General features: G+C 42.3%; 3 protein-coding genes across 4 annotated transcripts; 1 reads left to right on the plus strand and 2 right to left on the minus strand.

Annotated features, from left to right (window-relative positions):
- Positions 1-26651: 26651 nt before the first annotated feature.
- Positions 26652-60985, plus strand: Gnb4 (G protein subunit beta 4). Its single transcript, XM_051185840.1, has 10 exons — positions 26652-26791; positions 40492-40587; positions 42786-42824; positions 43998-44104; positions 48316-48379; positions 50505-50667; positions 51754-51820; positions 51910-52111; positions 58068-58284; positions 59922-60985. The coding sequence occupies exons 2-10, from the start codon at positions 40531-40533 to the stop codon at positions 60026-60028; spliced, it is 1023 nt and encodes a 340-aa protein (XP_051041797.1). The 5' UTR covers positions 26652-26791; positions 40492-40530; the 3' UTR covers positions 60029-60985.
- A 5762-nt stretch (positions 60986-66747) lies between these two features.
- On the minus strand, positions 66748-106487 carry Mfn1 (mitofusin 1). 2 transcript variants are annotated; one of them, XM_051185835.1, is made up of 18 exons: positions 106263-106487; positions 104033-104151; positions 102096-102231; positions 98425-98587; positions 93912-94036; positions 92516-92624; positions 90225-90332; positions 86495-86648; positions 85191-85258; positions 80086-80207; positions 78361-78487; positions 78013-78117; positions 77584-77686; positions 77152-77381; positions 73958-74110; positions 72531-72727; positions 69380-69514; positions 66748-67372 (listed from the first exon to the last, which is right to left on the minus strand). In XM_051185835.1, the coding sequence occupies exons 2-18, from the start codon at positions 104142-104144 to the stop codon at positions 67294-67296; spliced, it is 2226 nt and encodes a 741-aa protein (XP_051041792.1). In that variant the 5' UTR covers positions 104145-104151; positions 106263-106487; the 3' UTR covers positions 66748-67293. The 2 variants fall into 2 exon arrangements, with proteins under 2 accessions (XP_051041792.1, XP_051041793.1); XM_051185836.1 differs by lacking the exon at positions 78013-78117.
- A 6402-nt stretch (positions 106488-112889) lies between these two features.
- Positions 112890-120004, minus strand: Znf639 (zinc finger protein 639). Its single transcript, XM_051185837.1, has 6 exons — positions 119938-120004; positions 119034-119104; positions 118011-118079; positions 116075-116185; positions 114712-114846; positions 112890-114098 (listed from the first exon to the last, which is right to left on the minus strand). Exons 3-6 carry the CDS (start codon positions 118066-118068, stop codon positions 112945-112947), a joined length of 1458 nt encoding a protein of 485 aa, XP_051041794.1. The 5' UTR covers positions 118069-118079; positions 119034-119104; positions 119938-120004; the 3' UTR covers positions 112890-112944.
- Between the last annotated feature and the right edge of the window lie 1892 nt (positions 120005-121896).

The following is a 121896-nucleotide window of genomic DNA, read 5'->3' on the forward strand; positions in this document are numbered from 1 at the left end:
ATTACACTTGTTTGTTTCTTTTGTTCTGGATGAGGGTGTAAATACCACAATGCCTGTGGAGGTCAGAGGACAACTTTGGAAGTTTTCTCCAGTTCCTGCCTCCAGGGTCCTGCCTGAGTTCCCTTAGTGATGGAATGTAAACTGTTGGCCCTCCATTTTAGTTTTGCATGACTTTTACAGTAAAATGTTTTAAAACTATTGAACACAGATAGAACACAGCCACTAAAAGGTTATTGCATATCATGCCATTTATTTATTTTTGAGACAGGGTGTGTCTATGTAGCACTAATTGTCTTACTGTGTAAAACAGGATGATCTTACCTCTGTCTCCCAAGAGCTGGGATTAACTGCATGCATCATCATTCCCAGTTTCTACTGTGCCTTTTAATTGAAATAGCATTAACTGAAGGAAGTCAGTACAGGGACTGAGGCAGAGGCCATCAGTGCTGCTTACTGTTTTGCTCTCCATGGCTTGCCTATACTTTTCTTTTATACATCCTAGCACCACCTACCCAGGGGTGACACTGCCCACAGTGGACCGGGCATTTGAATACCAATCATTAAACAAGGAAATTTCCTCACAGACTTGCTTACCTACAGCCAATCTAAAGGATTCATTCTAAGAAAAGAAAAACCACCACAACAAAACAGCACATTTGTTTTCACTAAGATTCGTCTGCTAGTTTCTGATAAATCTTTTCGAAGTAAAGTGAAAACATATCCATCAGAACCATACCATCATATCTTCATTGCTCTTCTATGGCCCACTGAAAAGCAATAGTGGGCTAACAAGTCAGGTTGAAATATTAAGACTGTGATTGTGTGATGTTCTTTCAGGCTGTTAGCATCATCTTCATGGGCAACAGTTGCCTTTCTTTGTTCAACACTGTAGACACTGGCCTATTAAATAGTCTGTATTTTGCTTTCCAAGTCTAAAGACATTCATAGTGGGCACATCTTGCATCAAATGACTCTTATTTAAAATAGTTTTGGGTAGATTTTGAAATAATGAGGTGTCTCATGCTTGGATGAAAGCTTTTTCTGTATTTCAAATATTCCTTAGGAAGAGCTGTTTTTAAATAGATGTGTTTTCTAGCCACAGGTCCAATTTCCAGCTTGATTTGTGCCAAGAAGTTTTTAAATGAGCTTCTTGGCTATTTGTGAGGACAGACATCATTTACACTGTCTTCATTTGAAGGCACAAGCTTACCTTTCATGGTGTAAAACAACTTCCCATTTATGGATTGAAACGTGTTTTAAGCCTCAGCAGTTCCCTACTGATACAGCCTGGGGTATGGTAGTGTTTGTTCCAGCCTGTCCTCCTTGACTCAGGGATGATACCTGATGCTTGTAAAGAGGACAGTTAGAGTCAACCTGTTCAGATAGTCCTCTCGGAGGCTTCTGAATGACTATACTTTGCTACACCAAGTGAAAGAGAATCAAATTCTGTCCTGTATCACTAAAAACTCCTTCAGAAATTCCACTAAACTCCCTGGCTGCCCTCAGCTGACTGAAGAATACATTTGGCATGGGGTGTTTTCTCTTTACATGTTTGTCAGAAAGATAATCCATGAGTCTTCAATGTTATAGGCAGGGCAGCAAATCAGTTAGCATCCATGAAGCTCTGGATTCAATTCACAGTACATCATAAACTGGATTAGTGGTACATGCCTGTGCTCTCAGCACTTGGAGGAAGGGTGTGTGTGTGTGTGTGTGTGTGTGTGTGTGTGTGTGTGTGTGTCTGTGTATGTCAGAAGTTCAAGATTATCCTCAGCTATGTCGTGAGTTTGAGGTGAGCCTGGGATACAGGAGGCCCTGTGTCCAAAAAATAAATAAATAAAAATTAAAAAGGAAAAATGTCTTCTAAGGCTAATAATAACAGCTGGGAATTGGAATGGCTAGATGAAGAACCCTGAATGTTATGATTTTAAGAGAAAAAAATCAACTTCACAGTTTTTTTGATGGTCATTGAGAGGAAAACTTGGTTCATGTTCAGAGAGGGCTGAGTCTACAGCCTGATGCCGATGGAGGCCCTGAGCTGCTTACAGGTTGCTCAGTGTATTGTTTGGAAAGGGTGTGTGCATAAATCAAGCAGACACAGTTTTGTCTTAGTTACTTTTCTATTGCTGTGAAGAGACCATAACCAAGGCAACTTGTAGAAGAAAGTTGTATTAAATGGAGGCTTGCTGAGCTTTAGGGGGTGAGCCATGGCCATCACAGTGGAAGTGTGGCAACAGGTGGGCAGGGCGGCACTGCGGCAGTGGTGGACAGTTTGCAGGTTGAGAGAGAGAGAAAGAGCTAACTGGAAACTATGGGGGGTTTTGAAACCTCAAACTCACACACTTCCAGTGACACACCTCCTCCAACAAGGCCATACCTCCTAACCCTTCCCAAACAGTTCTAAAAACTGGGCATCAAGCAGTCAAACCTATGAGCCTACAGGGATCACTCTATGTCAAACCACCACAAGGTTTCAGGCTGCAAAGGGTATTATTAGGCATTTTCCTTGTCTGCTCTTACTGGGTCATCATCCAAGAAGAGGAGTGACCTAACCCAAATGGAACCCAGGTTGCTAAGTTCTCCCCTATGCTTTTCTGCCTCAAGAGTACCTAAAAGCTGGGTAGAGAATCAGCAAGAGAAAGATGAATGATGAATGTGTAGTATTTGAGAAATTGATTCATTTACGAATGTTTTCTTGTAACGATAAATTTTATTTCCTTAAACTTTCGTATTATTTGGTCCTTTAGCAAGGCTTCTGTAACTCAGGTTGGCCTTGAACTTGATGTATAGCTGAGGATGACCTTGATCTCCTGGTTGTTGTTTTTGCTTTGTTTTGTTTTTGTTTTTTTAACCTCCTCGGTGTTGGGATTTCAGGTATATGCCCCCTTATCCAGCATTTTTGCCTCTTTATGAAGTACTTCGTCTCTGGATTTGCAGGTGAAGCAGATGTCTGTCTGGAGCTAATAATAGTATCCAATAGCTGGTGGGAACATGCATGCTATAAGGTATGATCATACAGGAAACAAGTTTGTTGTGGGTATTTTATCATACTGTGGGAAGATATGTCACTGTTTCACCTTGCCTGTCTAAGGAATCTAATTGGTTTAATAAAGATCTGAATGGCTAGGCAGGAGAAGGTAGACTGGATTTCTGGGCAGAGACAGGAACTCTGGGAAGAAGGGAGGTGGATTCACCAGGCAGACATATAGGATGTAGGACATACAGAATGGAGAAGACATAAAAAGCCACATGGTGAATTAATAGTAATGGGTTGACTTAAATTATAAGATCTAGTGGGACAAGCTAAGCTAAGGCTAAGTATTCACAATTAATAAGAAGTTTCTATGTCCTTATTTGGGAGCTGGCAAGCCAAAGAAAGATCTGTTACACAAATTGTTTCCCATAGACTCCCTAGAGGAAGACAGAATTCTAGAAATAACATAAACTGGTTTAGGAGGGATAAAAGAAGCATGGATGGAGCGTATGGAAGAGAGACCTCACATGAAATGAGTTTGAACTATCCACCTACACATCACTGTCGCTGTTAGCATGGGGGATAGAGCAGCTGGACTCAGTGTCCAGATGTATCCAAACCTTTAGCTCTTCCACTAGAGATACAATCCTTCATGTTATGATGGATTGACCTACCTAATTCTTAGGATACCTTTTGTTTTGCAAATTCTGTGAGTTCGTGGTTTGAGATGACACATTTGAGGGCTGTGGAATGCTTAAGGGTGTTTGGAAACTCTAACAGGCCTGATGTTCACCCTGCAAAATGTTTCTTAGTTCTCAGGACAGCTTCCATGCAAAACCACATGTCTTGCACTTACTATGTCTTTGAGTTTACTTGAAAGAATGAGAAAACACATTTATATAACTTAGAAAAACTCTGCTCCCTTACCTTGGAAAAATGATGTGGATTTGTGTTTTCATTTGTTTACGTATTCCTAGTCAAGCTGCTTCCATCAGAGAGACAGAGATGAATGTCTGCCTGTGCTTCTTGGCCAGATAACTGAGGCTTTCTGGTTCAATGATCACATTTGATGTTCTCCCAAACAGTAGAATTACAATGCAAAAGATCGGGCTTGGACTTGTTGTCAAACATCTGTTACTTGGGGTGAGTTAGAAAAAAAGGGATTTCCATGTTATCAAAATAGAGACAGAGAAGGGGCACTTCCCACTACTGCGATTCAGAGGAGTGAAGGTTGTGATAGATTTACATTTAAAGGTCCTTCAGTGGGGAGATGGACTTCTGACTTCAGAATTACTGCTGCAGTCTAGACTCTTCAGAGGGCAGGAAACGATGCCTGTGGTCAGGGTTCAGTCGTTTCCAGAATAGATTGTGGGTGCAGAGGTACCGTTCTTTCAAATCAGCAGTAGTGGGCAGAAAAAAGTGATAGGATGCTCCATCAAAAGTATGTTCCCTGCTGGGCGTTGTAGCATGTAACTTTAATCCTAGGACTTGGAAGGCAGACATGTGAACTTCTGAGAGGTCCAGGCTAGCCTGGTATACACAGTGAGTTCTAGAACAGCCAGGGTTACATGGAGAGGCCCTATCTCAAAAAGCCAAAGGTCTCAGTGGCTGAAAAGCTGGCTCAGTCTTAAAAGCACTATTGCTTTACTTAGGTGTTGGGAGCAGTCTTTGCAGGGCTGCAATAGGAGCCAGCTGAGTGGGAGTGGCCCCAAGTCTGTGTCTGAGTGAGGGAGTGTGGATGAGGGAAAGGCAATATAGACAATAAATATAGACAATATAGACAATAAAGAAAAGACAGAGAGACAGAATAAAGGCCAGGAAGGCAGATCAGTCAATACTGAAATACAATGCCATGAGTTTAGTTTTCACCACTCTTACATACCTTAACAAAAAGGGGAGCAGAGTATCATGTATATGGAACAAGCAGACTTTTCTTCCTTACTTATTCTAAGGGTTCAGTCACCATATCTTAGCTCCAACTTCTTATTCCCTAGCCTTGAGAGTCAGGAGTAGCCACACCTCAGATTCAGGTCTGTTGTTATTTAGACTAAGACAGATGAAGCATCTTTCTGTAGCCACACCTTTGACCTTTAGGTCTTATGACTTGCTGACAGCTTTGAACTCTTTGCCTTTGTGCCAAGATGGAGTGCAGCCATCTTTATGGGCACCCACACTTAGGCTTGGCTCCTAGCATCCACACTTAAACATAACTTTTTCAGGGGATCCAGTGTCCTCTTCCGACCTCCACACACACCAGGTACCCATGTGGTGCATATATATATATATATATATATATATATATATATATATATATATATACATGCAAGCAAAATACGCATAAAATAAAAGAAACTATGTGGTCATACTACAATCTCCTTACTTTGCTTGTGATTTCCACGGATGTAAATAAATGCTGGCACATGTCAGGTTTGTATTCATCAGTCTATGGTGAATAATCAGTCTTCTATTAATGGGTTCTTAGGGGATGGAGAGATGGCTCCAAAGAACCCAAATTTGGTTTCCCAGCTGTATGCTGCCTGTCAGTCTAGCTGGCCTCCAAGGGCAACATACACATGTGACATGTACATACACAGGCATATACACATATACATGAATAAAAGCAAATATTTAAAAGTTCCTAGAATGATGTCACTTGGTCATTTGGGATGGGGCAGAGCCATGTGGTGTGCATGCATACATGTTTGCACGTATGAGCTCATGCATGCATGCTTACATGTGTGCAGGCATGAATGTGAGCATGTGTGGGCACATGTAAGTACGTGTGTGTGTGTGTGTACCTGTGGTGGCCTGAATCTGATGCTGAGTGTCCTCTTGGTTGCTCCATTTTCATTCATTGTGGCAAGGTCTCTTGCTGAAACCCACATTTGCCAGTTCCTGCTAGTTTAGCTATCCAGCTTGCTCCCTGGGTCTGCTGCTCCTAGCACACTGGGATTAAATATAGCTGCCACAGCTGTCTGGATTTTACACAGTTCTGAGGACCCAAGTTCTCATCCTCACATCTACCTAGCAAGTGCTTCATCACTTAGCTAACTCTCCACCCCTTGAAATACACATGGTCAAGTTCTACAAAAAGGCCATAGTAACCAAACCCCCACAGAAACTGAGAGCTCAACAATCAATCAATAGTTTTTGTGTTTTGCCCCCTCAAAGTCTGTTTTCACTTGCCCAGACCTGCTACCATTTGAAGCTTGATCCTATTGATCCTAGCTCAGAGCTCTCGGGACAGTAACTATCAGGTGTTGGTGGGAGGTCTTAGGTCTTTGGAGGTATGGTCTTGGGAAGAATTGTGGGTTAGTCCTGTGGTGGCAGCACATGCCTTTAATCCCAGCACTCAGGAGGCAGTTTGAGACCAGCCTGATCTATAGAGCAAGTTCCAGGACAGCCAGGGCTACCTGGAGAAATTTGTCTTCACAAACAAAACAAAACAAGTGGCCCAGCAGGATGTTGGACTGAGTGGGACAAAGAGCTCTACACACAGCCCTGGGACTATCCACCCCAGGTCTCCAAGGGAAAACACCAGCCCACCCAGTGCCTTGTGGTGCCGGGAAGACAGGCACTACTGTGGTGAGCAAATGTATGGTCTGGTGTGGGGGAGAGAGGGAAACAGAATGGTTCATGTCCTGTGGACAGGGGCACATCTGAAGAGGTGAAAGAGGTGAGGAGGGGGCTGAGGTGGGTGCTCCACCACCCAGGGCCATGGTAATGTCTGGGCCTGGGCTGCTGCTGGGGCCCATGTCTGGGTTCATGGCCTGTGATGATGTCCATGGCTCTGACACCACCAAAAGCTAAGAGGATAGAGCTGTACTGAGTTGGTCCCACCTCTCACTGGCTGCAACACTAGAGAGAACTGGTCCTGCCCCCTCATTAGCTGCAGCACTCGGGAGATGGCCCTGCTAGAGAACTCACCCTGGTGGTGAAGATGGAGGGTGGGAGGGTGGGGGCAACTGGCTGACCAACCCTGCAACTACCCAGGCTCAGACCAGAGTTATGAGTTGCCCAACATCCACCCCATCCATGATCTGCTGGAGTTCATGAAAAGATCCATCCTGCAGACCCAAAGCTACAGGATCTCTACTACACAGGGCACTAACAGGCTATCCAGGAGTCCCGATGGCGGCCCAGCATCAACAGAGGCCCTGATCCAGACCACTGACTCTTTGCAATGAACACTTGTAAGTAAAGATATATGGATAAAAAAGGTTTACTGCATGACTCACTCTGTCACACTACAGCTTCCATAATGAGAGTTTTCCTTTTATCTTTCTCTTTCTCTTAAATTTTATTAAATTTTATTTTGGGGGAAGGTTGCGAGGGCAGAGGGCAGATACAAAGGAATAGGAAAGAATGGGATGGAGATTCATGATGTGAAGGACAAAAAGAATAAATAGAAAGAGAGTTAAAAAAAAAAAAAAAAAGAATCGTGGGATTCCAATGTTATCCCCTTTGTTTTTGTTTGCTTCCAAAACGTGAGGTTTTACTCCAACACATGCTTCTGTGACCATGTGCTGCCTCTCCATCTCTTCTGGCCTGAGAGCAATTAGGTCAACTGGTCCTAAACTAGGACTTGGAAACTGTGAGCAAAGACCAAGCTTTCTCTTTAGAAGGTGATTGTCCCAAGTGTTTTATTACAGTAATGGGAATAGCAGTTTCTTTTCTCATCTAGACTAACAGCGAATATTGGTTAGAGGGGGCTAGGCATGAACTTCTTGTTTTTAGTTCCTTGGTCTTAGCAAGGTACAGAAGACACCATTCTTTCAGAGCTGCCTCATATGCGTATACTTTTGCATTATCCAAAACCTGCTAGGCCATGTTATTACTTGACACTGAAAAACATCAAATATTTAAGATTAGGGGAGAAAGGGCGGGTTGGGGTGATGGTTTCAAGATCTTGGCATCTTCATGGTAAGAACCTCTCACTCCCTTTCTCACTCAATACTATGCCTTGTGTATTTTAACACATTTCTTTCTGTGTCAGTACAAAATAATCTTAGGTGATACATCTATAACTGCTAGTCCAGACCTTTCTGATTGTTATTCAGTTAAATATTTCTTTTGGGTTATGGGATGGCTCAGTGGATGAGAACACTTGCTGCCAAGTCTGATGGCCTGTTATCTCTGAAACCCACACAATAAAAGGAGAGAACAGACTCCCAGAAGTTGTCCTCTGACCTGCGTGGCATATGCATACCCACACACATACATACACACACAAATAAAAAGAAATGTAATAATAAATATTTTGTCTTTTATCATATTTGTATTCCTTTATATTAGTATGTTTTATTTTTCCACGTTTATTAATGTATAACTGATGAATAAAATTACACGTATTTAAGGTTTACCAAATTAGGATTTAACATATGTATATATTGTGAAATAATGAACCATCTAGTTAATAACATCCAGCCCATGTGTATATATTAATCATATTTGCTGGGAATAGATCTAAAATATTCTCTTTTCGTCTGTACACACACAGAGACATAAACACACACACACACACACACACACAAACACACAGAAGCAGGGGCTCTCTTGAACCCACAGTTCTGGATTCAGCAGATCTAGATAGCCAGCTTGCTCTATGGGTTTTGTATCTCCTCATGTTGAGTGCTACAGTGACAAATGGGCTTCTAATCCCATCTGGCATTTATATGGGCACTGAGAATTCAAACAATGGTCCTCATTACCCACTGAGCCATATTCGTAACCCCAGGAATCCATAACTGCTGGGGGATGTCCTTCTGAATGCTGTGTATTTACATTTCTCTTATTGGTTAATGAATAAATGATGATGGGCCAGTAGCCAAGCAGAAGTATAGGTGGGGCTACCAGGCTAGGAGGATGCTGGGAAAAGAAACACAGAGGAGTAGCCAGGGAGATGCCATGTAGCGGCTGAAAGAGTAGCATTTACCAGTAAGCCACAGTCTCATGGAAATACAGTTTAATAGAAATGAGTTAATAATTAAGAGAGAGCTGCCCAATAAGAAGGCTGAGCTATCAGCCAAACAGTTTATAATTAATATAAGTCTCAGTGTGTTTATTTAGGGCTGAAGGGCTGCAGACACCTGGCTGGAAAGAAACTCTGTCTACATATAACTTCCCACAGAAGTAAATGAAGTCCAGAAGCATAGGTTTCAGCTCAAAACCTACACAGTTCCAAAATGGCAGAGGCAGGGTTTGAACTCCTACTTCTCTAGCCTTTTTGTTCATATTTTTTTATTTAACTGACTATTCTTATTATCCTTAGACCTAGGAAATAAACTCAGAGTCTCTTACAACTCCAGCTAAAGAAGACAGTAGTGACATCTCCAGTCTGTTGGAAAAAGATTGACTCTAAAGAGGCATTTGTGGCTCTCTTCAGCTATCAGAATTTTGAAACAATGGAATCCAAAGAATTAAAATTTTCCCAGGAACCCAATGCTTAAGGCAGGAAAGGGCAGCTTGGTGCCAGTCACAGGACACCTTGCCTCCCAAGAACAGACTTCACATGTTTCTGGAAAACACTTTGCAAGGCCTGAGATAGAGATGGGTGACCACATCTTTACTGGGACTGCTTAGCTGTACATACCTCTTGACTTCATTTCAAACCTAAGCCTCATGTCAGTGCCCAAAGATGGCTCTGAGGTGGTGGGGTTGTCACTGGACCTCTGCATTTGCTTCTCTTCCATATGCTGCCACACTAAGTAAATCCCCTTTCCTTGCTTCTCACTATCTCCTGTCTCTTTATTTGGAATATTGGGAATGGGTGGGCCAGCTTTGCTTGTGAGAGTTGGAGGGGCAAGACAACCCTAAAAACTCAAGGGGCATGCATGTAGAAGAGTTCTGGCCATGGTCAGAAACGAGACATGCTTAGCACATCTTTGTGGACTAGGTTTGAGACACTATGGTTTGTGAGAACGTGAATGGGAACCCAGGACCGATTCCCAGAGACAGTGGAGAAGAATTTCAGTGGGATATACTTTTGTACTAAAGCAAGAAAGGGAGGATTGAGATCAGAGCACAGAGGTTGTATGCCAGGTGGTGCAGGAATGTGGGAGTCAGGAAACAACTACAGATAAATATAGGTTCTTCCTAGTGCAGTAGAAACTCTCCAGATTCTGTGAGGGTGACCCTAATCAGGACTCCTAGTAACGGAGGATATGGAGCCTGAACCAGCCATCTTCTATAACCAGGCAAGGCTTCTAGTGGTGGGACTGGAACACCAACTCATCCACAAAACCTTTGACTTACAGTCTATAGTGCCTGTAAGATGTCCTAGAGTAATGGGGTGTAGAACTTGTGGGAATGGTTAACCCATGACCTGTCTACTTTGAGGCAAATGCTATGCCTCTGTGAGAGGGAGTTTATGCCCAATAATGCCTGGGTGACCAGGAAACAGAGGTTGGGTAGCCCAGAGACATGGGATAGGAAAAAAATCAGTAAAATGATTCCTAATGATATTCTGCTATACTCATAGATCAGTAACTAGCCCAGTTGTCATCAGAGAAGCAGCTGATGGGAGCATGTGCAGAGACCCACAGCCAAACAATAGGTAGAAAGAGAGAGCCTAAATTGGAGATCTCTATCCAGTCCCTCCTCTTGGAGCTCATGGAACCCTACAGAAGACGGGAAAGAAAGATGGTAGGATCCAGAGGAGTCAAGAACATCAGGAGAACATAGCCCACAGAATCAACTAAGCAGATACTGAAGCAGCAATCAGAGCTTGCATGGGTCTGTGCTAGGTCCTTGGCAAATATGTGATGGTTGTTAGCTGAGTGTTCTCATTTAACCCCTAACAGTTGGAGTGGGGGTGTCTCTGACTCTTTTGCTTTCTTTTGGAACCCTTTTCCTCCTACTAGGTCATCTCACCCAACCTTGATATCATGGTTTGTGCTCAGTCTTATTGTATGTTGTGTTCAGTTGATATCCCTGGCAGGCCTGCTCTTTTTTGAAGGAAAATGGAAGGGAAGTGGATCCAGGGGAGAGGGGAGGTAGAGAGGGACTGGGCCAATGGAGGGAGGGGAAACTGGTCAGGATGTATATTGTATGAGAAAAGAATGAGAGAGAGAGAGAGAGAGAGGCAGAGAGAGACATGTTCATACCAAATGATTGTTACAAGCGATGAAAGTTTATATGTATTTATCCATCTCTTATATGATGGCCTGTTATAAACTCATAAGTATTAGAATCCCCTCAAAACATTATAGGTTCCTAGCCCAGGAGTGACTTCATGAATGAATAGTAGAAACATAATTTTAACTGTAGTGTGTCAGTCATATGGACTGAGGCAGGGAACATCTGACAGTTTGCCAGAAGTCAGAGAGGTGCAAAATGGGCCAGCAAAGCCTATGTCTTCCCTTTATCACACAATGAAGTCTTAAAATATATATATATATATTTGTGCAAATAACTTCAATAGGAGGAAGAATTTGATGTCTTCAAAATGTACAAATTGGCAAGGTAATTGAAGATTTAGTTTTAAAAAAAAATCTGTGCTTCAAAAGGACTGTGGGAGCACATTCCCCATGGAGGGAGGAAGGGCTTAGTCCCTACTCCAAATGACTTGACAGATTTTGTTGATCCCTCCTGGAAGGCATCACCCTCCCTATGGAGTAGGGGGGGGGGATGAGGTGGGAGGGTAGTGGGGGGGATGGAAGGGAGGGAGGAAAGGAGAGAGGAGGAAGGAACTGGGATCTATATGTAAAATAAAATAATAATAATAATAATAATAAAAACCCTGTGCTTTATTTGGCATAGGATACATTTATTAGGCAACCATTGTCAATGTGAAAAATTAGAGCTAAGTCCAATTTCATGGAAAATAATTAAATTTGAAACATTAGAATTTCCTTGAAATTTGTATTTCAACATGTGTGAGCTCAAAGGAGTTCCCTGTTCTTCACCAAAGCCATTCCTTACAAATAATAACATCTAAAGTCATTTACAAAACAATACCTCATGTTACCAAGTGTAGTGGTACATGCAATTAATGCCAGCGCTGGGAAAACAGAGTCAGACTAACCAAGCTAACCAGGGCTGTACAGTAAGAACCTGTCTTAAATAATAATGAGAGTAATGAGTGCGGGAATGCAAAAAGGCAAGTTCAAGAGTTTGGCTTTTTAAAATGAAAGGAAGAAGAACAATCTACAGTAAGTTTTATTTTTAGAGTTGCTACTTTTTCAGCCAGAGACGAGGCAGTTATTCATTAGATGACAAGGGCTTTTTGTTTCCTCCTTCAAGTCTCTTCTGAGTTAATACATCTCTGACTCAGTGTCACTTAGGCAGGAACCTGCTTGCACGGACTTGTGCAGCTGCCCCAGGCTCAATCTCTGAGGGAAAAGATTCTTATCTCTATGTGCTGCTAGAGTAAAAATGTAAAGAAGCCTAGTTAATTGAATTCTGGGTTTAATTACAAATAAGTCAGATTTTACTGATTTCTAAGGGGACCAGAATTGTCTGGGGGGGGGGTTGCAATTTAAGGAAGCAAGGTGATCTGTTCGTTATTTGAAAAATTACAAATTTCAGAAACACAATGCATTTGCAATGGAGTACATGCAATTCTCAGAGACGATGGAGAATGGCAGGTCAGTGGAAGAGCACCACAGTGTGGAACACAGGAGGAGCCATTCCTAATTCAAATCTTCTAAGCTAGGAAATCCATCCACAGAAGGGACAAGGGCTCAGGACTGTCCCAGTGACAGCTAAACAGAGAACTGAACAATAGCTAGAGAGGGGGCTGAGTGAGGGCGAGAGACTATGGGATGGGGAAACTGAGAAGCAGTGAAAACAGTGTGTTACTCTTGGGGTGTAGGCTCCTGAGAGCTGGAACCACTGGTTACATGAGTGGTGTGGGTAGGGGAGTCTGTGCTGTTTGGTTGCTAAGGAGCTTTAGTGTATCAAGCACACTCGTTGGATTGCACAGTTAACTTGGGAAGTTTGAACGAATACGTGAGTTTAGGAAGGGATAATGGGGTGAAGAACTCCCAGGCATATCTTAGGACCTTGAGCAGGGTACTCAGTCCCGTGAGCTGACTCTGTGTACTAGGGATAATAAAATCCCTGCCGAATATGCTAACGGCCACAACTGAGGTCATTGTGGTAGGCCTTGCTCTTATATGCTCTATAAATGCATTTTAAATGTTGAACAGATTGAAGGATGGGTTCCAAAACAAGAACTTTGTTTACTATTAGACTGTTGTAGAATATTATTTTAACTAGGCCAAGGTGTGTTATATTTGTTCATGCTGCAGCATATTGCTTTAGCTATATAAAGGTGTGTTATTTTTGTTTAACGATGTAAGGATGTGTGTTTTATTATGTAAGACATGTGGATGTGTGTTTAATTATGTAAGACATGTTGCATCTGTTCCATCTTGCCTGCCTAAAGCACCTGATTGGTCTAGCAAATAGCTAAATGGCTAATAGCTAGGCAGGAGAAAGGATAGGTGGAGTTGGCATCAAGAGAGAATAAAGAGGAGGAGAACAGGAGAGAATGAGGGAGATGCCTGGAGCAAGAAACTAGGCAGACACCAGCCAGCCAGCCAGGCAAAGGGAAGCAGAGATAGTAAGATACACGGCAGTAAAAAAGGTAATAAGCCCTGAGGTAAAAGGTAGATAAAGAGAACAGGTTAATTTAAGTTAAAAGAGCTAGCCTGAAACATGCCCAATCTAGGCTGAGCATTCAAAACTAATAATAACTCTCTCTGTCACAATTTGGAAGCTGGTTGGTGGCCTACAAGAAAAAGTCTGGCACATTAAATCTCACCAGGTTCTCTCTGTACAGGGGGCAGTGGTTAACACAAAAACTCCTAGCTGACTGTAAGTGGCTGTAAAGTATGTTGTGTGTCAAAGCTTTTCCTGGGAAATGCTACAAACAGATCTACTCACCCCAGAGAGGGAGCTCAAGACAGACCAAATATGGATACCACCAAAATCCAACTTGGTGAACTGATGAGTTTTATTTGGGTTATTACAGGAATATGGGTGTGGGGTCCCTTCCAGGAGTAGACATGACTCAAGGTCAGCTGCATTGCAAAGCCCACCCCAACACTGTTGACAGCTCACGAAATCTGGGAACCTGGAGCACAGCCTGCAGGCAGCTCAACAGGTTGGAGGGTGTCCTTTCCAGGTGCCTCAGTTGGTCTAACCCTCTTCCAGGCAGCTAGTCTAGTCCTAGAGTTCTTTTGCAGCTTGGCTTGTCTGGGAGTGATCGAAGCCTTTAATGCTTTTTCTGGGCAGGAGAGGCCTAGTGCATCTGGTCAGTTTCAGGGACTTCCTGAAGTTACTTTTGAGCCATTTATTTTATGTCTTAAGAACTTTTTCTGAGAGATGGAATGCTTTACCCTTGAAGGAAACCAAATGTTCAGCCTCAAATGGGAAACCTATGTCATATCCTCTTCCCCAATGCTTAAAGACTGTTGTGAAAGAGGGTCCAGAATAAAAGCCAGAGATTAGGGAGAACTGAACTAAAAGTGTCTTCTGGGTGTGGTGGTGTCTGCACAAGGCCTGCCGGAGATCAAGCCATTCAAAGCTCTAGCTTGGAGTGGGAACAGACTCAAGGGTAGCCATCCCTAACTGAGAGTCTGTTGACAGTTAATGGTTTCTGGTGGGAGCAAGAGTCAGCTTTCTTTAAGAGTATGGCCCCTAATAGGTCAATCATGCTGCAGGTATGGCTCCCATGTGTATATGGACAATACTAACTGGACTCAATGAGCTGTTAAAAAAAGAAGAAGGATATGAAGTTGTAATGGGATGGGAAGATGGATCTGGGAAGAGATAAAGGGAGGAGCGGGAGTGAATATGGCCAAAATACATGTATGCATGTGTTAAATTTTCAAAGAATTAATAAAATAGTATACTGAAAAATATTAAATTTTCAAAAAGAATTCTGCTTAAAAGAATACTTCTTAAGTTTTTCCTGTTCTAGGGTATTTTAGATACTTATTTTCCAATACTTTAATAATTGATCCCTCCATTTAAAGAAAAGTGAAAGCAATTACCATTTAATCTATCATTATCTTGTTAATACCATGGATCAGTCTCGAGGGCTTGGCTTCCCAAGGAGCACTTAGAAACAGAAGACACCACCACCCATTGAGAACAGGGACCACTGCTTCTTGGGAGAGTGAATTCTCTCAAAGGCTTCTTTAGCTACTGTCATTTGGATTGACTGTCTACCACTCCTCCCATCATATGATGGACTGAAAGCTTCGAAGGTAGACCAGTTCTCTGTGTTAGCTCAGAGTGATATGATGTGTACAACCATGCCAAGTCTTTTTACTTGGGCCCTTCTTTCACCCCTGCTTGACTACCTCATCAACTGGGATAAGATCGTGTTCCTAGAGCATTCAGACAAAACCAAGTGTGCCCCCCCATCTTCATTGTCCCTAAATAGCTGTGAGGTTATATTTCTGTCTGCAAACATGTCAAATACTTATAAATGAATGAATGTATGGATGTACTCCTGGAGACATACCCTTAGTCTTGACTCACTCACTGACACATTTATCAAGAACAACTTGGTGGCTACAAATGCTGTGGCAAGATTGATAAATGTTTGAGAGGATTAAGCCCCCAACCCTACAAGTTTTACATCAAAGAGCGATATAATTATAAATGTAGGTCATAAAAGAATATTATGCCCAGGTGCTAAGAAGGAGCATGAAATGGTAGAAGGCTTCTGAGTGGGCTTTTCATACATCATGCAGTTGTCCCACGTGGAATTCACTATCAGTAATCATGTTACTTGGACTTTTTTTATAATTTAAATGGACTTTTAGGAAACATAATTTAAATGTTGTCTTAGTTACTTTTCTGGGATAGCCCAACCAAAAAAAAAAAAAAACAAAAAACAAAAAAAAAACTTAGGAATGAAGGGGTTCCAAAGGGATACAGTCCATCCATCCTGGACGGAAAATGTAGCAGAAGCAGCAAGTTGACTGGTCACATTATGTCTAAACACTGGAGGCAAAGAGAAGTGGGGCCAGGCTATAAAACCTGATGGCTTCCTCTATCAGGACTCCATCTCCTCCTAAAGGTTCCACAATCTCCCAAAGAGCACCACTAGCTAGGATCAAACACCCAAACACAGGAACTCATGGGAACATTTCATATTCAAAGCACAATAGGTCTGATCCAGCTAGAGAAGGTAAGTCTGAACTCAATGCTTTTCCTGTTAAGTACTTTTAGGAGCAAAATGGAACATTCAAAATCACCTTTATTTATTTATTTTTTTAAGTCTGTCTGTCTTATTATTTATTTTCCTCTGTGTGTCTGTGTGTGTGTGTGTGTATGTGCGCGTGAACACCTTTGTGAGTTCACATACGCAATATGTATGTAGCCTTTGGAAGACAGAAGAGAGCCTCCAAAGAACTAGAATTACAGGTGGTCATGAAGTCCCATGTAGGTGCTGGGAATCAAACTTAGGTCCTCTGTGACAGCGGCCAGTGCTGTCAACTGTTCAAGCCACCTTTCCAATCCTCAAATCACTATTTGAAGTTTAGAATTATGTTCTAAGGAGCATGTATGGTAATTTTTGTTGTCTGATATGGAGAGTGTTGTTTTTACCAACAAGTAAAAGCCGCTGTTTGACAGGGCCCCTTTACATCCTCTCTTGCAAAGTTTCCATTAGGAAACTATTCCTGTTATTTGATTATGCCTTCTCAGCTTTCGTTGCTGGAGGGAAGTGACACATTGATGACAGCTATCAGAGCTCTTTCTGCTTTATTGGAAAATTACTTGAAAAATTACCATATCATTAAGTTCTTAAAAAATTTCAAAACCCTCTCACAAAACTACTAAGATAGGCATAAAAGAACTTTTCCCAGAGCCTCACTCTGTGTTCAGTAACTGAATAAAGCACATTGGCTTGGGGACATCCCTCCAGTGGATGAGATGCTGAAGGACAAGTGGAACCCTCCCTTGCAGCATCCTCTTCCGAAGGGAGGTGCCCAATAGAATCACTGGGAATGATGTTGATTTCTGCTAGCAAAGTGGACTTGTTTCCCAACTGGCTTCTACCTGGTGCAGCACTTACTACCTACCTACAAGGGCAAATTCACAGGGTAGATTGGGGCAGGAATAGTTTTAAGTTTTTAATTCCTGAGAGTGCTGGAAAGAAGGCCAGTTTGGAGAACTGTATCATCAAGGACTGAATGGCGACTCTCAGAAGAGCAAAATGGTGCAGAAAACAGAGTCAGGAAGTGCAGCAAGGATCTGGAAAGAGCTGGAGAGTGATGCTACAGGACCTTGCAGAGCACACACTGAGTTTGGCAGATGTTTGGAAAATATTTATTGTGTTTGAATATGAAATTAGTCCCCATAGGCTCATGTGTCTGAACACTTGGTCCCCAGCTAGCAGAAAGTTGTGGAACATTTAGGAGGCGGAGTCTCACTGGAGCCCAGCCTTGAGGTTTTAGAGTTGGGACCTGTGTCCTGTCCACTCTCTGCTTCCTGCTATAGACAGACTGTGACCAATTGCCTTGTCCTCCTTCCAACATGCCTTCTCTAGTAAGATGGATTGTATCCTATCCAGCTGTGAGCCAGGGAAAACTCTTCCTCTAAGTTGCTGCTTGTTAGGTAGTTTGTCACAACAATGAAAAAAGTAACTAATATAACATTAGTAGGTAGGTTCTTTGAGCCAAAAAGGGATACAATCAATGTTGATTTAGGAAAATTAACTAGAAAGAAGTCTAGGTATGGGGTCTGAGCAGGGAAGGATGAAGGTATAGCATGCACCCATAATGATAAAGGAAATACAAAAAACAAATCATTCATTCATTTGCTAAATTATACATATATATGTACTGGCTAGTTTGTGTCAACTCAACACAAACTAGAGTCATCAGAGAGGAGGGAGCCTCAATTAAGAAAATGTCTCCATGATCAGTATGGTTCCTCAGGAAAATGGGAATCAGTCTACCACAGGACCCCACAATCCCCCTCTTAGGCATATACCCAAATGATCCACATCTATGCAACAAAGACATCTGTTCAACTATGTTTGCAGCATTATTTGTAATAGCAAGAACCTGGAAGCAACCTAGATGCCCCTCAATTGAAGAATGGATAAAGAAGATATGGCACATTTACATAATGGAATACTACTCTGCAGAAAAAAAAAACAATGGAATCTTGAAATTCGCAGGCAAATGGATGGAACTTGAAGAAACCATCCTGAGTGAGGTAACCCAGTCACAAAAAGAGGAACATGGTATGTACTCACTCATATATGGATTTTAGACCTAGAGCAAAGGATCACCAGCCTATAATTCACACTGCCAGAGAAACTAGGATACCAGGAGGATTCAAAGACATTCATACAAGGTCCCTCACAAAAGGGAAAGGAAAAAGATCTCCTGAGCATATTGGGAGTGTGAGGGCAGTGAGTGGAGAGGGAGCTAGGAGAATGAGAAGGGGAGGAGAGGAAAGCATGTGGGACTAGGAATATTGAGTCAGGGGAGGAGTAGATGAGAGAAAAAGAGAGAGAGAAAGATACCATAAAAGAGGGAGCCATTATAGGTTTCAAGAGAAAACTGACTCTTGAGTTTCAAGAGAAAAATGTCCAGAGACCTACAAGACTGACCCCAACTAACAATTTGAGCAACAATGGAAAGGCTACCATAAATGCCCTTTCCTGATAATGAGGTTGATGACTAACTTATCCTCCATCATAGAGCCCTCATCAATGGAAACAGAAGCAGACACCAACAGCTAAACACTGAGCTGAACTGGAATCCAGATGCAGAGAGGGAGGACAAGACCAGGCTACAGAAACCCACAGAGACAGCTGACTTGAACAAGGAGGAGCTAATGGGCCCCCCAGACTGATAGCTCAGAATCCAACATTGAACTACTCAGACACCCTGAACATAGGTCTCGGTTAGAAAGCCTGAGCAGTCTAAGGAACCTCTGACAGTGGAACCAGGATGTATCCCTGGTGCACAAAAGGATTTGGGGGCACATTCCCCATGAAGGGATACTCCCTTAAACTAGAGGCAGGAGGGAGGGCCTGGTCCCTACTCCAAATGACTTGACAGATTTAGATGACCCCTCCTGGAAGGCATCACCCTACATGTGGAGTGGGGGGTGGGGTGGGAAGGTGGTCCGAGGGCATGGGAGGGTGGAAGAAAGGGAGGGAAGGACAGAGAGGGAACTGGGATCGATATGTAAGATAAGAATTATAAATAAATAGAAAATATCTCTACAAGATCTGCTCTAGGGCATTTTCTTCACTGGTAATTCATAGGGAGAGTCCAGCCCATTGTGGGTGGTGCCATCCCTGGGCTGATGATCCTGAATTCTATTTTTTAAAAAAATCAGGCTGAGGAAACCATGGGGAACAAGCCAGTAAGCAGCACCCCTCCATGGCCTCTGCATCAGCTCCTGCTTCCCTGTTCCTGCCCTGCTTGAGTTCCTGCCCTCCCTGCTTTTGATGATTAACTGTGATATGGAACTGTGAGTGAAATAAATTCCGTGTGTCCCCAGTTGATTTTTGGTTCATGGTGTTTTGTATAGCAATAATAACCCTAATTAAGACAATATCAAACATCATACATTATTTCTCAGGAATAAAAATGGATCAGTAGATAAAGCCCTGAAGACACTACTCACTTTGGACCCAGGACATAGATAGAGGAATCAATATCAAACTGACCAGGAAACTTTCCTCGCTGTCTAAACTACATAATGCAAGAGGTGCTATGGAGGGTGCTGGCAGAGAAAAACATCAGTGGACTTAATATATAACCAGATGTGTCCATTGGTGCAATAGTAGCATGATGGTTTCTGATTGGATGTGAGACCTGTTCTACAGGAGGGATTTCATGCCTCATATTGCCAACCTGGTTTAAAACTCATGATTTTGGGAACTGTTAAGTCCTAAGAGAGTAACTTACTGTTGATGTTCTGCTAAATGGTAATGCTATACAAATGCATCCTAAATTTTGTGTTTATGTTTGTTCTCAACTATGGTTAAAGATGCTTATTTTTGCAGTGGGCCATCGCCGTCAATCTCCCACTAGAGACTGCTGAATGTAAGAACCGATGGATGTGGAGGAGAGCTATGAAATGATGGCTCTGGACACAGCAGGGCTATTGTACATGTCAGCTCACAGCACCTGTAGTTACCTGCTCCAGACCTATACAATATCAGGCCAGTCAATACTTCAGCATATATGTGATATAGGGAGACCATGCCCTATCCCTATAGGAGGAGCTATTAGCAGTTAATGGCTGCTGAGGAGGGAGCATCACTCACCTCTAGTGATTTAGTAGGTTACTCCTGGACAAATTGATGGCCACATCCCTATGTGCATATGGGCAACACTAATTCAACTTGAGGCTATTGATAACAATAGAAAAAGAAGACATGGTTGGTGCTGGAGAGATGGCTCAGTGGTTAAGGACAAGACCTACTCTCCCAGAGGACCCAGGTTCAGTTCTCAGCATCCACATCAGGTGGTTCACATCTACCTGTAACTCCAACTCCAGAGGACCTAATGCCTCTGGCCTCCGTGGACACTCACTCTCATGTCCACATATACACATACACACATACACAAGCTTTAGATAAAATACATACTATAAAAAAGAAAAGAGGACATGAAGTTGAGAGGAACACAGGGTAATGACTAAGAGAAATTGGAAGAAGGTAGTAGTGGATGGATATGATCAAAATACATTGTATAAATATATGGAGCTTTCTAGGAAAAAAAAACACTATTTTTAGATGAATGAACCAACATTCTATGCTGCATGAGTGAAACTAGTCTCCAAGTTTGCATGCCATGAGTGCCTACTTATATAATATTCTCAAGAAGCCACAACCTTGTTGGGCATGGGGGTGGTACATACCTGTAATTCCAGCACTCAATAGTCTGAGGTAGGAGGGCCATTATTTCTAGGCAGCCTTGGTTGCATAGAGAAAAACTTATGTTGTTGTGTCAGGGGGGTGATAAAACAAGACAGAACTGTATGGATTGAGGACAATCAATGATTTCTAGGGTTTAGGGGACAAGAAAAGGAAACATAAGAGAATTTACTCAAGGAATGGCATTACACTTAGCATGATTACAATGGCAGTCCCTTGAATCTGCTCAAGAATTTAAAATCATGATGCATACACCAAAATGTCACTCTTACAATATAATTTTAAAAATACAAATTAAAGAAGGTATGATTGCCTATAAAACTAGTACTCCAGAAGCAGAGGTAAGTATCTGTGAATTCAAGGCCAGCCTTGTCTACATAGTGTGATACTACCTTTAAAAAAAAAAAAAATCACATTAGTAACTAGACATGCATGGTGGCTCATGCCTGTAACCTCAGAATTTTTGAGCCTGAAGGAGAAAGACTACTATGAGTTTGAGGCCAGCCTGGGCTATAGGATGAGATACTATCTGTCCTACTTTCTGTTGCTGTGACAAAAAAAACTAACTGCATTACTTACTTTCCTTTTGCTGAGATAATACACCACGACCAAGGCAACTTATAGAAGGGTGTAGTTGGGGCTCATGGCTCCAGAGGAATCAGAGTCCATCCCCAAAATGGTGGGGAAACATGGCAGCTAGAACAGCTTCTGAGAGCTCATGTCTCAAACCCACAAACAGGAAGCAAAGAGCATGAACTGGAAATGGCACATGGCTTTTGAAATGTCTAAGTCCACCCCAATGACATACTTTCTTCAGCAAGGCCATGCCTCCTAAGCCTGGCAAACATCACCACATACTGAGGACCAGGCAGTATTCAAACGCATATGGGGGGCATCTCATTCAAACCACCACAATGACCAAAAACAACTGCAGAGGAAAGAGTTTGTTTTAGCTTTAGGTTGTAATTTATCATGAAGGAAAGCCAGGGCAGGAACTGAAGTGAAGCCATAGAGGAATGCTGCTCACTGGCTTGCTCCCAATGGCTTGCTTGACTACTCTCTTACATAACTCAGTACCACCGGCCTCCAAGTGGCACTGAGCTTAGTGAACTGGGCCGTCCAACATCAATCATTAATCAAGCAAATGCCTTCCAGACATCTCCATGGCCAACCTGATAGATTTCTTAATTGGGGTTTCCCCTTCTCAGGTTTCTCTAGTTTTTGTTCAATAAGTAGGAAAAATGAGACATTTTCTACTGTTTGAAATACTTGACAGAACATATTATCATACGTAAAGCTTGCCTTATGTGGAGGAAAGGAAAAGAAAGATAAAATCTTAGGTTATGAAATTCAGAGTTGGCTGGCAGGTTTGTGAAGCTTGTACTTTTACTGCTGATGGCAGTGCTTTGGTATGGATTTTTGTTGTTTTTAAAGCAAGGTTTCACTATTCAGCCTACACTGATTTTATATATATATATATATATACATATATATATATATAGTTTACAACACTTCTGTCTCAGCCACTAGTATGCTGGGATTGCAGGAGTGGGCCAGAATGTATTTCTGAAGATGTCTGTAAGGGTACATGTTAGCTTTCCATTTCTTCTGGGGCAAGTCATTATTTCATGAAGAGGTCTGTGCTCCTAACACTCGGATCTGGTCAACCTAGACCAAGAACACATGGGGAGTCAGAGTTAAGTCATGTGACTGTCATCAAGATACGGTGTACTTCCTCCTTGTTCTCCAGAACACCTGCTCTTAGAACTCAGCCACTGGCCTGTGGGGAATTTGCAATGCATGGAAAGGCCTGTAAGAAAAGACACTGAGTTTGTTGTACACACACATAGCTGGTATTCCAGTAAACAGGTAGCTCTGATTTGGAAGACCCGTGAGAGAGCCATGGCTAACAGTGTAGCTGACAGTGCAAAAAGTAAATAAAGGCTGCTTCTGTCAAGCCACCAAGCCCAGTATACAAAGATGCTTAGGAGCAAAATAGATGGTTACTGTTGTGACTAGCATGCTGTGTGACACTGACACCACACACAAACTCACACACACACACACATACTCATACACAACACACACACACACACACACACACACACATATAAACACACACACACTCTGCTTGGTTGAATCTATTGATTCAGGGTTTATCATATGGAGCAAGAGAGAATTAATCAGATATTTTTGCTCACCAGGGCACACATATTAGAGTGTCATCCTAAAACATGCTATTCAAAAATCTTCCTGGGATAGGGTCAGGTATTAGTGAACATTTAACTGACCAGCAGTGCCAGAAGTATTTACCAACTATGTTAAAACTTAGTACCCACATTGTCCATGACAAGGTAGACCCAATGCATACTATATTATCCAAGGGAAGTATTACATATGTACACACACACATATACACACCGCACCACTACCACCACCAACAACAACCACCACCACATGAGCCCCAAAGTGGGTCTTTGACATAATAGGCAGTTTATGTTCTTTCCACTGTGCCAAGTTCCTTTCCAACAGGATTCTGGGAACAGGAAGTCCAAGACAAAGAACAGGTAACACATGGTTGTATACTTCTCCTTCCCTCCCATGCCTGTGGTGGACATCGTTAGCCCAGTGTAGCACTCTCCTAAATTCTTGGAGATGCCTAGGGAAGATGGATTTCAAATTGCTCTTTCTGAGTGCCTGTGTGAAATGATCCAGGAGCTGTAACCAATTCACAGCAGGACTGTGTATGTGAGGGGCAGGGTACTGCAAAGGTGAGCTCAAAACAAACACTATGCAAGGGTTGGTACAAAAGTGCAGGACTATATGAGCAGCACGGATGAGTCTGAATGACTGCTTTGTGTTGAGAATGCCTGGTAGAAACAACACAGAAACTTCCTTCTATGGCGTCACACTTCTCACTTGCTTGAGGAACTCTTATGGTCCTGTAAGATAATTTCTTTTAGAGATTTATCTTTTTGTCTTTTAAATTGTGCATACCTGTATACACGTGTGTGAATGCAGCACCCTCAGAGGCCAGGGGAGGCCACTGGATAACCTGGAACTGGAGATACAGGGGGTAGTGAGCCATGTAGAATCGGTGTGCTACACCTAATTTGGCCACAGAGTTCTAAACCACTCAACTCTGAGAGGGAGCATTCAGGAATGAAAACTGTTCACTTTGCTGGTTCTATCATTCATTGCATGCTTAGATATGTAACAAAAAAAGTTAGCAAAAAAACCGAGCATTTCTAGAGTATGATTTAAAAACAGGTTCAAACCTGTAGCTCTGTAAATGTGAGGGCCACGCACTGTGAGGAGAATTCAAATTCACACAATCAGGATCAAGAGCAGAAAGTCTCTGAACTTGACCAAGGGGACAAAGATCTCCTCTGTAAGAGACTGTCACTAACCAATTCCTTCCCGCTTCTGAGTTGGTTAGGAATGAAAAACAGAATATGTCATCATCCATTTCTTTGTCCACTGAGTACCTAGTGGATGCAAGCCCTCCTGATGAACAGTGTCCTGGAGATGAAGGTAAAAAAAATATTGGATTCTGTCTCTGAGGCTCTCCTTATATCCTGCTAATAAAGTAGAGTTTGAGAATATGAACCTAGTGAGTTAGTGAGTCAGTAATCTAAATGTCTCTATGGCACCCCAAAGCATCACCAGGTTCAACCCTGAGACGCAATCTACACAGCCAGTAGCACCAACAGTGAGCTTTGAGTTTGTTTCTGTGACTTTGTACCTGTCTCTCTGTTTCTGTCTCTTATCCTCCATATCTGACTCTGTCGCTGTCTCTGTCTCTCCCCCTACATGTATCTCTGTGTCTCTCTCTTCCTTCCCTCTCTCTTTTCTCCCCCCACCCCTCTACCCCCACCACACACACATGGGTTTCCTTATTCATAGAACATCAGAAACTGTGACTGTTTTGCTCTTGGTAATGAAAATCTCACTGACTACTTTCTGATACACAGTATAAGCTTAGTCTTAAAGGAGTTCTTTTCAGAAAACTAAGCAACAGGTGTGCAAACAGAAATATAACAAGAAATGGGAGTATTTAGCTAATATTTCTGTCCACATCAAATTTTCACCAATCATCAAAAATCATCATTTTTTTTTCCAGGCTCTGTAGTTTGTGTTTTGGAGCTGTTGATGTCTGTTTCCCCCTGATCTCCTCTAGAATAGAATTAATACTCCAGTGCTTTCCACTGTTTCCCCAAATGCTTGTTTTCCAACATGCAGTTGAAAGCATGAGAACATTCACCGGCTTAAGACAGAACCCATCACAACAAAGGAAAACAGGCTTTGGAGCTGGTCCTCTCAGGGGCCACATCCCTCAGGACTCCACATAACATAATGAATCTTAAGAGGCCCCAGTTTGCTTATCTGTGAAACAGGAATAAAATACAAAGAGGCAGGCTGAGGTAGGAAGCTGTAGACAAACAGGCACTCCCTAAGTACCAGCTTCCCTTTGTTTCCAACGATAGAGCTTTATCACTAAAACACACTATCAGAATAGACTACTCAAGCTGCAATCAATCCTTCCTGGCACTTCTTCATTTTCTTCTTAATGAAGAAAAAGCACCCAGCATTACGGAAAACAAAACTTTGGGGGGAAATCATCCATTTCATCATCCTGGTACCTCACGTTTCCACATCTGTGGTGGTGTGGTCTTTCCACAGAGGCCCCGTTTTCTTCCCAGTCACACACAGGGTGCTGAGTTTGGCCTCCTTGCCTGTAGGTGTGAGTAGATTTTATTCCAGGTGATGTTGAGAAGCAGCTCATGAGGAGGGAAAGAAAGGCCGTGGGGGTGTCAAAGCTCTCCTGATACTTTTTAAACAACCCTACTCCAACGTAGCAACCCTGTTATCCTGCACTGTTTCTTTAAATTGTTTGACGTCAGAGAGAGAATGCTATAGCAACCGTCTGTCAAAGTGGAATTAACTCCAAAGAAAGAAGGGGGTAGGGACAGGAGCAATGCCCCTGTGAAGAATCAGATTGGAAGGAGACATTTATTTATGACATTTTCAGTATAAAACACCCAGAGAGATGTGAACAAAGTCGCTTGGGATGCACACAGTGTTTAAGAGATTTGGCAGGATGCTGGGATAGGCCTTCCAGTCATTATCCATAATGAAGAGAATAACTTCCAAAGGCTGACAGTGAGAAACAGGCTCTGTGCAAGCACCGGTTTGTTCATAAATGTTTTCAGCACCTTTGGGAGGGGGGGTTGAGGGGGCCGGTATCACTAGCTTTATGTTCCCAGTAAACCTCAGGCCTCCACCGACGGCTGTACCAGGAGGCTTGGCTGGACTGACTTCGGATTTCACAGCTCCATAAGTGCAGAGGGTATCTGTGGCTCTCCTGGCTTGACCCTGCAGCCCCTCAAGCAGAGCAGCCCTGGCCAGGCCCAGCCGCGAAGAAGTCGGGCACACTGCTTAGACGGTGCGTCCAGAGGCACTCAGATAAATCGAAACTGCCTGCGATACGCTTTCCGCTTGCCAAACCCGGCAGAAGCTGCACGCCGTGCCCGCGCCCACCCGGTGCACCCCAGCCCAGGCCACGCGCGCCCCCGCCAGCCCCCTCCTCCTCCACTAAGACGCCGGCGCCCCTGGCCCTGCGCGCACCAAGCAGCCTCCACCCAGACCCAGCGCGCTCTGGGTTCTACGAGCCCCTCGAGCGCCCCCGCCCCGACCGCGCTCGCTCCCGCCAGCCCCCACCCAAGCCCCGCGCTCTGCTGCCTCGGCGCGTTCCCAGACCCTTTCCCCGGACTCGCGTGCCCCCGCCCCCGCTCCGCGCACCGCGCCCGGGTCCCCGGTCCCCGCCCCGTCCGGCGTGCAGGGCTCTGGGTGTGGCCGCCGTCTCGTGTAGTGGATCCTGCTCACGGTTCGCTCCCCGCAGCCGAACGCCCAGCAGCAGCGAGGTGGTGGCGGCCGGGCTCCAGGTAAGTGGCGAGCGCGGGCGGCGGGGCACCGGGCTCCATGTGGACGCGGGTGACACGTTGCGGTTTTCCGTGTGGACGCGGGTGGCACGTTGCGGTTTTCCGCGTAGACGCTCTCGGGAAGGCCCGGGACCACCCGAGGGTGCGGCCACCCAGGGAGTCTAGACGGTGATGGCTGCAGGACACGGAGCCCCCAAGTTCTCACGGGCTGCTGGAGTCTCCTTGGGTTTTGTTTTGTTTTGTTTGTTTGTTTGTTTCGGACCTATAGGAAGCCCGGGGCTTGGTTATTTTTAGTAGGGGGAATGATTTTGGATATTTGCGAGTTTAGAACAGGATAAAGCATTTTCTCATCTTTTCCCAGCATCTCTTTCTGCTTCAGAACAGAAATGATCATCTTGTACTGTGTGTGGCTCTCCACTGAGGGGGGGACTGCATTTTCAAAGTTGACAGACAGCTTCCAGTTGTTCGTAGCAGTGGATTTTGTTTTCTCTGCTCCTCTGTCACCTTTTCACTCTCTCTTTCCTTAAGGGGTGAAAATGTAGCCTTGTGTGGACCCGCACCCTACCAGGGAGCTGTCTTAAGACTTTGCAGTGTATTTATTAGTCCCTTTCAATATTGCGAACTGAAACGGTGACCGCCTGTATTTCTCAGCTTATCTGGATGATGGCTGACAAATGCTCATATGAGAGGGAAGTCTTTTACAGGAGTTGGACCAAACTGAATAAAATTTGTCTCTGCCAGGGTTCATTGCTGGCTCTGAAAGTTTCCTGTACATTTTAATAGTTTGATTGAGAACATTTAAGGAGTTTTCATTCTTGCATTTGGGTTTGCTGATGAATTTAAAACCGAAATAGAAACTTTGAAAATATTATTTAATGAATATTGCCAGTTCCCTTGTGTTTACTGCGACATTGATTCTGTGTGCTGTGGTTCGCCTGATGGCAAGCCTTAAGCCCATGGTCATTAGACAGGAAGCAATTTTGAGTTGTTGGTCTTTTATGAATAAACATATCAGTGTGTATTTTTACACTTTAAAAAATAGATCTTGGGACACTTTCAAAACTAAGAATGGGAGCTAAAATATTGGACTTTTTTTCCTGCCATTACCACATACTGCTGGAGATGGAGTGAATTTCGTCTTCTTCCAGGCATGTTATTTAAATTAGGTGGCTTGGTTATTAATTTCTTTACCTCGATTACTAGTTTAATCTGGTTTATTGAAGGCATTCCTCCCTGAAGTTGTCCTGGACCAGGGCAGTGAGCTGTACTATTGGTGTCATCTCTCAGTCACTTCTCAAAGGACACGTTGCACGTGTGTCCACAGGCAATGTGCACATCCACAGGCAAGGCGATGCTAAATGACTCGCTGAGGTCTTGTAACTGTTAACTCAAGTTGGATTCAAGGCAAGATCTCTCTGTCCATAGCAGGCATGGTTTTCTCTAGAACACATTTGTTTAGTCCCAGGCTCAAAGAGTGATCTTCAGCTACTCATTCATGTATACATAAATTTCCTAGATATGTCAGAAATGTGCGCTGGTTTCTCTGGTATGATTGCTACCACTTACCGGTGTTATTGTGTGCAACCAACCATCAGACACTGCCTCCCTGGCATCCCTGGATCCATGTCCCCCTTTTCTAGGGCACAGTTACTCTTTGGCATTAAGTAGTATGGATGACTTAACTGTCCTTCCAAACTAATGCCTCTGTTTTGACGTGGGCTCCAGAGAAACGACTATAACCACTTTGGAAAGGTGAAAGCAGGGTAGCAATCAACTCCACAATTGGTGGGGCTCCTCTGTAATCCCAGCTCCATCAGCTGAGGCAGGAAGGTGGTAAGAGGGATCTTTCCTGGGCTACATAGCAAGCACTTGTTTCCCAACAACAGCCCTGGTGGATGGCAGCCTGCTTTCTAATGTGGGATTCTTTGCTCTCCATTGTGTGATAAGCCAGGAGGCACTGGCATAGCTGTTTTCCTTGCTACCACTCCCTTTCTCTGAAGCTTCTGTGTGTCTGTGGGTCCCTGACATTGTTAGGTATTCTGTTCCATCTGCTCTAAAACACTTTTCTCACAATGTAGTGTTCTTCCTCAGTTACTGACCTATTTATTTTTTTTGTGTGTGTGTGATTTAAAATTATGTGTGTTTCTAGGTGCTTGAGTGCCAGGGCCTAGGGAGGTCTGAAGCTTCAGATACCCCTGAAGGCAGAGTTATTACAAGCCTTTGTGAGGCACTAAGGTATTGGGAATTGCTCTTGTGTTGTCTTTGAGGGCAGTGTGCTCTCTGAAGAACTGAGCCATCTTCTCTCCAGTCACTACAATCTTATTTGATCTTCAGTGAGTAGGACAATCTTCCTGGTCAACTGGAGGAACCTGGGTAGAGGAACCTGAAGAAATTTCTTCATCAGTTTGGCCTTTGGGCATATCTGAGGGACATTCTCTTGATGGGTAACTGATATAGGAGGGCCTAGCCTACTGTGGAAGTCATCCATAGGTAAATGAGCCTGGGCTGTGTAAGAAAGGTATCAGAAAGAGCCTGAGAGCAAGCTGCTTCCACTGTGGCCTCTGCTTTAGTTCCAGCCTGAGCTCCTGCCCTGACTCCCCTCAGTGATGGGCTCTCAAACATAGGTGTATATGCATGTGTGTGACTGAATGCACAGAACAACGTGCAGGAGTCATTTCCTTTGGTCCTAGGGTTAGAACTTGGGTCTTATTGACAAGTGCCTTTCCCTGCTGAGTCATCCCACTGGACCCGAGGCTGGCCTTTTTTTGAGAAAATAAAAATAAGTGCAGACAGATAGCCACTTCAGAGATGGGTGAAACTGAGTAACCTGGATGGGTAGGAGACTGGCACCACTTTGAACAAACCTTTCCCAAGAGTTTCTGGTTGCAGAAACTTGCTAATCTTGTTTATGTTCTGAGCTTAAAATGTGGATGGGGAGGGGCTAGAAATGGACCCAGCCAGTAAGAAGCCTGGCTGCTCTTGCAGAGGATCTGGATTGGGCTCTCAGCACGAGTGGTTCATAACCATCCATAACTCCAGTTCCAGAGGATCCAGACACATACCTACACACAGCTGTGAACACATACACATAAACAAGCTAGAGGGGGCTTTAATATATTTTTATTTTTGGACTCCATAACTGAGTAGAAACAGCAAATAATCTAACATCAGAAGAAAAAAAAATGAATTCAGGCCACTTTTGATCTCAATATAAAATGAACTGGGGAAGAAAGGCTTGAACTCTGCAGGGAGCTCTTATGTGCATGGTAGCTGTACAGTGGTCCTGAAGCTGTCTTACCTGTATTGAGAAGATGAGTGTGGTAATTTGAATGAGAATGGCCACTACGGTGGTTCATATGTTTGAAAGATTGGCCCCATTTAGTAAAACTGGGAAGGATTAGGAAATGTGACCTTGGGCTGGAGAGATGGCTCAGAGGTTAAGAGCACTGGCTGTTTTTCCAGAGGTCCTGAGTTCAATTCCCAGCGATCACACAGCTCACAACCATCTGTATTGAGATCTAGTGCCCTCTTCTGGCCTGCAGGCATACATGATCAAAGACTACAATGTACATAATAAATAAATAAATACATCTTTAAAAAATAAAGTAAAAGAAGTGTGACCTTGTTGGAAGAGGTGTGTCACTGGGAGTAGGTTTCAGTAGCCGATGCCAGGCCCACTGTCTCTCTGTGTCTTTGTCAGTCTCTGTCTCTGTCTCTGTCTCTCTCTCTTCCTGCTTCCTGATGATGAGGATGTAAAGCTCTCAGCTACTGTTCCAGCACTATGCATGTCTGTTTCCAACCATGTTGGTCATAGACTGGCCCTCTAAAACTGTAAGCAAGCTCCCAATTGAATGCTTTCATTTATAAGAGTTGCTGTGGTCCTGGTGTCTTTTCACACCAATAGAACAATAACAGGAGGTTGAGGGGGAGGGCCTATGGGGGACATGGGAGGATAAGAGGGAGAGGGAACTGGAATTGATATGTAAAATAAGATTGTTTCTAATTTAAACAAAATTTTATTTTAAAAATGTAAAAAAAAAAAAAAAGCAAGGAAAAACAATAGTAACAAGCACAATGAGGGAATTTATTGATATTTTAGGAGCTAGACTTTTTACTCTGAGACTAAGAAAATAAGGACTAAGGGCTGGGTGTGGAGCTCAGTTGGTAGAGTACTAACCTAGCACACCAAAGCCCTGTCATCCACCCCGGCCCAGCACCCTATAACGCAGCACTTGAGAGGCAGAATAGAGGTTTGGAAGCTCCAGATCATCCTTGCCTGCATAGCATGTTTTCAAGGTAGGCTGGGCTACATGAGACCCTGTCAGGAAAGAAGGAAGGGGCAGTGGGAAATGTCTGGTATTCTGTTGGGACTAGTGGCATCAATATGAACCCATGGTTAAAAGATGTAAACACACTTACATGAATGAATATGCACATACTCACACGTCTACATACCGAACACATATAGCATATATATGCATACAATTCCTAGCTCTGGCTGGTGAGAGCCTGGAAGTGTGGCCTTTTCTAACTGGCTGAGTCTAGAGCTGGCACCGGGAGGCTATAGGGTGAGCCCTGGACTTTGTGTTACAAATTAAGGACGTGTTGAAGACAATGCTGGGGAATTTCAAAAGGATGTAGCTTGAAAGTCTCTCCATGACCCAGTCTGGAGGAACTCAAGCACCAAAATGAATGACACACCCCATCAAAAAAAAAAAAAAATCCCCAAGTGCATGATGAGAGGCGTACATGATTCAAAGCAGGCCTGCCTGCCACTGCACCCCCCCCCCCTTCCACCCCTCTCTGCCCTCTCACTCTGCTTCAGCATCATATTTCCCCCTGTTGATCCAGATTGGTTGCTTTAGGGACTCTGTTTTTCCTGTTTCTTCTGCCTAGGGCCTCATGCTTGGGCCCAGCATCCTGCCAAACCCAGCCAAGCCCCCAGCCCTATTACTGTTTCTTTTGAAAGTCTCCCTGTATGAGCAGGCTGGCTTCTTACTTGTGGCTGGTAATCCTTGTGACTCAGTGCTAGGATTTCCAGGCGTGTGCTGCCTGCTGTGCCTGGCTGGCTCTTCCTTTTAAAGACATGGCTCCCTAATCACCTGTGATCTAACTTTGGGTGTTTTCCCATACCGTTCTTGACTGTGATTGAAGTGGGGTCATGTGCTATTGTGTTTTACTTTGGGTTCACTTCCTAATCAGATGAGAATAGAGGCCCTGACTTAGTGGATGCTCCAGTTGCTTTGATAAAATAAAATAAAATACTCTAACAAAAGCCGTTTTGAGCTCACAGTTCAAGGTGTGGTTGGTTGCTGTAGGAGAAGCCACAGCAGCAGGTGCTTGAGGTAATCCCACAGGCATGCCCAGAAGCTCATCTTCAGGTGGCTCTGGGATCTGTCAGGCTAACAGCACTGTCCATCATAGTACCACAGCAATGGTTCTTGGTTATTGCACCTCTAGAGCCTGGAGTATTCCTGTTCACTGTTGGCACAGACACTGGACGGATGGATGGATATGGTTAGCAGAACGAGTGTTGGCACTCCTGTTTGCCAGCTCTGTGTTTGATGAATGCTATTTGACAGGGACCAGACACTGCTGCCAGAGACTCCTCTGGCACTGCTGAGTGAGGCTGTGCGGTTCTGGAAGTCAGTGAGTCTCCAGCCTTGCTTTACACAGTCACCCTTCTCTTGGCTGCCCTCTACTGGAGGTGATTGTAACAGGGAGTGCATGAGTGGATAGATCACCAGAGAGAAACAGAAATGGGAAAACTCAGGTCACAAACTAGGTGGTTGATTCCCTTAAAGAACTCATTAAACCAGGAACTTATCTGGTAAAGTGTTTTCCTTGGACTAGATCCTCACTGTTGCATAAAACTAGGTGTGGTAGTCCTAGCATTCAGAAGGTAGAGGCAGGAGAACAGAGTCAGCCAGGGCTACACAAACACTTGAGACCAGTCAGGGCTACACACAAGACCTTCTTTCAAAGAAAGTCAATTGGAAATTTCTAATTGTATGGGCCAGCTGTGGTGTCACACATGTTTAATCCCAGTACTCAGGAGGCAGAGTTGGGTGGATCTCTGTGTGTGTGGAGCCATCCTGGGCTACATAGACAAATGGTCAAATTAATCCTCATCTGATGTCAAAGAATGGAGAGAAAATGGTGGGTGGTAGATCGTAGGGGCAGATAGCTTAGGGTGAGGAGCTGGCGGTGGGGATGGCAGTGCCCAGACCCTGTACTGGAGGTCATGCTCTTCATCAAGATACACCTATAGTTTCATGCTGATGTTCTGGAGTAGGGGTCCTGGGTACCAGGCAGTACATTGCTTGTGAGCAAAAATTCTTGATAAGTTCTGGGCAAGTGTCTCCTGGTACTATTTCTCCATGTGCACCATTCCCCAGTGTGCACCATTCCCCAGTGTGCACCATTCCCCCAGTGTGCACCATTCCCCAGTGTGCACCATTCCCCAGTGTGTAACATTCCCCGGTGTGCACCATTCCCCAGTGTGCACCATTCCCCCAGTGTGCACCATTCCCCCAGTGTGCACCATTCCCCAGTGTGCACCATTCCCCCGGTTTGCACCATTCCCCCCAGTGTGCACCATTCCCCCGGTGTGCACCATTCCCCGGTGTGCACCATTCCCCCGGTGTGCACCATTCCCCAGTGTGTAACATTCCCCCAGTGTGCACCATTCCCCAGTGTGCACCATTCCCCCAGTGTGCACCATTCCCCCGGTTTGCACCATTCCCCGGTGTGCACCATTCCCCAGTGTGCACCATTCCCTGGTGTGCACCATTCCCCCAGTGTGCACCATTCCCCCCGGTGTGCACCATTCCCCGGTGTGCACCATTCCCCCAGTGTGCACCATTCCCCAGTGTGCACCATTCCCCCAGTGTGCACCATTCCCCCAGTGTGCACCATTCCCCAGTGTGTACCATTCCCCCAGTGTGCACCATTCCCCCAGTGTGCACCATTCCCCGGTGTGCACCATTCCCCGGTGTGCACCATTCCCCGGTGTGCACCATTCCCCCAGTGTGCACCATTCCCCGGTGTGCACCATTCCCCCGGTTTGCACCATTCCCCGGTGTGCACCATTCCCCGGTGTGCACCATTCCCCAGTGTGCACCATTCCCCCGGTTTGCACCATTCCCCGGTGTGCACCATTCCCCGGTGTGCACCATTTCCCGGTGTGCACCATTCCCCCCCGGTGTGCACCATTCCCCGGTGTGCACCATTCCCCCAGTGTGCACCATTCCCCCGGTGTGCACCATTTCCCAGTGTGCACCATTCCCCCGGTGTGCACCATTCCCCCTGTTTGCACCATTCCCTGGTGTGCACCATTCCCCGGTGTGCACCATTCCTCCGGTGTGTACCATTCCTCCGGTGTGCAACATTCCCCAGTGTGCACCATTTACCAGTGTGCATTCTGAGACCTTTTGTCCCAGATGTTCACAGAACATGCTCTTCATTCTGCTTTGGAATAGTACTCACATAAAATGAAAACTTCCCCCACTACTAGGGTGTGAACCCAGGAGCTAGAATAAGGGCCACGTTTTCAGCTGTAGAGAAATCAACTGAATTCTATATATTCTGTGCACAAGGAAATTGGTCCTTATGATCAGAGAGCAAATTGTCACTGAGTCTTGAGATTTTTTATATGTTAAAAATTTTATTACATTTATTTTTGTGTGTATGCTTGCATAAAGACTTACATGCCACAGTGGAGATCAGGAGACAACTTTTTAGGCTTTTTTACTATGTGGATTCCAGGGATTAAATTTATCTTAGCAGCAAGTGCCTTCATTCCATGGATCATCTTTCCAGACACACACACACACACACACACACAGAGAGAGAGAGAGAGAGAGAGAGAGAGAGAGAGAGAGAGAGAGAGAAGCATACGTGCACACATACCCCAATATGGCCTTGAACTCAGAGATCTGCCTGTTTGTGTCTCTTGAATGCTGGAATTAAAGGCATATACTACCATGCCTCTCCAGTTTTAATACTTTTAAGTGGAAATTTAGCAATGGGTAGCTTGACTTAGGACTTGTTCCCTCCTAATTTTAACAAGGTGATTTGCTTGTATGGTGTGAGTGCATACACTCTTAATTCCTGAGCCATCTTCCTAGCCCTTCCCCTGATTTTTATGACTTCTTCACCAAAACACTTTGCCTAGTACTTAGTGTAAATACTGGCTTCCACTGTTTGGTAATATGAAATTAGGACCCAGTCCTGCACCTCGGGCTGGATGAGGCTCTGTTTCCTAACTGGCATGTGCCACAGAATAAATTAGGGCAATTAAGGTATGGAGGAGGCAGTTTTTATTCTAGAATTCTACAAATTAAATAAAACATAGTAAATCCAGACATGGTAGTACATGCCTGAAACAGCACTCACAAGGCTTAAGTTAGCCTGGGCTACGTAGTAAGCCTTCCTTAAATAAATGAGTGGAATATGCTAGATGGTTATTTCAGGAAGATGAAGTTTGTCAATAGAGGTCTCTGGTGGGCACTGCCCAGCATGGTGTCGCTCTAAGGACTGCCCACTGTGTATTCCCTTGGGTTGTGCTACAGAAACGTCCATTCCTACCTGTGTGGGTTGCTATCCCAGATCCACCTGGGGTTTGTTGAGGCAGTGTAGCCACCTGAAACCCCAGTGCTGGGGAATAGACAGGAGAATCCCCTGGGCTCACCACTTAGGTAGCCTAACTGAATAAATAGGCAAGCTCCAAATCCAGTGAGAGACCCTGCCTCAAATAATAAGATGGAGACTGACCGAGGAAGATACCGGATGTCAACCTGGGGCCTGCATACCCACATATACATATGAGAGAACACTGACACACCCATGCCATACACACATAACTAATTAGTATCTTTCATGCCTTACGTGAGCTTTTGCAATCTGTGTGGAGATTCTCAGTAGCTAAGAACATACATGTCCTCGTCCCCGGTAGACAGAAAGGCCCTGCGCTCACACAGCAGCAGTATTGTGCAGATGGCAGAATGCCTTGCTTTGGTAAAAGTTGTGTGGATGTTTAAAGACGTGCTGTGAGAAGGCCATTGAATTACACAGCTGCATTGTTTTCAATGCAAACACTTGTTACTGGCATAGCCAGCTTTTAAAAGGTACTCGATTGGAGGCTTTACAGGGCTCTCAGTATGTGATAGTTTTTCCGGATGAACCAGATACTCAGTGCTGAAACACTTAGTCAAGTTATAGCAATAGAAAGAGCATCATGATTATCAAATACCTTTGTAAAGAATTCTTAATTTCAAATTGTGTTGTTGACTCCTGTTCTGCTTCTCCAGGTAGTTGTGATAATTTTGATTCACTGTTCCAGTTTGACCTGGATAAAACCACCATTGGGGAAAAGTCTTTGGAGATCATTACACTATGCATTTCTGGTGCATCTCAAAGGGATGTGTGAGGGCGGGAGAGACAGCTCAGAGTTTAAAATGCCTGCCACATAAGCATGAGGTCAAATCCCCAACCCTTCATATAAAGGGTGGGCGAGGCAGCCTCAGGAGGCATAGTCTGGGGACCCCCAGAACAGCCTGGCTACCAGGACCAGCCATATCAGTGAACTCTGGGTTCGATTGAGGGTCCCTGCCTCAGTGAATCAGGTTGAACAACAGATAGAGATAATTCCCACACACTTAAAAACATGCGCACATGCCTGGCAGTGGTGGCCCAGGCTTTTAATTCCAGCATTTGGGAGACGGAGGCAGGTATATTTCTTTAAGTTCAAAGCCAGCCTGGTCTACAAAAGCTAGTTCCAGAACAGCCAGGATTGTTACACGGAGAAACCCTGTCTCAAAAACAGAACAAAACAAAAAACAAACTATGCACACATATACCCTACACATGAAAAGGGGGGAAAAGGAAGTATGAGTGTCTTGTATACATTGTGAGCATGTGGGTTTGTGCTCACGTGTGTAGCTACAAGTGTGTGTATAAGTGTGTGTGTGTGCTCACACCCATGCACATGCAGAGGACTTGTTCCTCAAGCAGCTTGACTTTTTTGAGACCAAGTTCCTCACTGGTCTGGGGCTCGGTGATCAGTCTAGGCGGGTTGGCTACTGCACCTCAGTGACCGCCTGACCCCGCTGTCTAGTGATGGGATAGTGTAGTGCACGCTAGCACACCTGACTTTTGTTCATGGGTTCCGAGGGCTGGACCCAGCCTCTTATGCTCGTGGAGTGGACTGCACTCTACCGACTGAGTCATCTCCCAACCCCCAAGAGGCTCGTATGTACCTCAGGCTCCTTTTTATCTTCCCTTCCTCCCAGGAGGAAAGTTTCTTAATTAGCTGTCTGAATCCTGAGAAATACAAGTATTTGAGAAATGAATGAAGCCGGGAGCCTACAAAGAAATAGAGAAGGAACAATCAAGTCCAAGAGAGGGAGAGAAGTTGAATGTTATGACAGCCACGGAGATAAAGTTAAGTGAAAAGGTGGGTCCACACTCCAGCAGGCTGAAGGACAGAGGCTTCATGCATGACGGGTGCCAGGTGTGTGTGCGCTGGTCTCAGCTTTACTGTTAAACGAGTGTGAAACTCATCTCAGTCTCGATTTCTGTCCTCCTTGTGTTCTAATTCGTTACGTTTAAGTTATGGTTCCTGATGAACCTCAGGAGCTGGATCAAGTTTGCTTGGTTATAAGTAGTGTTTGCACTGCAATTGAACACCTGGTGGAGGAAGTAGAGTGTGAGCTACAAGTTGTGTTCCTAGACTGTTTTATCATCCCTTCCCTTAAAGAAGTTAAAGTGCTGGTTTATACTTTTTCTTCCTTTAGGATTTTTGAGATAAGGACTCTTGTGGCTCAGGCTGACATTAAGAGTTGCCATGCAACCAAGGATGACATTGAATTCCTGATCCTCCTACCTCTACCTCCCCAATCTGAGATCATAGGTGTGCACCTGTGTATTCATGTATTCATTCATCTTAATACACTGGTTTTTTTTTTTTCCCCTTTAACTCTCTAAGTGATGCTGTGATGGGGCTTTTCTTTCCATAGTGTTTTTAGGAGCTGCCTATGTTGTAGCTAATCAGAACATTTGCATTTGTTGCTGTGTATTAACACTGTGTATCACAGACATCACCCATTTGGCCAGGAGCAGGTCTGTTATGATTTATTGTGATTTAAACATCTACTGAACAGCCGTACCCTGTTGTGGCGTGCAGGCACTAAAGTGTCTGCTTTTGGGGTTTCTGCATCCAGAAATGGAAACGGATTGTCAGGTTGAAAGATACCCATGGAAGCCAGGCAGTGGTGGTGCATGCATGCCTTTAGTTCCAGCACTTGGGAGGCAGAGGCAGGCAGATCTCTGTGAGTTTGAGAAGACCTAGTTCCAGGACAGCCTCCAAAGCCACAGAGAAACCCTGTCTCAAAAAAAAAAAAAAAAAAAAAAAAAAAAAAAAAAAAGAAAAGAAAAGAAAAGAAAAGAAAAAAAAGTGCTTCTAAGAGCTGGCCCACTGGGATCTGAGTTAAGGTTTGTTTCCAGCTTCACCAGCTCCTGCCTCACATTCAAGGTGTGAAACTCTACTTTGGTGTGCACTTCCCTAATGTTTGAAGTAGTGTCTCAATTGCATATTGGTATCTGCCATGTTCCCTGCTTGACCCCTCTCTGTGCACATGTCCCTGTTCATCGGTGATTGGTTATAGCACTGGATTTAAGGAGTTGCTTTTAAAATTCTAGATGTGAGACTGGAGAGCTGGCTCAGTGGCTAAAAGCACTTGCTACCCTTACAGAGGACTCAGGTACAGTTCCCGGCATCTACATGGTGTCTCACAACCATCTGTAACTCCCATCCCAGAGATGCATCTGGACATGCATGTGGTACATAAACATAAATGCAGGCAGACGTTCATAGACATGGCACTAAAAAATAAAAATTCTTGATGCTGTCTTTCCTTAACTCGTTCTTCCTTTCCCTCTTCTCCCCTATCTCTGTTCACCCTCTCTCCGTCTCTTTCCCTCTCTCTCTCTCTCTCCTCCCGTTTCTTCCCTTCCCCATCTTCCCCTCTCATGTAGCCCAGGCTGGCCTGGGCTCACTGTGTAGCTGCCATGGCCAAGGCAACTTAGAAAGCATTTAATTGGGGGCTCGCTTCAGCGTCAGAGGGTGAGTCCATGGCCATCATGGTGGGAACCTTGGCAGCAGGCAGGCTGGCGTAGTATGATGCTGAAGAGGTAACTGAGAGCTCACACTCTGATCCATTAACTGCAGGCAGAGGATGGAGACTGAGCCTGGCATGGGCTTTTGAAACCTCAGAGTCTACCACCAGTGACACACCTCCTCCAAAAAAGCCACACCTAGGCCAACAAGGTCACACCTCCTAATCCTTCCTAAACAGTTCCACCAAATGGGGACCAGACCTTCGTACATATGAGCCTACAGAGCCATTCTCATCCAAACCCTCATGCCTGTTATTCTAGCGCCTGGGAACAGATCGGAAGGATCTGTTCAAACCAGCTTCAGGCTGAGTATGGCATATGACTTAATCTCAGAATGTGGGGGCAAAGTCAGGTGGATCTCTTGAGTTTGCGGCCAACCTGATGTACATAGTGAGACTTTGTAACAAGCAGAGAAAGCGAAACAAAAGACAGCCTCTCCCTGGACCTGTTATCAGTTCCTACAGTTTGGTCTTAAATACTCCATCTCAAGCTCTCTCCCTCATCTTCTAATCTTGATGACCTAAAGTGAGTGATAGAAAGACCAACTCTCTGTGTATACTGGGGTTTTGTGGCACCAGATGTATTAAGTGGGGACACGACTGTTCCGAGGTGTGGTTGAGGAGGTTTCTATTGTAGCTAGGAGGGAGAGATCAGTCAGAGGCAACCACTGTTAGAGTCCAGAGCGTGGAGAGAAAGTACTACCCTGAACATGGCCCACAGACTGGGCTGGGCCATGAGAGGAGAGAGAACAGTGGAGGAGCAAGAGAGGAAGAAAAGAGAAAGGAAAGAGAAGTCCAAGAGAGAGGAGGCCAATGGACCAAGGTTACTTAGGGACGGGAAGCTGGAGGAAGGAGGCCCATGAACTGGTCAAGTTTAGGGTAGGGGTGGGGTGAGAAGCACAGAGAGGAGCCATGGGTAGTTGTGATGCTGAGAAAGCCTGAGGACAGCATGTGCTTTGGTGTGCAAATAGATACCACAGTAGATGTTTGTCCTGAGTTTCTTTTGGACCTGACATTCTCCTTACCATGGGTTTTCTAGAATAGCAAGGGGTAGGTATCTGGAATACCATGTATGCATCTGAGAATGTTGGGATAAGAAAAGGAAAAGGGGAAGCTCATGAAGGAGGAAGGAAACAAAAGAGAAATGTCTTCCTAAGCTGGGAACAAAGGCCATTGCTTACTCGGCTGTGTCTGGAGCTAGTGTCGGCTCTTGGGGGAGCTAGCTACATTTGAATCACTTATGTGGGATACTGCAGAAGTTCCCGAGTATTCCCTTGTGGGCTCTGCTCTCTTTCATAGAGAGTTTATTTCTGAAATTCCTCCATGGAAGGGTTGGCAGAAATGACTCCATGTTGGTATTGACAACTTTCATGTCATATTCCTGCATAAAGTCCGCCTGTAAATGATCTAGTTGTTTATTTATTAAGCAGTTTTAAGTTCCAGTAATGTTGGCTGTTTTGTTTACATTTGGAAGGACTAAAAAGTTATGTGTCCATGCTTTACATGTTAATTGTCCTCCCTGCTTAGTTCTTCTCGTGAGACTCCCCAGGAGACCAGTCACAAAGGATGAGTGAACTGGAGCAGTTGAGGCAGGAAGCCGAGCAGCTGCGGAATCAGATCCAGGTAGGAAGTGTTCTGCTTTGAAGCTTCACTGCTTAGTTCGGTTTCAGCAGTGTGTAAACACCATTTATTAGTTTATCAGTCTGTTAGAGTGGAAACTTTACGCCAGCATCAATATACCCAAAGAGTCTGGAATGTTCTAGTGGAAGTTCCATCCCAGGCCACCTCCCCATTGCTCTCCAAACCCTGCTGCATTACAGAAAGCCTGCCAAATGATGATCCCCCCACTCCCACAGGGTATTTAAACTGCCCCCCAGAAAACAGTCTCTCTTTCCCATCTCCTCTCTGAGGGGCTGGAAGGCCATCTGGCAGCGTTGTATCCATTGTATGTGAGCTTTTTTTAATTCAGTTTGATTTGGTCTGATTTGGATTATTCAAGGTGCAGAAACTTTTCAGGTCAACACATACTAAATCATTCATGAGGCTAGAAATGGTTGGCCTGAGCTAGTTGTGATGTCACACATTTGTAACCTCAGCACTCAGGAGGTAGAGACAGGAGGATCTGCAATTCAAGGTTATCCTTTGTTACTTAGCAAGCTCAGAAGCCTTGCTTGGACTAAACAAGATCCTGTCTCGAGGAAACAATATGGAAATGGTTAAGTTATTTTTATCATGCTTCTAGAAAACTCTTCCCCCCAAATCATTCCAAACAAGTACACATGCTGGCAAATTACACTGAAAAATGAGTAGAAAAATGAGTAGCATTCATAGGGCTGCTAAGCCTGATGACCTTAGTTCTGTCATAGGACCCACAGAATGGAAGGAGAGAACAGACTCCTGACAGCTGCCCTCTGACCTCCACATAAGTGCTGATGAGCATGCCCCCCCACACAAAGTAAAAACTTAAAATTAGTGAAAAATAAAACGTGCAATCTAGCTGAGAGACAAGTGTAATGATGAGAATATTTATATATTCTATCAAGGGGTCAGAAAAGTTGCTCAGTGATTAAGAGCACTTGCTGCTTTTGCAGAGGACCCAAGTTCGGTACCCAGAGCTTACATCAGGAGAGACTCACAACTCACCTATAACAAGCTCCAAGGAATTAACACTCTCTTCTGGCCTCTATAGGCAACACACACACACACACACACACACACACACACACACACACACACACACACACACAAAAATAAAAATGAAGTATGTTTTAAAAACTATAAAGTTTCAAAATTGTACATCTTATAAGGGTCAAGTATCTAGAATATATAAAGAACTACTATATTTGAACATAAAAAGACAACCTGATCTAAAAGTTGGAAAAATCTTTAAATAGAAATCCCTTCAAAAACATAGAAACACAGATATATAAGCACACACACAACACACTCACAGACACAAACACAGATGTACACCAATGATGTGTACATACAGATTTATACTCATAGACAGACACATAGAAACAGACAGACAGACAGACAGACAGACAGACACACACACACACACACACACACACACACACACACACACACAGAGGAAGTACATGGAAAGATTCTCAATAAAACCCAAACCACAGTGAGATATACTTCACAACTAAGGTGGTTGTAGCTAAAGCACAGACCATCGTAAGAGTCAGCAGTGATCTTGCTAAGGAAGCAGAGCCCTGAACATTTCTGGTGCAAGCAGCTCTGAACAATAGCATTTAGAATTCCCAAAGAGATTGAAAACATGGAAACAACATGCTTTGTAATAACTGAAAAGTGGAAACGATCTGTGCCCAAAAATCTCAAGATAGAATGCTGAAAAGTCATCCTTTAGACCCACCACCCTTAAAAAGGAGGCACACTGCTTGTGCAGTAATGTGGCTGAACCTTGGAAACATGCAAGGTGGAAGAAACTATGTACTGTATTCATTGGCTTACAAGAGAGGTCTGATTGGCAGGTCCACACGGAAAGGACAGAGTGGAGGGAGAAGCTAAGGCATGCAGAGAAAGGGGATCAGGTAGATAGTTTCTTTGGGAACAGGTAGCATGGTAGATATGTCCTAGATTGGATCATTGTGTGGTTCAATTCCCAATGTACTGAAATACCGCTAAATTCCTTACCTTAAAATGGCTGCTTTTATGTTAGGTAAAGTTTATTCCAGAAAAATTTAAGAATAAGATGATGTGATACAGTAAATGTTTATTTTCAATAAATACAGGTCTGTCCCATCTAGACACGCCCCCCCACCTTAACATGTCATCATCTTTCTTTGCTCTAGGATGCCAGGAAGGCCTGCAATGATGCCACACTGGTTCAGGTAAAGTATCCCCAGCTCATGTCAGCAGTTCACGTGAAATATCATAGTACCAGTGACATTCAGATTTGTTACTGAAGGTGCTGTCCACAAATACACTGCTGAAATGGACGTCTATCTGTGGGACAGCAAGCGCTGTGGAGACATGTGGAAGCATTGTCATGCTTATTATGCACTTTCTGAATCTTTTCAGTGTATGCTAAGGAAGCCTTTTTTCTATGCACCATCCGTCCGTGTGTGTGTGTGTGTGTGTGTGTGTGTGTGTGTGTGTGTGTGTGTGTCCTTCAGAGGCCTGAGTAAAGAGTCAGATTCTCGTCAACTGAATTACAGATGTCTATGAGCTGCCACTTGGGTGCTAGGAATTGAACCCGGGTCCTCTGGGAGAGCAGCCAGTGCTCTTAATTGCTGAGCCATCTCTCCAGCTCCATGGCTTTCTTATTTATACAAATTAAAAATGTTTTCTTTAGTAACATATTTCTCGTTTCCCTTTGTGGCTGGTGCATTTTTTTTCCCTATCAAACATCCTGTGCCCATATTTGTGGGCACACTGTGACAACTGAGTACACATACAGTTAACATCAGGGTAGTAAGAACTTCCAGTGTTTGTTGTTGCTTTGTGTTGAGAGACCCAAGCCACCTCTCTTCTACTTCTTTATTAACTGTTTGATAGGGGCTGACAAGATGGCTTCAGGCTAGGCAATTGCTATGCAACCCTGGAGACCTCAATTGGATCCCCAGAATTTGAGTAAGATGGAGGGACAGAAAAAGTTCTACAAAGTTGCATGTACCCCCCCCCCCCACACACACACACACACGCACGGCTGGCATATGTTGCAGACAGCTCTCTTGATGAGCAGTCGGAACCTGTCCTTGCAGGGCAGCTTGCCCAGCCACACGTCCTCCTTCCTACCTATCTTCTTTTCCACTATGGTTGGAGCTTTGCTAAAGTTTGGAAGTGCATGTGTACCGTCAGTTCCTCCTGTGAAGAGGCATCCTTGTGTACAGCAGCACACAGCATGACCTGTGTTAGTCATGGTTGTGTGAAATGAAGTCACAAAAAGCAGGTGTGTTGTATTCTTTATACTAAATCACAATCAGCTACTGTGGATTTGTCTCTGCTTTTTAATCTACTAACACATCTAAGGCAAATAGTAATGTTACTGTCTCTTTTTAAAGATCACATCTAATATGGACTCAGTGGGTCGAATACAAATGCGAACAAGGCGCACGCTGCGGGGCCACCTCGCTAAGATCTACGCCATGCACTGGGGATATGATTCCAGGTCAGTGGCTGTCATTTCTAAACTGCCCGTAGGAGTTTTTTCATTAAGAATCATTTGTATTTTTTCTCTTCAAAACAAACCTTATTTGTGCAGTGTAGTAAAAAAGGCATCAATTATGAGCTGTAAAAGGAGATTGTATTGGTCTGGATCATAAAAAGCTGGAGTCAGATGTAGAGGAAAATGTTGAGAAATCAGAGAAAAGGAGCAAACCACAGCACACTCCCTGCTTATATCTACAACACTTCCTGTCTGTCTGTACAGACCTCCAGACTCTAGCTAGTGGCAAGCTCCATTTTCTGACCCTCAGACAGGCTTTCTATGTGCAAGAAAGCTATCACCACAATGAACAAGTTCCTTGCTCTAGGAATGAATATTCATTAACACTTAAGAGGTCGAGAGCTGTTTGTTCCAATGTGGGGATCAAACCCAGGGCCTTCTACTTGCTGTATCCCCAGCTTGAAGTTCACAGAGTTTTTAGGGCAGGCAAGATGGCTTCTTGGATGAAGTTGCTTGTCTGGCAAGTTGTCCTCTGATCACTACATGTGGGCCACAAAAGGGCATAAACATACAGAGTAGGATTACTGCCAGCAAATAGTTTAAAGTTTCTAATATGAAAAATGAATTTGCTTCCCCAAAAGATCTTTGTCTCGTAACTTGTGGAAACTATTTAGAGGTGGGTTTCTTTCTTTGTTCCAGAATTATTATGCCTTCCCAGTGAGAAATCACTCAGCGCATTTGGAGATACTTAAAGAAGAAAGTTCTTTAAGATAGCACATTTCTGGTTATGGTGACTGCTCAAGGTGGAGCTGGCCCTGGATAGAAGATTCCACTAACTCATACACCTTAGGCTTTTGCACCCCACGTACACTGTCGTCCTTGACTCTCTTTCAGATCCTGGCCCAGGTTAGACTTTGAACAGTTTAAACAGACGGGAGCCTGCAAGTCTGGCTGTGTAGGCAGATGAAAGACTTACACAGTAAAGATACTACATATTGCCAGAACCATTTTAGTATACCGGTGTATACTTTTTCAGATAGCTGTCACCCCTGGTCCTCTTGCCCACTTGGCAGAATTTTGCTGTTTTCAGGAGAACCGGGGCTCTATGGCCAGCCAGGACTTAACTTTGTTGTGACCCTGTGCTGCCTCTTGCCGCCTGTTCAAGGAATGTTCTTTGAGATGAAGACAGCCTAATGGCTGGTGGTAAACCAAGAGTTGTCTCCTGTGTTGTGGGAACTCAGCCTAATGGCTGGTCAGTCCTAGCATCCTAGCATCTTACGGCTCAGTTATCTCTAACAAGCCTGGCCAGCAAACCAGAAACACCCTTTTTTGGAGGAGCAGTCCTTTGACTAAAGTCTACCTTGTGTGATTTATTGTTTGCCGAGCAGATTAGTAAAACCTTTATAACAGCATTATCTTTTAGAAATGTTATAATGTGTTTTTTAATATGCTCAAACTGTTTTTTTTGGGGGGGGAGGGCTTGTTTCTTTTGAGACAGGTTATTGCTAAGTAGCTTCAGTTAGCCTCAGAGTCCTCCTGACTCGGGCTCCTGAGTGCTACAGTTACAGGTATATAATTACAGAGGTCATGACTGCTCCAGGGTATAATTAGGGGAGACACCCAGATGCATTTGGAAGAGTCTAGAGCAGAGAGAGAGAGAGAGAGAGAGAGAGAGAGAGAGAGAGAGAGAGAGAGAGAGAGAGAGAGAGACTCAGCGGGGCTGCAGACTAGACCTAGCTATGGGGGGGGGGCAGCATAGGGTTATAAAGAAAATGAGGAAATGGGGGAGGGAGGGAAGCCTGTGAGGTGAGGGAGTGTAGGGTAGGGGGAAGGTGAGAAGAGCCATCGTGGACTCTGAAGTGTGTAACAGGTACTTGTGATTTGAGGGAGCCTGGAGGCAAGCATGGGCTTTGGTGTGCTAATAGGCAGCACAGACAGCCTTTTGTTCCTTCAGTCTTTTGGAATTTGGGGAAATGGCATTTCCCAGGGACCTGACAAAGTAAGCATACCATTCCTAGCCAAAACATGGTCTTACTCTTTATTAGTATTAAAATACCAGTTAATAAACAAGTACTTAAGTGTGTCTACATTTAAATTGTGGATGTTACTATACTTTATCAACTAACTCCACAAAAGACTGAATTATACAAATGAATATTTTGATTGAATACATTTTTTTTTTCTTTCTCTCTCTCTCTCTTTTTTTCCTACTTCTTTGAGACAGGGTTTCTCTGTGTAACCCTGGCTGTTCTAGAACTTGCTCTGTAGACCAGGCTGGCTTCAAATGCACATAGATCTGCCTGCCTCTGGGATTGTAGATTAACAGGCCAAGCAATTGAATAATCTTTTACTTCCCCAGGCTAACACATATGTACACTGTTATTCTATGATTGTTTGTTTGTTAATCACTTTGTTTCTGTTTTCTGAGTTTAATATAATCTTGAGCTAAAAGTGGGGATGGTGTTGAAATCACTAACATAGTATGCATACCTCTTAGAAGGGAAGAGATAAAATTATATGTTGACAACTAACATAAAGCTAAGGCAGATTTTTTTTTTAATTAAATATAAAAGTATTTTCCCTGGGCCAGCAAGATGACTGAGTGGGTGAGAAGCTGTTGTTACCTGATGACCTGAATTTGCACCCCAGAACTTGTAGTAGAGAGAGCTGGCTTCTGCAAGTGGGCCTCTGACTCCCCCCCACACACATACACACATATAAATAGATAAATTAACTATTAAAAATAAATTTGCCTTGATACCATAGAGTTTTAACCAAAATTTAATTACTGAACGATGTTAGTGATTATTTTCTTAATTTCTTTTTCTCAAAAATAAAATATCATCTAGTAACCTGCCTCCCGTTCCATGTATTCTGCTGATTAATTCCTGGGTTACTGCTTCTGTCAGCACGATGGATGCAGTTGATTTCCACGTTTTCCTTGGGACCCTGTCAGCCCACCTGTGGGCTTTCCATTCTGTAAACACAGTGGGATTGGACACTTGCCTACAGAGAAGAAAACTGAGTGGTTTTTGTAATTGTACTTTTTTTCATATCTTTTACATTTTATATGTAGTGACAAAGCAAAATCCTAGAACAGAACAGCAACATAAAAAAAAAAATTCAGTGACCATGTAGCCAAGAATTTTTCATAAATTAGTGGAGCAAAGCCCCATCTGTGTTCTCAGCTGCAGGACTGGAAGGTGCACAGGTCCCTGAACTCCAGAATTTTCCTGCCTTTGTTCACTCATCACTCCTCTTAGGACACGTTTAGCTTTTGCTCTCAGAAATTCCAGTTTCTGGGGCTGGAGAGAAGACTTAGTGGTTAAGAATATGTACTGTTCTTCCAGAGGACCCAAGTTTGAGTCCCAGCACCCACATCCAACCACCTGTAACTCCATCTCCAAGGGTTATGACACCTCTGGCTTCCATGGCGCCTGCACTCAAGTGTGTGTACGAGCATACATAGACACTGTCCTTGTCTCTTGTTCATTTGTGTTTGTTTTTTGAGACAGAGTTTCTCTGTGTATCCTTGGCTGTTCTAGAACTAGCTCTATAGACCAGGCTAGAAATCCACCTGTGCCTGCTCCTGCCTCTGATTAGGATTAAAGACATGTGCTATTACCACCCAGCCCACACATTGTTCTTTTATTAAGGCAACAAGCCATAACATATTCCATGTATTTCTTCAGTACTATTTTTATATCGTATCTTTGACATCTTTTATTTACTTGGTTTATTATAAACATATGCAAGTGGCTTGTCTCACAGGATGGCAGACGGCCTCCAGCACTGCTTTGGCCTGCACAGTACCCACAGCACAGCACTGCCCTTCACTTACAGGCTCTTGAGTGACAGCCTGGGCTAGATGGGATGTGGGTATTGGGCCTGGATCTACTGTTAAGTCACTAAACTTAAGTCAGTCAATACTAAACCACTCCACTAATATCTACTGAAACCTTCATTGGTAACTAAAATGTCACAAGGGAAAAACTGAATCATAGACACTTTTAGTCAGTAGCTAAATATTACACTTTCTTTTAAAAGTTTGGCATGGAACATAATGTTTTTAAAAGTTGGAAGAAACGTTATTTTAGTATACAGGTTTTATTAGGGAAAACTTTTCTCTTCTGAAGTATCCTTCAAAGATAAAATGTATAACTAATAACTTTTTTTCCTCTCAGTGTCAAATTGTTCTTGTGTTTCTCCTCTAGGCTGCTAGTCAGTGCATCCCAAGATGGAAAATTAATTATTTGGGATAGCTATACGACAAATAAGGTAGAATTTATTTATCTTTCTTTTAAATGCTCATGTATTTGTTTACTGCCTAGCAGTTCTTTCTTACTCAGTTACTCCTTCTGAGATAAATTTATTATAGATCCAGATCAGCTCTTAGGACAGTCGGCTTTTAGTGTTGAGCTCTTTTTATTTCTAGGGACAAGCTAAAGAACAATTTCAGTGTGTGTTTGAGTTTCCCTCCATCCCTCCCTTTCTCTCTGTCTCCTCTTTCTCTCTCTCTTCCCCCCCTCTCCCTTTCTCTGCCTCTCTCCTCCTCTTCCTCTCCTTCTCCCTTTCCCTCTCCCTCTCCACCTCTCTCCTTCTCTCTCCCTCTGTCTCTCTTTCCCTTTCTCTCTCTCCCTTCCCTCTCTGCCTCTCTCCCTCTCTTTCTCTCCATCTCTGCCTCTCTCCTCCTCTTCTCTCCTCTCTGCCTCTCTCTCCCTTTCTGCCTCTCTCTCCCTCTCCCTCTCTGCCCCCCTCTCTTTCTGTCTGCCTCCCCCCCTTTCTGAGACAGGCTCCTACTTAGCCCAGGCTAGCCTTGAAATCACTGTGTAGCTGAGGCTGACCTTTAGCTCTTTAACTCTGCCTCCACAGCACTGAGTTTACAGCTATGTAGCACCACACCTGGCTTGTGAAGACTGTCATTTTTTATATAGACATGAACTTTTAAAATTTCCAGTTCTGGAATAAAATAGCTCTGACATTTTTGTTTGTGGTAGATTATGGGTGATGGTTCCTGGAGAGCTTTTCCTTGGCTTACTCCGGAGACTTCTTTGTTTTTCTGGATGACTTAGAAGATAGACATATTGAATTTGTTGAGATCTAGTAGTGAAAAATCTGGATTTTCTTACTTTACCCAACATAAGGAATTCTTGATTTCAAGTTACTGAGTGAAAATATGGGGGACATATTTACAAGTCAAATACTCTTGTACCATATATACATTAGCAGTAATTTGACTAAGCAGTCAGAAATAGTGTGTACTGAGATGAACATTCCTTAACTCTTCCCCCTGAAGGATTACACTTGGAATCTTGTTCATGCAAGGCAGGTGCTGTGTCTGTGTCTGCACACTCAGTCTGACTGAGACTTAAAGGAAACTAAATTAGTGAGCCAACAGGTTTCCTATCCTAATTGGTATTAAGCAAGTGTCACTCAAACCCATTTTGTTTTCTGAGACAAACAAAACAACCCCAAGTACACTTTTGATATTATTTTAGGTCAAGAGGAAACATGGTAGTATCACAGGATGTGGACACCCTGTATGTGGTTAGCCTTTGTAAATCAAATGCCTTCAGCAGTTCCATTTGACCTGCTTATAAGTTGGAGATCCTAGAACGTTGCCTGTTAATACAAGGGCACTCATGCAGGCCCCCCTTGGAAAAGCCATTGGAATTGGCTCTGATACTCCTCAGCCCCTACCCTTTTATGGTTCAGTGTTTCCGGTATAGGAGATGCCTCTCTTGAGCATTATTATGTCAATGACTTTGCTAAAGTCTCTATTCGTATTTTACATCTTATTCAGTAGACAGAGGCAGGCAGATCCCTTTGAGTCCAGTGTGGTCTAAAGTAATCCCAGGCCAATAGGGCTGTCTATTAAGATAGTTTCTCAAAAAACGAAAGGCAAAATCCATATAGCCTTGCTTTTATTTAAAACATTGGGAGGGGTGGTGGTGCTAGAGAGATAGCTCACTTGGCTAAAAGCTCTTGCTGCTCTTCCAGAGGCCCCAAGTTTGGCTCATAGAACCTACATCCAGGGCTTACAACTCCCTGCAGCGCCAGCTCCAGAGGATCCAATGCCTGTGGGTCTGAGGGCACCTGCACTTAATTACCACATGGACATGTAATTAAAAATAAAATCGTTCCTAAAATGAACACTTCAAATCCCAGTGTCCTGCTAACACAAATCCCAGTGTCCTGCTAACACAGAAAAGGGCATCCTGTGTGCCTGTGGTGTTTCCAGGTCTCATGACCTCCTTTCCCAAGCTCCTGCCTGTTTGTTCTTCGCTGTGCCTGTTTCCAGCCACACTTGCCTCATCCTAAGCAGATTTAGGAATGCATGGGCCACCCTTGAAGTCTTTCCCCATAACAGCCCCCATGCCTCTGTGCATTGTTCCTGTGGTAGATGCATGCCATTCCGCTGAGGTCCTCCTGGGTGATGACTTGTGCCTATGCCCCATCTGGGAATTATGTCGCCTGTGGAGGTTTGGATAACATCTGTTCCATATACAACCTGAAGACTCGAGAAGGGAATGTGCGGGTGAGCAGAGAGCTACCAGGGCATACAGGTGAGTGATTTAAAGCAGCTCTGTCCTCCTCAGCCTCCCACCTCCTGACAGCCGACCAAGGCTACATGAGAGTGAGTGTGTTCAGGTAGCCACAGGAAGAGGGCAGCAGAGATTATTGTGATTTAAAACGTAATCACTCTCAGGGTGCACATGATGACGGTCCTTTTGTTACTTTGGTGTGGTGCTGGAGTTGCCTTTGGGGCCTTGAGCTCACTGAATGTGCATTCTCTCATGGAGGTATATGCCTACCCCTATGATTTTTTTCTTTCAAATATAACTGTTATTTTGTAAACATTATTAATTTGCTACCCAAAAAAAATCCAATCATAAAAAATACAAAAGGAAGCAAATACAACCTTCTGTACTTCTGCTGCCCTGCAGCAAGGTTCAAGATTGTGTTGTCTCTGCTGGCAGAGTCATTGGTCACCAGCACTGTCACTGTATAGCAATGCTTACTCCCCAGACCTTGTCCTTAGGAGGTCCCTGCCATTCCTGTCCTTCTGTCTGTGGTTTGGGTGCTGCCAGTTGACTACATTTCTACAGAGTCTCAGAACAGTGTTTCCCTGCCATTTGGAGGCTCAGAAGATGCTTATGGAAGGAATCATGCAGATGCCACATTTCCCATAGAGCCTTCACAGCATTATTAGGGTCTTCTCCAGTGCTGGGTCCATTCTGCCATGGGTTGTAGGTTACAGGTACTGGTTAAGGAGCACCCTCTCTCAGGTGGGTCCAACCTGCAGCCTACAGACCACATGCAGCCCAGGATAGCTATGAATGCAACCCAACACTATCAGAAACATACTGAAAATTAAAAAAAAATTTATCGCAATTTTAAAAAATTCAATTGTATGATTCTTAACATGAATTCTGTAGATGACAATGTTGTGTCACAATGTCACGGTTAAACACACTGTACTGCTAATAGGCTGCCTTGCCTACTGAAACCTCAGAAGGCAGTGAGGGATTGGAATTACTAAAGCACAGCAGTGTGTCCCATGGACAAGGCTCTATTGCCCGAGTTTAGATTTTTATCTCGTTTCTGTGTCACTGGATCCATGGCCTGACATTTGCTACTCTCTGCCGCAGGCTACTTATCCTGCTGCCGATTCTTAGACGATGGACAAATCATTACAAGTTCAGGAGACACAACTTGGTAAGTCCATCTGAAAAGAAGCCCAACTTAGTGGGCACACACTGGGGAGGGATGTGGCCATCTGTGTCTGTCCTTGTGTTCACTCACAGTGCTCTGTGGGACATCGAGACTGGACAGCAGACTACGACATTCGCAGGACACTCGGGTGATGTGATGAGTCTCTCACTGAGTCCTGACTTGAAGACCTTTGTTTCTGGTGCTTGTGACGCTTCTTCAAAACTGTGGGATGTCCGAGATGGGATGTGTAGACAGTCTTTCACGGGACACATCTCAGACATCAATGCTGTCAGCGTAAGTGAAGGATGTTTGTTTGTTTGTTTGTTTGTTTGTTTGGGGGACAGAGTCTCATATAGTCCAGGATGGCCTCTAACTTGCTGTGTAGCTGAGGATGACTTCATACTCCTGATCGTCCTGATACTGCCACCTCTACCTCTCAAAACTTTACTAAAGTGCTGAACGTGACACCATTATAACAAATTGCTTGCATAGGGTCTTAAACCAGTGTGCCCTCACAACACCAAATCCTCAGTAGTCTTGATTTTTAACATTTTAATCCATAAATCTGAGTGCTTATTTTTAGATAAGATACAAGCTTTATTTTCAAAACAAGTAGGGACACATTGTGGTGAGCAGGTAGCTTCATTGGTGTTCACTGTGTGTTTGGATGAGAAGCCATCCTGTATCTAGGGGAACCACACAGGGTTCGTGAGGAAGAGGGTGCTGTTTTTTATAGAGACAGCCAAATCAGAGAGGTGTTGGTTCTGCCATGTACCGGCTTTGAAACTGACCAAGTTGCATGTCAGCCAACCTCACACTCCAGCCTTCCTAAGAGGACTAAAGCTACTTTCTCAGAACACAGTATGGAGAATAAATGGATAGTGTATTGGAAACACAGAAAATGATGGAGATTATTAGAATTACTGCAGTGTGTGTGTGTGTGCGTGTGCGTGTGTGCGTGGGTGTGTGTGCACGTGCGCGTGCACACACACACTCATGCTTGTGCATGTGCACACAGGTGCCTGTGCCTATGTATGCCCATGTGTGCACATGCTATGGAGGTCAAATGTGGACATCTGATAATACCTCCTTGATTTTATTTCCTCCTCCTTTTGTGGTACAGGGTCTCATTAGCTCTGGCTGGCTTGGAACTTACTGTGTAGACTAGGGCTGGTTTTAAATACAGAGATCCTCCTGCTCTGCCTCCCAAGAGCTGGGATTATAGGTATGGATGGCTATGTCCACCTTGTACACCTTAGTTTTGGAGAGCATCTCTCACTGAACCTGGACTAATCAAGTCAGGCCAGCTGGCTCTTGAGTTCTGGGGATGTGCCTGACTGCAGAAGCCTTGGTGCTGCAGTGACTGGTGAGTACCATTTCACATGCATGCTGGCGTTCAGTTTGGGTCCTCTTGATCGATCGTGCAGCAGGCGCTTCACTCAACGAGCCATCTCCCTAGTCCTGCTACTTCATAGTTTTAAGAAACCCAGTCAGACAGTCACAAGTAAGTTAGGCAGATGCAAAGTGCTGGAGATGATAAAGGGAGATGAGCCAGTCATGGGCTCTTGAAAAACGTGAAAATGACAATGACAATACAAGTGATTATCAAGTGGTGATCGAGAGGTGGTGCTCTGAAGGATGGAGCCGCCACTTTGAGTCAGCTGAGTGCTCTGTACAGTTCAGATGCCAAAGGCTGTAGACATGAGACATTCCATGGGAACCATGCTTGTCAATTGCAGTTAAGACATTCTAATTCTATGAGAAGATGCTTTACAGTGTTTGTGTTTCTTTATTATTCCCATGCTAACAGTCATTTTCATATGGTTGTGTAGATTACAGCTGTCCGTTTGCTATATATTGCTATGTTAAAACCCTGACTAAAAGGAACTTGGAGAGAAAAGAGTTTATTTCAGTTTACACTTCCAGGTAACAGTCTATCACTGAGGGAAGTCAGGGCAGGAACTCTAGATAGGAACCTGGAGGCAGGAACTGAGGCAGAGACCATGGAGGAGTGCTGCTTCCTGCTTGTTCCCTATGGATTGCAGGGCTTTTTTTTTTTTTTTTTTAATAACCCAGGATTAGCTGTCCAGGGGTGATACACAGCAAAGTGGACTGGGCTTGCCCACATCAATGATTTTTCAAAAAATGCCTCATAGACTTGCCTACAGGCCAATCCAATAGAGATGGAGGCATCTTCTCAGTTAAGATTCCCCCTTCCCAAATAACTCTGTAGTTTGTCAGATGGAGAAAAACTGACCAATGCAGCTTCAGAGAGCAGATGCTCAGTCTTCCTGTTGCAGGTCAGCCTGCCTATATTGACAGCATCCAGAGGAGGCACACCTGCCCTATCCTTGATGGGTCACTTTCACAAGGCTGAGTGTGCCTCTTATATTCAGTTACCAAGGGCTTTTAAAAGATGTATAGTGTGTGTGCTTGTGTCCATCTGCACAGATGTTTACTTTTCTACACAGGCGTGTGCATCTACACAGGTGTGTGCAGGTGCCCCTGAAAGCCAAAAGAACGCACTGATTATGGAATGCCCTAGAGCCAGAGTTAGAGTTGATTGTAAACTACTTGATGTGGGAGCTGGGTACTGAACCCTAGTCAGCTGTAAGAGCAGCAAATGCTGTTAAGTTTTAAAAAGCAGGAACAAACGTTGAATTTTATCACTTTCCCTTTATCTATTGATGTGTGCCCCACCCCCTGGCCTGTGTCTGTGGTGCTGAGTATTGAACCCACTCCCTCATGAATGCTAGGCAGATGCTCATTTTTGTTTGTTTATTATTACTATGGTTATTTTAAATTTTGTGTGTGAGCAATGTGGCACCTGTGCATGTGTATGGGGTAAATAGACCTTCGTATACACATGCAAAGGACCAAACAAGATCAGGTGTCCTCTATAACTTTATCACTTAAGGCAGGTTTCACTGAACTGGAAGCTTGTCTTCTTGGCTGAGCTGGTTCATTAGCAATTTCTCAGGGTCTTCTGCCTATCTCTGCCCACAGTGCTGGGGTTACAGATACACAGCCATGCCCACAGTGCTCGGATTACAGGCACCTCAGCCATGACCACAGCTCTGGGGTTACAGGCACTCAGCCATGCCCACAATGCTGGGGTTACAGGCACTCAGCCATGCCCACAGCTCTGGGGTTACAAGCATGCTCAGCCATGCTCAAACTGTCACACAGGATCTGGGAATTCAAATTCCATGTCCTCATGTCCTCTTGCAAGTGTTCTATTCCAGTCCCTACAATAGTGAATTTACAGAGACCAATACTGTTTTCATAGTTAGTTTGTGGGGACAAGACTGTTAGTTCACACTGAGGCCCTTTTGAAATGAAATAGTTGAGAGAAAAATATTGTATAAGTAGCCTAGGTTTTAGGACTAAGACCATGCCTTAGTCTCAGCACTTCAGAGACAGAAGTGGGAAAATTGCTGCAAATTTGAAGCCAGCCTGGACTACATTGTGAAACTTTGTCTTCAAAAGGCCAAGAGTGAGTGGAGCTGGGTGGTTGTGGCAATGGTGCATACCTTTAATCTCTGAATTTGAGGCCAGCCTGATCTACAGAGTGAGTTCCAGAACAGCTAGGACTGCACAGAGAAACCCTGTCTCAGAAAACAAAAACAAACAGCAACAACAACAAAGCCACGAGTGGCCTGGAGAGATGGGATAAATAAAAGGAAGTGGCCAGGGATGCCAGCACAGGGAAGAGGCTAGAGAAGGCTTTGACCTTCACAGCAGCCAAACCATGAGGCGCACAGTGAGGTAGGAGGAAGGATTTTATGGACCCGGTCCTGGAGCCTTCCAGGAAGGTGAGGAAAACATTTCCAAGAACTGTGACCATCAGTGAAACAGTGGAGGGCCGTCCCCATGCTTACTAACAGGCTGGAAATAACTCTGACCCACTACATGAATCCTTCTCGAACTTCCAACTGTACAGTCAGATCTGAGCCTAAAGAAAGATACGTCAGGAAGCTGAAAGAATAATTATGACATATTTGTATTCAGTAATTAGAAATACATTTAATTAAAGCAACTATATCCATCAAACCACTATTTTACAACCTAAGGGTAGATTATAATAATATTAAGTTAATAGTTATTAAAATGTTAGTATTTTAAAACTAGTAGTGTAGTTCAGTGGTTCAGCACTTGCTTTGCATGAGGACCAGGGCTAATGCTGTACACAGAAACAGAACACAAGGTTGTTGCCAGGAATTTAGTGAATGATATAGCAGAAGATCAATAGAAAAATTAATTAACAGCTGGACAACTGCTTAAGTATTAAGAAAATTAAGTTAGAGCCCTACTTTGAAGGCTGTTTATTAAATAGACTCCAGATGGGTAAGCTTCCTATATGAGATGAAAAGAACTAAGGTAGTTATGGGCTGCTTGTTAAGAGTAATGAGGGACACCGGGGAGATGGCTCAGTTGGTACCCACTGTGCTCCACTGAAGACCTGACTTGGATCCACACAACTCACATAACGAAGCTGGCATGGCAGTTCTGCCTGTTGTAAATCCCAGCCCTGGGGGAGCAGACAGGAGTCCTGGGGGCTTGCTCTGTAGATCCAGGTTCTGTGAGAGACTTCTTCTAAACAACATGAACATGAAATATAGAATAACTGAGGGAAACAGCTGATGTTGACTCTGGTTCCATGCACTCCCATACACACATGTATAAAGTATGTAATCAAAGAGAGTCAGGTGTGGTGGCACATACTGCTCAGGAGGTAGAGGCAGAAGGATCAAATGTTCAAGAGCATCCTCACCTACCCAGTGAGTTCAAGGTCAGCCTAGGATACAGGAGCATCTGTCTCAAAAACAAAGTGAATGAAAGATATCTAAGTGAAAGCTAAACAAACCTGACTACAGACAACCTTGACATTCTGCAGAGTCACATTTGTAGGAAATAAAGCCAATTTACAGCCATTTTTTTCCCTATATGTTAAGAAATCAACACCAACAGCTCATTTGCAGAAAACAAAAGTAGTCCCGAGAAAGTGGTTCCCAGAAGCTGAAAATGTGCCAGATGAAAAGCACATTGACTAGGGCTGCACTGGGAAATGTTACTCATATACCAGCCATGGCTGGCTCGGTAACACTCCATATCCAAGCCAGTGGAAGTTGTGTGTTTTCTGGCCTTCTGCATGTGTAATATATATGATGTGTGTGCAGGCAGGTATGGTGCTCATGTGTGTATGTGTAAACACCAGTGGTGTAGGCCAGAGGCTGATGTGTGTCCTTGGTCAATCTTCAATTTATTCACTGAGGCAGGATCTCTCAGTTGAACCCAGGGTTCACCTATACTAGTCTAGCTAGTTAGCATGCTCTGGGGATTTCATTGCTGTCACCCAAATGCTGAGGTACAGGTAGGCCCCCACACTTAGCCAGCATTTCTGTGGGTGCTATGGCATAGCATGATGGTGGCATTTGCCCATTCTGGTCTTCACAAGCACACAAGCGCTTGATCTGCTGAGCAATCTCCCATCACCAGTGTTCCGTATTTCCAAAATCTTTCCAATTTAGTTCTCGTAATAGGATTCTGAAATATTTAAACAGTCTATAAATAGTAATACTTGATTTATGGTCAGCACAGGGAATTTTAATTTGCTCTGTTTTAGACCTGTGTGTAGGGACCTCCTCTTAGGCATCCTGATGGCCCCTGGTCCTGGGAGCCACTTCACTGAATCTAATCTTAGTGTGGACATGCCGCCCAAGCCTGCTGTCATTGTGCAGTGGAGCCCACTGCTCCTGACTCCTAAGTGACAAGCACAGAGTAACAATGAACTGAAATGTTTTGATTAGACAAGTAAAGGACCACTGGCAGTATTGTTAACACTGTGTGAACAATGGGCAGCACACTTTGCATATGTTATTCAGTCCCAATACTTCAACTAAAACTAAAGCCCAGGATATTAAAAAAAAAAATAATAATATGTATCAGGCCAGGTGTGGTGGCTCACTTTTGTAACCCTAGCACCTAGGAGGCTGGAACAGGAGTGTTGTGAGTTCTGGGTCATCCTGGGCTGCATGGTGAGACCCTGGCTCACATAAAAAAGAAACAAACTTATCTGCCACTGATATGGGAAGAAGCAAAATTAGACTCTAAGCCTGCCTCACCTCCCATCCCAGGTTCTCTGCCTGCATGGTCTCTGTAGGCATCTATTGTGGTGTAGACCAATCTCACCACACCTCCAATGCCAGGTCCTCTGCCTCCATTGTTTTTATGTCTTTCTTCATTCTAGTTCTTCCCAAATGGATATGCCTTTGCCACCGGCTCTGATGATGCCACTTGCCGGCTCTTTGACCTTCGTGCAGACCAAGAGCTACTGCTGTATTCTCATGACAATATCATCTGCGGCATCACTTCTGTGGCCTTCTCAAAGAGCGGGCGCCTCCTGCTGGCCGGCTATGATGACTTCAACTGCAGTGTGTGGGATGCACTGAAAGGAGGTCGGGCAGGTTAGTGATTCTGTCTTCAGAAGCTTGAGGGCTGCTGGGCATCCTGGAGCTATCAGAACAGCAGCGGGGTGGCTGTCCTTTGTATTCTTCATTCCCTTTCATAATTGGATCATATGCCCTATTGAAGAATGGCATTAGGTCCTATAATGGTAAATTAGGGGTCAAGAACAGTGAATATAAAACGGTGCCATCTTTCACAGATCGGCTTTCTTACATCTTGGTTTGTTTGCTTATTATTCTGAGACGTGTTTTTATGCTTGGAACTCACTATGAAGCTTGGGCTGGCCTTGAGCTCCCTATCATCTGCCTTAGCCTTCCAAATACTGGGATTGCTGGTGAATGCCACCATCGTGCTATGCTAAGCTGTCACTCAGGGCTAAGCCATCATTCTCTAACCTGACAGGAAGCATGGTTTCTGCTGTGGCTAATCCTCCGAGGACACTGGCACTCTTCCAAGTCTCAACAGAAACCCTCGACTGCAGGTCCCATTAAAAGACAACAGCAACCATACTGGACTTGGGATTAAATAGATTTAGTTTTTTTAATGTTAACTAATTTAAAATTATACTCCAGGAATCAAATGGCTGTGTGTGGTTTGTTACTAAAACACAGCAAACATTTTCTGCACCCCAAGTAAGCTAGTAGGGTACAGTGGTGTACGCATGTAATCCCAATACACAGGAGACAGAGACAGGAGATCACAAGTTTGAGGCCAGCCTGGGCTATATACATCAAGACCCCATCTCAAAACAAAACTTTAAATAGCATGCCTTCATTGCTGCCAATTTATTTTTTTCTTGGTTTTTCAAGATAGGGTTTCTCTGTGTAGCCTTGGCTGTCCTGGACCTCACTCTGTAGACCAGGCTGGCCTCAAACTCACAGAAATCTGCTCGCCTCTGCCTCCTGAGTGCTGGGATTAAAGGCGTGTGCCACCACCATCCAGCTACTCAAATCTTGAGATTTGTTCATTTTGTCCTATGCAATAAAAGGAACAAATGAAAGTTATTGAGCTCTATGGCTTCACTAAGTTACAGTCTGTTCGTGTTTGGTGGTGAACAGAAAGAACTAAATGAATGATTTGGCCTATTTTGGAAATAGGATGGAAGGCAATTGTCTTGTTCTTCTGGGAAAAAGTACACTGCATTGAACTTCAACTTGGAAGTGTGTCTTTATTGAAAGTAGCACAGCTCAGTGTAGCAAAACTGGAATATCATGAACTTATTGGACATGTGGAATTTGCCTTTACATGTTTTCCTAGATAGAAAAATTACCAAACACCCAGGTATATAACACATTCTTGCTATCAGCACTTGGGAGGTAGACTCAGGAAGATCAGGAGCTTAAGGTTATCTTTGGCTGCTTACTAAATTCAAGATCAGTCTAGACTACGTGAGACCTATCTCAATTAACAAAAAACAAACAAAAAAAAAAACATTAACTTTTCAAAAATTGAAAACACAAATTGATTGCCATGTTAAAAATTCAAGTAATCCATGGTATGTTGTGTCACTGTGCCTGACTTACCTGGCAGTAGTCTCCAGGATACCTGTTCTTTCTTAATCACCATCTGCATGGTAATGCACAACTTTTGCAGTTCTAAAACTCGAATTTAACTCTGAATTGACCTTTCTTTGTAGGTGTCCTTGCTGGTCATGACAACCGCGTTAGCTGCTTAGGTGTGACTGATGATGGGATGGCTGTGGCCACCGGCTCCTGGGACAGTTTTCTTAGAATCTGGAATTAACAATGTCATATTTTCTGTTCTCCAATGGTTATCCGGAGAAATCCATGCTACAGCCTACAGCTGTGAGGAAAAAAACAAACAAACTCTACCTTCTATTTGTGGATGAAGATTTTTTTCTATTCATATGACTACATACAAAAGTCAGCTTTCAGTAAACTACAAGCAAATGGGGGTAAAAGAAACAATCAAGACTAAGGTCCCTTGCTGAGTCAAAGGGTCAGAGTATTGAGTAGCTGTGTTGACTCTAATCCCGACAGATTCTTGTTTGTGTTGGTCTTCTTTCTGTAGGTTAGAATGTATTCTGTAGCAGATGACAACTGTGTTTGCATTTTGTTAGGGACACCCCTTGAGCTCTGTATATATGAGAAATGTTACATTTTTAAAGTGTTGTCATGGAAGAGCTAGGACCCATGATAGGCAGAAGTGAAATTGTAGATATATGTACTGTCTGAAGGAGTCCCCCTGGGTTCTGACATTGCATTTTAACCTGACTCCAACAGCTTCATGATCACGAGCGCAGGTAGGTGAGGGAGCTGTTCATGCATTCTTTTCCGTCCTTTGAGGGGATAGGTGATGTGAAGGCCAGGGTGAAAAATTTCACTTTGACATAGGGATGCACTGAAATGTCATTACAATTTATTCTATTAATAATCAGTAGACACTGGCATGTAACTTTTGGCATTCTAAAAGGCTGAGCCCTTTGAACCATTGTACCTGTTAATTTTACCTTCTGAAACCAAGTTTGTAAAATGTACTACTATTTCAGAAGTTTGACAAAACCTGACTGTCCCTGCATCTGAAGACTCTTGCCCAGTATTCTCTGTGATAGGTAGGGAAACAGTGGCTCACCTTTTAACACTTTTGAGAAATAAATGTAAACTCATCTACTCAACTGACACTAACATATATAAGATGGCTTTATGAATACTATGTAATTAAAATCTGAATTGGTTTAAATTATGTGTACCCTTGAACTTTTGCTTTCCCATTTTGATGGTGCTGCAGAAGGAATCCAGGACCTTGTGCCCGCCAGGCTTGCCCTGCATCCCTGGCTCCTCAGATGGGAAGCTTTCTATTGCTCTTCTTCTCAGCATGACACACCTGTTTCTAAGTAGCTCACTGCTACTTATACTTAGAGCTGAACCCTAGAACCTAAAGCATTGCTTCAGAGGGGTTCATCTTGCAGCAAGCTCTCCAACGGCTCAATAAAGTGTCAGTCACTGGGCTGCCCTGCCTCCAGACTGTACAGAGACGCCTCTCCTCTTTTTCGCCTGCAAATTTCAATGATTGATAATAGCAGACTATTAAGTCTTGATGGGTGCTACCTTTGTGGGTTACTGGATGTATACAAACACATTGTTTTGTAATTCAATAACATGTAAGTTGCTGCGTTAAAGTTGATCACCTGTAACTGTAACCTTAAGACTCCAAACTGTAAATCTGTAAGTTTTCATCCTTGCCTTATACTGTGAATGTGCCCATGTATGTATCTGCTACGATGAAATCATCAGTTTTATTAAGGCCAGTTGATCTTAAAAAAACTCCAGTGGACAGGGCTTCCTCCCACACAGCTCCAGGGTTGGACCTGAGTGGTCCAGAAAGGGAATGAAAAGCAGACACAGACACAGGAAAGCTTGGCTCATGTAGACTGGGCTCTGTCTGTGATGGAGAAACTGCAGCCCCGGGAAGTGAGTGTTATATGGAGTAGCAGTAGTGGTGCTACTGCATACAGATGAACAAGGAGCATTTACAGAATGCTGCTGGATCAAGGAAACAGGTTTAGCTAATCTCTGTAGAGCAGCCTCTGCAGGGGAAGACTTCAGGTTGTAAACACTGTGGGAGGGTGGGGGTGCTATGGTGGGCTTTGCCATTCTCCCATGGGTCTGAAGCAAGGGTCTTTGACACAGCAGTACCCATGTCAACAGCACATAGTCACTCAGGGCTTCCTTTGCTCTCTTCAGGATGGAGAACTGAGATACAGAGTAGAAGAGAAACAGACCATCGGTGGCAGGTGTGAATGTGTCCCTTAGTCCTTAGTATCTGGGACCCCTCTGCTCCTGTGTACTTGTCAAATAGGGAGGTCACTTCATAAAGCATAGCTCCTGAAATAGGACACATTTTATTTCAAAGTGCCCTACCACTTGGCTACATCTACAATCTGCCCTACCCAAGTCAGAAGAGTTGAGGCATCTTAGAGGATCACAGTCATTCCCTCAAAAAGGGCATGTGTTTAAGTCCACTGTGTAGCTCAGAATTCATGCAAAACTCTGTTCAAAACAGCACTTCTAGTGTGCATTAAAAAATGGGGCTAGGGATTTAACCTGGGTAAAATGCTTGACATGTAAGACCTGGCACATCCTCAACTGTGTGTGTACGTGTGTCAGGCAAAAGTCATACTAAAAATTTCCTATGGCCCTAAATAGTGAAAAATGGAATTTAGGCCTGAAGAGTTGGCTCAGCAGTCAAGAGCACTTGTTACTCTTGCAGAGAACCTGGATTCAATTCCCAGCAACCATATGGCAGCTCATAACCACCTGTAACTCCAGCCCCAGGGAATCTGACTTCTTTGGGCACTAGGCACATACACATACATGCAGGCAAAACATTCATACACAAAATAAATCTGTACAAAGGAATGTACTTTCATGTTTCTAAGAGCTTGTACAGAACAGAATTTAAAGGTTCCCTTTACTAGGAACCATGATGAACATGTGGCTAACTGTATACACAGCACCAACGTCTGACACAGCAATGACCTTGCTCAAGTGGCTTTCTACTGGTTGATGCCTTTAGAGCATCACTGCAATTTCTGCTGTGGCTAAATACAGTGCCTTAGCAGGTTGATACATAGCATGCATAACATCAAACAAAAGTTGTCTTTGGGATTAGCGAGATTTTTAACGTTTTGGCATGGCTCCTTCCTTGGCCTCTAGCGGGGTCCACAGACATCTGTCACTATGATGCTTCCCCCAAGAGTTATTTAAGGGCACATTTCTTTTCTAAGGCAGTGTGACCACCATGTGGTTGACTGCCTCAAAGTGCTGTTGAGGAAGGACATCTCCATCTACCTTGACATGAACAGGCTTCATTTTTGATAGCTGCACTCCATGTAATATTCCAGGTCTCTAATTAGCTTGGACTTAGTTGTGATACACATGTACTGTACTGAATTCCAAATCCATAAAAGCAAAGTGTTGGGATCTGGTCCTTCAAGAACAAGTCTAGGCAGTAGCTGTCATTTTAATTAAGATTTAGCAAGCTGACTGATGTGTGTCTTGGATGTTATAGAATTTTAATCTATTAATGAGAAATGAACTAGTGCATGCCTATAACCCTTCACTCGGAAGGCTGCAACAGAGGGATCACTGAGAGCTGAGGCCAGTCAACCAGGGCTAGCAGATGGAAACCTTATCCCAGGGACTAGAGAGATGGCTCTGTAGTTAACTGCTTGCTGTTCTCACAGAGGGCTGAGTTCAGTTCCCAATTCAGGTGGCTAACAATTGCCTGTAACTTCAAGGGATCCAAAGCCCTCTTCTGGCCTCCTCAGGTACCTGCACACACATAATTCATAATAAATCCTTTTTAAAAGAAGAATTCATACCTTAAAACACCATAAAAAAGGATTGTTCTATTGCTGAAAAGTACTCTCTAACCCTGTTGAGGTCTTAGATTTAGTAGTAAAACTAAGACTTTATTTTAGAAGTGGAACTATTCAGGGAAATTATGTGACTATGAACATCTTGGATTTTGGTTGAACTGTTGACCAACTAGCCTAGAAGAACTGAAAAGGCACTCCCCCAGATGGACCTGCAGTCATTTCAATCAAGGAATATTCTTTTAGAATCTACAGACCACCCCAAGCTGCAAAAATACTTAAGTACTGAGTTCATGTTTTCTCTCTGGCCACTGTGGAAAGCATGGTTTAAAGTGATGTTTAGGCTCCTGTTTTTGAAAGCCACCCACAGGTGAGTCTGTCATTTTACAGAGATAATCTTAAATTGGATGCTGTGGAATGTGAAACATTCTGCTCTTCACTGGCTACAACAGGTGCTCACATGATGTCTAAGTCAACATCCATCTTTAGCCACAGACTGATGGAACATCTTGCATTTAGGAAATGTTTTCCATGTTGATAGTTTTCTAACAGTTCTTTTTATTCTTCTTAAACCCAATGGCTGATTTTGTGGAGGAGGTATGAGAATGTAGCGTAATAAAGAAAAAACTTGTTTCAACTAGTATGAAATCTTCCATGGCATAGCCCTTAACTAGGACTTCAATGGCACAGCTGTAGGTTGTCCAGGCCTTTTTGTCCTTACACAACGGTGCTCTAGCCTGTCATTTTCTCATCAAACAGCCATGAGATAGCCCACACAGTTGGTTTGAGTATTTTCCTCTAAGGCACCTTAGAAATGCCCTCAAATATTTTCAACACATGAAACCAATTGACTAGGAATGTCAGCCATGTCTAAAGCTTGACCATACAAGCAGAGGACTTGTGCCATGACTTGACAGTATTCTGAGATAGAACAGTGATTCACTCCTAATTTGTACAGCTGATTATAAAATACTGTTGTAGTGAGCTGATTCTGTAATCTATAACCAATAAAGTGCTTTTCATCATCGTTTGTTGTACTGTGTTTTAAATCAAATTTTAGTAAGATTTTAAAAATTAAGCCCCAGAACTAAACTCTAGTACTTCCATGGTTAGCTCTACTTCCTTTGTTTAAATACCGGTCTTGATCTTAAAAAAAAAAAAAAAAAGGTGTCACCAACCCAAAGCTAGCTTTTAGTTTATTATTAAAACCAGATTTCTCATTCACGAGTTGGTCAGTCTTTCCCTTAGTCAGCACAAGAGCAGGTCTGTAATTCTAGTACTTGGGGGATAGATGCAGGAAAATCCCAAATATGAGGACAGCTTGGGCTACATGGTAAGATCCTGTCTCAAAAGAAACATCCATGCTTTTCCTGTTGCTTGGGATAATTTAGCTTCATTTTTAAAATTGAGAAATCTATTCAATGTTTGTATTGTCTTATTACAATTTCAAGATTAACAAGAAGAGTTTGAATTAGTTACCAATACAAACAAAAGTCAGGGCATGTTGGCACACACCTTTAATCCCAGCACTCAGGAGGCAAGGGCAGCCTGGTCTACAAAGCTAGTTCCAGGACAGCCAGGGCTGTTACAGAGAAACCTTGTCTCAACAAGAACAAAGGTTTGTGTTGGTTATATCTATTCAGGCAGTCTTGCTAGCTCAGTACTTAACAGCTACATGTTTCCCATGGAAAACCTCTCAAGTGGCCCAACAGTGGTAAACCAGGGATCTCACATGGTGACTGGCCAAAGGAAGTAAATTATAACAGTGCAGTAAACAGGGCCTCAAATGTGAGAGAACTCATATGACTACCATGAAAATGACTGGGAGCTGATAATGAAAGTCACTAGTTTTGAGATAAATGCTGCATTTATCAACTAATAGACAAATAGGTTTATTTTCATCTTGTAAGCTTGCATACTTATAAAAAAATGTTTTGTAGAAAGTTAAGATCATACAAAGTTTATAAATTCTGTAAACATACACAGGAAATCAAGTATGTACGTAGTTACCGAGCAGTAACAGTTGTGATTACATTCTGTGTGATGCTGGAGCCCAGCTAGCACAGGTACACTCTTGCATGGTAGAGGAGCTGACTCCCAGTTTTTCAACACTGTTCTCAACAGCCATGACCTGGTCAGCCAGGAGCTATATTCCTAACTAGTGATGGAAAGTATCTTGTACTATGAACTGGTTCACAGACTTCTGCGTTAAATGAATGGAACCACCTGCAGGATTTCATACCTCTGTGTTGAATCTTGAGAATTTGCACTGAAAGTTTAAAAGGAATGTTGATGACCCAGGGATAACCCAGAGAACTACACTGTAACACACTAATTATGTGGCTAGAATTTAAAGTGCTCTGTGTAACTTTGTAACTTAGGTTAGCAGACCTCAATTTCAGATAGTAGTTTTTCACCTAATTCCACATGGTTGACTGTACCATTTGAGAGGGAGGAGGTGAAAAATCAGCAATAATAGCAAAAGGTAGTCACGCATGTTTAAATTTGAATATTGAGCCCAAAATCCAATTTGACTAAAACGTAAGTCTGAAACCTTTATATGGTCTAAATAATGGTATATAAAATACTGTAACATTCTTCAAATATCTTAAAAATAAAAGGTATATCTAGGGCCAGGTACGGTGGTGCGTGCCTTTAATCCTATCACTCAGGAGCCAGAGGTGGGTGGATCAGTGGAGTGCAGTGACATCCAGGAAATACTCACAGGTTAGCACTTTACCTTTCAGAGTCAGGTCAGAGACACAATTCTGCCTTGCCATTTAAAAGTGTTCTCATACACACTGTCAATCAGGCTTTAATAGAGAGGCACACATAATACCGTTCACTAACACAGAGTGATAATTTTTAGTGGAGCCTAAGGAAACTCATGTAATTAAACTCAGAGCTTCCAATGTGTGAGAGAGATTCTTAAGGATACATCTGTCATAGTCCTGTCTCCACTGTCATGTCAGCACATACCATATACACCTCCTGTGTCCCCCTCTGGCCATCCCTGCAGACCTTCCACCTCACATTTAGGCAGAAAAACTCACCTTGCTGAACTCAAGGCTGCAAATGTTTCTAAAGAGACAGACACTTCATGCATGACTCTTAATGACAGGCCTTTCTACTATTTCACATCCATTTTAATGGGAATAAAAGAAAGGGTAAAAACCGTGTTTAGTAGTGGTTACATCTTTGCTGTGAGGGCAAAGTGACTGTAGAACACCCAGGAGCAGCCCACGCTCCCTTGTTTGAACAAATCAGCTTATAAACAAATTCAATATTCCCATTAAAGAAGGCATCAAGAACTAGTGAAGGAAGATGAAAAGATCTCTAACTCCTGGATGCCAGGAAGCAGTTACTCAGAATCAAAGACCAAAGCCCTGGTTAAGAGCTGCAGGACCCACCCTCAGGTGTTACACAGTGGGTTCCAGTGTTTCTAAAGAAATCCATCATTCAATCCAAACAGTTCAGTCTTTACTCCAAACTACAGCTAATGACGCATCGCCTCACTTCAAAAAGTGCGAACCCCCTTGAGACAGGTCATTACCACAGTCGGCAAGGCATCGATATTCAAAGTTAGTAATTCATACTGAGGTCATTTCATAAAACTAGTCTTCCAAGTCCGCTTCCTTCTACAATGTGATCGCCACAGCAGCCTTTGTTGTTAGGATTCTTCATTGCTTGAGGGTAGAAACTGCTTTGAAAAGTTCTCCAGCTCACTTTCAAGTTGAACAGCTTTATTTCTAATTAAAACACAATGAATAAAACACCAACCTAATTATCCTAACAGTCAATGATAAAAATCATTCTATCCAAGCTTAGAAACAGTCCCTCTAAGAAGCTGTGGCCATCCTTACTGAAACTCATATATGACTGTTAACCATGTGTGTTCCTGTCACGCTCACAGTGAACACCTCAGGTTTAGAGCAGTGATACTAGAGAATGGTGGACTTCAGCTGGGCATTGGTGGTGCACACTTTTAGTCCCAGCATTTGGGAGGCAGAGGCAGGTGGATCTCTGTGAGTTCGAGGACAGCCTGGTCTACAGAGCTAGTTCCAGGACAGGCTCCAAAGCTACACAGAGAAACCCAGTCTCGAAAAACCAAAAAGAATGGCAAACTTCAATATCAAAACAGCCTAATAGCTTAAATGGCAGTTACATCTAAAGTCACGATCATAACTATAAAGTGTAAAATACTGAATGACTCATACTCCACACGCAAAGAAGCTGGCAAAGAGCACATTAGAATCATACTTGGTATCAATTGCCTATGGGAGAAAGCCCTGACTGAATTACCAGCCACAGATCTATGCAGCACATTCTCATACCATGTAGGTAGGGCACGTACTCACGGAGAAGAGACTATTTGGAGAGAAGGGAGTTGTTCTGTCGTTTGTGAAAACATGACTAAGGTCACAGAAGTGAAATGTATATATGCCAGTAAATATATTTCTTCAGGTAACACTCCTGAAACACTGGACAGGATAGCTGAGCCTAAGTTGGTAATTGTGATTCCAACCAGCCATGCCTTGCTAGGCTAGAAACTGGCTTGGCATGTGAACACACAGGCAATGCAAACAGTAGAATTCATGGAAACTAACACCTGAGTACTGCACTGCACTGCACCCTTGCAAAGGCTCTATGACTAACAATGAGCAGTGTGTTGGCACAACATGTTTATTTGACTAATTACATATGCCCCCAAAACTCAGGCCATGAGACAGTCCTCCAGTCTGCAGAACCTGGACACAAAGCTGCTCTTTGATGTAGAGCTATGTATTTGTAGTGCAAGCCCACAGTCAGTGGCGTTGCTCAGACAATGCCTAACACTACTCCAAGTCATGCTGGCAAGCAGCTCGTGATTAAGGAAGTAAGAATAACAACTGCTAAGTTAGACCTGATGGTGACACTTCCACTCCTATCTCCTAAGGACCCATAATAAATCCTAACAATGCAGAAGTCCAATTTATCAGGATACCTGTATATTAACTGGTTCAAACCCAAGTCTCCTCAGACCTCAGAAAGAACAGGTTATGTTTTGGGATGTTGTTTGTTTGGTTTGGGTACTATTGTTTTTTGTTTTTTAAAGTAAGGCCTCATGGCTCAAGCTGATCTTGAACTTGCCATGTACCTGAGGATAACTTTAATCTATCCCTGTGTGCTAGGCACACAGGTTTTTTGTCACAGTGCCCAACTGTCATTTTAAATTATTGAACTGTTCTAAAAGAGAATTATACTAGCCTAACATAAAGTAGAAGCCCTTTAAATTCCTTTTAATTCAGATGAACTCTCCTGTTGCAACTGGCTTTCATTGAAATCCCAAAGCATAAGGAAATAAATATGGACAGCCAATGTCTTTTAGATTTATTTTTATTTTATGTGTGTTTTGCCTACATGTATATATATGCACCACTTGCATGCCTGATGCTGAAAGAAGCCAAAGAGGGCTTGGAATCTCTTGGAACTAGAGTTACAGGTAGCTTCTAGGTATCCCTTGCTATATACAGTTTCCAGTTTTATGAAGTCCACATGGGTGCTGGGAACCAACCCTGAGTAGGGTTCTCTACAAAAGCAACAAGTGCTCTTGCTGAGCCATTTCTCCAGCCCCAAATATGGAAACTCTTAATTTAAAGCAACAAAGAAAGTTAATTAAAAAGTTCTATTACAAAAGCTTTAGTGACTTCATTTAATTGCATTTTGGATGTGTGATGAAATTAGATATTCATGTTATTGAGAGGGAAAAAGTTTACCTTAAGAGTTTCGAGTTGTTTTGTATTTTCTCCAGCTGATCTATTTCTTTGGATAATCTAGTAATTTCTTCTTCCAGATTTTTCTGAGTTACATCAACTTGTTGGCAAAGTCGAGCAAAAGTGGTAGCCATTTCTCTAAAAGAAAAAAAATATTAAAAAAAAACTTGTCATTTGTTTTATGAAACAGGATTTCCTTAGAAAGTCCTAGCTGGCCTTGAACTCAGAGATCTACCTGCCTCTGTCTTTGGAGTGCTGGGACTAAAGGTGTGCACCACTATGCATAGCTAAAGAAGAAAACTATTTTAATAACAGTTAAGCCAGTAGGCCAGCATGGTACTTGTCAACCTAGTGTAACTTAAGGCTCCTTTACTTTGCCTCAAGATAACATGCTCGGAAGATTGGGCTACTGCTTCCAAGGGGTTATGAAAACAAAGGAGACAAAATGCCAAAAGTGCTATAAAGCCTACAGCCCACAACAATAACTCACTCACCAAGGTATCTCCAGTAGTGTTGTATACTGTCTAATTGGATTAAAGGACTGCTCACTGGAAGGCTAGTACTGTAAACCTAGCCAACTCCTAGTGGCTATAAAAGTCAAGGACTCTAGAAGACTAGAAGAGAATACTGCTTTCCCAAACTAGTATAATTTCTAACTATTCTTAAAACGTACCCTTACATCCACAGGCAAGTGCTGCTCTCAGACTCCCATCAGGGAAACTGCAACAGATGGAGACTACTCCTATTACAATTCCTATTTCAGGGTGTCTGCCCTGAATGATATAGCTAGAATGCAACCTCCAAAATTATGGCTCAGGGTGTCCCGCTACAGAGGAGGCCACAGGCCCCTGACATCTGCTGCCAAGATAGGACATGGAAGCTACACCCATCAAATTTCAACAGCTGGATCACCCAAACAAGACATGCTTAGTGAGAGTAACTAGATGACACAGCAATGCAGATGGGCAAAACACACAGGGCCTCATCCCTACATCAAGAGCTACAGGCAATTAATGGCTGTCAGGAGGGGAAAGAGATCATGTAGTTAGCCCTAAAAACATACATAAGAATACTAAAACATACAAACAATACTAGAAGGGCTCAGGAAGGGGCGTGTGTGTAAAACAATAATTGGCGAAAGATTTCATGAACCTGGGGGACATGGGAGGAGTTGGAGGAGTGAGGAAGGGTGAAAATGATATGAATACAGTATGCACATGGGAAATTCTCAAGAAAACAACAGAATACACACACCCAGGAGACAACAACTCAGGAGATGGGGATTTCCAGACAGGGTGTCTCTGTATTGCTTTGGAGCCTGTCCTGGAACTATCTCTTTTAGACCAGGCTGGCCTTGAACTCACAGCAATCCACCTGCTTCTGCCTACTGGGACTAAAGGCATGTGCCACCAACACCCTGTCAGAAGCATAATGTACTTACTGTTCTCTGATCAATAAAAACAAAAACTGTTAAGCACCCCCCGGGGGGGGGAACCTTTTGTGAGTTAAATCACTGAGAAATATGGTATTACCAGAAGCAAAGGTCACATCCAGTCTGAGTGCTAAGGACAGTGACTCTGAAGAACAGTGTTAGTATTTTACCCAGGAGTATGTCTATTCAGTGTGCACCTCAGACATAATTATCTAACACATACACTATCATCCATCTCCTGGCCTGTTTAAATTGACTTGTCTTTATCCTACCAAATCCCACTATGACACATGAAGCATTTTTCATTCTGTTAACATCTGATCCTCTGGGGCTATTTATCTGTCTCAAATACATTAAATATAGAACACTGTACCTTGGTTTAAAGGGAATTCAATACATTTTTGCTAATATTTAATTGTTATAAGAGCAGAAACTGGGTTTGGAGAGGGCTCTGTGGTTAAGAATAACTGTTGCTCTTGAAGAGGACCTGGGTTTGGTTCCTGGCACCCACATGGTGGCTCACAACTATCTGTGACTCCAGTTCCAGGGAATCTAATGCTCTCTTCTGACCTCCAAGGACATTAGGCACAAATGTGGTACATAGACGTATGTTGGAACATGGTCCATTAATGGAATTGTGTGAGAAACTGTTCTTGGGATATATTTTTGTGCCCATCCCAGGAGTAGCAGACAGGAGGGAGTTTACTTCAGATGATTCATCACAACCAGCTATTATTTGTTTCTGCTGCATGCAGCTTGCCCTTGTGATTGTGCACCTTACCTATGTGACTCTTCTTAACCTTCAACTATAAACTGTCTATACTTGGATTAAACCCAACTACTGCATAAGACTTAGGTTTGACCCCTTTATTGGTTCCATTCTTCCAGTTCCCATTCTCTTTAGACCAGTAAACAGACATATATGCTAGCATAACACTCAAACCCATAAAATAAACCCAAAAACAAAGTATTTTTCAATGACAGGTATGATAGCATTTTCCTTTAATCCCAGCACTCAGGAAGCAGAGGCAGGAGGATCTCTGTGAGTTTAAGGCCAGCCTGGTCTACAGAGTGAATTCAAGATCAGCCAGAGCTACATCATGAAATCTTACTCAACTTAGGAAGGAGGGAGGGAAGTCAGGAGGGAGGGAGGAAAGACGGGAGGGAGGGAGGGAGGGGAGAAGAAGGAAGGAAGGAAGGAAGGAAGGAAGGAAGGAACGAAGGAAGGAAGGGAAACTGGGTAGACCCAGACCTACAAGAAAATTCTCTTGAAATCTAAAAACCAATACTGTTACTACACACTTCAAGTGTGTACTTTGATAGTAAAAAGCATATTTTACTCATCATAAATCATAAAGTGGACTCATGGGGCTTAGGCAGAAGGACAGCCATGAGTTAAGAGGCCAGCCTAGGTTTCAATGAGACCCTGTCTTAACAAAACAAAAACAAATATCAGAAGTCTGTCCAATTGAGCCCAATTAATAAATGCTAAGAATTCAATTTTCATAATGGAAGGAACCACAAGCATCCTAATAGGCTCATAACTTAGAACAGGTCTACTAAAGAACTATTTGTTAAATGTCCTCATCAACTTCCAAATGTTCGAACCTAATCTACTAGAGAATGGGGAGAGGAGAGCTGAAAAGTGGCAGCAGAGGCGAGCTCAGGGACTGTACACGTATGTGTTCATGGAATCTATGTATGCTGCACCTTCCTACTTACTGCTGTACTTGGTAGCTGCAGTTTGCACTTGTGAAGCTCACAATCATCTGCAGTTTTTCAGTTGCATAGTTCACAAACTGTTGCTTAAATGCTCTTTCTTTAGCACGGGTGGTCCAGGTCAGCCTTTCATAAAGATACAAAGCTCCATACAAACTTAGGGACACAGAGATGAGTTTCCAGCCCAATGTTTTCCAGATCTGCAAGATAAAGTCACAGCTCACCGTGAGACAGAAACCCATTGGGGGGGGGGGGACACCTGACTTCTGATTCATCTTCTAAAAATGTGTATGCCTTCCTCATAAAGAAATCTGATAGGAAAAAAATATAAATATCAGGATGGATTTCACAGCTTGCCACAACTTGATATGCTGAATCAAGCTACTTCTTCCTCTTTATAAAGATTTTATTTTTATTTTTCATGTGTATGAGTATTCTGCCTGCATGCATGAATGTGTGCCAGGTGTGTGTGTAATGCCCGGAGGCCAGGGGATGGCATCAGAACCCCTAACTTTGAAATTACAAATGGTTGAGCTACCATAGGTGCTGGGAACGAAACAGGGGTTCTCTGGAAGTGTAGCACATCTTAACCATCTCTCCAGACCCAACTTGATATTATCCCCATCCCCAAAAAACCACAAGTAAAGTAAGTTATTTTAGGTTGAATGTTCAAACATTACAACAGCACATACATGCTGTAACAAACAAAAAAAACTAAACACAACTTACTAATAATCTTTAATACTTAAGACAGCTCCAATTGATATTCAGAGACAGTCAAACAGGACATTTTGTTTGGTGTCAAATCCAGCCCACAAAAGAAAGGTAACCTATTCACCAATTTGGATCATGACCCTATCTATCCCCACTTGTTCTTTCTTGTTATGCCAATATAAAAATAACACTTATTTGTGTGCTGTGGTGAGAAAATAGGCCATTTTATTATTAAAAGCCAGATAAGGCTAGGAATGAGTGGTATAGTGCCTACTTCACATGTGCAAGACTCTAGGCACTGCCCTAAGGAAAACAAAGAAACAGTAAACAGAAACCAAGTGAGTAGCTGGTAGGACTGCCATCCTAAAATTACAGGTAGGGGGGTAAGGGTATATATGTGTGTGGGGGGGTGCGGGAATGCATGTGAGTGTATTTAAAGTAAGTCACACCTGTAAAATTTTAGTCATTACTTTTCATTGTTGTAGTTTTTGAAGACAGGGTTTCTCTGTGTAGCTCTGGCTGTCCGGGAACTCACTCTGTAAATCAGGCGGGCCTTAAATTCATCTGCTTCTGCCTCTGCCTCCTGGATGCTAGGATTAAAGGCATGTGCCACCAACTGCCCAGGTCTTAGTCAGTACTTATAACCTACTAATTTTCAGATGCTTGATATTTCCTGAGAATATGTTGATAACTGTATTAAAAGTACTGTTTCTTACCACACCCCCAACAACAATGATGCCCATGGAGGTTCGAGAAGTGAGGGATGCCAATCCTGTGACCAAGGTGATCATAAGCTCTTCCTGGGCTGCATTATCCGATGCTGCTGGATTAGGAGGAGCAGTAGGAGTTGAAGCTAGAGATCTAGGGAGCTGATGAATTTAGGAGAAAAAACAAGTTACATAGTTATAAGGTTGTTTCTTTTCAAAAATTAAAGCAAATTATAGGGGGAAAGATTCCAAATAATGAGCAGAACACAAATACATTAAGAAAATACAGTAAATGTTCTTTTTTGGGGGTGGTATGGTGGTGGAGTGGTTGTGATTGCATCTGACATAATTGTGTAGGCTAACATGAAGCTCAAACTCAAAATCTTCCAGCCTCAGCTACCAGACTGCTGAGATTACCAATGAGTACCTTCACATGTGATGTGAACTAATGATCTAAAGAGCAATAAATTTAATAGTATATCAATAGAAATTAAAACTTTGTTGGGATTTTGTTTTGTTTTTCTAGACAGGGAAGGTTTCTCTGTATAGCATTGGAGCCTGTCCTGAAATTCATTCTGTAGACCAGGCCAGCCTCAAACTCAGGGTTCCATCTGCCTCTGCCTCCTGAGTGCTGGGATTAAAGGTGTGCACCACCACTTCCTAGCTAAAACTATTGCTTTTTAGATTAACTTTTCTGATTGTTAGCTGTGTGTGTGTGTGTGTGTGTGTGTGTGTGTGTGTGTGTGTATGCGCAGTGTACCCCAAGGATAGAGGTGTTGGATATCCTGGAAGTTATACCTAAATGTGGGTGCTGAGAACTGTGAAAAAGCAGTAAGCACTCTTAACAACTTAGCCAAATCTCCAGCTAATTCCATCTCCCAGAATTATGTTTTTTTTTAAAAGAGTTCCAAGATATAGCATAATAGTAAGACTGTGTGCTTAGCACATGCAATGCCCCAGCTCAAATTTCTAGCATTAAAAACACAACACATTAAATGAAAACAAGCAAAAAGAACCAGTTAAGTTAAACTTGAAAATTAACCCTGAGACCAGTGAGATGACTGAGTAGCTAACGTGCTTTTAGCCAAGCCTGACTGAGTTTGATCCTTAGAACCCACACAGTGGAGAGAGAACCAAGTTACCCTCTGACCGCCACATCATTGTATCTGATCCTCTCCAAGACACTCAATAACTCAATAAACTTTGATAAAGCATTCTGAAAATAAAAGCCATTCATTTCAGGGTGCTGATTCATACCTACATTTCTAGAATTCCAGAGTTTAGCAGGATGACTGCCATAGCAAAGCCACTCTGGCCTGCACAGGCCAACCTGGAAACTTTGTCAAAAAGCAAAACAAAACAAAAAACCTACCATCATAACAAAACCAATCTTTTGAATTTCAAAACACAAAGAATGAAGGATAAGCCACATATTTAAAAATATATATTAGGATATCACATATCTGTAAAGTAAATTTACATGTAGAAGCAGAAAGAATCCCTAAAACTTAAAAGTGACCAACTAGTACAAGTAAAACACCAATAAAAATATTGCTCAAAAGAGGATTATACCTGGCCAGTGGTAGCCCACGCTTTTAATCCCAGGACCTGGGAGGCAGAGGCAGGCGGATTTCAGGGTTCAAAGCCAGCCTGGGTTATAGAGTGAGTTACAGGACAGCCAGGGCTACACAGACAAACCCTGCCTCAACTCCCCCCAACAAAGAAAAACACAAAAGGCTTGTTTAATAGGCATATGGAAAGGTGTTCAAAATCAGTCATTAAGGAGATGTAAATCAAACCCACGATAAGGTATCAGATCACACTCATGAGGATAAGACAGATAATAACAAGTGTACAAAGTACACCTAGAAAACTAGAGCTTTCCTAGTGCTGGCTGGTAGGATGAAAACGATATGACCACTTTGGAAAATAATTTGGCAAATCTGCAGAAAAATAGACAGAAATGCCAGGTGTGATGCTCACCTGTAGTCCCAATGCTCAAAAGGCTGAGAGAGGAGGTTCATGAAGTCTGAGGTCAGCCAGGGCTACGAAGTAGGACCTTGTCTAAATACCTAAAATAGCAGGGCATGGTGGCACACACCTGTACTTCCAGAACTTGGAAGGCAAAGGCAAGAAGGTGATACATTCAGGGTCATTCCCCACCCATCCAGACATACTGGCCAAACAGAATGGGGGGAAGAAGGGAGGAAAGGAAGGGGAGGGAGTGAGGGAGCAAGAAAGGGAAGGAGGAGGAAGAAAGGAAAAGAGAACTCTAATAAAAGCTCCCCTCAAGTTACTATATGGCCTACCATTTCCTCCTGAAGTACACATCGACATGAGGGCACACGCGCACAGAATTTTCAGAATAAGTAACTATTAAGCACTATTCACAATAGCTGTTATAAGACCAAAACTGATGTCCAACAGCAAGGAATATATTAAGAAAATGTAGTTTTTGTAAGTTCGAGGGCAGCCTGGTCTACAAAGTGAGTTCCAGGACAGCCTCCAAAGCAATAGAGAAGCAAAACAAAGAGAAAAAAAGAAAAAGAAAAAAAAAGAGAAAAAAATGTAGTTTTATATGTAGGCCACATATAAGAAGCCTTTATTGAAGATTTGATGTTCCATCTCAAGAACATTTAAAGTTTCTAATAAAGGATTACACCCCACAAAAATAAAGAGGAAATGTAGTTTATACATGCAATGGAATTCTTTAATCATAAAGAATGATGTTAGGTTGTCAATTGCAGGAAAATGGTAAAACTAGAGAGAACTGCATTACATGAATAAACCATATGAAAAAGACAAGTACTGGGTGCCTTTTCTCATTTGTTGGCCCTGGACACGACAGGTACATGCATCATGTGTATCCTGGGGATATGCAAGGAGAAGAATTGTTAGGAACAAAGGGAACTAAATAATTGGAGGGGCAGAATGTGAGAACAGAGTGGTCAGTAGAGTACTGGGGGAGGCAAATAGGAGGCCCTGGAACCTTTGAATGAAACATACACACGTAAACAAATAACTAAACAGAAAAGTTTCAAAACTGAATGCATAACCATTTACAGCATTCATAGTATTAATCGGCAAACAAAACCCGACTCAGAAGATAGACATGAGCTCATAAATAGGCAGGTTTGAGTAAGCCAGTTTATTAGAAAAATCTGCATGAGCAGTGTAAGAGTGCCAACGATTAAGACACATACCTGAAAGACCGGCTCGGAGAGCCCAAGCAGCACTCTCTGTGCATTTGAGGAGCCCAGAAATCGATGCACAAGGGAAGACCAGCCCAGGGAAAATCTAAACACAATGTCCTCTTGAAAATCAGAACACAACTTGTGGCAATTTAGATCATAGCTGAGATCAAACTTTTTGCAAGGGATTAGTGTATGAAGTTGAGTCTGTATACCAGCTGGGAGTAATGGCTTCAAGTTTTCTGGAAAAAAGATTACATTTATTTTAACAAACACAGCACATATGTATTTTTGTTTGTCTGTTTGTTTTTTTTACCTTCCAGGCAATGTAACTAAATGAAAACAGCCTTTTATGAAAAAGTGGGGAGAAAGGCAGAGGGAGGGGAAAGAGGGATGGAGGGAGGGAAAGCAGGTTACATATGGCCCCATAGACATGAATGTTACCAATAATTTCTTGTTGAGACTGAAGCATGGAGGCATTGACTTCATTGGTGCACCGGTCAGCCAGATTTCTTCCCATACCATCTTCTATGTGCTTATTTAATTCCTGTCAATAGTGATTGTAAATGTCCATGTTAATTCTTTCATTACAAAGTAGGTAATATTATACAGACTATTGAAATGCTCTTATTTTGGGTGGGTACTGGCAATTGAACCTAGAGTTTCACAGTTGCTAAGCACATGCTTGACCACTGCACTCTCTGAAGTTTTACATGTGAGTCAGTTTGTATTTATTACAAGAGCATGGGAGCTCTCATCATCTGTACAGTGTCTGACAAGAATGCAGTGGAATGGTAGAGCCACTAAACATATGAATAGAGTATAGAGCAGGAAAGCAGCCTCAGAACAAATGGTTCAACAACTTGAACTTACACTCTTATACACTTTCAGTACACTGGGGGTAGGATGAAACTCAGAACAAAACTCATCAACCAAAACAGACAGTCGACAAATTTCATCTGTCATTGCACAAGAAACCTGAAAACATTAAAAAAAAAAAAAAAAAAAAACTCAGAGTTAAAAATTAAAGTAATTCATAGCCAGCCAGGGCTGCAAAACAAGACATCCCTTAAATAAACAAACAAGAAAAACTAAAATAGATTACCAACTGCTCAGAATATCAAATGGAGGAACATATATTCATTTACGGTGAGAAGCAGACAGCATTTAATACTAACACATACAGCTGCTTCCAAAAACTGTGACCAGAGCTGCTGTTACCTTATTTGCCACCTCCTCCGTGACTTCCTTGATTTTCTTCTTAACATCCAATGTTAAGAGGTTCATCTGGTTTCGAATAAAGTCCAGTCTATCAATCTGGTCTTCCCTCTCTTCCATTGAATAAACCCTATTTTATTATGAAGAGTGATCAATATTTGGGGCATGTTAAAAGTCCTAAGGTAATTAATTAATTAGGCAAGGCCATACATTTAAATATCTGGAACCATTAATTAACATGACACAAGAAAAATATCTTGTATTCAAAAGTCTGAAAGGACTACAATTGCATTTCACTTGGCAAGTCCTTCATTGTAGCTGGCTTAATATAAATGACCTTTACTCTCCCAAGTTAGCTGCATCCTAAAAAAAAAAAAACAGTAAGGAGTCTAAGTCTCCACATGAGCAATTAAACAAGAACTCAACAGCGATTCAGTTAATAAACAAGAGAAACAAACAGTACAGTGTGAGGCCAAAAGCTCCTTCTGTTATCAAGGCACTTTATAAATGAGTAAGCATACAAGAGACAGTGTGGCCCATAAAGCCCTAATATTCACTGTTGGATTCCCTGCAGAAGGGGCCCCTGGATGACAGGAAAACTAGGACTTAAGAGCTTTTAAAGAAAATCAGCAGCATCAATTTCTAGGACACTGTCCTCAAATCACATTTTTGTGCCATTGTTTGGTTCAATGTAATGTTTTAAAAGAGGGAAGTCGATTAGACTATATTTATTTATTATCTGGAGTGCATCACAGGGAGCAGTCAAGCTGGAGTGGGCTTCAGCAGCAACACATTCAGCACACAGACTGTGCAGAGACACTGCCAGGGCTGAGACTGGCTCAGGTGTACCACCTTGGCTGCCACCATTTATAAGTGTTGCTGAATAAACATCACACCCAAGAAACAGGCAGAGATATTACAGACTGGGGTGGGGTCTTCTTAGTAAAAATACCTAATTTCAAAACTTCAGTTTTAAGGGCTGGGGCAGAAGCCAGTGACAGAGGGCTTGTAAACAAGCCCCTGACCTTCAGTTTTAGCCAGACTTAATGGACGAAGCTTGTAATCCCTGTGTTTGGGAGGGTGAGGCATGAGGAGTGCCATGAGTTTTAGACTAGACCATCTCCATTTTTACTTCACCTTTGATGCTTTCTACACTTCCTTGAACCAAGTTAAGCTTGCTAAGGTTCATTAGGCCTTGATATCATTATATTTATCATACCCAACAACACTTAGCTCTTTGTTCCCAAGTGTGTCAAGTTTTATACTCCCCCCCCCAAAGACATGTAGCCTAAGATGGCCTCATCCCAAGCTCTTCCCACTTCAGTCTCCCCAGGGCTGGGATTACAGATATGTGCCACATCTGGAGAAGCTGTACTGCTTCAGTAACTTCACATGCTATTTCAAGTTTACATAAGAAGGGCTGTGAAATAAGTGTAAACAGCATCACCTGGTTTGAAATTCTTCATATGATTCTGCTTGAAGATCCATCTTCCTCTCCCATGAAGCTACTCAACATTTTAAAGTCACAATTCATACTCAGCCACCCAGGGAAGGTCACAAAATTAATAAATCATCTTCAAATATTCATTTAAAAAATACAAACATAACACACACACACAAGGAGGCACCAGTAAAATCATAAAACTGGTCTTAGTACCATTTGAAACCTCAGCCCTAAAGATCTGATACAATGAAAGTAACATTTGGGCCATAATAAAGGGTGCCTACCTCTTCTCTGCTGCCGCCACGTTTACTGAGTCCAGTATGTTTTTCACAGTGTCTAGTATCTGTTTAGCTCTGATAGTGTGCTGTTCAAACTTTGTTTTCACTGCTGACTGCGAGATACACTCCTGCGAGGGGCCCAAGCCATAACACATTACTGCAATTCCATCCAAACACTTTCAGGAATTCAAACACAAAAACTTGCTGAGTGTAACTTAAGCCAAAGCCAAAAGAAAAGATGGGACTAAAGGAAATGGCATGATGAAACACAACTTAAAACTACAAAAATTTAAAAAGTAAGCAAACTGAAGGAATAAATCAAAAGTAACAGCAAGTTTATATTTTTGTGTATCCTCTCACAGTAATGTGCAGTGGGCTGACTACAGAATAATTACAACAACAAAAAAAGAAACTAACAAATGGCACTCTTCTCAGGGTCACAGATGGTCCCAGGAGAACTACCTACCTGACTTCATCCATTTACCTTGTCTTAACTATGTTTGTAATATATAACCAAATAAAGTCTGAGTTAGAATTCTTCCTGGTATTGTTTTTAGAATTCTTATTTTAAGATGACTTATATAACATGAGGATTAGCCTATGAGCAGTTAAAATCATCATTAACCATGTAAATATTTTTAAATATATATAGAAAACCACTTGCAGCTATCTCAAAGACCATGAGGCTGTAGCACAGTGTCAGGTCTGGAGGACACTCAGCTTGACTATCTCCCCTTCAAGGCAGCTGTAGCTTAAATCTGCTAGCGTCTCCTAACAAGCCAACCCCTCCCTTCTCGTCCCCCCCTTCTGAGAGAGAGAGAGAGAGAGAGAGAGAGAGAGAGAGAGAGAGAGAGAGAGAGAGAGAGAGAGAGAGAGATTGAAGTAGGTTTCACTCTCTAACTGATGCTGGCTTCCAAATCAGAACAATCCTCCGGTCTCAGTTTTCCCAAGTGCTATGATTAGGTATTAATCACTATTTTTGATTCTTTGTGTTTGTTTTTAGATACAGAGTTTTAAACACTACCCAGGCTCTAGGAACTCTATAACTCAGGCTGGCCCTAACATGGCAGGCACATGCTACTACATTCAACAGTGTGCTTTGTTTTTCTTAACCAGCATATGTTAGAATGTATCACTTATATTGATAGACATATTTGATGAGTAAAATTTTGTTTCAATTTAACATGTGTAATAAATGTCATACATTTTAAAATGACTTATCATCAAAAGTTAACAACTGACCTCATATAATTTTTACTTCCAAGAAAGTAAAATTTTACTCAAAGCACCTAGTAAAAAAAAAGTCTACGTGGTCTTTGAACAATGCAAGACATGGCATCAGCTGTCAGTAAGCAGAAAATGATTACAGGAAATGTTCTGCCTTTCTATTTCTATTTGGGCCATACAATCCTCCTGTGCTGCTATGAATCCATCACTCTTAAGTGTGTGTGTGTGTGTGTGTGTATGTGTGTACATACGTACATACATACCACACACAAACCAAATTGGAGTAATGACTTCCTGAAGCTTGCTAGTGTTCTGTCATATAGGCAGCTTCCAAGCTTCAATACTCTAGTTGTGTGTTAATACTGGATGTCTGTATGTCCTATGTTCACTGAACGTGCTACTCACAACTTTGTAAGTTTGTCTCTGGAGATTACCTGTGCATTTCACTCAGGAAAAGTCCAACCTTTTGCTGTGTAGCTCTTTCTTCAATATTTTTTTGGAGGTATGGGGGAAATTCCTCTTTTAGGCAGAGGACATGGGGCAATCATTTAGTCAGCACTTGTAAGGACAGTCCACTCCTTCCCCCCATATCAGCTAGCTGTACTTGTTCTCATGATGCACAATCACTCTTCCTAAACTTCTACTACCAACAAGTTTTCAATTCTTGTTCTCTAAGTCTGAAGCAGAGAACCTGAGACCTCCTCTACTAGAACCTACAGTAACTATTACCCAGCTCTGAGCAACTGGCTTATCAGCTACTGATTTTTAAATGATCCCACTCAGCTGTGACTTTATTTTAGTAACTGCCTTACAGATGTGCCAAATCAATCTCCACAAAATTATAACACACGTATAAAAATAATTTTAAGAGAAAAAAAAGTGAAAAGAAATGTTCCTCGATGAAGTCGATCTAGATGTCAGTAATGAAGACCCAGCGCACAGAAGACAGCACAGTGTTAGAGCTGCACTAGACAGAGTGAAGAGGACTCCAGGCTGCCAGGCACTCGAGGCACTGACTCAACATGAGACAGTGAGCAAACACAAAGAAGAGAAGCTTTCCACCAAGGGGATCCCCACTGGGGTTCCAGTCATCTGCAGGCTCTGAAGGAGCACCCCCAGAAAGTCTTTACATACTCCTCAACAAACCCATGTTTGCTTTCCCAAGGGAGCACACAAGTGCATACTTTGCAGAGTTACACTGTCAGCAACTCTGTAACTTTGAAGAGGTGAAAAAACAGACCAAACTGCTACCAATTCCATCTTGTCAGAACAGCCTATAGACTTGCAAATTTAAAAACTGAGAACCAAAATGAAAAGCAGAGTTTTCTGATTTCTTATTAAGAGCTAAAGAAGTCAGCTCATTAATAATATATAATTACAAACCCCCCAAGAATGCTATCTCAGTATGTTTTAAACTGAAAGTGAAAGACAGGATGAACTTATCTTTCCTAGATGTACCATTCTTAGAGATGTGCACATTATGTTTATACATACATGCACACATGCAGTCATATGTTGTTTATACTCTAACAAATAAAGCTTGCCTGAAGATCAGATGGCAGCTAGCTAACAACCATAGGAGTCTGATGGTCTATACAGACAGACAGGAAGTGACATGGCTGGACGGAGAGAGGAAGTGATAAGGCAGCAGGAGACAGGAGCTCAGTCTCTTTTCAGTTGGGAAGTTAGGTAGGTAAGGTAGCTATGGATTTGCTCCTTTGTCTCTCTGATCTCTTAGCATTTCCTGGCTTTTATCATTAAGATCTATTAGGACTAGTGTTGCACACACATTGTTTAAACAAACAGTCTCACTGAACTGTCCAGGATGGCCCTGAAATCATCCTCAGCCTCCCAAGGACCTCAGACTGCAGCCATGTACCCAGCTTTCTTCCTGTACCTTAAATGTCAAACCTGTATGATGTCACTACCAATACCAGGCTTGGCAGTCATACCTGTAGTCTCCAGGACTTGGAAGGCTATGGTGGGAGGACCACAGAGACCCAAGCATTCAAGGCCAGCTTAACATTAAGACCTTGACTCAAAACAAGACACATCAATACTTGTCTTTTTAAAAAGGAGACATTCAAGGACAGCATGGTCTACATAACAAGTTCTAGGCCAGCCAGGGTTTTACACGGGAAACCCTGTCTTGAAAGAAAGGGGGTGGTGGCATTTTCCTAAATAATTACAAATCAATTTTATTTACAATATTTACCACTAGGACAGCACTACTACCTAACATAGCCCAAATTCAAAGTTACTCAGCATTGCATGCTCTTTAACCCATGCACAAGCACTTCTTCCCTCATACACCAACACTATAAAGAATAGGTAAAGGTGAAACACCTGTGCAAAGAAATCCTGCAGTAAGACCATGCAGGTGCAAGTTTAAAAGTAAAACTTTCACTCCAGTTGGTGCTCAAGGCTTGTTTAACTCAGTGTCTGTAGATTAAAAATACTTAGCTACTGCATAAAATGAATCCCATGGCAAAGATAAACTGATTATGATGATGATTTGGGAATGGGAAGATAGTTCAGTAGTTAAGAGCAATTTGATTCCCAGTACCCATGACAGATGATTCACACCACCCTCCAGCTCCAGGGAGACCCCACACCTCTGGCCTCTTTGGACAATGTACTAGCACACCCACTCACCACCAATTAAAAACAAATCTTTAGAAAAACATTAAAAAATGATTTTGATAAAGGCTTTATCTACAATAATCAAAAGCCCACAAAGAAAAAATAAATTAATCTCAATCTAAAGAGAAAATGCACATAAAAGCCATAGAGTTCACACACACGCATACACACACACCAATTTAACAATTCCTCTATCAATAAGGAAACTTAAAAACTAATTTAGGCTGGGTGGTGGTGGTGCACACCTTTATCCCAACACTCGGGAGGCAGGAGCATCTAGCAAGATGGCTTAGCAGGTAAAAGAGCTTGACAGAGAAGCCTGACAACCCAAGTCCATTTCTGTGGACCCTTGTGGAAAAGAAAAACCAATTCTGTAAAGTTGTCCACTGACTGACAGATAAATCAGCACTCCCAGATACCCATCACACACATTGCGAGCATGTGAGAGAATACTAATTAATAATTTTTTTTAAAAAAGGCATGGGGTTGGAGCGCAATAGAAGAACCATTGCCCAGCACAGCACTACAAGCTGTGTGTATGTGTATATGCACATGTACAAATATAAGGATATTCCTTAAGTGATATTTCATACTGTAATTGGGAGCTTTGAAAATACACACATTCCTAGGCTAACCTTAGCTAACTGGAACATCATGTCTGGGAAGATCAGGTACCTGTGTCCAATGGCATCTCAATGTTTTTTCTTCCTCTTCTTCTTTGGCACAACACTCTTTGTAGAAATAAAAAACAGTCCTCATTTTGATTGTGTGTGTGTGTGTGTGTGTGTGTGTCTGTCTGTCTGTCTCTGTATTTCTGGTAGTCCTGGTACTCAGTATATAGATCAGGCTAGCCTTGAACTACCTGCCTCTGCCTCCTGAGTGCTGGGAATAAAGGTGTGCCCCACCACTATCCGGCCACCATCATCTATCCCAACAGTAATTACTGTTTGTCCTTGTTCTATACATATGAACACAAGAAATAACCATTCACTGTACAACATAAACAATACTAGACCACTTTTCCATTTATAAACACATAAACAAAATACATCTTTCTCAATTCTTACAAGTCATCCTTTCTGCAGGGCCTTCATTTCTTCAAGCCTTTCTTGTTTCAACTGCTGTTGTCAGGACTACACTTAATAACAGCAGAGGTTATTGACAAAGATAGACAGTGAAGATTACAGTCACTCTCTGATCAGTGCCATGTGTATATAAGCCAGTAGTAATTAAATTCCTACCTCAAAAGTTTGTTCAAAATTCTGAAACTCTTGTAATCTTGCCTGAAATCCTTCCGCAAGTGCCCCACCTGTAATGCAGATAAAAGGTTTGATTGTATTTTTTGTTTTACTTGTGTGACACATCATCTTGTTAAGCAGCGGCGCTACATTAAACTCGTGGCAGCCCTCCTTTTTCTGCTTCCGAAGATCTTAGGCTGCATTTGGGAGCCTTCATGCTTTACTTGGGCAAATATTTTAAAATCTACTAATAACAATCTCCCCTTACTCATAACACATGTTCCAAGACTCCTCATGGCTGCTGTAAACTCCAGAATATGAAACTCTCTATTATACTACATGTGTTAGTTTGCTTTCTATTGCCATGATGGTTGCTTCCTATTGCTGTGTTAAAGCACCATCATCAAAAATAACTTGGAGTAAACTTAGCTTATTTGTTCCCATCACCGTTCATCGTGAAGTCAAGTCAGGGAAGGAACTCAAGGCAGTAGATGCCAAAGAAGAATGCTGCTGACTGGCTTGCTCAACTGGCTTTCTTAGAGAACCCAGGACCACTGCCTGAGGTGGCCCTGCCCACAGTGCACTGGCCCTCTCTGTCACTAATCAAGAAAATGCACCAAAACACGAGCACAGGCCAATCTGATAGAGATATTGTTTCAATTGAAGTTTCCTCTTACCAAATGATCCTAGCATCTGTCAAATTGACAGAAACCTAACCAGGAAACTATGTTTTATCGTCTACACACACGCAGTTTATGCCCTTTTAATCATAAGTAAGCATTTAGTATGCACTGAAACCCTATCTTTTGAAGTTAGAGATATGATAGTATATTAGCATAAATTTCTTTTTCCATTTTCACAATTTCACAGATTTTCTCTTACTGTAGAATCATAATAAACTTTATTAAATAATCAAGCATTTCAGCTTTTCACCTAAAGGAAGCATTTTGTGACTTCTAGTAGGTGTGACTAAATTGCCTGCATAGCAGGCTCATTCCATTTGGGCCATCCTTCAATATAATAAGGGTTCTACAGCACATCCATGCAGTAACATACCTGCTCATAAGTTGGATGGGTACTGTTTGGAATATACTGACCAAAAGGAAGCCTACTGTTGTCTGGGATGGTAAGAGAGCTCACCACAGTACTCTTGACAATGTGATTTAACATTTACCATATATTACTGTACCACAGGTAAGCACAGGTTACTGAAGACACAGATAGCAAGGAACAAGGTATTTCCAGCATGCTACTATTTAGCTATAATTACATTTGCATTTAAGAAGGAAACTGTAATTACTACATACCACCTTCTGGCATCCCCTGGGCTTTATGCTTTCGGGAGTTGAGAACTTCCTTGGCTGAAACAAAAAAGATCCGATTCCGAGCTTCCAAAGGACTCACAACTTTGAGTTCTTCTACCAAGAAGTGAAGGCATCTTTCCATGTGCTGTCTCCGCACCTGCAAGTAGCACAGGAATTTTAACAATTTAAATAAAATAGAAATAATAATAACAACCTCCAACCATAGGCCTATACTACACTTCAAATGCAGTAACTGTGGTGCTTTCAATTAGAATGCCTGACACAGGCATGGAGATTTCAGTGCTTAGTACTCAGCTGCTGACACTGTTGGGAAAGCTTAGGAGGTTTGGCCTTGCAGACAAAGTGTCAAAGGGGTGGGCTTTGAGAACTTAAGGACACACCCCACTCACAGTTTGTTCTCTCTGCTTCATGCCTGCAGTTCAAGACCTGAACCCTCAGCTTCTGCTCCAGCCACAAAGAGTGCAGCTTGCCTCCCTGCCATGATAAGCCAGAAGCTCCAATAAACTTTCTTCTATAAGCTGTCATGGTTATACTTGTGATTCATATTATACCTATGTTCCTGTGTTCCTATATACCTATAATAATATACCTAATAAATGCAGGAAATGTCAATAAATCAAGTCTGATCCTTGATGGCAGGAAATCTCTACTTAATAATCTTCCTTTTGAATTGAACATCAATTACTCTCCAAACATTATAAAACATCACAAACAAGTATTAACTGCATGGGGAAGTGTAATCAAGTCTATATCAAGGGTATAATAAAAATGTGTATTAATAATAGTGGATAGACATGCAACACCCAAGAAAATGGGTAACATTTTTAGTTTTTACTTATGCTTATTTTCCAAACTGTCTTCTTTGGGGCTGTTAATACCTTTGAAATCTGAAAATAAGAACATAAAATAAAGCTATTGCCTTTATTTTTAAATAAAAACATAATATTATTAAGAACATGGAAACTGAGACTTAGAGAAAGGTTTAACATTTCTCTTTCAAAAGGTCGTAGTTCCAATCTCAACAACCATATCAGGTAGTTCACAACCTCTAGGAACTCTAGCTACAGGGGATCCAATGCTCTCTTCTGGCCTCTGTGGGCACTCATATCCAAGTACACATACCCCACCCAGATATATGTACATAAATATATAGAAAAAGAGCCAGGTGTATTGTCAAAAGCTTGTAGCCTCAGCACTTGGGAGACAGAGGTAAGAAAAGTTCAAGGTGTGTCTTGGGCTACACAGTGAGCTCAGAGACAGCCTGAGATATAAAAACCATGATAGAGGGGGAAAGATCAGGTTTAAGATACAACTGGTGAGTGGTAGAGTACTGCTGTGGGATAATCTTTTGATACACTGTAAAGATGTGTCTCTGCCTAAGGTGCCTTTTGATTTATTAATAGAGCTGAATGGCCAATACCTACACAGGAGAAGATAGAGTTTCTGGGGAGAGAGAGGAACTCTGGGGAAAGGCAGAGACATCAGCGAGAGACTGAAATTGGACATATAGTACAGAGGCGAGGTAACTGAGCCACATAGTGGAACATAGATTAATAAGAAGACGTTAATTTAAGTTATAAGATCTAGTTGGGGAAAAGCCTAAAACCAAGCTTCCATAATTAATAAGTCTCCCTGTCATTATTTGAGAGCTGGCAGCCCAAACAAATGTCCAATATATAGAGAGTACTTATTTTGTATGCACAAAGCCCCAAGTTCAATCAGCAAAAAAACAGCAAACAAACAAAACCCAATAAATCTTAAAAAAAAAAAATGAAAGCTGGGCAGTGGTGCAGCAGGGGCAGGCAGATCTCTGAGTTCAAGGCCAGTCTGGTCTATAGAGTGGGTTCCAAAACAGCAAGGATTAGACAGAGAAACGACGACTCAGGGAAAATAAAGTAAAACAAAACAAACAAATTTCAAAAAGAACAACTGGGGCTGGGATATAGTTCAGTTCATAGAATGCTTGCCTGGCAGACATGAAACCCTGGGCTCAATTCCCTGCACCATTAATAAAGTGGGTATGCCAGTGGTACTTGCAAATAATCACAGCATTCAGGAGCATATGGAAAATGACACCTGAGAGTTCAAGGCCATCGTGGGCTACAGGGGTACACTGTCTCACAACAAAAATAAAACTAAGCTAAAGAAAAATGCTGAAGTAGTGAAACTACTCTGTGAGGATGACCTAATTCTGCAATTCCTAAGGAGTAATGGAAACTGTTTCATCTTTATAAACCACACAACTAAAATCAGAAACAAAGAAAAGAAATAAATGCTATTTATATGCTGTGATGGCTCATATTGATTGGACAGAAGAACCTAGGAGATTAGTGTCCACATCTCTGGGTGTGTCTGTGAGGGTGTTTCTAAGGAAAAGTGCAAGTCAGCAAGGACAGGCCTACACATCTTCTCACCCTTTCTGTTCTGAGCCACCTTGTAGTAAGCTGCTTTCTGAGATTCACACACCACAGACTGGAGCCTTTAAAACCATTAGTCTTAACTATGTTGCTATAACAACAAAAATTGACCTGATCAACACATACATCAAATGCCTTTGCATGTTGCTTTGTTTTTTGAGACAGAATCTTACTATACAGCCCTGGCTAGCCTGGAACTCACTTTTTTGACCATGCTGGCCTCAAACTCAAGAGATCTACCTGCCTGTCTAGAACAGTGGTTCTCCAACTGTGGGTGACCATTCCTTTGGGGTCATATATCAGATATCCTACATATCAGGTATTTACATTTACATTAACATTCATGACAATAGCAATGAAATAATTTTATGATGGGAGGAGGTCACCATAACATAAGAGTTGTAGCATTAAGAAAGTTGAGAACCACTGCTCTAGAGTGTTAGGATCAAAAGACATGCGCCACCACACCCAGCTCTTAAATGCCAGATTCTTTTTAAAGTGAGTGGAGGATACAGCTCAGTTGGTAGAGTGCCTCCCCTAGCTTTGGAGGTCAGGTATGCTCAGTTGTTTTACCTGCATTCTAAGGCAGCTATGTGAAATTTGTGAAAATCTACTGAGTGAAAATTTACTAATGATTCAGGTAGGCATTTTTCTGATACACATTTCAATCTTTAATAAAGTTAAACATAGGGCTAGAGAGATAACTAAGTGGCTGAGACTACATCGGCTCTTCCAGAAAACCCAAGCAGACACATGGCAGCTCACAACTGTCTGTAACTCCAGTTACAGGAAATTCTCCAAGGCACTATTCTAGTCTCCTCTGGCATGGAAGTGGTACATAAACATAAGTGCATAGACATACATGCAGGCAAAACGTGCATAGGGGAAAAAGTGAAACACAAAAAGAAGATTCAAGTTTTGAAAGAAACATAGCTTAGTGTATCAGATACCTATCACAAGCCCCTACAGGTTTTCTAGAAATATATATATATATATATATATATATTTATTTATTTATTTTGGTAATCTTTTCAGACAAAGTGTAGTATGGTTCAGACTGGCCTCAAACTTACTGCACAGCTCACATTGTTTCTGAACTCCTGATCCTTCTTTCTGACTCCACCTCCCAAATCTGGGATTTAAGTATCATGAGGCCCAGCTATATTCATACTATTTTCACAATCACAGAATAATTTCTCATGATGTCCTCTGAGGTCTATTGTTTCCTCAGATAATGATATACACAACTAAAGTTCAAAGGTTTGGGGGGGGGTGGGGGGAGTGAGGGCACTTACATCCTCCATATATTCTGGCTCTGAGGCAGAAGCATCCCAGCGATTATTCAGAATGAAAATGTTTGGCTTGGAGAGCCGCTCATTCACCTTGTGAAAAAAATGTTTCTCCTGAAAAATGTCAAGAACAACACTTTAAAAGATAAGCATTTTCTCTTTACACTTAGAGTTGAAACCCTTTATGTTAAAAGTCTGAATTATTTAAATCAGAGTGAATAGCATCCACTAAGACCTCTATAAGAAGTCACCATGGCATTGTAAATCAAAACAAGCCCAAAGGCAAGGGTTCCTGCTCTTACCAGGTCTCTCTTGAAAGTCAACTAACACTTATCAATCTGTATATATATGACAGAAAGTGACTGACTGATAACCCAGATGTTAAAAGTCGCTTCAAATCATTTTTCAGAGTTAGCTAAGCTGCTGGTTATAGTAGGGGTACATCTTCCATCCAAGACAGAGACAAGCAATTCTCTGTGAGTTCCAGGCCAGCCTGCTCTACACAGTTAGCTCCAGGCAAGCCAGAACTACATAGTGAGACACTGCCTCAAAAATAAGTAAATAAATAAATAGATTTAGCTAAGTAAACTAGCATACTTTATTAACTCTAATACCAGCAAATACTACATAAACTGCTTCTTGGCCTTCTGGCTAAGTTCAAGTGAAGACCATTATATAAACACTGTAAAGTAAGTGTAAATGTCTGTTCACAGCAAGGAGATGCCATAGCTAGTTGAAAATAGGAACAGCTAATAGGAATGGGAACTAATAATAGGCTTAGACATACTGCCAACAGGGTCTCACACAGTTCAGGCTGGTCCTAAACTCATTATATATTGAAGATGACCTTAAATATCTGATTCTCCTGCTCTATATACAAATGTTGAGATTACAGACGTGACTACAGCCAGTTTAACTGGTATTTCTAAAAAAGGAAAAGTTCAGAAGCGGACAAACTGTTAAGTCAAAAGCAGCATCAACAGGACTGGGGGTATGGCTCAGAGACAGGGCTTGCCTAATATATGCACAGCCCTGAGTCTCATTGCTAGCATCGAAAAACAAATGAGTATAGCCTAAACACAGGCACCAAAGTCAAGACTGAGGCTGAGAAATCTGCTCATCGGTGGGGAGTAGAGGAAGCCCTGAAGAATGAAGTCCTCAGTGAATGTATACTGTTCAACATGGGCCTCGGACACACAGGAAAAAGGAAAAGACTCGTCCAAGGTAGGCTCAGGAAAATGGCAAAGCCTTCCTATAGTCCACACTAGGATGCTGATAGTGTGTGCAGAAATGTCCACACTAGCTTTCTTCCTCCAGATATTTACAACCTAAAGATTGCTCCCCTACAAAGACTGCTCCTACTAAACCTGTCTCTTGTTCAGCTTTATATGATAACCCTGCTCCCTTATCCATCTATAATATCCCAATATCCTTGTTCATCTGTATGCAGTAACTCTGCCTCTCTGCTGCACACATGTAATAAACACACTAAAAAGCACCCAGCCTCCTAATCCCACTTCCCTGTTTCCATCTGTTTGTCCTTTCTTTATTACTTTGTCATACCTAGTCAGGTCCATGCCTAGAAGCTATTGCAAGGACTTGGCACTTAGCCAACACCAAATGATGATGGTCCTCTACAACATCTCAAACACTTGGGAAGTTTCTTACAGAATGATGTTATCAGCCATCCAGTACTACAACAGAAGCCTGGTGCTTGTGATAGTTAAATCTTACTAGTGACAATGGTACTTAGTCACTCATATGCTTCTTGTGAATAACCTTTTTAATAGCATGTTACTGTTCTGTATAGTAGATATCTAAACTTTTAAAGTTTATTTGGACTGAATCTGGTCATTCAGGATAAAGAACCTACCAACCCAGGGTATATACAGATGAGTTTGAACCTACATCGAGCTGGGAAAGGATGAGAACTGCAGAGAAAAAGCTTTGCCTAATGCATGACAGGGAAGCAAGAGAAGGGATGGTTTGGATTTTATATAAGTGGACATCTCAACAACCTTTGCACCCATGCTCTTCCAGGCTGATACACACTGGGTGAGTGTCAGTCTCATATTCACATCACCTTAAACCCACACTTACTAGAAGCTAAAATCACTGGCAAGCCCTGGACTGCTACTGAAACCAGGTAACACTACCGCAAACCAGAAACAGCCCTCTGATCCTAGGAACACAGGCTGACTTCAGTTACTTTCTAGCTCATCACCAGTACTTCCCTCACTTTTCAGAACTAAAGTGGATGGATGCCACTCAAGCACTGTAGTAAGAATAAATCCTACCGTATTCATCAGTGTTGATTCAGAGTTTGCAACCAAAACAAAGACATCAGCATCAAGGCAGAACTTATCAATCCAGGTATCAAGCTCTGTGGTAACATCTGTACCTGGGCTAAAGGGAAGGAAGCAAATACTGTGTCACAGGACATTTGTTAAAAACCAAAATCTGGCCAGGTGGTGGTGGCACATGCCTTCAATCCCAGTGCTTGGGAGGCAGAGGTAGGCAGATCTCAATGAGTTCCAGGCCAGGCCAGTCTACAAAGCAAGTTCCAGGACAGCCAAGACTGTTAAACACTATCTCAAAAAAAAAAAAAAAAAAAAAAACAAAAAACAAAAAACAAAAACAAGCAAACAAATAAACAAAAAATAAATCACAGATTTAAAAAACAAAACAAAATTTTCTATCATCTGAAATCCAAAAGGCAGGAATTCTCTTAGCCATCAATCAGATGCCAAGAAATTTTTAAACCAATGTTTTTGACAAAACAAGCAACATAATATTTCAATCTTTCAAATTTTTATGCTGCAAAAGCTGGAAAAGAAGTACCAATAGTAAAATAGACTAAGCTAATAGCACTCAATTCTTACAAACAGATATACCCAGTAATATATAGAGATAAAAATGCTTAGAAGCAATCTACCACCACCACCACCCACACACACAAACCCTCTGGGGCCAGGCACGGTGGCACACAACTTAATCCCAGCAATCAGACAGCAAAGGCAGGTGGATCTCTGTAAATTCAAAGCCAGCCTGACTACAAAGTGAGTTCCAGGTCAAACAGAGCTACATAGAGATCCTGTGTCAAAAAAAAAAAAAAAAAAAGTGGGGGGGAGAGGGAGAGAATCAAACTGAATGATTCCCATAGATCATCAAATGGTTAACTAAAGAAACAAAACATAACGAAAATGCTTGAAGCCTTTGATTATAGGAAAGAAAAATATTCAACTGATGGGCACTACTTCATTAAGCGCTAGTAAGATGATTTCAAAATACAATACATCATGGGAGGTGTGGCTATAACTCAGGGTAGAATACCTGCATAGCAAGCCTAAGGCCCTTGATTCAACCCCCCAATGCCACAAACCAAATAAATAAAACTTAAACCACATAAAAATGCATATTAAAAAAGAGCAATGGAAAAATTCTAAAAGCATTTTTGTTACCTTCAGAGAATGCAAACCTACTAGACTTTCCAGCTCAATAAAAAAAACAGAAGCAGAAGCAGAGCACTAGGACTCACCTCTGCAGTTTTTCCTAATTGCACAGTACCAGGACTCAAATAAACCCCTCCTCCCTCATGCTGCTTCTTGTCAGGTACTTGATCACAGCAGAGTGATAAGCAGCATTATTCTACCAAGTAAGCCCAGAGAAAACACAATTTGCATGTAAATTTACCTGTCTACTAAAACCAGGTCATCTCTCAAGAGGGCACATTTTGCTTTGGGCCAAAATACATGCACGAGGCAGCCAGCTTTCAAGTCTTTGTCCATATGGAGAGCATGAGCCAGCTGATTAACTGTCTAAAGTGAGAAGAAAACGAGGTTCAATAAAAATTTAAAATACTATGGTTTGGCACATCATTTTAACCCAAGCCCAGATTGGCCTTGTTCTCACTACCCCTCTCTGCCTCAGTGCTGGGAATTACAGGTGTGACCACTAAGCCCAGCTGAACAGCACCCATTTTTGCAAAATGGGAAGTTAAACTTGAAATGGTTTGAAATAAAGCCACCTGAATAATTGAGAAATATGAAGGGTTTTTTTTTTAACACATACACACACAATGTATATATTTAAATGTACACAGGTATTATTTTGTGTGCATGTGTATCTGTGCATGCCTGGTGCCCTCAGAAGCCAGAAGAAGGCATCAGATCCCCTGGAACTGGAGTTATATACATGGTAGTCAACTATTACATGGATTCTGGGAATGAAACACAGGTCCTCTACAAGAGTAGGCATTGCTAATATCCACTGAGCCATCCATCTCTCCAGCCCTGAAACCTGGGTTTTAAAATAACTAAACAGGAAAAATAAATTTTCCTTTGCAAGTTTACTCATACCATCTACAAAACAATCAGGATTTGGAAGCAAACACATAACAAATGAGATACTAGCAACAGAGCCCAGTGAACTCCTGAGTGATGCTGTTTATATCATAAAGGATGAGTTATGGAGTCTATTGTTTTTGCAAATTCCTATTTTCTGGTTCTTTTGAAATGAAGGTGACTGCTTGAAAATAATTCTAAAAATCAAACTTAAACACCTCACTGAAGTTAAGGTCAATTCAAATGTGTCTGGCCCAGACTGGTCCCAAACTCATGGCTATCCTTGGGCCACAGCTTCCTGAGTTCTAGGATTACAGATGTGAGGCACCACAGTCCAATTTGTGAAGCAGGTGCTAATTCACAAGAACCTTGAAACTCTTGTCATTTAAACCTCAAACCAGTTCTAAATCTCAAGATAACTTCTCAGGTATATTAACTTATGAAACTAATGTACATATTTAATGTAACTTATATAGTGTTAGATAAACAGTACAAGGGATTTAAAGCAAAATTAGAAAATAGCATACATACCACTAGAGTTGTAACTAAAAACATTTATTTTAAGGGCTGGGAATGTGGCTCAATTGGTATAGTGCTTGTCTAGTATCCTGATCTATCAGCACTGCATTAAAAAACAAACAAAAACCAGAGTGTGATGGCACATGCCTGTCTGTAATTGTGCCATTGGGGAGGTAGAAAGGTCATACTTGGCTACGCAGCAGTTCAAAGCCAGCTTGAACTACATGTGACCCTTTTCTTTAACAAAATAAAAAGAGAAGAGATGGCTCATAGGTTATAAGCACTCATTGCTCCTCCAGAGGACTGGGGTTTGGTTCCTAACACCTACCCACCCACGCCAATCCCAGGGGATCTGAAGCTCTCTTCTGACTTCAACAGGCAACAAATTCCTGTGATACACAGATATACACAGATAAAACAAAACCATATACCCCCACAAAAAATAAGGGGCTAGAGAAACATCTATTTTTCAAATGTAGTCAAAATCTTAAATGAGGCTGACGTTGAAAGTCTACAGTGACAATGTTAGGTCCTTTTGTTATTTTGTTTTTCTTAGTTATTTTTTTATGTGCATGGTGTTTTGTCAGCATGTGTCTCTGTGTACCACTTACATGCTTAGTGTTCACTAAGGCAGAAGATGCCAGGTCACCTGGAAATAGTTACAAAATTTGCCCACCATGCTAGAAATGGAACCTGGATCCCTTGGAAGGGTGGAAGCCAGTGGTCTTCACTAAAGAACCATCTCTCCAAGCTATTTATTTGTGTTTAATATGGCTTATTTTAAAAATGCTTTGATAGATGCATAAATAAACCAAAACAGCAATCTTAATACAGGATTTATAAAATTAAGATCCTAATGTCTGGGCAGTGGCTCACTGAGCACTTCCCAACAAGACCCCAGGTTAGCTCCCTACCACCACAAACAAAAGATTAGGAAATAAAACACAGGGCTGGAAAGATGGTCCAGCAGTTAAGAGTGGGTACTGTTCTGGCAGAAGACCCTTGAGCTGGGTCCTAGCTCCTACACTGGTGTATCTCACAACTGCTTTTAACTCCAGCTCTCCTCTGGCCTCCTCCAGCACTGACTCATGTGCACACATCCCCCTATTTGCACTATCACTGACACTTCTGAGTACAGGCAGATGTGTGGGCAGGCACACATATCTGTGCACATTTGCACACAACTTAAACACAAAACAAAATTGATGGCACAGCAGTTTAGAGCACTTATTGATCTTGCAGATGATCCTGGTTTGGTTTCTAGCACCCACATGGTGGCTAACAACCATCTGTAACTCCAGTTTCAGGGGATCTGACACCCTCTTCTGACCTCCACAGGTACCAGGCACACACATGGTACACAGACATGCAAAACATCATACATATAAAACTTTTATAAAGCCTGGGCAGTGGGAGGCAGATTTCTGTGAATTCAAGGCCAGTCTGGTCTACAGAGCTAGTTCCAGGACAGCTTCCAAAGCTACAGAGAAACAAACAAAAAAATTAACAAGAAGACTATAGGAAATAAAATACCAACAGAATTGTAATGAGGTTTGAAGATTTTGTTTTATGACAGCATCTCACTTTGTAGAACTCAGAGATCTGCCTGCCTCTGCTTTAGTCCATCACTATGCCTGGGTGTTTTTTTCCTAAGGTGAGTTATTTTAAATGCTGAAATACAGAAGGCAAGTACTTAATGAGGTATGAGCTATTATGACTGTGTTCTAAGTAAAATATTATGTACAGTACTAAAGGTCTATTATCTTAAGGGGGCCACTCCTCGGGATCATTTCCGTTTGGGAATAGGGGAGGGAAACAAAGAACATTGAAGAAAGAACTTAAAGCAGAGAGCACAGATCAGGAAAAATGAGATCATGTCCATAAAACATCACACAGCAAATTTCCCAAGATTCAAATGATTGGACACAAATAATTAAAATTCCAATTTGACAAAAAGTCTTAACTACAAAGTAGCAGTGGTATCTGGGGTGATCTGAATACCACCAGTTCATATACTGACAGCTAATTGGGAAAGATTTAGGTGTGGATATGTTGGAGGAGGTATGTCACTAGTGGTGGGCTTGAAGTTTCAAAAGCCCTCACCATTCCCAATTAATTCTCTCTGCCTCATGCTTAAAGATAAGATTTGAGCTCTCAGCTACTGAGTTAGCATTATACCTACCTGCCCACTGCCATGCTTCTTGCCATGGACTGTAAGCTCACAATAAACTCTCTCCTATATACACTGTCTCAGTCACAATGTTTTGCAATAGAAAAGTAACTAAGAAATGCCCTTAATTGTGTGTCTGAAGTTTGAAGAGTGTCACCTAATCCCAGCACTGGACAGGCAGAGGGCAGTCTGGTCCACACTGAAAATTTTAGGCCAGTCGTACATAATGAGACCCTGTCTCAAAAAAAATGATAAATTTTAAGATCCAGGAATACTTTCATAACCATCTCACCTACAGCTTCCCCAAACCAGAAATGGCAACGAGCTAAGGATGTAGTTCCATGGCAGAGTACTTGACTAGAATAGAATGTACAGGGCCTTATATTCAATTCCCAGCACATATGCACACATACTGAGGCATGGCTCTTCAATACTCAATTTTTGAGTTTGTGAACAAGTTCTATTTAAGGTGGCTATGACTAGGTGTGGTGCCACACTTGAAATCCTAGCACAAAGAATTTTTGGTTTTCCAAGCAAGGTTTTTTGGTATAACACTCCTGGCTGTCCTGGAACTAGCTCTGTAGACCAGGGTGACCTTGAACTCACTGAGATCCGCCTGCCCCTGACTCCTGAGTGCCACCACTGCCAAGCTGGAGAAAACTTAATTTGGGTGCTAGAGATGGGTTGGGGGTTAAAAGCACTGGCTGCTCTTCTAGAACTGCTCTGAAGTTTAGTTCCCAACACTCACAAAGCAGTTCACAACTGTCTCTAATGCCAGTTCTGGGAGATTTAATGCTCTCTTCTGTCCTCTGTTAACAATGTATGCACCTGGAGGCTATAAATGCAGGCAAAACATTCATACATATAAAACAAATAAAAATAAAAACCTTATTTTTATTTAAAGTTAAGGACAGGGCTAGTGGTAGAATTTACCTAATATGCAAGAGGCCCTGAATTCTATTGCCTCATACCCCAGTAAAAACAAGTTAACAATTTTATACTTCCAGTAATTTAGTTCTCAGGAAAATACTTTTAGAACTCAAAATATTAGCAATGGCTACGCAATTTGTCAAAGTGACTATCACTAGTTTTTCTATGCCTAGCCATGTGGATAGCTTACATAATCTTGTAACTGCAAGGTATTTCCAGGCCTATTATGGGTTTGGCAGTATACCTTCACACTTTTCTTTTCATCTGACCCTTCAGTCATAAGGTAGGCTTTATCTCCGTCGGTTCCCTCGACACTCAGGAAGCAGTTGGTTGTGTGGCCGATCCCACTAGGGAGAACTTTATCCCACAGCATTGCATTGATGACAGAGCTCTTTCCACTACTGGTCCTGAGGAACATGCAAAACAAGAAGTGAAAACATGCTTCACTGGGCTCAAACCAACATTTTCATAGTTCAATTTCATAGACGACTCCTTTTATAAAAAGACCACAAAGCACACCTGTGATCTAGAACTTGGAAGTGTAGACAAGAGTAGAGGTTCAGCTACACAAGACAAAGTAAAATAAAACAATAAACCAGGCAAATAAGACAGACAGACAAGAGCTGTTAATTAGCAGTGTACATTTACAACAACTCTTCCCTTAGCTTTGGTTGCTTGCTTCTTGTAGCAGTTTGAAAGCAATCATCAAAATTCTGTGATAAATTTCCTATTACAAGATGAGGTCTAATGTCCCATCTTCAATCTAGGCTGGACTGTGACAGCTTCACAAGTTATGCTGGGTAGCTTCCAAGGCTGAACATAAAAGGCAATCAATGCAGTTCCTTCCTGTTTACTGGGTCACATGCGCTTGGAATCTTGCCACGGAAGAGGTCAACTACACTGACTGCTGTGCCACAGTTAAGTCAAGCAGATGGGAGGTCTGGCAAGGTCTCCAAGTCACTCCAGCACAGTACCAGACATGTGAAATGAAGATATCAAATAATTCCACCCCTCCAGTGTTGAGCAACTCCAATCTTCAGTAACAAGGACAAGCTGTTTCCACTGTGTCCTGTCTGAACTAAGAATCAGTGTGTACAATGAAATGAACATATGTTTGGTTGATTTTTGAGACAGGGTTCTCTGTGGAACTACCCTGATTGTCAGGCCTCAAACTCAGAGACCAGCCTGTCTCTGCCTCCTGAGTTCTGGGACTAAAGGTGTTGTGCCACACAGCCCAGTAGTGATTCTCAAAACTAATTTGGACCCCCTACTCTCAAAGAATCTTGAAGAGATGATGCCAAGCCCTTAGGTACATTACGAACCAGAATCAGACTATGAAGTTACACACAAACATAGGTAATTCTCCTACTATGCCTAATACTGGGATCACAGATCTGTGCTACTATGTGTAAATCTGTTCAAGTTATTTTTATAAAGCTTTATCTCTACCCACCAGCCACCGACCTCCAGGAGTTTCAAAATTTTCCAGCCCTCAAATCATTTAGTGACCAGCCCTAACCTAAAATTATCTAAGGACTGCCCTAGGCTCATTAGCATAAATCCAGGTATGACCAAAGGTGTTTATTATAAATAATAAAAGCTATTTCTATTGCTCAGGAAATTCTAAGGGTTTTAGCAAGTCTGTTATAGGAAAGGAGATGAATGCCAAATATATATCTTCTGTTCTAGCATGCCAATTCTAGTTTTCCTGACCTATGTGGCATCTCTATTTCATGGATGGTTCCTCTTCTGCCCTATCTTGTTATTACTCTTCCTTTGTGAATTATCTATCTCATCAAACCCCCCCCCCCAGATCTCAATTACCAACATAAGCCAATAATTTCTAAACTTCCTACAATTTGCCTAAGTTGCAATTTCAAATATGCAACTTGGCAGTTTGGAAAACTTTATTATGTGTACCATGTGCATGTAGTGCTCATGGAATCTAGAACAGGGCACTGGATTCCCTGACACCAGAGTTAGAGGGAACTGTGAGCCACAATGTGGGTGCTAGCACCTGAACCCTGGCCCTCAAAAGAACAGCAAGCACTCTTAATTACCACATATCTCCTGCCCCCTAGTTACTCTCTTTTCTCTCTTATCAACCTTTCCAGCCTAACCATCCAAACTAAGACTTTCAAATTTCTCACCTCCTATTCCTATCCTCTGTGCTCCACATCTAACGTCGTAATTGTTAACTCTAAATCCTCTCATTTTACCTTTCAAAACATAAAGTATACAGAACTTACTGAGCTCTGTGAGGTCTTCAGCAAACAGGACCACTTTGCTCCCATTTAGTATCTCAAACCTAACTTACAGTTCTCTAAGCACATTAAGGTCTCCCTCTCCATTTACCACTCTGCAAGAAATGGGCTTTGGAGCCAGCTCATATCCAAAGCTTATTCCTCAGCTAATGATAGCACATTGAAAATATGCTGTAAAAATACAGATGCTCCCTGTCTCCCCAATATTACAGCAAGTGATGAAGTGGTTCACTAGGAACTGTGGCTCCCAGCCACACCCTAAGTGAGTCTTCTATACTGCACAGGACTGTGCATGCTTCTGCAACATCATGCATAGGCAGAGAAGTCAACCACTGTAAGTCAGGCACCATCTGTTCCTATCTCTGAGCTCAAGGGAGCTCAAGGAAGACATCAGTCACCACCATCTAGAGGTCACTTCCTACTACATGTCCCTAATCTTAGGTGAAGCCTATTCATGGAGCTGCCTCTCTCTAAACTTATGTAAGCTCTGAGAATACTGTGCCAAGTAAAAGCAGCAGATAGTAAAACAAAATAATAGACCATTGTGGGACTTTAACAGGATATTTTAAGAATAGAACTGGCTTGGAATGAAGCCATGTGACTGAATATCTACCTAGCATGTGATACAGCCTGGATCAACTCCTAGCACCACCACAATGCTACTACCATTAGAAACAAAATGAGACACAGAATTGACTTGAACAGCCAACTCTGGAGAACCAGTTCAAGGCCTTGCTTGGCTACCCTGTCTCAAAAAACCAAACTAAATAAACAAATAACACCTGAGAAGGACTCCTTCAGGAAAGCCTTCTGAGGTAGTAACATTTGAGGTGAGATATGAAGAATGAAGAATGACCTAGGCACCAACAATTACATCTTCTGTCCTACCACCTCAACTGCAAAAGCCGTATGATGAGAAACAGCCTGGGTCTATGACATGAGTTTAGTAAACAAATGCCATTATTGGATTATTGGTTAAAAAAAAATAAAAAAGGTACTTTTTTTTTTTGCAATGATGGTGATTAACTCAGGACTTTGTGCATACTTTTGAAAACAGGCACATCTGCAGCTTAACACCTGATGTCAGATGAGTATATCAGACATGACAAAGATCACTCTGTCACCTAGACACACTGACATACAATACTCCCTGCTTTCCTCTGGGAATGATGAGATGAGTCTTCTAGAAGGCATACTAATAATCAGTACATGGTGGTGCAGAGGCAGGCAGATCTCTGTGAGTTCAAGGCCAGTCTGGTTTATATGGAAAGTTCTAGGATACTGAGGACCTACCCCCATTCTCAAGAAAATTAAAATATGAACCTAGAAAAATATCTCACAACCTGAATATGGTGGCATAAATTTGTAGGATCAGAAGTCAAGGCCAGCCTCTGACTATATAGCAAACTGGAGCCCAGCCCAGATAGGCTACATGAAACCCTGTTTCAAGAGGGAAAAGAGAAAAAAAAATTACACCTTCTTCATTACCTATCCCTCCATCTTTCTAACTGGACAAGGGATCATAAAAAGGGGATAGAGGAGGAGGGAAGACTGGCCTCTGGGGACAGGAGGAAAGAGGGAGGAGAGAAGGAAGGGGAAATGAAGGAGGGGGGAGAGGGGAGAAACAGGGAGGGGGAAATCATAGGTTTACCTGCCAAAAAATGCCACTTTCATATGTCTTCGAGAGAGCACCTCCCCAATGACAGCAAGCTTATTTCTGTAGCCCTGTATTTCCACCAGATCATCCTCAGTTGCTATTCGATCAAGTTCTGGATTCCTGTAAGTTGCTGCAAAGTTGAAAAAGTATTAGAAAAGGTGATATAAATGAATTCTTCTAATTATACAACTGTGAACATTTTGGGTTGTTCTACACTAACATACCACTTGAAAAATAAAAATGGATATAGTATTTGGTTTATTTATTTTAAATGTGTATGTCAGGTATTTAATCTAGGACCTCATACATCAAGGCAAGTGCCTACCATTAAGCTACAACCTTGAACATCTAATAAAAGGTTGCCTACTGTGATGAGTATCCTGCCTCAAAGAATTTCAAAATTATTAAAAATTTCAAAGACCCGGTGAAAGGGATAACTTAATATTTATCTAGTGCTCAAAAACACAAACCATATGTGAAACAAAAACCCATTTTTAAAGTGAGAAATAAGAACCTAACAGCCACCTAACAAGCCAGCTTTGAGCTGGAAGAGTTCACATGCTGAGCTGTGAAGGTTCCTAGCCTTCAAATACTAAGGAGGGGTTCAGCCCTCAATTCCCATGAGGAAGGGAATCAGCAGTCCAATCAGTAAGAAAAGGCAGAAAGGAAGACTTACAAGACTGAAGCAGGAGCAGGGCTTATCTGAACCACGGAACTGTCCTAACCAAGGATGGAGGAAGTTCTAATCACACATATTTGAAAAGGGGCTAAAGGAGTATCTGCAGCCATACCACCCTGAATGTACCGGATCTTGTCTGAACAGGGGACAAAGGAGCCAGGCTGTGGTGGCATACACCTTTAATCCCAGCACCTGGGAGACAGGCAGGTGAATCTCTGTTAGATTGATTGGAGTTTGAGGATAGCCTGGTCTACAAAGGGAGTTCAAGGACAGCCAGGGCTACACAGAGAAACCCTGTCTCAAAACAAAACAAAACCAAAAAAAAAAAAAAAAAGGAAAAGAGAAGGAGTGAAGCACTATTTTTTTCTCATCCTAGAAATAGGAGAAAAAGCTAATGCTGCCTTTCTTTTTGAAGATAAAACATGGAGACTCATTTGGTTATCATAACCAGCAACATTTAAAACTAAGTCAGTGAGCCGGGTGTTGGTGATGCAAGCCTTTAATTCCTGCACTAGAGAGACAGAGGCAGGCGGATCTCTGAGTTGGAGGCCAGCCTGGCCTACAGAGCAAGTTCCAAGACAGGCTCCAAAAATCAATACAGAGAAACACTGTCTCAAAAAGCAAAACAAAACAAAAAACAATTGAGGCTACCTTTGAGCAGTTACACAAAAACTAAAGGAAAACATTTCTCCTCTCCCAAAACTAAAGGAAAATACCTATCCTCTCCCAAAGAGATTACATTCTCCTGTGAGAGGAGATCAGCCTCAAATTGCTCAGGGGCAAATTGGAAAAGAGACATGTGTAATGGCTGCATACATACTGCCTGATGTTGGGCTTTGTGACCTTGGAGCAAGTTGCTTATCTTCACAGTGACTTTAAAATGAGTATGCTTTTAACTTACCTACTGGTCTTATGAGGACTAGAGAAATTTTAATTTCATAAAACACTCAGGCTAGTATCTTACTCACTTCTTAACTATGAAATTGCTTTTACTCACTATGGTATTGTTCCCAGAATACAGAACAATGTGAATTCAATGACTAAACCCGAGCAGGGCACACTCCTGTAAACCTAGCAGTCAGAGGGTCAGGAATTTAAAGCCATTCACATCTACACAGCCAGTTCAAAGTCAGACCTGATCTCAAAAAAAAAAAAAAAAAAAAAAAAAAAAAAGTAAAATAAAATAAAGAACTAAAGTTGAAATAATAAAACATTTGTATATATTTTCAACAGTAATTTAAGAGGTACCAACCTTCAACAAAATGTGACCCCTCAGTAACAAACTCCAGTAACTGGCCAAAGATTGCAGTGATAGCCTTCTTTGCTAGCACGAAGTGCTTCAGTGGAGACACAGTTTCTGCCATTATGCACCTAGGACGAGAAAAGATTAGAAAAGCAATGATTAGGCTCAGGGTGACAGTGCCTAGAGTCTCAGCTACTGGGCAGGCCCAGGAAGTCCAGTGCTACTTGGACAACATAACATACCAGGGCTTTCCTAATCTCCAAAGCTCTAACTAATTTAACTGAATAATAAAGTCTAACTGGCCCAGCAGTTAAGAGAACTGGCTGCTCTTCCAGAGGACACAGGTTCAATTCTGAGCATCCACATGGTAGAGCACAACTGTCTATTACTCTAGTTCTAGAGGGTCTGATGCACACAGACCTATATCCAGCCACAATACCTATACACATGAAATATAAAGTATTAAAAAATAAGACATTTTAAGGAAACAATTTAAAAAAACTGAATAATAAGGTAGCTGTGGTATCACATCCTATAATCCAGCAGTAAAGTGGCGGAAGCAGGCCAGCTTTGAAAAGACCTTGTTTAAAACAAAACCAATCAAACAAAACATTCTGTGACCCTCAAAATAGTTCAATGAATAAAGATGCTTACTGCTAAGCCTGAGGACCTGAGTTCAAAGCCCCCAAAACCAACTGATGGAAGGAGAGCCAACTCCAGAAGGTGTTCTTTGTCTCCAACACAAATTCCAACACTCCCACACATAAATCAAATGTAACTTTAAACCATGATAAAAATATGCAATATTAGCTGAGTGTTGGTGGCACACGCCTTTAATCCCAGCACTTGGGAAGCAGCAGTAGGATCTCCGTGAGTTCAAGGCCAGCCCACTCTACATAGTGAGTTCCATAACAGCCTCCAAAGACAAAGAGAAAAACAAAACAAAAAATATGTGCATATTTCTTGGGCTGTGCAGATGTTTCAGTTGTTAAGATCACTTGTTGATATGTAAACCTCAAATTGGGTTCCAAGAACCCACATGGCAGCTCACAACCATTTGTAACTCCAGGTCCAGGGGATCTGATGCCCTCTTCTAACCTCCAAGAACACTAGGAAAGCCATATATATCAAAAACAAACAACTAAAAGCAAACCAAAAAGTACATTTTAAAAACATACACATTTTAAAGTCAAGCATGGTGGAACATGCCTTTAATCCCAGCACTCGGGATCTCTGTGTGTTTCAAGGGGGGCAGCCTGCTCTACAGAGTGAGTTCCAGGACTCAGTCCAGAGTGAGGACTGTCACACAGAGAAACTGTTCTGAAACAAACAAAAAATCCTACACACATATTCTAATATTCTAACACCTGCTTGACAGTTTGTGTCTTAATTCCCTAATAGCAAAAATTAACATGACCAAATAGACTTATTTTAAGGTACCATTTTAGCCAGAGACTAAAGACTACTGCTGAACGATCTCTTAATAAAACAGGTGAAACGTGCCTCCCTTAACGCTGCAGGAAAATTTGCAAACTCAAGGTCTACAGAGGTTAACAGTTGAGTTCCAGGCTTGCCTGGGTCATTTAGTAAGACCCTGTCTCAAAATGAAAAGTTTAGAAATGGGTTGAGGAAGGGAGTATAATGGCTCAGTGGTAAAGCACTTGCCTAAAACCTGTGAGGGTTTTGGAATATGTAAATAAGCAATGCAAAATCGGTAAAGGCTAATGACAAAAATCTTGGTTACATTTCCTATTTTATTTCCCTTTCGTGAAGATGAAACTATCATAGCTAAGCTGCGGCTGCATGTGACTCTTAAGCACATCACGGAACTGAATTAGGGAGAGGAAGCCAAGATCTCAAAGCATAACTAAGTTATTAACTTTCCCAATTTAAGGTGTAGAGGAGAAAATAAAATTCTCAGGTCACAATACACTGCAGACATTGAGAAAGCAGCAGCTTTCATCACAATAAAGGAGTCAAGACTTCAAGGCGGTAAGATGGCTTCAAACCAAAGTCCCTCCCCAAACTTTAAGGAATGTTAAGAGACTTTATACCTAGAAGCTTCTTATGAAAATGACACTAAAGACAATCACACACTAACCCCGGTGTGCGTGAACTGAAGCACCGTGGCCAGCGGGAGGGTGGGTCCCTCCAGAATCCTGAACTGACGGCGCGGAGGAGGTGCGTGGGACAGGAAGCCGCGTGGGCCGTGAGCTGGCCCAGCCGGGTGGACTCTTACCTGGACAGGCCTTCCCGCAGGCTGGCTGCCCGCCGCTGCCGCCCGGCCCGCCGCACCGGCCGGTCAGGGCGCCCTCGCTCCGCCTGTCCGGAGCTCGAAGGTCACCCCGGGCGTCCCCACCCGCCAGCGGACACTCGCTCCGTCCCGGCTCCGACGGTCACCCAGCAACCACAGCTCCGCCACAGCCTCTGGGCTGTCTCATCCTCCCAAGAGAGGGGAGGCGCCCAGAGGAGGGGCGGCGGGGCGGATGCTTCCGGTTCCTCGCCTTTCCTATTGGCTGTTACTCCGAGACCGGAACTGCATGTATCCCGGGTGCCATTTTCCTTCAGGGTAGAAGGCGATGTTTGTTTATGGGCAGGGAATCTTTAACCATGGCTTTGGCCGCTTTCCTTTCCACCTTACAACCCCTCCCTTTCGTTTTGGGTGTGGGACCTAAAACCACAATCTTGTTTAATGAAGCTAACCGGAAAGGGCAAACTTTTGACTTCGCTGCTCTGCTCTTGGTTTCCCGAGTGAGGTGTGTGTAGGTGTGTTATTTAGGAATTAACTTGTCCATGAAAACTTTGCTAGGGATCACCTGGAGACCTTGTTAAACTATTGATTTTGATTCAGGGGTGAAGCCTGAGAGTCTACATGGTCACCTCCTTGGAGAGCTTCCAGAGCACGTGTCCTTTCCAGAGTTAGCAAGTGAAATAAGACCAGTATGGTGGAGTGTAGGAAAGAGGAGGGTGAGAGGAACAAATGTTGGAAGGACAGCAGAAGTAAAATCATAAACGCTAAGATCAGAAGTATGAATTTCTTTAAGACAGGGTCTCACTGTGTAGTCCAGATGAGCCTTAAACTTGGAAATCTGAGACCTGCTAAGCATTGGTTTTATAAATGAGTGTGCACCACCACATCCTGCAGAAATTTGGTTTTGATTGTGATGGAAAACTTTTGGCCCAGAGAATAATAAAATTTGATGTATGCTTGTTTGCACTGAGACAAGGTCTCACTTTGTAGTTTTAGCTGGCTTGGAGCTCCCAAATGGTAGGATTAAAGGAATATGCTATTAAACACTGAATTGATTTATCTTTTACCAAATCACTTTGGTTGCCTTAGGTGCTGGACTGTAAAACGATTCCACACAATGCTTTTTTATTTTTAAATAGTGCTAGAGATTGAACCCAAAGTCTCATGCATCAAGCACTCTACTTCTGAGCTACATGCCTACCCCTGAGCAACAGAGGTGCATGCCTACAGCAGTAGTTACTTGGAGTCTGAAGCAGAAAGATTGCTCAAGCCCAGGAGTTCTAATTCTGCTGGAAAATAAATATAGTGAGACCATCAGCTGGGAAAAGGGGGGAGGGGTTGCTGGGCATGGTAGCTCACTGACCACAGCACTTGGAAAGAGAAGACAAGAGGATGGCTTCAAGGCAGACACCAGACTGGACTAGATAGAGACCTGTCTCAAAAATTAAAGGCAAAATTGATTGCCAATAAAGATCTAAAAATATTCATTTTACATTAAAATGAGCAATCTCCTGCTTTGTTGTGGAAGTGTTGCTGTGTATTCAGTTATGGTACAAAAGCTAAGATCTGTATTTTAAGGAATGGTTTATGGGCGTGTAATAGCACCTGCACTGGCCAAAATATCAGAAAAGGAAGAATGGAGACTGGAACGGGAGTGGACATGAGTTCTGCTCTTTTTGTTATTGCTGTTAATTGTTTTGAGGCAGGGTTTCTCTGTGGCTTTGGAGCCTGTCCTGGAACTAGCTCTTGTAAACAGACTGTCCTTGAACTCACAGAGATCTATCTGCCTCTGCCTCTGCCTCCTAAGTGCTGTAGGGAAATGAATTACTTACTAATATTGGGGAAGTTGATACATTGAATGAATAAACAAAGATTGAACTTACATCATGCATACACACCAAAAAATTCAGATGAATGAAAACACTAAACATAAAAAATAAAATAAAATAGAAGAAGTATTAAGACGCAGGTTTGATTCCCAGCATCCATATAGCAGCTCACAGCTCCAGTTCCAGGGAATGTGATTCCTCTTTTGACCTCCAAGGGCACAAGGCATGTAAGTGGCACACAGATATAATACAGGCAAAACATTCATAAACATAAAAGTGGGGGGTTTTTTAAGAAAAAAATAGGAAAGTAATTTTGTGCATCTGTAATCTGTTGGAAGACTTTTGTAAGCAAGACATAGAAAGTACAATTTATAAGGGGGAAATGTATTTGAAGGTTTCTCTCCCTCACTCCCTTCTTTTCCTTCACCCCTCCCTGGATTTGAGATAGGATCTCAGTGCTTATGTTCCAAGCTGACTTAGAACTCACAACACTTCTGTCATAGTCCCCCAAGTTATAGAATTCAGGTCTGTGCTCTCATTCTAGTTAAGACTCTGACAACATGTTTATGGGTGTGTGTATGCATCCCATAGCATGAATCTGTCAGCCAAAGCTATTCTGCTAGTTTTATATTAACTTGACACAAGCTAGAATAATTTGGGAAAAAAGAACCTCAGAAAGTGTTCCTACTAGATTCACCTGTGGGCAAGCCTGCAGTACATTTTCTTAATTAGTGATTGACGTGTGAAGGCCCACTGTAGGTTGTGGGTGGTGCCACCCCTGGGCAGATGGTTCTGGGATTTTTAAGAAAGATTGAGTGATTAAGCATACTGGCTGTTTTTTTTTTCAGAGAACCTGTAATTCCCAGTACCTACATGGGCACTAACAACTGTTAGAAACTCCAGTCCTAGGAGATCTGATAGACTATTCCAGCCTTCTCTGTTATTACATACATATGGTTTGTATACATAACATGGAGGCAAAAACACTTATACACATAAAAATTACATAAAACATAAAATTAGGCTGGGTGGTGGCACCACATGCCTTTAATTCTAGCATTCAGGAGGCAGAGGCAGGTGGGTCTCAAAGTTCAAGGCCAGCCTGGTTTACATAGTGAGTTCCAGGACAGCTAAGGCTACACAGATAGAGAAACCCTATCTCAAAAAACAAAGTGAAATTGGGAATAGTGTTATTTTCTCAAGACTATATATTTTTCAGAAACCACCATGTAAGAATGTCATAGATCTTTGAAAATCTGAGAAATTGGCTAATATGTGATGAAATACATTTAGAGAAATCTAGAAAAGATTTCAGATGACATAGCTAGTAAATTTATACACAGGAAAGCCTTCTGAATAGTGCACACTATTTTTAGTTTTTGGAGAACTGGAAAATGCTTTGGAACCTCAGAAGTTAAGAACTCCAAGTGACATCTAAAAACAAAGGTAATCATTGCTGCCGTTCATAGCTGTCAAGATACAGTGTTCACAAACATCTCCATCAGAGATGTGTCCTGACTAGAGTGTGGTCAAGCTCCAAGTGTACAGAATGGGGAGGGTGAGAGAGTCCCCACCTCTCCTTCTGAGGCTCTGTAAGCAGTCAGTGGCAATGAGGTTGGAAAAGACATTTTCTTCAGCATTGTCCCTAATTCTGGAAAGCCCTCACTGTGAGCAACTTCAGTTACTCTCTGGATCACACGAAAAAGGAAAAAGACATGAGAGCAGGAGGACTAGTTGTGAAGAAGCGCAGTGGGAGTGGAAATGAGTGGGAAAAAAAATGAATGGGAAAAAAGCAGGAAATGCCTGCTTCTTAGAGGAAATCCACTAGATAATTTTCTGTGTCCAGAAGTCAAGATATCAGCTGCTTATTGTTTTAATTACATGTTTGTGCAGGCAAGTGTGTTAATCAGAGGATAGTTTGTAGGAGCTGGTCCTCTCCTTCCAGTTGGTTCCTAGGGTTTCAAACTCAGTTTGCCGGACTTAGGAGCAGGTGCCTTTACCCATTGGCCAGCTTGCCAGTTCTGAAAATTTTTTCCTTTACTTAGGTCTATTTTCCCAGAGATCATTAAGCTATAGGTTGACTATACTAGCAGTTTATGGTCTATTAGCTCAGTGGGATCTGATCTCATGAGAGACTCATCAAAAAGTGCAAAACTGAATGGCATTAGCTTGTTATCTCCAGTCTATGATTGCTACCAATTAAAATACAGACTTAAGATAATTATTCAGGTCTGCATCCTAAAACTGTTTCCCAAAAAACATAAACAACAAAATTACGGAGAATCTAGAGTGGAGTTTTGAAAAATAGCTCAAGGACAAAGGCTCACTGTGTGCAATGGTGTAATAGAAATGTGATGCCAACCTGGATTCTTCTCCGGGGTGTGTGACCTTAGCTTGTTGGCAGCTTGCTGTGGCTGTGGTTTTACAACAAACAATTTAAACAGCTAAGATCCCAAGCTTTAGGATACACTTAACTGGAAAGCCCTACCAGGAATGTTACGATCATAAGAAGTGAGTTTCTAGGAATACAGGCATGCAAAATAGAACTAGATGCTGAATTGTGAGAATATTCATTGAGTTGTCCATTCCCAAATACTGTCTTTGGTTGAGCTCAGGCTGGTCTTGAAGGCTGTTCTTCTACTTAGCCTCCAGAGTGGTGGGCACTAAAACACCTAGATACCCTGTTTTGTTTTGAGCCAAGATCTCAGGTGGTCTCTATTCCACTTCCTGACACTCAGCCATGTAGGTAGGGATGACCTCAACTGCTAATCTTCCTGCCTCTACCTTCCAAGTGTTGGGATTACAGGACTGCACACCATACTTATCAGGCAAAGGTTCCCATGGTTCTTGGTGTTGGAAAGCAGCAGGTAATATGTATGTTGGTCTTTTTTAACTCTATTTTTTAATTGTTACATTGCTAGTAAAACACAATGATACTCATTCTGTTCTCTTGATACTGCTACAATAGAGGTTATTCATTGCATTAATTATGTTCTCTCTAACTCAAATTCTCAAGTCCTTACTCCTGGTACCTCAGAACAGACTTATTTGAAGACTCAAGTTAAAAACAAACAAAAAAACCCAGAAGTTTGTGAGTCTGTATGTGAATGCCACATGTGCAGGATGGGCCAGGTACCTTAGAGCTGGAATTTCAGGTGGGTGCTGGGAACCAAACCCAGGCCTCTGGAAGAGCAACAAGTATTCTTAGCTGAGTTATCCTCTAGCTACAGAGGTGTTTTATTTATTTTATTTTTTTAAAAAACTTGTTTGGCTGGAGAGATGGCTCAGTGGTTATGAACACTGACTGCTCTCCCAGAGGACCCACGTTCAATTCCCAGCACACACATGGCAGCAGATCAAGCTGTCTGTAACTCTTGCTCCAGATCTGATGCCCTCACACAGACATACCTGCAGGTAAAACACCAATGTACATAAAATAAAAATAAAATTTATTTTTTGCTGGGCAGTGGTGGCACATGCCTTTAATTCCAGCACTCCAGAGATAGAGGCAGGCAGATCTCTGTGAATTCGAGGCCAGGATGGTCTACGAAGTGAGTTCTAGGACAGCCCAGGACTGTTACACAGAGAAACTTGTTGTATCTGAAGACCTTAAGCTCCTGCTCTTTAAACCTCTCTTTCCAGTGTGCTTGGATGGCTGCTGTGTACCACATTCTGGCCCAGCCATATCTTGAGTGAGCTTGGTAGGACTGGCCATATGATTGGTGATCCAATAAAGACATGGAGATTAGGGACAGAATCAAGTCAGGAGAACACTGTAGTATAGACTGCCACTCACCAAGCTGAGAAGCTAGGGTCAGACCTTTCCTTGTGGTTATCAGTGGGGACACCCTTGCCAGTGGTTTTGGAACTGAGAGCTAGTTACATTTCCACTATTTAAGAGACCTGCTTTGTAGCTGTTACAGCGGCCATTAAAATGCAGACAGATTAATCAATATATTAACACCAGAAACCCTTCATCCCCACACTCCTAACTTTGTGGTAATACTTCTGTGGGTCTGCTCAATCCATAAGTTTTCATCAGAAGTTTGGGCATGACTTTGTAGGTACACAATCGAGGATGAAATGTTAGGAGCGTCAGTAATAGGTATTTAGATAAGGATAAAGTGCCAGTTGGTTATGAAAGAGTGGAAGGTGGTTGCATGCTTACTGTCTTGCACCTTCTCAGCCGTCCCCCTTATATCCTTCAACTTAACCAGAGGCTTTTAAAAACATCAATTGGTGTGGAGCTTTATGCCTGCCTTCCCAGCACCTAAGAGGTTGAGGTAAGACTCTGATAGTTTGAAACCAGCTTGGGCTGCAGAGTGAAACCTTGTCTCAACCCAGTTAGAGCTGTTACTAACTTCAGCTCCAGGGGATCTGGAGCTCTGGCCTCAATGGCACTGCACACACTTGGTATGCTCACATACAGGCAAAACACTCCACATAAAATCTGAAAACCACCACCACCACACATATGTACTCTGCCCTACTTCTGGTAGTGCAATAATTTGACTCACAGAAGGTTGTCTTCAGTTTTAAAAAGACAGTAGCTCCTATGGATAAAGATAAAAAACTGGTCAGTTTCTTCAGCACGTTTCCATTCATGAGCTTGGAGAACAGGCAAGAAACTAGGTAATAGTCACCAAAAGTAACAATATAGACTGTTCTGCAATTGAAAACACTGCAATTAAGTATAATTATATACTGAAAAATGCAGCAATGCCAGAAAACTTAGTCAGAAAACTTGTCAAAGACTAATTATACAAATTGTGTTTCAGATCACCCACTTAACATTAAAAAAGCATTTATTATTTTATATAAACATTATGTAAGGATAACAGTCAGGTATTCTCGTGGACTGGTAGGTGACTGATTAATTCCCTTTCATTCCCAAACCTCATCAGGCAGTCACTACATTTATGAGGCAAGTCAGCTGAATGCTTGAAATCAAGATGAATTTTAAGATCTTCAATTTGTCCTGTTGAATATTCACAATATTGGCATAAATAAATCCCTTCAGATAAATGTGAATTTAGATGCTTGCAATATTCTAACATGCTGGAAAAGCCCTTCCCACAGTCATCACAAACATGAGGGAATATTTTAGTATGCTCAATAGCAACATGTCTGTTCACGTTTGTGTGAAGTCTGCTCCGAAATCCACATACTTGACATACGAAGAAGTTTTTACATTTGTCAAAAGTGATCTTGCTTAAAAGGCTGCACTGTCCATGCCCACCACTGCTGCACTTGTCACTTAGCTCTATCAGTCTCCGAGCATGCTCATTGACCACGTGGCTATGCAGGTCCTCAGGGTCACCTGTCTCATGCTCACAGAACTGGCACAGGTACTGCTCATCACGGCTGTGCTCCTGGAAGTGCAGGTAGAGCTCACTACTTGAGGAAAACTGTACATCACACTGCTCGCACCAGTAAAGGTGGTCGCTGAAGTGGGTGTCTGCAATGTGCTGGCTGAGGTTCTCAAAGATCACTGTCTTATAGTCACAGTACTTACAGATGTAGGGATCTTCTTCATGAAGTTTGGCATGCTCGATGAGAAGCATATTGGTGGAAAAGCTTTCCTTACACACTCGACAAACATTCGAGTCAGTGCGCTTGTGTTTCAGGATCATATGCTGCTTTAGGTCAGAAAAATACTTACTGTTGAATTCACAAAGTTCACACTTATAGAGGCCACTGCTATTGGCTCTCAGTAAAGGCCACTTCTGTTGGGCAGTCACATTCAAAGCTTGGCTCTTGTCAAGTATTTTACACAGTTTGGCTGGTGGCTCTTCATCAGTCTGGTCTTGGAGGCTCTCAGAGGAATTGTTCTCTGTCTCTATATCATAGTCTTCAGAAATCGCATGAACTTCTACAGCAATGGGGACGTCCTCTGAGGTGTGAACCTCTATAGGGCTCTCTTCTTGAGTATGCGGATGCACCGACTCGGGGGAGTCACATTCTTCATCACAGATTTCAACATCAGCAGACTTTTCTGAAACAAAGTAAGCCCATTATAGTATTATATGATTAAGTAAACCCCATTAGAAAATCATCTATTGTTGTAGTTACAGTTGTCCTACCGCTACCATACTACTAAATCAGCCCTGTTAGAAACAATTGTATGAACAGTAGTTACAGTATGCACTGGTTAAAAAAAATTTTTTTTAATTAATTTATGTTTTACATTCCAATCCCAGTTACCCCTCCCTCCTCTCCTCTTGCTCCCCCCACTCTCCTCCACCTCCTATCTGTTCCTCAAAGGAGGTAAGGTCTCCTTTAGGTAGTCTACTAAGTATGTCCATCATCTTGTTGAAGCAGGACCAAGGCACCTCCCCACCCCCACACCCCTGTGTCTAGGCTGGGCAAGGTATCTCTCCATATAGAATGTGCTCCGTTAAGTCAGTTTGTGCATTAGAGTTAGATCTTGGACCAACTGACAGTGGCCTCGTATATTGTTCCAGTCACACCATTGTCACCTATATTAAGGGAGTCTAGTTTGGTCTTATTTGGGCTCCCCATTTGTCAGACCTGAGTGAGATATGTACTGTTTTTACCTGATCTGTACAAAATATGCTACATGCTATTAGTTAATGAGTTCCCCTAACCTGTGGAAAAGACGGTGTGGTCTAGAATTCTAAGCACAGGGCTAGGAACCAGGTAGTTCTGATTCTTATTTCTGCCTTTGGTTCCATCTGTAAACTTGGGCAAGTCATTTGATGCCTCAGGATCAGAATCATCGTCTGTAAAAAGAATGTGGAAAACCATTTTATACCAAAGCATTAAGCATCCCAAAATACTGTTAACATCAACACGAACAACTTAGATATTTAGCCATGAAAGGACATATTACCTATTACACATCACTATTGACACTGAGACTATTTCAGAATAACCCACAACCTTTGTTTATACGCCCCACTTAGACTAGAACACACTCTGAGCTTCCTAAGGAATGATATTGAATTATTATTCCTTTAGTACAACCTCATTCCTTCCAAGTTACCACAGGAAGCTAATATAAGGTCAAGAGAGAAAGCTGGACTGAAACGTGTATATTTTAATAGACTGTTTTAAAAGAGCAGTTTTAGACTTGGGGGAAAATCATGAAAATAGTAAAAAGTGCTTCTAATATCACATTTCCCACTATTAATTCTTTACACTAGTATGGGGCATTTGTTGCAATTAGTGATTGACATGTGACCACTGATACTGATATTACTAATTGAAGCCCAGACTTTGTTTTACCCAATGTCCTGTTGGATCCCACATTCCATTTAGTCATCTTTCCAGGTGACTGGAAACTGTGTTAAGGACTACTGGTCAACCCCTTTGTAGAATACTCCACTAATGTAATTTCTATTTCTTTTTTTCACGATCAGACTGAATTATGAGAGGATAGACCCTACTGCCATCACTTCACAGCACACACTAACTGCTGAGCTACCTAACCCACCAGACTTGGCTAATGTGGCATTTTGGTTTCTGTACTGTGAAGCTAGCTGTTACTGCCCCTTCCAAATCCTATTCTCTGAATGTCCCTGTGAAGCCCAAACCAAGAAGTAGAGAGTTGGGTTCCATCTCCTTAAGGAAGGAATATTGCTAGAAATTCATGCCAGGTGGTGATGGCATATGCCTTTAATCCCAGCACTTGGCAGGCAGAGGCAGGTGGATTTCTGTGAGTTCCAGACCAGCCTGGTCTACAGAGCCAGTTCCAGGACTGCCAGGGCTGTTACAGAGAAACCATCTTTGGGGTCGGGGGTGGGGTGGCGGTGGGAGAGTTTGCTACCTTTTCAGATAATTCCTAAGGCATGTAAAGGCAGTTTAGTTTTTTGGTTTTTTTTTTGTTTTTGGTTTGTTTGTTTGTTTGTTTTTTAGTACTACAGAGGCATTAGTTCTTACAAATAGTAGGCACACACCTGAGAGGCATCCCTAGATCCTACAAAAGCATTCTGGAAAAAAGGGACTTACCTTTGTTGTCAAAGTATTTTAAGTCTGGCTGTCTCATAGAACAGACACTGTAACAATGATCAGAAAAGATTCCACTGACCCCATCTGTTATTCTGTTTATTCCAGAAGAATCTGTGTATGAAACAAAATGAAGACAATTCCCAGCACAAGCTTGCTTGCTGTTCTTACATATTTTTTGTCTGCTCCCCTTGTCCCCAATGTTAAAGACTGAACTCAGTGCCTTGTACATACATACCAGGCAAACCCTCTACACTGATGTTTGTATCTCTAGCCTGTATTTTCACAACTTTAATGAATTTCATAGGAAAAATGTAGCATGTCCTCTGTTTCACACTTTAGATCAGACACTGACATTGGCTTTAACAGAGCCACAGATTAAATTGTAATAACTCTCAGAAGCCAGTGGATGCTGTACACCTATGGTGTCAGCACTGCAGAGGCTAAGGTGGATCAGAGAGACTTTAATTCTAAAATTAATTTAAATACGATTAAAATAAAACCTTTAGAAATGCTGGAGAGATGGCTCAGATACTCTGTTGCAGAGGAGCTAGTTTCAGTTTATAGTACCATATGGTGGCTCACCACTGTATTTCAATTCTAGGGAATCTGACACCTTCTGGCCTCCACTGAGTCTAGGCTCGAGGTGCACATACATTCATGCAGGCAAAACACTCATACATATAAAAATAAATATACCGTTAAAAACACACAAGGAAACATTTACCTTACAATGTAATGGTGTGTTAATGATTGAAACAATGAATTAACTACCATGAACTTCTAAGAAGGCAGGACACATAGTGCCAAGAAAGCATAATACATAAGAAATAGTCTCAGGAGCAGAGAGGGTTTCTGAATACCAGCCATTCCAAACACTGCCTGGAAAGCACCAATATACAATAGACCAAGCTCACTTTCCTCAGAAGGCACATGTGCTCGGAGTAAGCTAATGGATATGCCTGAAACAGTCTCAACTATATGCCAGAGACACAAAGATATCCCTTTTTCTTTCTTTCTTTTTTTTAAAGACAAGATTTCTCTGTGTAGCCTTGGCTGTTCTGGAACTCTGCTCTGTAGACCAGGCTGTTCTCATTCTGGGTCTTTCCTGCCTCCCACCTCTCAAGCGATGGGATTAGAGGTGAGCCCAGGGCTTCATGTATGCTAGGCAAGCACTCTACACACTGAGCAACAACCCCAGCCCAGACCTCTATCACAAATAACACAATAGGATGAAAATGGGGGGGGGGGGGACAGAGGAGGAGGGGAGAGTGAGGCAACTGGGACTGACATATAAAACAAGCTTGTTTCAAATTTAAATAAAAAATATCATAAAAAAGATGAAAATTGGGGAGGTAGAGTGATGGCCCGGTGACTTAAGAGCACTTGTTGTTCTTACAGAAGACATGGGTTGAGTACTAGCACCGACATGATATGGTTCACAACCATCTGTAATTAACAATTCTAGGGGATCCAACACTCTCTTCTAACTTCCCAGGGACCAGGCATGTACATGGTGCCATATACACATGCAGATAAACACTCACACACGGAAAAGGAAATTCACAGTTCCAAAAATAGTATCTAAGATAGTTTTTTTTTTTCAATGCAAAATACTTTCTGCTGAAGTTATTGTTGCATCTTAAGCAAAGTTTGTGACTCTGACTGCCAAAGTCCAATCATGCTACATTAGAAGTAAGCTTGGAAATGTAATTTCAAGTATTTATAGCCCACAGGGCTGAGTGAAGTAAATGTAATGTCATAAAGCATCCCCGTAGCATATCATCTAACAGACAAAGCATATTCAGAGGACTTAGTGTTCTCATACCAGAAAATGGGCTAGATAGTATCTTATTGTTTAGACAAAAATAGATGGGAATAGCAACTATGTGGAAATTAATCTATTACTTTTTTGAAAATAATTCAATTATATACTAACCTGAATAACGAGAAGGGTGTAAAGTCTTCCTTTTTCTTTTTTTAGGATATTCATTCATATCTTTTCAATCTAAAAATGAAAAATATTTAACAGACAGGGCACAATAACTGATATTATTGTATAAATTATTTTGAGCCAAACAATTTCTTGGCAGTAAGAAATCTGGGAGGTAGAGTAATGGCTAAGCAGTTTTCTAAGGAGACTGGCTACTCTTCCAGAGGACCTGGGTTCAATTCCCAGCACCCATGTGGCAGCTCACTACTATCTGTAATTGGAGTCCCAGGGGATGTGACACTCTTCTGTGATCTCCAACAAGTATGCATGTGGTGCAAGACATCCATACATATAAAATATTTTGTAAAGAAATCAGTATGGAGCATGAAAATAGGTGTCACAAGAACAGTACTGCACAATGCCTCTATTGAAAGCCTACCAGATAAGCCTAGACTATGAGACCCTGTCTCATAAAACAAAACAACACAATCTTTTAGTCCCAGCACTCAGGAAGCTGAGTCAGGCACAGTTTGAGACTAACCTTGTCTTCTACATAAAGAGTTCCAAGCTAACCATGGTTACAAAGCAAGACCCTGTCAAACACAAACACACACACACACACACAGACACACACATATGCATGTGCCATTATGCCTGTAGGCATACAGTTTCTACAGATTTCAAGTTAAAAATGGGTATTTTTTTCTTAAAAATATAGTTCTGGGTCTATTAACATAATGGCTTCCAGGAAAAAAAATGTGTTGTATTGTTTTGTTTTGGAACCTGTCTTGGCACTCACTCTGTAGACCAGGCTGGCCTTAAACTCACAGAGATCTGCCTGCCTCTGCCTCCTGAGTGCTGGGTTTAAAGGAGTGTGCTACCAACGCCCAGCTGGAATAAGTAATTTTCAAGAAAGAAAAATCTTAATGATTATGAGGCCACACTCAACATTCTAGTGGGAATAGAAGTGTGGCAATCACCAAACAACTAAGCTCCCATGAACCATTAGTTAGGCTGTATTCCACTTACTTGGTGTAATTCTCAATGCCGCAGTGAGGGAAATGAATTACAGGCAAATTCCCACAGATAGCAAAAAATGCCTGCAAGTAAGAGACCAGCAGTCACATAAGCAATAGCACCAGTGAATGAGCTATACGTAGCTCATGGGTAAAATGCTTGCACATCTTAAATTAGCACCAGAAAGAATGAACTCAGACAGACTCTTTAGGGTTTATAAATTCTAAAAATTATAAATACTTATAAACATCCAATTATATGTAAAAACTTCACATTTCCTTGAAACAAATTTACCTTTGTTTATAGCCATAGCTGTATCTTGATGCCAAAATTACAGTATAAGGCTACATTTATTAATTCAGTCATGGCTGGTTGTGGTGGTGTACACCTTTAATTACAGCACCTGGGAGGGAGAGGCAGGTGGATTTCTCTCAGTTCAATGCCAGCCTAGTCTACAGAACAAGTTCCAGGACAGCCAGGGCTGTTACACAGAGAAACCCTGTCTAAAAAAAACAATTAAAGCTCCTTCTCCCATCTCAGCTTAACATCTGTCCAGTGATGAAAAGAGCAGCAGGGAGCACTCTAATTACTGCCTTTCTCTCCCCCCACTTCTCCCCTTTCAGTTTCTTAAGACAGGGCCTATTAGTCCGCTCTAGCCCAGAAACCAAGTGGTGGTCCTGTCCTAGCCTCCTGAGTCCTGGGGTTTACAGATGGGGTTACAGGACAAATCGTCTCTTCTGTGGGAACCTTCCTGAGGGCACACATTACTTCTGGGACTGTCATAGCACTGCATGCCACGTGATCACACCACGATAAGGTGACAGTTCCCATTTACTAAGCACATTCTTCTCACATCATCTTCCCAGCAATCCCACAAGGAACAGAGGAACACAAAAGGCTTTCCTATTAAACTCACCTCATTTTAAGCAGTAAAGAAACCAACTCCGATAAAGTCCATAATGACATAGCAGGACCAAAGATGGAGCTGCTGGCACCAAGTCACTAACTCTGTGAATCCTCATTGGTCCACACCATCATCAGCAAGTCCATCTTGCTTCAAGTTCTTAGCCACAAGCAGAAGGGGGAGGTGATATCTGAAAAACTGATAGTCATACTCTTATAGAAACATTAGGTACATATACAAAATGCTTAACCCAACACCATGAACAACCTGGATTTTGGAGACAGGGTTTCTTGTAGCCCATATTCTAATATGTATTCTAGTATCAGAGAGAACACTGAAAATATGTCAACAGAATATCTCTGGTTGTTCAGAACGTAAGAAGAAAAGGAAACCAAACATAGCATTAAAATTATTTAAAATAGAAGCTGGATTTGGCCTGTCAAGTGAGAGAGGATGAGTGAAAGTTTGACTTCTACTTAGGACTGAACACCACACACCACCAAAGGCCATTCACGACCCAAACCTGCTAATCAGCCTTCACACAACCAAATAGTATGGGCTTTTTATATGCACAAGGGCCTTCACAAAGATATTTGGAGTGTACACACATGCAAAATGCCACTGCACATGGGTGGTATTTCCAGGGGATTGAATCAGGTCATCAGGCTTGGCATCAGGAGCCTTTACTCACTGAGCCATCCAGCCAGCTCCACAAATTTGGCTTTTTAATCAAATAATATAAATCAGATGAATTTGTGCTCATTAGTTCTATCAAAAAGATTATGAATCACCTGAAACTTACCCCTGCCCCCAGTTATATATACACATCACTGTAGAAAAACCTGGACATTTAAAATTAAACTACCTAAAATTTACTTACTCAGAAAAAAAAAAAAAAAAAAAACCAGAGTTTATAGTGTATCACTTATTTTAAACACACACACACACACACAAAGTCAGGAGGTGGTGGCAGTGGCCACCGCAGGGCACCTTTAATCCCAGCAACCTCTGTGAGTTCGAGGCCAGCTTGATCTACAGAATGAGCTCCAGAGCAGCCAGAGCTACACACAGAAACCTTGTCTGGGGGTGGGGAGGAACACCCCCCCCCAAATAAACAAAAATCCTCTACTTTGCTCAGAGTGTGGTGGTCCATTCCTTTATCCCCATTCCTCAACTTGGCCAGCCTGGTCTACATAGTGAGTTCCAAGCCAGCCAGAAGTACATAGTGTTTCAAAGAAGAATGAACAGATGAGATGTGGTCATATGTTAATTCTGAATTTATCTATCTTTGGTGGTAAGTGGTTTCTGTTTTAACTCAGAGGTCTGCCTCTTCATCCACCAGAGTACAGGGATCAAAGGTATGCACCACCACTCCTGGCTGTGTTTGAGGAAATGTGAAAGAAAAATTCCCACCTTAAAAATCTCCAACCCCATTCTCAGAAAAAGGGCAGTCTGGCTGGCAGCTTACATGTATATCCCTAAAAAATCAGGAGCACAATATATGAAATATAATTTTAAAAATCATCCTCCATAGCTGGGCAGTGGTGGCACACACCTTAAATCTCAGCACTTGGGAAGTAAAGGCAGGTGGGTTTCTGTAAGTTTAAGGCCAGCCTGGTCTACAGAGTGAGTTCCACAAAGAAACCCTATCTTGAAAAAAAAAGAAAAAAATTCCATGTTATCAGCAAAACTCAGTGGCTCACAGCTTACACCCCTGCACTCAAGGAGGCTGAAGCAAGGCTACACAGAAAGACTGGCTCCTAAAAACACAATAAACAGGTAACACACGTAGGCATCTTGGCATTTGCAAAACACTTAGCAATGCTTCCCAAAGAGACAAAAGGCTTTTCATAAACAATGTCTCTACACAATATAAAGATGCATTTAAAAAGGATTATTTTCGTGTGTATGTATTGTGTAGTCCAAGAGAGTGTCAGATCTCCTGCAGATAGAGTTACAGGCAATCAAGAA

This window comes from Phodopus roborovskii, unplaced genomic scaffold (genome assembly GCF_943737965.1).
Source record: "Phodopus roborovskii unplaced genomic scaffold, PHOROB, whole genome shotgun sequence".
Classification (NCBI taxonomy): domain Eukaryota; kingdom Metazoa; phylum Chordata; class Mammalia; order Rodentia; family Cricetidae; genus Phodopus; species Phodopus roborovskii.

Coding starts and splice junctions, on each gene's coding strand:
- Gnb4 (XM_051185840.1), top strand. CDS start 40,531: ATGAGTGAACTGGAGCAGTTGAGGCAGGAAGCCGAGCAGCTGCGGAAT. Junction 44,105..48,315: donor CACTGGGGATATGATTCCAG/GTCAGTGGCTGT, acceptor TTTCTCCTCTAG/GCTGCTAGTCAGTGCATCCC. Junction 58,285..59,921: donor ACTGAAAGGAGGTCGGGCAG/GTTAGTGATTCT, acceptor CTTTCTTTGTAG/GTGTCCTTGCTGGTCATGAC.
- Mfn1 (XM_051185835.1), bottom strand. CDS start 104,144: ATGGCAGAAACTGTGTCTCCACTGAAGCACTTCGTGCTAGCAAAGAAG. Junction 80,208..85,190: donor ATTTTGAACAAACTTTTGAG/GTAGGAATTTAA, acceptor GGCCCCTCGCAG/GAGTGTATCTCGCAGTCAGC. Junction 78,488..80,085: donor GTGGCGGCAGCAGAGAAGAG/GTAGGCACCCTT, acceptor ATAATAAAATAG/GGTTTATTCAATGGAAGAGA.
- Znf639 (XM_051185837.1), bottom strand. CDS start 118,068: ATGAATGAATATCCTAAAAAAAGAAAAAGGAAGACTTTACACCCTTCT. Junction 114,847..116,074: donor AAAATACTTTGACAACAAAG/GTAAGTCCCTTT, acceptor TTCTTTTTACAG/ACGATGATTCTGATCCTGAG. Junction 114,099..114,711: donor CCACACCGTCTTTTCCACAG/GTTAGGGGAACT, acceptor ACTTTGTTTCAG/AAAAGTCTGCTGATGTTGAA.